This window comes from Vidua chalybeata, chromosome 4, assembly GCF_026979565.1.
Source record: "Vidua chalybeata isolate OUT-0048 chromosome 4, bVidCha1 merged haplotype, whole genome shotgun sequence".
Lineage (NCBI taxonomy): Eukaryota > Metazoa > Chordata > Aves > Passeriformes > Viduidae > Vidua > Vidua chalybeata.
The window spans coordinates 54,667,728-54,811,407 of NC_071533.1; the positions used below are offsets into that span (position 1 = coordinate 54,667,728).

The 143,680-nt window shown below is 39.4% G+C and overlaps 5 protein-coding genes across 10 annotated transcripts; 2 read left to right on the top strand and 3 right to left on the bottom strand.

Moving 5' to 3' along the window:
• Positions 1-2,789: 2,789 nt before the first annotated feature.
• On the bottom strand, positions 2,790-20,783 carry ANAPC4 (anaphase promoting complex subunit 4). 2 transcript variants are annotated; one of them, XM_053940444.1, is made up of 28 exons: positions 20,609-20,783; positions 19,908-20,013; positions 18,894-19,026; positions 17,623-17,697; positions 17,469-17,495; positions 17,323-17,367; positions 15,733-15,817; positions 15,254-15,364; positions 14,597-14,680; positions 14,254-14,340; positions 13,482-13,546; positions 13,346-13,388; positions 13,162-13,238; positions 12,639-12,739; positions 12,472-12,523; positions 12,117-12,172; positions 10,835-10,881; positions 9,857-9,913; positions 9,639-9,695; positions 8,991-9,084; positions 8,218-8,315; positions 7,659-7,720; positions 7,529-7,567; positions 7,341-7,442; positions 6,620-6,697; positions 5,720-5,890; positions 4,420-4,543; positions 2,790-4,060 (listed from the first exon to the last, which is right to left on the bottom strand). In XM_053940444.1, the coding sequence occupies exons 1-28, from the start codon at positions 20,714-20,716 to the stop codon at positions 3,845-3,847; spliced, it is 2,400 nt and encodes a 799-aa protein (XP_053796419.1). In that variant the 5' UTR covers positions 20,717-20,783; the 3' UTR covers positions 2,790-3,844. The 2 variants fall into 2 exon arrangements, with proteins under 2 accessions (XP_053796419.1, XP_053796420.1); XM_053940445.1 differs by lacking the exons at positions 19,908-20,013; positions 20,609-20,783 and adding an exon at positions 19,778-19,831.
• A 700-nt stretch (positions 20,784-21,483) lies between these two features.
• Positions 21,484-31,800, bottom strand: ZCCHC4 (zinc finger CCHC-type containing 4). Its single transcript, XM_053940446.1, has 13 exons — positions 31,716-31,800; positions 31,411-31,529; positions 29,805-29,887; positions 28,844-29,119; positions 28,267-28,347; positions 27,880-27,952; positions 27,239-27,389; positions 26,620-26,720; positions 25,314-25,435; positions 24,658-24,733; positions 24,111-24,162; positions 23,270-23,414; positions 21,484-21,715 (listed from the first exon to the last, which is right to left on the bottom strand). The coding sequence occupies exons 1-13, from the start codon at positions 31,798-31,800 to the stop codon at positions 21,592-21,594; spliced, it is 1,488 nt and encodes a 495-aa protein (XP_053796421.1). The 3' UTR covers positions 21,484-21,591.
• Positions 31,801-32,065: 265 nt separating this feature from the next.
• Positions 32,066-57,291, bottom strand: PI4K2B (phosphatidylinositol 4-kinase type 2 beta). 3 transcript variants are annotated; one of them, XM_053940610.1, is made up of 11 exons: positions 53,392-53,718; positions 49,173-49,330; positions 43,957-44,157; positions 43,327-43,458; positions 41,845-41,998; positions 40,314-40,381; positions 39,721-39,817; positions 37,139-37,272; positions 36,014-36,073; positions 33,348-33,543; positions 32,066-32,548 (listed from the first exon to the last, which is right to left on the bottom strand). In XM_053940610.1, the coding sequence occupies exons 1-10, from the start codon at positions 53,678-53,680 to the stop codon at positions 33,370-33,372; spliced, it is 1,467 nt and encodes a 488-aa protein (XP_053796585.1). In that variant the 5' UTR covers positions 53,681-53,718; the 3' UTR covers positions 32,066-32,548; positions 33,348-33,369. The 3 variants fall into 3 exon arrangements, with proteins under 3 accessions (XP_053796585.1, XP_053796586.1, XP_053796584.1); XM_053940611.1 differs by lacking the exon at positions 53,392-53,718 and adding an exon at positions 57,156-57,291 and having other exon boundaries at positions 32,066-33,543; XM_053940609.1 differs by having other exon boundaries at positions 32,066-33,543.
• SEPSECS (Sep (O-phosphoserine) tRNA:Sec (selenocysteine) tRNA synthase) lies at positions 56,820-76,749 on the top strand. Of its 2 annotated transcripts, none has more exons than XM_053940612.1 (11): positions 56,820-56,995; positions 58,387-58,541; positions 60,749-60,867; positions 60,956-61,114; positions 61,658-61,811; positions 64,599-64,701; positions 66,881-67,010; positions 67,135-67,226; positions 74,295-74,388; positions 75,000-75,090; positions 76,212-76,749. In XM_053940612.1, the coding sequence occupies exons 1-11, from the start codon at positions 56,882-56,884 to the stop codon at positions 76,459-76,461; spliced, it is 1,461 nt and encodes a 486-aa protein (XP_053796587.1). In that variant the 5' UTR covers positions 56,820-56,881; the 3' UTR covers positions 76,462-76,749. The 2 variants fall into 2 exon arrangements, with proteins under 2 accessions (XP_053796587.1, XP_053796589.1); XM_053940614.1 differs by lacking the exon at positions 56,820-56,995 and adding an exon at positions 57,023-57,103.
• A 28,522-nt stretch (positions 76,750-105,271) lies between these two features.
• LGI2 (leucine rich repeat LGI family member 2) lies at positions 105,272-125,098 on the top strand. 2 transcript variants are annotated; one of them, XR_008430579.1, is made up of 9 exons: positions 105,272-105,456; positions 105,549-105,620; positions 108,519-108,590; positions 111,721-111,792; positions 112,366-112,437; positions 113,499-113,668; positions 118,370-118,534; positions 121,067-122,636; positions 122,744-125,098. XR_008430579.1 is itself a non-coding variant. In XM_053941061.1 (8 exons), exons 1-8 carry the CDS (start codon positions 105,272-105,274, stop codon positions 121,882-121,884), a joined length of 1,626 nt encoding a protein of 541 aa, XP_053797036.1. In that variant the 3' UTR covers positions 121,885-125,098. The 2 variants fall into 2 exon arrangements, 1 of the variants encoding a protein (XP_053797036.1); XM_053941061.1 differs by having other exon boundaries at positions 121,067-125,098.
• Positions 125,099-143,680: the final 18,582 nt, after the last annotated feature.

A 143,680-nucleotide genomic window follows, 5' to 3' on the forward strand; every position in this document is an offset into this window, starting at 1 on the left:
CTACCTGATAAAACACATATGCTATAAATCCATAAAACTAGATCACAAATAAAACTATAATGGCCAATAAAAAGTCATTTGGATTTAAAATAAGAAACTAAACCAGTAAACAACAAATTACACACTAAAAATACCCCTCCCAGCCTTCTCCCTTCCAACCTTCACAGAAAAGCTCCATAAAATTAAGTTGCTCTGATCTAGTGAAAGGTGTCCTTGCCCATGACAGGGGGCTGGAACTAGATGATCTTTGAGGTCCCTTCCAACCCAACCATTCCATGAGTCTGTGATTCTGTACTTCAAGCATCCTAATATGTTCAAAAACAATATGACATCAAAATGTAAAAAAAAAAATTGTCTTAACTGGGTAATACTCAAAACAGGGTATAAATTTGGACCTTGCTGAACACCCATCAAGTGCTGATTTTGCAAAAGTCTGATTTGGTCTGCATTTACATACTTTCCTTGGAGTCCTTTGGAAGGGAAGCAAGAAAAAAACCTTAAACGTTTTTCTGATGTAAACTCAATAACTTGTTTCAAAATATTGTCGCTTTAATACAAACTTTGGTTACCTCTCCAAGGCACAAAGTGTGCACAGAGTCCAGTCCAGTCTCATGCTGTTGAAGGATCCCAGTCTGAGAGATAATTGGAAACACTGGAGACAGGTTTCTGTTAAAAGCGTTTGCAGATGTGAGGATGTGGGCTACTTTATTCACTAAGTCACCTGCAGCTTTTCACTTGAACTCAGAAATAGCCTGAGAATATAAGAGCTCCCTTGTGAGTTCAGCCTGTCACTAGCACAGCTTTGGAGCTGCAGGGCAGAGCACAGCTCTTCACCCCCAGACACAGCAAAGTCCCGCCCATGAACCAGAACAACAGATGAACAGGAGAAAAATTGAATGATGCAGTTCAATTAAAACAGACTTCACCTTGCCCAACTCAAATATGACTTGGCAAGCCAGCAATGCCACTTCCAGCCAGATCTGTTTGCAGTCAGCACCATTCTTCCCCTCTGCAATACTCCCTGTACATACTTAGTGCAGCAGAAAGGGGAGGCAGCTAACAAACTGAATTAGTGCCACTGGTGTTTTACTCAAAGTGGCTCACCAAAGATTGGACAATCCCACTCTAAGAAGTCAAATTCAACTCAGACTACAAACTCAACACAGCAACAGCTGTGCTACATGTCCTGTTGCCATGAGTACATGCATGTTAGAATGTCTGAGAGACATTATGGGAAAAAAAGTAACACAATCGCTAATGCAAGCTGAGAAACTGAAAGTTTGGGTCTATTACAAGACCTTAAATCTGAAAGTCTCTAGTTGTGACACAGGAAAAGCACAACATAGTCAACAAACACTGAGGGAAAATGGAAAGTGTAAATTTTACTTTTTTTGGGACACCCTTCCCTCCCTGCAGCTATAATTAGCAGGGATACACTTGCTTTGAATCTCTGCCTTGGTTCTCTTTGAGGCAACCCAATTCCAACACAGCTACAGAGATTTTGGCCAAGTTTCACTTTAAGAGGCAGCCTTTGCAATTAAGAGTTCCTGCTGGATTTGTTCTGCAAAGTATGTAATTGGCACTTCTGCTGATGCACTTCATTTAGTCAAATGGTAAACATTTTTCCTTATTTTGTTTACCACTCCTCTTTGAGCATAAAGACATGCGTATTTCTTCTGTCAATGCTATGAAATGAATCAGATGAGCATGTTTACTGACATCTTCCAAGCTGCTTTTATTAGTAGCTCAGTATTAAGCTAGGGGGAAGGAAAGGAGGGAAGCAGCCACCCTTCCTGAGGGTGGTTCTGGTTCTGGTTCTTCAACCAGGACTTTAGAACCAAAGGCTAATCCCGATTGGCTTTGCTGGGTTAAGGACAGGGTGGCACAGGACTTTGGCTAGAGCTGAGATTGTGCCAATCAAATGTCAATATACTCAACCATGACAGATAAGGCTGCTCCTTCATTCAGTACTGAGCAATCAAGGTTCAGGTCAAGGAAATATCAGTAATCTACAAAGATAAAATGCACTGGAGAGACAAGAAAGTGGGGACAGAATGTCTCTTCTTTCTCTTCTGGCTGCAATTTCTTTCTGGTTTGCAATTTCAAGCCAAACCCACTCTCAGTGGGCTTGCTCTTGCTCCTAAGCAAGCCATCAGATCCCTCAATTTAAATTAAGCATAAAAATCCTTAATAGAGACCACAGATAAATAAACATGACCCTAAACCTTGGACTGGTACTTTAAGTCTTCCAGAATCATAGAATCATCAAATGATCCGGGTTGGAAGGGACTTTAAGGATCATCTAGCTCCAACACAAGGCCAGGTTTAAGCTGAGTGGGCTCTGTTGCAACAGCAATTTTTTAGTAAGAGTTACCTGCTCTACACAGAAAATCACAGCACTTCTGGATGGGCATTTCTGCCCCTCCTGTCCTACAGCTTCACTGTGCCTTGAAACATGACCATCTGTTGGATGAGAATGATGAACAGCAAGCAGCTTTCAAGGAGGTTGTTAGGAAATGGAAAAACTTCGTCTCTTTCAAAACTGAAAGCTTGTTTTAGCAGGGTCTCCCTCAAAGAGAGCAAAACCTTCCGTATTCCACTTTAAAAAAGTTACTTAAAAATGGAATATTTCAAAATAAGAGCATAAGTTTAGTATTCGAATTTTGCAATGCCAAATAGCAATTTCAAAGGATTTCTTTTTAAAGCACTGAATGGAAACTTGGTCCTTCACAAATACAAGGTACACTCACTGCTCTGAAGGAAGATCATGCATTAAGCAGCATTGTTTATTCAAAGAGCTGAGTTTTAAGTCAGTTAAGAATGACAGCTAGTAGGGAAGAAGAAAACATTTTAGATTTCTAAATGTTGGTTCTAGTTTCTACTGCTTAGCACTACATCATGCCTACAGTAATATATAAATTGCAAGTAACATAATTATGCTGAGGACTATGCACAACCTCCAATGCTAAATCATAATTTAAAAATACACTGTTGAAATTTTTCATTACAAAAAATTCCAGACTGAGAAGACAGGCATCCAGGAATAAATTCACAGAAATTAGGCAGGCTGAGACATGGAAACATTTGACAAATCATGCACTGCACACACACATTGCACTGAGGACTAAAGAACTGCATAGATTGAAATGCTATGTTACCAAGGACAGATGTTATCCAAAGAGCTTTTAAAATTATGCATTTCATTAACAGTTGCTAAATTTTGTTGTGTCACTAGCCCTACACTGATTTGCAATCTTATGTTTTGGTTCTACAGGAAACTTTCATACCCATTACTAGAACACAAAGTCTGAGAAGCAAAGAATTAGGCCTCAAGTTTTGTTGGTTTTATATACAACTTTATTTTATCTTTATAACAGTATTCAGGACTGAACAGACTAGCTACAAAAACTTCAGCTGGTATTTCTTTTTCTCTTCACCTATTAACAATGGCAAATAGAAAAGCTTTCAAAGCTTTAGCTGGTATCAAACTGTGTGCCAGACAGAAAAGAGTCAATAAAGGTATTCTAGAACACAATCTTAGCTGAGAAGCAACACAGAATTCCAGCTTGATTCAGCTGCTTGAGGAGGTATGGGATCCATCACCTCAGCAGCCTGAAGTCAGATTACTTTCTAACTAGTTAGATGACCTTTCAAATGTATCACTGCACATCACTCCCAGTCCCAGGGACAGTACTGATAACATCCCTGCTTACTGTAGCAGCCTGGATGAGTTTGAACTTGCTTTTAGTATTTTCTGTTCATTCTTCAGTACACAATTTCTTTGTGCCATTAAAAACATTATTTACAGTTCGGTCCTGTCCCTTTACTATTACCAAAGCCTATTTCAAGGATCCAGACTTGTCTCGCGTTCTTCAGTTTCATCAGGTAGTTCTTCAGCAGATGCATCACACACATTGTCCTGGCCATCCGCAGGCTGATTTGGCTCATCAGGTTCCCCAGCTGCAATCTGAGTTGTTTCTTCTTCCTCTTCTTCCTCAACTTCCCCATCATCCTCTACATCCATCTCAAACACCCTGATGTGGCGGAGGTTTGAACTTAGCTATAGAGACAGTAAGAAGTTCCTGTTAATGACCAAATAAGTAAAAACACCAACAGCATTTTAATTGTCAGCCAATAGCTTTGAAAATAACCTTTATCTTTGAAATGGAGATTTCAAGGGAATTATCAACTTTATTGCTCTACAGGCTGAGAAGTAAAGCAAGCCGATCTATTACTTTCAGTTAAAGTTTTTCCATCCTGTGCTATTAGAGAGGTATGACTGTATCCTGACACACTAATAGAAGATTATGAGAAAATAATCTATTTGTCAAAAAAAAAAAAAATTGGTAACTTCTAGGTTACCACTACAGTGAGCACACTTCCTTTACAGACAGGCTTTTTCAGAGATACTGCACTTACCACACAAGAAACTTTTCTAATGCCATTTACAGAAACATACTGAGCTTTCATGTTCTCCAGCACTCTCCACTGACTCTCCAAGAAGACAGTACGTGTGGGTATCTCACTGCTTCGCTCATCCAGCCTGCACACAGTAAGGAAAAAAGCACAAAGCTGGTTCACAAGAAACAACTGCAGTTCTAAGAAAAAGCCTCCAGTTTCTTATGTCTAAATTTCATTGTATGCAACAAGCAGATAACCCTATGAAACCATCATAATGCCATTACGATACTCTAGAGCAGGAGATCCAACTGTAGAGACACAGCACGTTCCTACCAAGTTAAAAACATTACAGCAGGTGAAAAGAGACCAGTAAAGTCTGATCTTCCCACAAGAAACACCTATAGCAGGATGTGGGTGGCTTTTTTCAAACCTCTCCTCTGCACAGCGGAGTATTCAAACACAGTCCTGGATGCAGTGCCTCCCCTTACACAGAAGTTTGGCCTCCATGACCCTTCAAATATGCATCACTACCCCACTCACAGGGATTGTATGAAGACACTCCCTACCTATTACAGCAGCCAAGATTAGTTTGAACTTGCTCTTAATATTTTCTGTTCATTCTTCAATACACAATATTTTTGGGGCATAAAAAGTTAATTTACAGTTCAGTGTGGCTCTTTATTTTGAAACAAAAATGCATCATAAGCAAACCACCAGAGAAGAATGGGAGTAAAGTAAAAGCAAGGAACACACAGCAACTAAAGAACTGGATTCACTAATTGAACTACATTGGCCTTTGTGTGTGTGTTCACTTTCACCTGATGCTCTCCTCTACCTATGCCAATGCAGACAGTGGTACCAGTTCTGATGTTTTAAGGTTAAGCTGACAATATTTTTAAGGGTGGCTACCAAGGAAAGATCAAGAAATATCTGTGTATTCTTATTACAAGGCAGAGGTTCATAAGCAACTAAGCTGAAAACATCCTAAACTGAATTATTCTGACGAGCAAAGTTAGCACCTTCTAGGGAAGATTTCTGATTCTACAAGGTGTCTTCAGCTGATCCTTCCATTTCATGACAGCCAGGTACAGAAGTAGTATCAGTATCAAAAAATCCAAAACCAACCCACCAAAAACCACAAAACAAACTATTTAGGAAGCTTCCATCTTCCCCATCCTACTCTCCTGGCACAAAAAGAATTTCTGTCTTCAAAATATTTATACACGCGCAAAGTATGAGTAAGTGTACACAATTATAATATTTACTTAATTTGCTTTTCAGTTCTACATTTTCAGATTTGCTCAAGGTTTTTCAGTACCTTTCCACAGAATCCCAAATGAATTTCCTATCTTGGTCCTCATCCGTGTATACTGAAGATAAAGGCAGCTGAGCCAAGACTCTCTCCTTCCCCTCTTGTTGCACACTCTCTTTCAGAACTACAGTTACAGTTTCGTCATCGTAGAAGTGAGCATCCAAACAACTGTAGCATCTAAAGGAAAATAATTTAGAAAGCATCAAGTAACAGAAGAGAATGCAGAATTAAAATATTTTAAAGTTGACCAGCACTCATGTTAAAAAGTATTCAGTATTTAACAATGAGCTTAATTGTAAATAATAATAAAATAAAAAGAGGTCAGCTGTGCAGCTATGACTGAATGATAGCCATAACCTGGCAGACCCCTGCATCATACAGGAAAAATTATTCTGAAGGGGAAAAAAAAGCAACTCACAAAAAAGCCTTATTAGCAATCTTCACATTTCACATGAAACATAAGAAACAGTAAACATAAATACCAAAAAAAATTTAGAAATACAGCTGAAGGTACTGAGGGCAAATAATATCTGGCTTTTGTACATGAAAAGGACAAGTTAGTTTATCATACGCCTTGTGAGATAGCTACATTCAGGCATACCAAGTCTTATCTTACTTAAAGAACATCACAGAGATAAACAATACTTGTTTCCAGCTAGATTTGTTTCTTGCACGTGTGTTAAAGCTTTAGTTTTCAACTGCAAAAAGTTGAAAACTAAAATCTACTTGACCTTGAGATGACGTGCAAAGTAAGATTTGCACTATTCTGTAGCTTCATGCACCTGTGCCATTTCTTACATCCCAATTCACCCAGGTGAGTTAACTTCAAAGGCAGCAATGCAAGAAAACCAATAGGAAACATGATTTTTAATTCAGCAATCTGCAAGAAAAATCAAATATACTGACCTGGAGTCTGAGCTCTCATTTATACTATTGTTCAAGAAGTTTCCAAACTCTACTGCAAGAATCCCATTACTGACAGACCTAGAACAACAGAGTTAATTGTCTCAGTGACAAAAGCCTTTCTCTTCACTGAGAATCCAAAATCTCTAATGGCAACTGTGGTACAAGATGGTGTAAATGCCTATCTAAGCTTAGCACAATACATGGCTACATGCCAAAATTATGTCATTGGTGGATGGGAATCTTTTAAATTCTTCTGCTCCTCAGAAAAACAAGACTAATGGAGTCAAATGGAAAACTACATCTGGCTTATGTAGAGAAGAGAAAGCCATCATTAAATTACAGAATGCAAGACATTAATCAAAGAATACTATTTACAGTAAGACAAAGCAACACTGGAAGTGGGATTCTTTGAAATTTTTCAGAAGTTTGCACAATTAAGTAATTCTGTTAGCTACAATCTAATGGAGTCTCATTTTTTCCTTATTCCAGAACCATCTTGCATCTTGAGATTAGATTTTCTAAGTCTAATACAACACAAACTTCTGCTGCAGTTTCCTGCTGCACTTCTTAATGTACTCCTCATTTTCTCTAGTAGTCAAGAGAGATTGTACTCATGGTGCTCATTCCTTATTTTTATAAATAGATTTAAATTGTAACTGGCAAATACTTAAATTGTAACTGGCAAATCTCACACACCACTTCTTCCCTCTTTTTGTCTTACCTGGAAGTATCAGTATGTCTCCTCAAAATGTGTATTTTAGAAATAGAATTTTCTAACATGGTGAAGAGAACATAATGTAAATTAGATGTTTTGTCATTCCACCTGCAATGTGGGGGAAGAAATGAAAATTTAGATCAAGTTTTCCTAACTGGTAAACTACATGGAACAAGGAATAGCAGCATACTTACAGAAATGGTAATTTAAATAACTGAGGTGTGGAATCTTCACTGCAAAGGAAAGACAAAACAGTTTATAAAATGCTACTCATGCATGAGTTTTAGTTGCACATTTCTTTAGCTGCTTTTATTAAAGAAATACCTTTGAGAAACTTTGTAGAGAGATATGCAGACTGCTTGATGCACTGACTTTCCAATTACATCCTAACAAATATAAAAAAATAGGCCATAAAATACAGGCAGTTATTCATAATTATACATGTTTTTAAGAAAAAGAAAACCCAACCAACCTACCAACAACCTCGGAGTACATCTGAAAGAAAACCAATATTTATCCTGGAATAAACATTCCTAATGCAAACACTATGGTCACTTCATACATTTGTTTCATGTTTTTCCATATTAGACTAATGTATTGCCAGCTAACACAGTTATCTGGTACACAGCACATACACACACAAAATTAAAATTAAAACCAGAACCCAAAATTGTGTGAACAGAATATGTTAAACAAAAAAATCTCTTATTGTGCTTTCTCTGGCCAAAGGCTTGAGATATCCCAATAGTGAAATTGGACTCTACCCAAGTTATAGGCACTCAAAGGCAAAGATTAAAGCTTCAGGCCTTGCTGAGCATGACTGCTACCTTCAGTTGACAACTATCCCTAAAAGAAAGTTATCATTTGTAAAAACTGAACTTACTGCTGGTTTTTGTATACACTGATCAATGACCCCTTCCATTTGCCTTTTGACAAAATGCAGTGATTTCTCAGGATAGTAGGGAAACAGAAGTGGGCTTTCTGTAAACAGACAAAGTTAATTTTAAAAATGCTTGTATCTCTATAGAAACATATTACACCATTATTATCTCCAAAACCAGATTTTCTACAGACTATTTTCCAAACAAAAATGCTACCATTTCCCCCCTTTTTATCGAATTAAATAAGCAGAAAAAGGCAACTGTGGCAAATTCTATTATACACAGCTTATGCTGTCAAGGTTTTACAGTCTTTGGTTTCTAAAGTTAAACTAAAATAATTGTCACATTATAATCATTATAATCTCTTACTTCTTTTTCACCACTAATTAACAAAATAGCCTCAGACTCCAGTGAAAGAGAACAAGTTAGGACACTTCCCACAGGTACAACCTAAGCATAACTATTGCTTTCTTGAACTGGAATTAAGATATCCTAAAATAGACCTCTTCTGGGATTCCTTCCAAGCCAACACTTCTGAGACTGGTACAGAAAATATGGGGAACTCCCAATATCCAGAAAATGGTAATTGACTGGGTAAGCAGCTACCTAAACCCTGTGCAAAATAACAAGGCCCATTTATTTTTTTCCACTCAGATGAAGACCAATGAGTAACACTACAGAAGTAACTCATAAGCGTGAAAAGAGATAACTCTTCTACATTGGTTACATTCTGCATATATCTTGCATTCACTTCTTTTTCATGAAAGCACATTACCTTTAAGATGAGTACTATCTTTAAGAAAGTTAAACCACTGGTTTCCCTCTGTATTAGGTGGTGATACAAGTTCATCATCTTCATCTTTCAAGTACTAGAAAAGAAACACATTTTTAAGACTGTAATTTAAGAATAGGGAACATTAGAATTCACCTTCACTATTGCCCCTAGTGAATATATTAAACATTTCTTTTTAAATTAACACACCATAGTCTTAAAACTAAATATGCCACCCCATCTAGAAACAATAAGAAAAATCAACTATTGTTTAAGATCACATGGTGATATTTCCCTAAGAAACTGATTTTTAAATCAAGTCTGAACACAAATGTTTTGAAATGCAGCAATTAATGCCATACAGATTAACAAACATATCAGTTTTACTGAAGCTGGCTTTTACGGTTTTACTACTGCTGCAAAATTTTTTTATCTTTTCCTAAAAATGCAGCCTGTGTAAAGTGAAACTACAAGGGTTTAAATCCTCATTTTCCTAGTAATAAGGGGAAACAATTTAATCTATTTTACCATCACTGGTGTGTACAACACAGAGCAAAAAGGCCAGGCATGGAAAGTGGGCACAGCTTTAAAAATTCTCTCTCTAAGGATTTTCTCATTTATTCTTTTTGCATTTATTCCTTTGTTCTTTACCTGGCCAACTCTCTCCACATTGAAGTATTTTCCTTTACGATTGTAAAGTTCTGGTGCCTAAAAAATAATGTAAACAAACCCATTACTTAAACACAGAAATAATGAGAAGTACTGAACAAAAAGATGATCAAATTATTTTACTCTAAGATTTTCCAGACTCAGCTACTGTCAACAAAAATACAGTCAAGTCATGTACTTGGAAAACCAGTATCACTGACCTCATTGAAGTGCTCAGTAAGAAAATCGGCAACAAATGTGATATCTTTTTGAGTCATCTAAAAGGAAAAAAAAAAGTGAGAAAAGCAAAGGGTAAGAAACACATTTCAATGTGCACAGAACAGACATTCTACAGGCTGCACAAGCACAGCTCCCTCAGCCTGTGCTCACAGGGCAAATGTGCCAGCCTCCAACCTGCTTGGGAGTGCTCTGCTGAACTAATCCCAGACCATTCTCATCTTTTCCAGGATGGTCCTAAACTGGAGATGCAACCAACAAGTGCTAAATAAGGACAATAACTACTTCCCCTGAGCTCCTGGCCATGCTCTCATTACTACAGCCCTGATCATCCCTGCCCACCTTTGCCAGGGCACGCTGCTGGCTCATGCCTAGCGTGCATCGAGTGAGTCCCACATCATCTCGGCAGAGCTGACATCTTCCCAGCCACATGGGCTCCAGCAGTGCACTCACAGGGGGTTAACCCACCCCACAACAGAACCTTGCATTTTGTCCTTCATGAACTGCAGGGGGTCCCCACCTGTCCATTCCTCCAGCCTAGCTATTTCTGGAAGACACCTCTGCCCTCAAGTGAGGGCAGTGTGTTGGTGGCTGCAATTCGATGCAGGTATTGTTGTATTATTACTGTATTATTATATATTCCTTCTCCTCTACGGGGGCATTGATAAAGATATTAAAATCTCATTCTGGTTAACTTCATCATTTAGGGCACATCAAGAGCTGCTATACAGAGTCCTTGCATACCCAGCATACGAAATACAATAGTGTTAATAAAGAAAACAGAAAAGGTAATTCATGCATGACAGCATATTAGTGTCAATGTGCAGGCATCAACTTTCTCAAAAAAAAAATTATACAGATACTACCCTTCAAGTTCTGGAACAAAAAGAAACCTTTAAATCAGCTTTAAATATGAGCAGAATATAGAGGATATCACCATTTATCAGAAAATGTTACATTACCTTGTTCAGCTCTGGAAGCACATGATCTTCTGACATCCTCAACATGGCTAAGGGAAAAATAATATTCTTATTGCATTAATACTGTTTTCCTAATATTCTTTATTTTTCACATGTATATAATAAGACACTGCTGTTAAAAAAGATTAATTCATTAGAAGCAAAAGAGCCTGAGATTAAGAATTACAAATCAAGACTGAAAAGTCTCTCTAGTCTCACTAGCTTACATTACAAATCTTCAAGAATTTTTATCTTTAATCTTTTCCAACTGCATTCTACCCTGTATGAGACTGAAATAAAATTATTAATGGAAAGGGCTCATAAGAATTTGCTCATGTCCATACTAAGAGTACTAAAATGGATATATGTAAAATACATGAAAACAGTCATGCTCAGAAAAATGTGTTTTAAGACAATTGCACAGGATTAATTTTAAGTCTGCAAGGCTTGGATAAAGTTCTCTGTTTAGTCTGAAATGAAACAAACACTGAACATTATGATAGAGAACTTTGACAGTTCTGCTTTCTGCAATTTTTAAATTAGAACTATTACATTCCTGCTAGTAAGTAATACTGCATATCTAGTGCTTTTACAGTATCTGGTAATACCACTTAGTTTTTGTAAAGTAGTTCTAAAAAGATCAAATAGAAGTTATAAACTTATTCATAAACACTTCTAAAACCAAGCAAAGTAGTTGTAAAAAGATCAAATAGAAGTTATAAACTTATTCATAAACACTTCTAAAACCAAGCAGGCTAAAATACAGTGGGCTTCACCTCCTTCTAACACTTTCTCTGCAGCTACCCAGACACAACTGAAGGTGGCTACTAAGTGCAAGTGGGCATTCAGAGACTGTTTACATCTCTGCAGAACCTTACAAGTAACTAGGCTTTCACAGGAGAAAACAGCAGTAACAGAGCAAAAGAAAATTAGGCTGTATTTCAAATTTGGTGTAGACTAAAAAAAGTCCTTTATTTTTCTCCAAATCAAGACCAGCAAATTGCTCATGAAGCAAAAAAGAGATTGGAGCAGTATTACAGGTCGAGTATATACAATACCCACTCTACATATACTAAATTTAATTGAGAAGTACTGAATTTATTATCTGTGTTTAATATTCTAATTACTCTTGCTTCATCAACTATATCCCTTTACATGTCCAGAAATTTTCTATGATAGAAAAATAATAGATGGTTATAACTCAGGTTGGCCTAGTTACTTGCCTGCATTTCAATGCTTACAATATAAAACAGATACTGCATGATTACTGTGTGACCAGTCTTACCAACATAGAGCCATCGAAAAAATGCCTTGAAGTTTTTCATACTACTGTCAATCACTCTAAACAAGAAACAAGAAAAGAAATTACAAAATCTGACTGTCACAAGCTGCTCCAGGCTTAAGTCTTTACCACAGAAAGGCCTGTAAGCACTGTCAACTTTTTTTCAAAATGCCCAATGCAATATTTCAAGTAGGACTATTCTAGTGGTATGAGTCTGACACACAGTGAAACAAGATGAAAGCTCAGCACCAACAGAAGAGTCTTGCTCTCCCAACCTCCTCTGTTCCCAGCCCATTAATCTCCTCTAATACAAGACTGAATAAGAATGTTTTTTAAATTCTCCAGACTTTATACTTACTGAAGCAGCTCATTTGCCTTCAGGATGAAAGAACCAACAGCAGTAATAGCCTCTGTGAATTTAAAAAAAAAAAAAAAAAAAAAAAAAAAAAGCTAACCATTATTATTAAGCTTTCTAAAGTGATATCAGAGCAGGTAGGCAGCACACACACTACTGTACTACTGTACCGTCAATTCCAGATGCATCTAATCCCAGAGACTCATATTTTTGTTTCCATAAAGCCATCCCTTTCAATTCACTCAAGTGGTATAAAAGTGCCTCAGAGCCACTAGGAAGGCAGAGGAAAGAAGCATAATTTTTTTATTCACACTCTGGAAATTCAGTGTTCTGCTGCATGCTACATTTTTTTCATTTAATGTGCAAAGTGCAAAGCTTTATAAAGGTGGTCTGACATGAACAAGAGGTATCACTTCAGAGAAAGGCAGATATTGTCTCAATGACACAAAGTTAGTGAATATTTTGCATAGATCATATAAAACACACCAGGCAGCAATTTATAGGTGATGTTCCATGAAGATTGTTCAAAATACTTCACTAGTTCTTTACTATGCAAAAGTAAAATAATGTTTTGCCATGATCACAGGCTCCATACCAGCACACCTACCTAGATTAAATGGCATATTATATCCTTTTATCAAAGCATATAATATGCCATTTAATCTAAAATTCAATTGAAATTCTGTGACTTACCTCTGCAAATGACTTATAACCAACTTTTGTATACTGGAATAAGAAGACTCTATGGACTGGCCAAGTTTTTTTAAACCCTGTTGACAAAGAAATACTATCATATAATAATAAATCTGTTAACATAAAAATGATTAGAAGATATTGAAATAGATTAGTTTAGTATGTTTAAAAAATGTTAACATACCTTTACTGTCAGTTGGTTCATTAGTAATGCCTGAAGTTCCAGACTGAAGAAGGTGGGGAGAGAACCAAATAGGCATTTCATTTTGTGTTTCAACATCAAGTAAAAAGGCATACTCAGATAAAACAACAGTAACTACCTTGCTTTGCCCCATAACAACAGCTGCATAAACTCATCCTGAACAGAAGTGGTTGTATTCTTTTCCTGCCAGTCAAAATGATTGAAATAGATTGGTGAAGAGATTAAATCCATGCTACCAATTATCTCACAAACACTCCATATAAAGTATTTCAAAGAACCCACCCATATCTTTGAATGTTGAAATCAGACTACTGATCACTGAAAATTTTCAAATCACTGAAATTTCTGTAGTGTTTCAAATTATTTTCAACTGCCTTACCCAATAAAAACTCTAAGTCGTTTGCCACCAAGAATCTATTTTTAAAAATAAACAAATTACAAGACTCATTAACTTCTGGCCACAGTCAATGAGCATAAAATTTAAGCAAATCCAATAGCATCTTAAACATAGATAATTACATGTGCTCTATTGAACTAGGCTGTAAGTGTTGTTACTGAACATTTACAGTGATCAGTTTATCAATGACTTGAGTACAAAGAGCACAGCCTTAAATAGAAAGCAACTGATCAACAGCTGGGCAAGCTGAAAGGTATGATTTTTTTAAAATTCAGAATAAATAGAAGTATCACAATACAATTATGCTTGATTGTACACAGGTACCTTCACCATCAGAGCACTTGACACACAATAGCTTCCAGGCTGTCTCTGAACTTAGAGACTCTTATCTGGAGGCATCATGCTTAAACATTAATATATGCAATAGACTAACAAGAACAACAGAGCTACTGCAAAAAGTGTTTTTCCAAAAGGATGGTTAATCCTACAGTACCTGTACAAACTTTGTTAGTCGTGAGTCCATCTGCATCAGTATTTCTTCCCATGCTTCACACATGCATGTCAATGACAGCTTTATATACTGTAATACAGAAACTGGTATTAGTATTATTTCCTTTCTCCCTTTCAACAACACATTCAAAAAATGGGTGTTACAATATAAAGGGAAGATATGCTGTAGATCTTATATAAAATTTATTATCAAATTCCAAGTTGGAGCTCTACATTTACTTAAAATCAACTCAAGCTTCCTACTAGAAAACATTTACTTCACTTGCATTAGAATGTCAAAGCCTACAGAGCCACAAGACTAAAAGAATGGTGTAACACAACTGTACCTGTAACAGAGTTGAAATGTGAGTAAACTTCCGGGCCATTCGAGTTACCTCAGGTAAGTAACTTGATAACAAACTAGTGTCCAACTATAACAAATGAAAAAAAGCAACAGTTAACAGATGATTTGTCTTTTAACAATATACAGATTACAGAAATTAAAAGACAGACTGGAAGAATGCACAGAAAATCTCTTTGTTCTTAACTCCTTAAGGTTGATTTTAAAAGGAAAATAGAGTTAATTCAAAGAAGTAATAACTATTTTTAATACATCCATAAAAACCCCTGATAAGGTTCCACATTTTGGAGCTCTAACAGTAATAATTTTAAGGATGACTGATCTGGAAAGATAGGATAATCAAAAGCATTGCTGCTATGCCTTTGTGTGCAGAATGGAGAAAATCTGAATAATTGTAACTGTAATTGAATAAATTCAAATTATTCTAAAAGTAGTATTATAAAAGAATGGCTCAGATCACCATTGTCAGTCTTATCAGTGAAACTGCATGTTAACATCATCAATTCAAAAGCTAAACAGGGGTTAATTTCAGAATGGCTGGAAGTGGTAGTTTTTGTTATAATGAGAAAAAAATAAAGCTACCAGAATGTAATTTTAAAAGCAGTTTTACTTTTAAAAAACGATTTTACATTAGTTTACTTACCTGAAAATACATTATCTCTGCTTCGCTGTCTGAAGAGCTTTCTATCTCTGTAATAACTGACAGTGATTTCAAATCACTAGACAAACATAGTCCACGACAAGAACCTGCCACCTGAACGATTCCAGATTACAAGTTAATAAAACATTTCATTTCCTCTAAGACATATTTACTGCTCTAACACACTGACATACAAAGATGACTGTGTTCAATGGCATGTAAAAACAAAGTGTAATTTACAGCTACTGCTCAGGAACAAACCTGCTTTTTTTTTTAATCATGCATTAACAGTGAATTTTGAAACAATAATTAAATTTCCCAGTTACAAGATCTTTCCATCAAAAACGAACAACCCAATCAATTAGTTTCTTTAAATTCAGCAGCCCAGTTTTACTTATGTGTAAGCATATGTATATTTTCACTCAATTCTGCTGCAGTTTGGTATATTATGAAGAAAAAATATGGAAAGAAACCAAACATACCCCATTTACTGTAGCAATCTTGAACATTCCATAAGCATATATCTCAATAAATCCTGAGCTGCCACCAAGGACGAGAGTATTAAGTCTATAAAAATAGAAGAATGTGTTGATAAGCATACTGAAAAAAATTTGAACACACAGAGATATAATTCTTAGTACTTAAATTCCATCCTTTTAATAATGTTCCTCCAAAGAATCACTGCACAAAAGTAAACATTGCATTACCTTCCATGAGTCAAGAAATTTAAAAACAAACTAACAATTAGCTTGGATTTTATTGATAAAACCTGCCTCTAATACTTATATTAAGAGTATCAATTACTACATAAACTGAGAGAATAGGGAAAAATAGCACAGTTTAGTCACAGAGTCCTTTTTCACTAAAAGTAACAAGTTTCTAGCAACCTTCCCCTTAACAATGCAGGCCACAAAGCATTATTACAAAGCTACTTTGAATTACCCTGATTATATGCAGAGTGAGTTTAGCACACTCACTCAGTGGCACTCCTCAGCATCACAAAGACAACGAACATTTGAAATGCTTGCAGCAGCAATAACAGCCACAGAACTAAGAAATGCATCAGAAACAGAAACCCAGTGCAAGGAATACAGCCTGGGACAGGACAGGTCTATGTTTTGCTCACTTATTAACACCAATGTGCTACACTGGCTTGGGAAAAAGCCTACAAATACAAGAAAATTAACTGTAACTTCTGCCTGTTACATATCTAAATAAATATACATTTAAGCAGAATATTTCTGTTAAAGCCAACACAGAACTTAGGAAAACAGTATCTTAAAAACTTTTGGTTTGACTAATTGAGTGGATGAAGACAGCAGAGAGAATTCCCAAAGCTCCTACACCACAGACAGCTCATTCTCTCTCAAGCAAGGAAATCCTACTGTAAGAAGAGCTATCAAGTTTTAAAAAGGAGTAACTGGTGATAGACAGTTACAGATGCATATTTGAAATAAGGAGGGTAGTTCTGCATAGTGAGACTGTAAGGAACAGTGAAATGGATAAAACAAGGCACAGACATTAAGTGCCCCCCTCAAAAAAGTAGCACAAGGCACTGCACGAAGCCAGTCCCAGTCTGCTAAATTACACTTCCACCAGCTGCCCTTGATGCACTTCCCAATAACAGATGTTTATTTTAAAGTAACACTGATACAGCTAGTTTCAGAGCTACTTTTAAGCTTAGATTTGTCACACTCATACAAACCCCCAGGAATGCTCTGTATAGAACAAACACTCACAAATGTCTCCAAGACCAGCTTACGTAATACAGAAATCAGCCTTCAAATGCACCCCAGGAAGTCTGCTAAGAAGATACAACCCCAACAGCAGTTACTGATAAAGTGCCTTATAATCCCTCTAAACTAAGGGAAAAAGGTGACTGCTGGAAACTTGAATATAGTCTTTGAACTTTATCTTTATACTTAAAAAAAAGATATTCCATATAATTTCTCTGAGACTTTAAAAACAATTATGAATAACTTAACAGTAAACTCAATTATCCATTATTTTATACTTTTAAAAAAACAACTAAACAAAAAAACCTCAACCAACAACCCACAGCCAGAATTTACCTGACATCACCCAGAAGCTTCATAATCTCATCTGACTTTTCTTCACTGAAAACACAAAACACATGATTAGGGCTTATGTAGTTTGTCTCAATATTAGAAAACAACATAAATCAAAAAAATATAGTTATAATATGACAATTTCTTACCTGAAAATTTTTGCAGTGGTACTGTAACTGAAAACAAAATAATTACTTTCAGTAACTATGATCAGACATCTGTAGAGCATTAAAGATGAATAACTGAAATAACAACAACAAATAACAAATGGCATTTCCTCAAGCTTACTAGTGTAACACTTACTTTTTTGGTAGTGCTGGTAATTTAGGCAAAAGGAGGTTTGATTCATCTTCAGCATTGTAAAAGGAAGTGAGAACACTGAAAAAGACATAATACCATCTTTACTACGCAAGCTGTAAAAATGAGAAGAGACTTTCTTTTCAGTTCCAGAGTTAAGAGAATATATTCAACACATTATGCATATTAAAATTACAGAGGATAATCCTTTATGTGACCTTTAATAATTTATCAAGGGACCAAATTAATAAAAGAAGTGAAAATCTTTTTTTATTTCCAGTGAATAAAGTTTGTATCTGCTGGCTCAGAGGCTTGTCATCAAATCTTTCGTTGCCTGTAAAGTAGTTACTGTTAGAGGCTTTCTGTTTAAACTCTCTCAAAGCCTGCAGTACAACCCACCCACACCTCAAAACAGCTAAAGACACATTGCAGTGAGAGGAAGATCAAAGCACAATACTTAATATCACATCTTGGATATGTCAGAAGGTTGAGATTCCCCATAAAAAGCTAAGTCTATCCCCACCAGAACAAGAATGTCAGTGTGGTTAAAGTTACAGCTATTTTCTTGCTATTTTAAGACTGATGCTTACTGGAGGTGAGGGGGGAAATCCTCAAGTGAGGAGCTTAGACCACCTGCCTCCTTTAAATAAATGTTTTATTTAACCGTGTTCTTGCACTGCCGTAAGGTGCATATCAGAGGCTTCCTTAAGACAACAGAAATAGGGACCAGGATGTCCTCCAGGTCACAAGTGCTGCTAAGAATTGTTCAATCACACAGAGTTCATGGTCACTAGGGATAATCTGACTTCCTCAACAGGATTGCCAATGAAATTGGATGTAACACCAAAGATAAAACATGAAAGACATAAACACCAAAATAAAGATTTTGAAAACACAGAAGAAAGATTTAAATGTAATACTTATTCTGACTTACAAAATAGATGAACATAAAATTCCTATAATTAAATAAATTGATTGATATTGAAGCAAACTGGATCAGAAGACAGGCTGTACATGCTAACACTGGATTAAGCAACTCTTAAGAAAGAGAAGCACAAAATCATGCTGAAATTTAATGTACTACCCAAAGAACCACAAGACTAAGGTGTCAGCACTCAAAATAAGCATATGAAAAGTGTCTATTCTAAAAAAAGGAAAATTTTAGTCAAGCAGTGAAAAAAAACAACAGGTGTGGAATACTGCTTGTAACATTAAGAGTATAAATTATCAGTGAGGTGGCATTACATAGCTCATGATTTAATTCTATTCAGACTCACCTGCTTTCCTCAGTTACTTCCATCCAATGCATGTATGTAATAGATAACTCCACAGAGAAGGAGTGCAAGCTTTCAGGCTTTTCTACATCACACAGAATAATCCTCTTGGTATCAGCAAGGCCAAAAGCCAAAACTAGAGAAAGACAAGTAAAATGTATAAATAGCAATGTGCAAAATGTGTATCTTACACTGACCTAGAACTGAACATGCTTCTAACACTTCTAACTATAGTTCTGATAAAGTAGAGGTTTCCAGTTTTGCAAACCTGAGTCCAATATAATGTACAACATTGTCCACCAGAAAGGTTTGGTGGACAAAAAACACAAATTAGGAGCTGCTGAGCAACTTTTGTATCACTTCATTCATAGTAGCAAATAGCAGGCACAGGTTTCTGTATTTGCTTCCTTATAATCACAAGTAATCATCTTAAAAAGAAGTTTCTTCAACTTTTCAGATGCCATCATAAAACATTATAGGTAGTTTTTATCCATATGTCATGGAAGAATATTGTTCCCATTCTTCCACTTCCAGTGAACCAAAATTAACTGATTTCTGGCATAGGTTTCTTAAGCTACTAATTTCAACATTATTTCTATTAATAAGGAAAAGGCTATTTTTTTTTCTCTGGTTTATAATTAGAGCAATTTTAGCTTATGAAGTTTTGCCTATGGTAAGTAAGCTAAGCTCTTCAATCAATCCTGATCAGACAGCTTCTTTCCCTCCCAATAAACTCTGTACATCAGATAAAATATCCTGCTTAGTTAGGAGGTTGAAATTTTACTATACCCTGAAAAGCAGCATTTGGCACATAAATCTGGCTTATAAATCTTTCTTGCAATTGCATTCAACAGTGTTAATCTCTCTATTGCTGTGAATGAACCTACATAAAATTAAGCCACCCTTTTCTTCAAACACAGTTTACTCGAAAACTTCCTTCACAGGTGAGAGGCATCATCATTCATGATTTCCCATGGGGTTTTATTGCACCATATCATCTCATATACTTGACATTACTTTTGCCATCTGGTCTCCAAGCAAGAGCAGTCACTTCTTTTCCTGTATTTTCATTTGGAGGCAAACTCCAAACACGTTGAAAGTTTGCAAGCCGATGAAGTAAAACCTACAAAGCAAATGCATTAAAGACAAACTTAAACCACATTCTCCCATTAATAAAGTTTGTAAATCAGTTCAAGATGCACAGTTTTTCACCAGTTTCTAACTCCTGTGTCTTAAACACCGCCTGCTCCTCTAGCAGATGATTCACTCCTATGTTCTTTTAGTGGGCAGTACACAGTTTATAGCAGTAGAGAGAAACAAGATGAGCCTTGCATAAGGATACAAGCTCCTAACCAACAGGGGCTACCCATCACCTCTCCAGCAGACAGCCCAAAAGCACAAGTCTTGTCTTCCTACATGATCACATACTGCAGTTCCAGGGGAAAAAGTACTTAAAATTAGATTTAATTTAAACAGGAACTTCCATGCACTTTAAAATCCTACAAACAACCAACGAGCGCATCATATATGAATTTGTTCGGAAATCAGAATGCAAAAAATGAAGGATCAATAAGACGCTCGATTTAAAAAATTGCTATCCTTAAATGCCTGGCCAGGCTTACGAGAAACATGCCCCAAGTAACAGCAAAGGCATCTGGGCCTGCAGGGAGAGGCAGCGGCCGTTCCTCCCGTGCTCCTCACCCGGCACCCGCACTCACCTCCCCCGCTCGGTTGGCCAGGGCGATGAGGTCCCTTTTGGGGGACCAGGACATGAACACGACCTCCTGCGGCAGCTGCTTCTCGCCCACCTGCCTGAAGGCGGGCATGGCTGCGGGGCTCCGCCGAGACCCGCCGGGCCCAGCTCCCGCTTCCGGGGGCGGCGCTTCCCGCCGCGGCAAGGAGCGGGCGGGGCGGGGCTCGGGAGCCGTGCGAGAGATTCGGGCAGCGGGGCGGGGCTCGGGAGCCTGGCGGGAGATCCCGGCAGCGGGGCGGGCCTCACGAACCGTACGGGCGATCCCGGCAGCGGGGCGGGCCTCACGAACCGTACGGGCGATCCCGGCAGCGGGGCGGGCCTCACGAACCGTACGGGCGATCCCGGCAGCGGGGCGGGGCTCGGCAGCGGAGCCGCCGCAGCGCCGAGCCAGGGCGGACGCGGGAAGGCGGGTCAGGCCCTTCCCGCTCCGCTCTCTCACTAAGTACTATTTAGTACTAAATACTTTTTTTTTAAGCTCCTTTTCCATTTGGAAAGAAATTTTTAAAAAAATCACAGGCCATCCTGTGAGACGACTGTAACTAACAGAGACTGAACTCCTAGAACTCGTGCTTTCCCATCACCTCACTTCCCACACCCTCACTTCCTTCCTTGCCCCACGTCCTCTAACACCAACATAAAATCAGAGCATCCGCCAGTACCTCACCTCTCAACAGCAAGACCCTTAACGTCCAACACCCACCAAATTAGACAAACAGCTAATCCTAAGTACAACATTATCACATTATACACATACATGGTAAGGGTTGTGGTAGTTCACTTAGTTGCTTGTTGCTTTTTTTCTTTGGTATCAGTAGTGATGTATAATAAAGGAACTGTCACTTAATTCAATCAGGTTTTATTCTGGATGTTAGGATTTACATTTTTAGAAAATGGAACAAAAGGCTGACAATAAAAAAAAAATTAGCAACTATGTAGTAGCAAGAAAAGTCATGTCGTTTTTTTCTTATTCTTTACTTTCCTCTTGGAGAATATGGCAGATTTCATAGCTAATCTTTTACAGATCCCCATTTTTACTCTCTTTCGAGTTTTCTGCCCTTTCTTTTTGTCAGGTCTGTAAAGCAAAAAAAGGAACACAGAGATTAGAATAAAATGAAGAACACACATCTCTGTACAAATACATTTGCTGGTATTCTAAATAAGTATATTAATTATGTGGCAGTATCTGAAGCACTGTCACAAAAAGTACAAGGAACATTACATCTGAAAATTATATGGTCTTTCAACTTCATAAAACTGTCCACTTTATTGCCATTATACATTCATTTTAGGTATTTATTCAGCATTTAAATTTACATTATATTGAAAACAAGAAACTCACTGAGTACAAAAAAAGCACACAGTTTCATGCTGAATATATAATGCATTAATATATAATAGAAAGATTTAGAAGAAAGTATGTGAAGTTTAACACCATTAGGAAGCATCCTGCTAATAGTATAAGACCTAAATACAACAAGCAAGTGGATTGTTTTCTGTCTCTGACAAAAGATGTCATAATGCAAAACGCTGAGTAATTATAACAAAACATACATAATTTTTATTAGAAAAAGAAATCTAAGTTATCTTCTGCAGTGAATCAGCAAAAGAACTAACGGATGACCTGAAAGTACTAAAACTATTCTGGCACAACTGACAGACAGAACAGTATCTTCCTTGACAGAAATAACAGGTGAGGTTTCATGAAATTATTTTAGCATCCTTTTTAATTTCTTTAGCAAAGGAAAAAGAAACATTAAGAGATGTCATTTTTATGAGAGATATATAAAATGAAACATTGGTACCTTTTGTGTCTAATACTCCCTAAGCAAAATCTGGTTTAGTATCAGTAGGACATGAAGCAATACACCTGTACTCATCGGCCATCCAGCAGGCATCTGATGAGTCTCTGGATACTGATCCAAGAGGGTAATGGTCTGAGTCTCACTGTGTAACATAAGTACAGCTTTTGGGAGGGAAAATTTGCCTTCCACTGCTGCAGCCATTCAAGTCCAGAATCACAGAAAAACCCATTACTCTGGAGAGGAATTTATAGTAGTGCAATCAATTACCCTGAACTGGAAAGACTGAGCCATCTGGATCGTCTCTTAGCAAATCCCTTTTCCTCTTTTCAGTTAGTTTCATCTGAAGACAACCACACACCATTTACTTGGCTCTCTGATACATACAGGTATGTATACAGTGTTGTTCTGTATGTAACAAAAGGAAAATCATGGAAGAATAAAAGTACTCAATGTGACTCTATTACAGTGTCTCTTTTCTCTGCCCTTTCATGAGGAATTCAAAGGGGATGAAAGTGTTCCATTACTGCAATTTTCAGTCATCTTGACAGAGTTCCATGCACCAGTCACCAAGTCTGCAATCCATATAAATCAGTTTGGAAAGAAAACCCACAGACAGGGAATTGGGAGCCCCAGTAAGTGACCTGCCTTTTATCATACCCTCCCTTCAGCATATACTCCCCAGCAATGCAGCAAGTGAGCAATAGGGAAAGCTGACATTAGCATCTAAAGCAAAAAATAATCTCTTTCTGAATTGATTCCGTGACATAAGATCTCATCTCATCTGAATGCTGTATTTTACTGTATTAATGCAATATGACACTTACTGACAAGCTGCTCTGGTGAGGGAGAGACTGGGACAGGCACTGCGCTTGTGACCTGCCTTGCCACAAACGAAACAGCCAATGTCATTCTTCTCACAGCTGTGCTTTTGAAGAGTGCAGCAGTTGCAATTGTTACAGTGAAACCAAGCTGCAAAATATATAACATGATTTATGATCTTGGAAAAGTATAAATTGAACATTGTGAAACTAAGCTTTAAATTCCACAATACCAGGTTTTTAATTCTGGATTAGCTTTACAGAGATAGATGTAGTCACTTTCTGGTCCCTTATCACATTACTAGACATACTGTGCAATTAAGTGTTAATTATTTTGCCATTAGAACTTTTATCCTGTGTATCATCTTCAAAAGAAAAATAGCGCGGATGTTACAGTGTACTTACAGATTTTGATTTTTGTAACAGTAACAAAGATAACTGCTTCAGCTATTTATACAGAGGTATAAATACAACTAAATTTGGGCATGAAACATAATTTTATCATGATATCTCAAACATTTTAGTAATTCCCTACTTGTTTAGGAAATTCAAATTTTACAAAATTAGGAAACACTAATATGACAAATGGAAATATTTCTGTTTTGCCATGATAAATATAAATGGGATTTAGTGTGCCTTGGCAAGAATTTATTACATCTCCACGCAAGTGTGCAAGGACATCTAAACTAAAGAATAGTAACTTGTGTGAAATTGAGACTTTTTGTTTATTCTATGTCTTCTGAATTATATTTTACTTCTTTCACAGAATATTTTCTCTTCTGGTTTGGAATTTCAGTTTCTTTGGACTAAATGCACTTTTATTTAGAAAATAGTTTTCAGTACTTACAGGGCTTTACACATTTTTTGCAAAGAACACAATGTTTCCATCGTCTGCCATCCTACAAAAGGCAAATAAATTATTATGTTCATTGAACCCTCCACTGATTCTATCTTAAAACAGAACTACTCACGTACAGTCCCCACTGTTTACAGGAACAACTCCTCTGTAGAAAGGACTGTAACTCAGAAACAACAGTTCTGAGAATCTGTGAAAACCACAGATGAAATTTTGAAATTAGCAAGTTCTACAACTTCAAAGCATAAGCAAAAATACATGTGTCAACAGACCACAGCTGGGTAAGTCTGGTTCTTGTGGTAAGCAGCAAACTTGTCCTGTCCTCTTTGCAACACAAAGGAATTAAGGAAAGATAAATTAATTCCCAGTGGGTTATGGAAGATGTACTGTGAAGGTAATAGTAAGTCTATGAAACTGAACTGCTGTGGGTTTCCCATGGAACTCGGTATCAGAGCAGGTTTTTACCAAAGCAAGTACTACAGAGGTCATTATCTGACTACTGCTAAAACTTCATTCAGAAAGAAGTGAAAATACTTACTTTTGATGTACATGAATTGCATATCTCACAGTGCTGGTTATCAGAACTAACATATCGCTGACATACAGTGCAGAATCTGGGGAAAAAGATGTACTGGTCCACTATTTGCTCACAAAACAATTAATTTTATACAAACTTAACAACTAATATAAGGACTGCAAAATCACTTTGTTGAATTAAAAATTCTATCTTTGCTGCATAAATGACCACTTAGGCCATTTACACACAGTACATCCACACAGTAAAATTCAGGTCAAATTATCAACAGTATTAGTAGTAAATGAAACTATATTCCTCTGTCCTTGATGCTTCTTCTACAAGTTCATTTTTTACTACTGTATTAACAGCTGATTATCAGACACAGCTGTAAAATTCTCTTGTATATGTAGACAGTATTTCCTACAGACAAAATAAGGAATCTCATAATTCCACACTGAAAAATTTAAATGTCTTTTCAGATATTTCAGCTCTCCTACACATTATTTATATAATATGCAACTTCAGAATGAGACAGAAAAATGCAGTCTTAAGCCTGGCATCCAAGTTAGGCAAGACACTATGGAACAGCACCATCCCAAATTCCTTTGGAGACTTTATGCCCTAATTAAGAACAAAGACACTCTTTCAAAAGTCACCTGAGCATTAATACATCTTACCTATATCCCTCTTCTTCAGGAAGCACAATCATACTTGGGGTAAGGTTCGTGAAAATACGGACAGGAGACTGTCTACGACCTGTCTTGCCATGTTTATACAGTGCATGATTATCATAGTCTACCTAGAAAAATAAAACCATAAAAAAGATTCTTAAACTGAATACCAAGCACAGGTAGAGCTATTTACATATTTATTACCTTTATAAGTAAATGTATGTATACATTATGTATACAAGACTCCAACCCCAAATTAGATTACAAATTCTACATCAAGATTTTTGTCTCATTTACCTGTAAATTTGTGCAAACATAGTATTAGGCTAGACTCACTACTCTTCAATAATCATATTGTACTTATTCCTTTTTGCTCATTTGCATGGGATACATAAGATAACATTGCAGTTGATTACAAGAGGAACCTGCTATTAAAAAAGGATCTGTACAATTTGGTTTGTCAGTACAAGAGATGACATCTTAACCCATCTCAGAATAATTACAAAGTTGCAAATCCAATTAGCCTGCTTTTTCCAGCACTGCCTTCAGAGACTTGTCACAAAAACTCTCAGCTCTGAACACTGGCAGGAATGCAGTCTAGCCTAGCATGAGTTTTCCATTTTCTTCAACAAATTTTCAGTCTACAAGACACAAATACATTGTTCAGACCATCAACGTCAAAGTTCATGCAGAGTTGTTACATGAAAAAATAAACCTCTAGCATCATGAATAGCCATGACTGAGCTTTCAAAACATACTGAAGTACGTATGCCTAAACTATGCACAGAATGGATACAATATTGAAGAAGCTGATGCCAGATTGTTGCTTTATCACTGACAAGTTCACTTATTAAGTAATTCCAAACATTTCCATCATTGTAATTGTACTCTGATCCCAGTAGTTTTGGAGATGAAAGACCTTAAATTTTTAATATATAAGTATTTATTTTTCTAGGACTGGGCACTACCCACTGACATTTAACATCTGTGAAGAATGAAATACTCTTCATCAAGTTACCTCTCACCTCTGCAACAAGCATCTGTCAGAATTAGTGCAATTTTTGTTATATGAAAGCCTGCCAGAAGAAATAAGTTCATGGATACATGACAGATGAGTTAAAGATACATAACAGGAACATGATCAAGTTATCATGATCCGTTTCAGATATGACTAATAGAAATACAGAATCCAGCCTGCACATGAACACAGCCCTGCTACAGAGAAGCACTGCCACTGCATCTGCTTTCACTCATATTCCTCTTCACATTGCACACAGCTGGTATTTAGCAGATTCACTGGGTTCAGCCATACCTGGTAATCCATCATACTGAAGCTTGGGAAAAAGTCAAGAATGCGAGACTCAAAGAAGTATGGAAATATCCAGAACATGGGCAACTCTCTGTTGTCATGACCTAGTAATGAAAAGACTTTGGTGTACATAGGAGAAAAATATAGCACATGTAGCATGAGAAATTTACAGTGAGCATTCCAAATACATAAACAGGGATATGTAATCATGTTGGTCAGAAGAACTAGTTCTCTTAGGTGTCAGAAAGTTTTGGCATACTGTACATGTGGAGATGGAAGTGCCATTTAACTAAACTCTTGACATCTGCTTAGGTTGCTAAGAAACAGTACTGGTTTGAGAGCTTATTTTTCTCTACCTTTGAAGTCCATTTTAATTGCAAAGTAAATTTAAAAAAAAAATGGGAAGAGTTTTTAAGACAGACTTTGAGAATTGGGCATTACTGAACTAAAAATATCAGGAGAGTAAATTGTTGTAGATTACACATATGGTAGTTCACCTTTAGCAATTATAACATGAGTGTGCACACATTCACCTCAGTAACAAGAATCACAGACTTCTAAACAGGTATTTTCCTTAAAGTAATGTTACAGCACAAGCTACCCATCTGGCTGCAATACCTACCTTCTTTTTCTGTCTCCCTCCACATGGCCATCAGTTTTTTAAAACTAGAAGCCAGTGCTTCCACTAAACCTCCAAATGGGGGATCAGTTACCATAATGACTCGTTCACCATTCTCTTCATACAAGAATTTCCTGCAAGTTTCACGTGCAGCCTGTAAGAAACAGAGGTTAATTTCCAGAAATAATGATTCAAGAACTGCAAACATATTGTCTCTGGCAATAAACTGATCACTGTAGAAGTTTCTACTTTGAAGACAGAGCTTTTCTCCCCTCTTGCGGAGGTGAATTTCTCTTGGGCAGCATTAAAAAAAAAAAAAAACACAAAAAATGCACCTAGATTTTAAGAACTGAAAACAAGTGCCCTGTTCAGCTAACATATAAAAAAAAAAACCATTACTGAAAATCAAAGAATGAAACTGCCTCCTTTTCAGTAGTTCTCTTAATTCAATTAAAGGCTGACTATTAAATTTATGCTAACTAATGTTGCTTACATACCTTAATTGCTGCTTCTATTAAAATGTTCTTAATAATTCATGTTTTACCATGATGTTTTCTACTAGACTAGTCGTGAGTTTCTTACAAAATTCTGCATCAACAACATGCACTTTTTTACCAAAGCACACAATAAATACTTGGCCTTACCTCTCCACCAAAAAAATGATGATTGAACATGTTGTAGTGGCAAAATTCATCCTCTGTGTAAAATTGTGAATACCTGTAAAATAGGTTTTGATAGTAGTAGAAAAATATAAATAACTTTTTGTCTACCCTAGGAAGTATTTAGAGTGAAAACAGGCCACAAGAAAAATTTCATCTTTGGGTTCTGATTACTGACAATACATACCAATACTGAGAAATTATTAAGTATACTTACTTTTCTCATCAATTGGATGTCACTCGTGTATGTGTACAGGAACAGAGATGCAGAGACAAGAAAGGGAAAACAACCACCAATTTATCTCTTAAAGCAGTAAGAATACACATCTTTGTATATGTTCTTCAGATACATAAACATTTGTTAAAACCTACCTGAAATCAATATCTAGCAGAAGGCTTCTAACATTGAATTCTTCTTCTTGTGATGCTTTTGACTGGATCATTTCGTGAAGCCTGAAATATAATTGGAACAAAGAAATTTAACACATAATCAGCAGCTTCAGAAATTATCTTGGAAGACAAGAATGCGTGGTACCTTACTAAATGTAAACCAAACAGATAGAGAAAACTGACTAGCCTAAACTTGGGTGATTCCATTTGGCCTGTACTCAAAGTTAGAAAAATAGTTTCGTCTTGAAAGATGAGAGGTCAGTGGAGCCTACTGGATCACCGCACACAGAAAAAGCATAAGGTAAGAAACTCAGTGTCACTTCCATAACTACCAAAGAGGTTTGAAGTGTGTATGTGTGTTATTGGCAGTGTTGCCACAGTCTTCTCTGGTATCATATAAGTTCAAACCTAGACCCCACTAGATGCTTGGATAATCCCAACCAATTAAAGCATAGTGAACCTCTTATTATGGGAGAATTATTGACTATAATCATTAGTAAGCTGTAGAGTTTTGAGAAAGAAATATTATTTGAAAGTGTAACAATTCTCATTGGTGTACCTGGGTGTTCCAACAGAGAGGACTCGTCTGAATCCTAAATCTATAAGGAGATTCAGTAGGAACTGGCAACTTCTGTCTGCAAATAAATACTGTGCATTTGTTTTTTTATTCTCCAGTGGATATAGAAGTTGACTTGGACTTTTCAGCTGGGCAGTGGTGATATCACACAGGAACTGGTGATTTGCATGTTTTTCCCATTCTGCTGGCAATAGCAATTGCTGGCATTCCCGGCAAAACCTCCTCTTTGATAACGGCAACAGAACAAAATTCTTGTACCTTTAAATACAAAAGACAATAGGGAACAAAGTTTGAAAAAAAAGTCTCTATCAAAGATAGGAAGGGGAACTATGGAGGGTTTTTTTATATTTTAGGAGTTCAGACATTTAAACAGATAATGCAGTTTACATTGCTCTCACAAACTCCACAAGAATGAAGTATTACTTATAAAAAATATTCAAAGGACACTTTGAAATGCCTAAAATATTGTCACCAAATAGACTGGGAATCTCCATAAAATAACTGGATTACAGAGTGAAGACTCCATCAACTATCAGCAAAGTCCTGTATGTTTACACATGAAATTCACACATCACTTGTTACTATGTTACTTTTGCTTCTTTTCACAATGTGAAGCCTGTTACTTTTGTAGGCTAAAGTCAGGAATCAATTTTTTTTAACAGAAATTGCTACTGACCTCTTGCAAGCACACTATGAGCACTGACATAGGAATGACTATACATACCCAAAAAAACCCCCAACCCTCTCCCAGTTCCTGGGTTGAAAACACCATGCTCTAGTTCAGTGTTTCATGCTATTTCCTTTCCATTGCCATACAACAATTCTTATTTGCCCAAATTCAAATTTTCCTATTTTAAAGAATCCTGAAATGTTATCTCTACATTCAGAGTACCTAAACCTGTATTACCACATCTTCACTGCAGAAAATATACATTAACAATACCTGTCCACGTTCTGTCTGTGTGTAAAAAAAGGCTGATGATTTCTGTTATACTCTTCACGTGCTGCAAGCCTAGTTTCTGACACCTGTAAAATTTGCATACATGAAAAGTTACAAAACTAACAGCTACTGCTGTGTATGGTACATGAAATCTCAACATGAAAAAAAGGGTGCATCAAAGGTCTCATGCTTTAGCTACTTTGCAAGGAAAAATAATCACATTTGTTGTTTCAGAAGAACAAGTATGTCTGCAGCACAGGGACATGCTGCAAAACAACACAAGCCTTTCATGAATTTAAACTGTGCATTTCATTCTCCTATCACATGTAATACTCAGAGAAAAACTCAAAAGGTGATTATGAGGAAGACAGAAAGTACCATCTATTCTATTAATGTGTGCCAGCAGTTGTGCCCCCTCTGAAGAACTATGATCTGATTCTGAAAAACTAATGACAGTAGAAATGTTGCCCAAGTCTTCTGTGTGAAATAATTTTAAAAAGAGTGACAGTTCCTTGTTACAGTCTGCACCTGAGTCTTTAACATTTCAATCTCTCACACTCTCCTCTGAGTCTTCTATCTTGTTCCCACAAAACATACTCATGGTTTCACAATAGAGTTTCAAAACATTTGGTCAAAACTTATGGAACTGTTTTGCTTAAAGGAGGAGATAGTAAAGTTCAATACAAGAAAAGACATCATAATACAAGTGATATTCAAATCAATGACAAAGAGAAATTGCTGCAGATATTCTGAAACTACTGAGCATCATGCCAAGCCCCACCATCTAAGCAATTTGTATGCCCCACTGTTGTTTGCATCCAATAGATTATCTTAATTAGGGGAAACAAGGGCATCCTGGGATCAGAAGTACCCAATTTTGTTCAACATTGCAAAGCATTGGCAAATTTCCTATATGTTTCGGCAACAGAATAACAAATGCCAGGTTTGCTCAAAATTTACACTGCCTTTCTTGAAAGCTACATTTGAAACACGTTCTCCTGACAGAAATAAGTGCTCAGCTAAATATCAACTATTACACAAAGTTTAGAAAATAGCACTTGCCAGAGATTTCCACAATAAAATCTACTTTAAAAATTGCTAAATAGAGAAAAAAAATCGCCAATGTTTCATAAAACCATAGAATGATCTGGGTTGAGAGGGACCTTACAGATCATCTAGTTCAAACCCTCCTGGCATGGCTAGGGGCATTTCCACTAGACCAAGTTGCTCAGAACCCCACCCAGCTTGACCTTGAACACTTCCTGGGATGGGGCATCCACAGCTTCTCCTGGTAACTCTTCCAGTACCTCGCCACCCCCACAGTTAAGAATTTCTTCCTAATAGCTCGTCTAAACCTATCCTGTTAGTGCTTAAAGCCATCACCCCTTGTCCTTCCACTACATGCCTTTGCAAAAAGTCCCTCTCCAGATTTCTTGGAGGCCCCCTTCAGGAACTGGGAGGCTGCTACAAGGTCTCCCTGGAGCCGTCTCTTCTCCACGCTGAATAACCCAAACTCTCTCAGCCTTTCCTCACAGGAGATGTTCTCCAGACCTCTGATCATCTTCGTAGCCCTGAGTCTTTAGCATAGCCTTTCACAGTGCTCTCTTACCTTCTCATCTTCCCACTGAAAAAAGTTACAATCCTTTCTATCCCTACAAGCCGAACAAGCATAGAATCTTCTTCCTTCCTCTTTTCCTTGGCTGGTCTTCACAAACAGAAGTGCGGGACCTAAGGACAAACGCGAGGATAGGATAACAGAGGGAACACCTGCAGATCTGTTTCACCGCTCCGCTGCAAGAGCCGCGCTTCCAAAACACGGCCTTCGCAAGGACTGCTGCAGAACAGCCCGCGCCGGGAGCGCAGCGGGAGCCGAGCACAGGGACGCTCGGGAGGTGACCCCCGGGCCCGGCTCACCGTGAGGGCAGCTGGGCGCGCCGGGCGCCGGCCCGAGCAGGGCGAGCGCTGCGGGCCCCGGCCGCTCCGGGCCCGCCGCCGCCATGGCACCGCCTCCTTCCCGACGGGCACCGCGGCGGACGGCGCCCCCCAGCGGCGTGGCGGCCCCGGCGGTGCCCCGGAGCAGGCCCGGGGGCGCGGGGCAGCGGGACGGCGTCATTTTTTAATAAACTGTTGGGACAGAAACAACTGAGGTTATACAGGCATTTCCCTTTCGAAGTGCACTGTACCGCGTTCTACATTTAAGGCTTAAACATTTCAGGTAGTTGAAGTTGCTGACACACTACATCAATATTCACATCCACTCAAAATTACATAAAATACAAGCAGCATTTTATTATTTCTGAGTTCAACAATATTGCTTAGAATTACAAAATACAGAAATGTCTGAAATACTGAAGGTTTCATAAAAGCAGCAATCTTTCTCCCCTTCCCAGTCTTAAATGTCCAGAAAATTATTAAAATAAAAATATTTACCACATTACATAAGTCACAGACCTAGAAACATGACTGTCAAGTCTTAAACCAGGTAACTTAAATGCAAATGGAAATTGGCAGGTGAGCACAACATTATTCAGGGCACAAAAGTAATTCTCTGCACTGTAGGTATTCCAGGTTTTTGTCTTTTTTTATTCCAGTTAAAAAACAAAACCTCAAACAAATTGTGTTTAGCTAGACATTTAGAAGGCAGACTGGCTTTGTGATGATGAACACATTCGTGCCTCTGTCATTAGCAGAAGAACCACTCCGGTGACAAGAGATGAACACATTTTTACACGAATGGCAAAACAAACCTGTAACAACATGGTGCAATTCAATTCCTTCACCGTGATGCATCTCCAAAGAAATACCACAGATTTCCATATATGTGCTTAAATATACAAGTGCCAGACACTACAGTGAAATTTCAACCTCTGAAACATACACTCAGTGTATTTTGTCACAATAGAAACTGTGTATTTACTTGGGTTGAATTTTGCTGTAATTCAACTATTTAACTATTTTTGGTCCTTGTGTGCAAAAAAAAAAGCCTACTTGGAGCATTTTCCCCCCTGCTCCCTTTTCTTTAACTTGTATTTCAAGAAGAGATTGATTTTTTTTTTCTTTTTAAGTGCATGACTTTTCAAGTAACTAGTCTACAAAAATCTATAACCAGTTTAAAATACCAAGAAGAAATTCCAAGAAAAAGCATTTTCACAATCAAAGATAACATTCTAAACCTTTTTTTTTTTTTAAAGGCCATATAAAAAGAACTTCATAATGTATGGATTCTCATATTTATATTAAACAAAAAAATTCCTATTGTACTCAAAATTAGTTTCTCAGCATATGCAAATTGTCTTCCCTTATCCAGAATACATTAATTTAGCCTATAAAAATACAGTATGGACAAATTCTTTTCATTCCCTGACATAAGAATTCACAATTTTGACACAAAAATTGTAAACTTTTATTACATTCAAAAAACATTTCTTAAGTCTTTAGAATTTAAGTTCTGAGGTGTTGGCAGTCAGAGCTCTTGGTATACAGCAGAAGTACATTATTGCAGAGCCTTTACACAAAAGTAGCTTTCTAAAGTTAAGAGCAACTTACTCTTCCCCACGTATTTGTGTTGCTACCAGGAGGAAAAGAAAGGCTTCCTGCTATGAAAGGTCTGTGTGAATGCATTACCCAGGTGAACAATTCGGCCCTGACTTCCAGTGCTACTTCGCTCTACAATCACACGTGGCATCTGTACAAGCTGAATGGGACTCTTTTCATCCTTTAATGCCTGAGTAAGATTCAGAATCTAAAAAGAGTAAAAGCAGGGAAGGTTAGGGTGTACAAATAAAACTGTGGCTAACAGGCTTATCATTTTAGATGCCACTCTTCAATCAATTCTGTAGAGGACTATACTGCTGAATAAATTCATTTCAAAATACATCTATTGCAAGTAGGAATATTTTATTTGGTAACATAAATACATCCTACTGCTGTCTACCCCTCCATTCTTTTCCTGACTATTTCATGCAGTCCTCTTCAAATTTTCAGAAAATTTTAAGAGCATTTTAAATTTAGCACGTCTCTTGAAAGCATTGCACCGTTAGTGAAAAAAATACCTGTAAGAAAGCCATCAACATGATTTAACATAGGATGTACCAGCAGTTTAGCTACAAATGATTTTCATATCAGAAGATATGAAGTCATAAAATTAGCTCATACCAAACCCAGTGCTAAGACCCAAACTCAGCCCTCAGCTCCCAGAAGTCTGTTATCTTTCTTCCAAAACTTCAGTGCTCACAGACTGCTCTCATAACTTATTCAGTGTTCAGTGTTATCCTGCTGAAAACTGAGGCAAGTATTCAATTTAGCTCTAGTGATACATTTGCATTATCCTTAATATCAAGCTTTTTTTCCCATGCACAATGTTCCTTTCTTCCTTGTAAGACTGATCCTCTGCTTCTTCTGCACAGTCTTTTGCATTATTTACTGCAATTTGGTTCTGCCAGCAACTCCACTTGACATTTGCATTCTCAAAGTTCTAAGGCAACCCTTTGTAGATGTGTTACCCATTGCTTAGACTCCACATTCTTGAGAGAACTGTTTCTTTTGGGTTTGAAACCCTTCCCAAAATTTTTCCTACACCTCACAGAAATAGGATTCTAACTATGTTTGGTATCTTAGATTTAAAGACCTTGACTCTTCCATGCAAGATATGTTTCCCTACAGTTTCTTTATCTAGATTCTCCATTTTCTAATTTTTAAAGATGTATTTAGATGTTTTGGATATATTGCAAATTTATCCAAACTGAATTAATCCCTTAGCATGTGATCTAGATAGCCAAGTCTTCTATAATGTCCTGTAACATACTTTGGTTTTACACCAAAACCAAGTTTTAAATCAGTGCTAAAAGACATTGTTTGCCAATGTATTTCCAACTGCATCCAAGGATTATTTATTATCTGCATTTCTTCCATGCCTGAAAACCAGACATTTCCCACAGTGAAACACACTCTTATATAGCTAGAGAGAAGTAAACAAAACCCCAAAACTAAAACAAATATCTGCTAAAATCCACCTGAGGGACAGTGTGTGAAGAAAGGGTCCAGATGCAGCCTTTATAGCGGAAAATTAATTTTGACAACCTCAGCTATATCACGCTCAATTATATCAATCACGTTTTTCCTCAAGTGTTTTGTTAAATAACAGATTGCTTGAAGCTAATTGTCTCATCAGAAAAAAGCTACTTAATACAGTTTAGGATGCATGAGTACTTCAAGAACCCACCTTCCAATGACTACACAAACGTCTCAGAAAAGTTATTTCAGAAACAACTCCTATAATTCAATTTAGTAAGTAAGGTTTGCTGTCTTTTAGCTACCACACAAAAGATGTTAACTGGGATTATGTTTGACTAAGCAGAGCTGCAGTCTTGTGCAAGGTACATCCTGATATAGGAAATTCTACAGAGAAAACATGGAATTAAGACACTATAGCAATTGTCTTAAAACTATCAATGTTGAATTTATGAACACTAAGTTTCAATAAATTCAGGGCAAATAGGACTATTAATTTGCCTAGTTCAATTGCCTTACACTTGCAGATATCACTATTTTATACCTACAATGAGCTAAATTTGTTCTTAGCTAAAACTTTTTCTCTAGTATTTCACACCAGTCAAATTGTAAAATAGGAGGAAATAGAGAAATGTCCTCCTCTCTTAGTGTTTAGAAAAACCACAAAAAGACCCAGAAAACAAAACAAAACAAGCCCAGCATTTAAATATGATCAAGTCTCTAACCTGAAAATTGCTGGACTGTTTTGAAGTATGGTCTCAACATTTGATAGGATTAAAAAATTTTATTACCTAATATTGCTTTCAATAATCATGTCAACCCTCAAAAATAAAGTCACATTTATTTTAATAGCATAATGAAATAGACATCAAATTTTCCATCCAAACTTATGATTCTTTTTCATTTTTAAAATACCTGCTAAGGATCTACAGTTAAGTCCTCTCCATCCCCCACAAAAACAATAAAACGGAATTAGAATAAAAGCATTTTCTGTAAAAATAAAAAAATAAACAGCATACACTTTCTGCTGTTTTATCTATCCACAAATAAGAACAAACTCTAGAAATTTAGTCTTCTCAGATGACAATACCTTCAAATGTCGTTCAGTGTAATAGGAGTTATTTTTTCTAGCTCTTTAGAAAGCAGCTGAGGAATGATGACAAATTAAATACATAAATAAAAATGTAAAAAAGCAGTCTTACCTGCCCCCTCATAACAGACATCTGGTTTTCAAAAGTAGCCTTGTCAAATCCTTTGTCAGTCTTTATTTAGAAAACAAACAGTTTATAGTAAATGACCCATTTATTTTTAGCTATATATTTAGCATGCAAATTCATCAATATCATAGTATGCATATTCATATTTACCCACACGATAATCATTTTTGAAAGCTTCAAATTGAATGCTAGTATGAATCACAAAAAGGTCAATTTATTCTATCAAGTTTACATATGTGAAAATGAAGACTGTTCCACCTCATAAAATAAAATACATCAGTGGATACCATTTTGGGCATTGGTAAATACCAACAGGTATTATACCAGGCTTAATATTATCACAGGTTACAGTGCTCTTTCTCTCATGATAACTCAGCAGAAAAATACTTCCTCCTTCAGATTTAACAATACTTTGCTAACAAACCCAGAGGCATTTTGAACACAAATGAATTGAAGATGCAAATGTAGCAAAAATGTGTTTCAGGATCTAGTTTTGACATTACAGCTACATTTGCATTAAAAGTTTAAAATTTCCAATTCTTTCAATCCTTAGTTGGATTAGTTCACTTGAACATCTGACACAAATGTTAACAAAATGTTTTAGAGAAGGGCACTCTTTACATGTCAGTACTGTAGACAGTTTCAGTATCTTTAAAGTGAGTTTGACTTTCAATATGATCAAGATTTCAGCAGCAGCTTAGCACAATATATGCATATAAAATTAAGTATATGAAAGGTATGGAGGTACTTTAAGTTATGTTAAATACATGATTTCCTCACTGCTACAGTTTAAGTGTATACACACCACATAGGTATGTTAAATGCTGTTTTTACACAGATCTGTGATGCAAGAGTAAACTAGCTTTAATTGATTTTGTGAAACTTAGATATAGAATAATTAATTTATGTTTTCAGATGAGCTAACTACTATCAATTAACCACATTGGTGACAGTTTCCTTATAATAACATAAACCCTTTCTACCATGCCAGTGTTAAAGGTAAAATAGCACAGTATAATAGAACAGGTTGTTCCTTTTATGAATGTAAGCGTCCCATTACAAGTATCAGCTACTTCAGTAATAGTCAATTCAAAGAAGCACTTGATTCACCTTAAATAGCTCATAAAGGTCTTCACAAAGGTCCTGTACAAAGTTCATATCAGAAAGGCGAGGAAGAACTAGGTCTCTGGTCTCCTGAGAGAAAGGAACTTTTGCTTGAGGAAGCCAAGTCCAGTGAAAGGGATCTAATGCAGAAAAACAGCGCACTTAATGATAAACAAGCAAAAATTCAATTCTGAGTCAAGTCCTCTACTGCCTACAGCAAGTTCTCAGTAACACCCCTTTTTCCCGACATTGTTACCTCACACATCCCTTTTGGCTACAGTTACCAGAGCAGCTTTACAACTGCAAAGACATTTTTTCAAACAGCGAAATATATTAAGCAATAAATATTTAGTTAAAGCAATAAGCAAAAGAGGTATATAAATTAAACATGGTAAGCAACAGTTGTGGTCTCCCCGTAGTTTAGTAAGGCAGTTTCCTTTGGAGTACAATAATAGCTGCAATCAAATAGAAATCTTTAAGGTATTTGACTCATATGGCAGAATTAACAAAGTTACTATTTTTGATATATTTTAAATTTTTTTAAATGCCTTTTTCTAAGCATGTTGAAATAAAAGCATTCATAACTTTTCATGTAATTGCTATTAGACAGCTTTTATCAAATTATATTGCAAAAGCAATTAATGTTACCAGATGTTAAACAAGACACCGAACTATTAATTACAGGAGCTGAGGAAAGTCACTAGCAGCAGGCCACCCCCTAAACTTCCTCACAATTGCCCACAGCCCTTTGAGCCTGACAGTCCAGCCAGTTTTCCCCATAGTTCACATTCACAGTCTGTTCAGTTCGTATCTCACGTTTCTCTACAATACTATGACACAGCATGTAGAAGTCCCTGCCAAAGTCAAGGGAAAAAAAAAAAAAAAAATCAGTATTCACTGCCCTCCCCTCAGCCACTGAAGCAGTCATCATTAAAAGCTGCCTAGTTATCAAGCACAGTTTGTCCTTGGTAAATCCATGCTGGCTTCCCCATCACCACCTTGTTTTTCATGTGCCTGAGCACAGCTTCCAGGATGATTCATTCCACAGTCTTCACGGAGACTGAAGCAACCTCTCACTTTACTAGAGTCTTTCAAGAGTGATGAGGAAACTGCATTACAAACAGCATCAGCCAGCTGCCACTGTTTCCACTGCATCCCATCTACTCCTATGAACTTCCCTATGACCATCTTCCTTAAGTGCTCCCTTTCTTCTGCTTTGGGGATTCATTCCCAGGGGCTCTGCTTATGAGCTTTGAGATCCAAGAGACAGAGAGCAAATCTTACAAGTGAAAACTGAGGCTAAGTCAGCATTGAGTAACCTCTTCTTTCTTATGTCTTTATGTCTTTGCTGCACTTTTCTTCAGTCCCACTCTCACTTCTAATTTACCCAGCCCTTTCTTGTTGCTCTTTATGTCCTCTGTACTCCAGCTGAGCTTTAACATTCCTAACTTCATTCTTGCACTTTTGGAAAAACTCTCTATTTTTTCAGGGACATCTCCACATCTTCCCTTTTTTAAAAAATGTACTTAAATTTTGCATCCCAATTCAGTAAGGATTTCCCTGTTCATCTATGCTGGACTAACTTTTGCAAATGCTGCTCTCTGGGTTTGAGAAGGTTATCCTCAGTGACCCAGTAGCTCTAATCATCAAAACCATGCTCTAGGGGGTGAGAGACTGCAATTTGTAAAAATAATGCTACAAGTTTACGTTGACAAAACTATCACACACCTGTCCATCTGCAAAAGAATTCTAAAGGATCATGCAACTTAATTCTTTTTGATGCTGAAGTAAAGATAGTATGAAATAAGCAATAATTGCTGTGTCTTTAGAACAGCTACAGGAGTGACTGTACCCAAGAGATATATAGGACAACATCTATTTAGTATCAAGATAGAGACTGCAGAGAGCTCTGGGTGGAGTACTTAATCAGCCTTTTGACAGCATAACTAGCCCAAACTTAACTGCCAGTTAAGTTACCTGACTGGATAATAGCACACAGAAATCACTGCAGTCCCTGTTGGGCTCTTCCCTCCTAATGATAAGTAGTCAGAGATGTGGTCATAACCAACCTCATTTTAACAGCAATAGTATTTTCAAGCAGATGGAAAATTGACTAACTAAATATTAACTTCTACAAAGTAAGCTAAAGCTGAAAACAAGAAAAAACAACCTGCCTACTTGTCCACCTACAACAGTACCTTTCATTTTGAAATAGAAATTTGGCCAACAAAGGGACAACTTGCAAATCTTTGCAATCAAGTTATTTTCCACTATGTTTTTCAAGAAAACCTGCGTGAGAAACATGCTGCTAAATTTTTCAATTCCACCAGTATATACAGTATTATGTTTAGGAGTGTCCATGTATTAATATTGTCTAAAGGTAAAAAATATGAACAACAAACAAATCACATATGCCATTGCAAAAATGGAATTTGTTGCTAACTTTCTGAAGAAGAGTACATTATTTAAAAATTCAATATATAGCTAGTGACGATTTCTTAGCTCCTTACTACAACAACACAAATAAAAATTACTTCTTTGGAAGTTACACTCCCAAGAGGAAAATGATTGAAGAATGCAGTACTTACATGCCCTCCACTCATCAGGATGCTTAAAAGGAAATGCTAAACCGTTGTCAATTGCAGCAATTTTAATAGATTCTTTAGTCATAGTCCATTGGATATCCTACAGAAGGAATATTCAAAAAGTAAGTGATAGTCACATGCTTACACAAAGAGCAAAACACATTAAAAACACTAAGTAATATACTTCGTAGCTTCACTGGTTGAATTCAATTAAAACAATATAAAGCAGTATCCAAATAAATTCCACCACACATAATTTCTTACTCTACTACCATTAAAGAGAAGCCCTTCCCCAAACACAAGATAAGCAGAGCACAAAGGGATGAAGAAATGTACCTGAGCAAGAGTGGACATTGTTACTCTTATTATAGCCCAAGCTAGTAGAGAAAAATACAGAACAATAGAAGTAATTTCTAGCACTGTTCTACCTAGTCTAATCAAAATAGCTTTTCCACTCATTTTGCCTACAATAATTTGTAGTTATATTTCTTGAGACCATGCACCAAGATTAAGGATATGCCCTTAATCTCCAGCAAGACCAAGTTACAAAATGAAACAATTCAAAGAATATAAGTTTCAGAGTACAATTCTCTTACCTTATCTGCCAGATCAAGTCCATCATCTTGTTTTTCGTACCTGATTAACCAGTTGTCGTTACCTCTGTCTTTAAAGAGGAAAATGCATGTCACAACATGTCATTTATAAAAAAAATCATCATCTAGAGAGACATACAACAATACTGTAAACTGACACTTTACCCATGGAGTTAGACAAAACTGTTCAAAAAAGGTTTTTCCCATCACATGTGGTTTAGCTTTACTGAAATGTACAGGCAACCAATTCAGTGGAAATACCAAATTTACCACGTGTTCCTGGGTATGTATTACTTCTTTAGGTTCCTCAACTGGCTGAATATGCAGCAAAATATCAAAAAGGCTGAAAGAAACTATCTTCATACATTTTATGCAGAAAGATTGGTTGTGGTCTGCATTTTTCCTGAGGAAAACACTATCAGACCCAAATGACTTAATTTTTAAGCTTGTTTTAATGCTGATTAGGAAATGGAGAAGGCCTCCAAAATTGTAGATAATGTGACTGTTGATTACATGAAGAAAACAGACTCTGAAGACAGAGAAGGGGCAAAACTGAACAGCAGGGCAAGAAACTGAAAATGCCTACATGGTTCAGACAAAATTGTGAGATTAAACACTCTGAGAAGGTCCTTCAGACAGAGGATGACTGCATGGATTTGTAGGACCTTCTCCTACAAATGGTAGATTAAATTCAGTTTAATCATCATCATATTTTCATGTTCTATTATGATTAGATATATTAGATGAAGGTAAAATCATCCATGTAACGAGGTTTTGCATTTTGAGTATTTGCTTCACAACTTTAAGGATGTCAAAAACCAGCTAGCAAGTATTACATTCTTATGAAACGTCCTTCTAGTTTGCTCCTAAAAAGAGAATTTGAGAAAAGGAAAATAAGTTAGACCTGGTATGTCTGAAGAAAAGCAAAGATGTCTACCTCTGCCAAAACAGAAAAGTAAATATTTTAAACATAACACTGCCTTTGAATTCCTCAAGAAGTAATTCACCTACATAGGTAATAGAAGAATCCCAGCTCGTAATTGATAAAAACAAGAGTGCAGGAGAACGGACAGGTACACACTGCAGTGGTGCCTCAGTGCCTACAGAATGAATATGAACTGTTGTAAGCTGGTGTGAAACTGTGCTATTATCAGCTCCAGTTTAGAATAAAAGGAATTGTAGTCATGTCTTTTCTTATGTGTCCTGAAACCTCACCATCCTTTATCCTAATTGGAGGAAACAGAAAATGGACTATGCACAGAATCAAAAGCCAATGAAAGCATTTGTTCTTGACTCATCACATTGCTGAAAAATAGTGAGCAACAATCAAAGAGTTGTTTGGACTGTTTTTGTACTGCAATATTTAATGTATTAATCCAAAGTAATTTTTTTTTTAATTTAAATTGCATCTTTATGGCCTTCAATTGTGAGAAAAGCATCTGAAATGCACTAAAAGCCTTAAGCTCCAGCTTTCAGGCAGCATTGCTTTCTGCCTCACAAAAATAGATAAATACCAAGAGATACTAACAAATACCTGTATTTCTGATGACATAATCCAAGATAATCAGTCTTTCAAACTGCGACTGAAATTCTTTCCTTGTGTTCTCAGGTAAAGGATCAGCTTCAAACTTCCTGAGCCAGTAGTCAGCTTCCTTATATCCTTCAACAAATAGCTGGAAGGAGCCAACCTAAAATATTAAGAAACTGCATTTGGAAAATGCACATGGGTAGATCACATAAGTTATCTCAACATTAACAGAAAAATTCATTATATACTCTCAAAGTTCAGAGCACAGGAAGTATGACACTACAAAAAAATTAAATTAAATAATAAATAAATTTGTCTTTCATTCCTATAATCTTAAAAAAAGGTAAGAGTCAAATCATGTGAGGATGGGTTTCTGGGGGTTCTGGTGGTGGTTTTTTTTTTTAATATTTGTTTAAATACTCAATGAGTTTACCAGGAATAAAATATAGCCAGGCAGCTCAGTGCAAATGAACAGTTAGTATTGCAAGAAGTATATGAAACAGAGAGCAATAAATAACACCTGTTCTCTTTTTCATTGGAAACACTTGTTTCAATAGATCAGAGAACACTGACTAAAAATTACAAGAGAAAAATCTTCCTCTCTGAAAAGCCTTAAAACTTCACTATAAGAACAGCAGCATTAACCACTTTCTTCAAAACAGATGTTTTTTTGCAAAAAATGACTGAAATACATTTCCCAAAAGAGTCCAATGAAGAACATGAGAGCTGGCATAGGCTCCATACATATGTGAAAGGTGCTCAAGATTGAAATTCAAGAACTTATATTTGAGAAATAAAATGCAGATAGGTAAACTCATAGCATGTGGAATAACCATAAAAGCTCATAAAAGCTTGCACAACCCATGTCACATGGATCTAAACTGCTGGGAACAGCCACAAGTGGATTACCCACACTGTATGTAATCAGTGTTTTAAAAGCTTAGGATTAGAGCACTGTAATGATATTCTGGGGATACAATGAGGCTCATTAGGCAAGAAAGATGTGAGGTTTTTAGTTAGTGTAGTCTTCACATAAGACAAAAGGGAGGGAGGAAGAACACAACAGCAGGGCACTCAAAAGAATAAAAACAAGAAAAGACAAAAAAAAGAAAAAAAATTAAAAATTAGATAAACTGCAGGGAAAAAACAGACTGACAACATCAAAACATGACACTGAAAGGACAGGTAGTGAGCAATCAATAGAGCAAAAGTGAGATATACAACAATTAATATGTTACTACTCCAGCAGAAAACTGGACTGTTAACTGAAAAAAAAGTGAAAAGATTATTAATATAGTTCAAAAGAAGGAATGATGTAAGACTGGATACATGTTGCATGGAAACAGTTGTATCAAATTTCAGACAGTTTTCAACAAGTAGCAAGATTTTTTCTCCTACCATTGAAGTTACCTATAAATGCGCTTTTTTTTAAAAAAAAGTTTTATGTAAGAATCAGGAAGTGCACAAATTACTTATTTTTGATCTTACCTTAGGAGGTAGTCCAATTCGATTAAATTTTTTAGCAACTTTTGGCACTTTCTCTAAAGCATATTTTTTTCCTCTTGACTTTGCACGATCTATTGCACTGTAATTAAACGTCTCACTGACAAGCCAGACGACCTTCAAATATGAAAGTTAAACACAGCTCAGAATTCTTCATTATTTCAATTGTAAATTTACAGTTAATGTTATGCTCAGCTATTAAAAAAAAATTAAAAATAAAAAGCAAGCATCAGGTATTTTCAACAGATAAATTTTATATGAAAAGGTGAATATTCTCTATTTTATATATCCCAAACAAAAATGGGAATTTTACATGCGGATTTTTGCAATTTGAATCTCATCAAAACGTGAGGCACAAAAGGTATCAGAAAATGCTAAAAAGTGGCTCCAAAGAAAAGATTCAATTCAGATCTCAAAATTATCCATTAAATCAAAAAACACAGTCACTTATTCTACATCGAACTACTGTGCCTTTGTACTTGCAATAGTTTATAAATGACATATAAATAACACATGATATACAAGGCTATCTACACAACCACACTTCAGAGACTGACAAATACGTTGGCTTTTTTTTTTTTTTTAATTCAGTAATTTACGTGGTTTAACTTTTACCTTGGTTTTAGGTACAATTCCAAGCCCCAGCTTCTCATCCACAAGATAGGCACCAGCTTCAGAGAGATATCCCTGATTTGGAACGAGGCAGCCTCTGCCAAAGCAGCAAGGACAACAAACTTTGTGAAAATATTTGGTCCACTTTGGATTTAGATGTCCATAAGGCTCTTCAGATTTTGGTTTGAACACTCCAATAATTTTCTGAGGTAAATAATATAAAATTAAAATATGAGCACTTTGAGTTGCAAAATATTAAAATTAGTATTAAAATCAGTTATTTAAAAATATTGGTTAAATCCTATCCAGTGCATTTCACAGTTGTTCTTTTTAGATGGTGAAATAATACAACTAACAAAATTGAATTTCAAATAAATTTATCATTAAATGCTTCTTTAGGATTAGTGTAAATTCAAAAACTCTTCATAAGCGAAAATCCAAACAAACATTTACTTTTTCAAAACATTTTGTCAAAATTCAAAAGGACTGCATTTTAAAATATATATACATATTTACCTTAAGTTCTTAATAGAACACTAAAAAATCAACAGATTTATTTTCTTTTAAATCTATTTTTCTTATTACCCTGAATTTGATTGGATCAAAATTACCATCAGCCATCATTTACATTAGAGACACAGAGTAAATCTTAAAATTTGTCAGAGCCCTGTGTCCAGCTTTGAACACTATGCTTCAAGAAATTTGTTAATAAACTGGAGAAAGCTGAAAAAAATGAGAATAAGCACAAAATATGTGAATAAGGAAAGACAGTAGGAACAGTGAATGCTTAAGCTAAGAGCAAACTGAGGCACGATGAACTATGGAATAGGCTGCTATAGAAAAAAAAAGGAACAACACATTTACTGTTAAAGAGATGAAAAATGACAGGGTTAAAACCCAGCAGATAAGCTGCAAAAAAAGAAATCCTTTAGAAACTTAAGTGCAGCTCGAGACTGGAACAGACAGCCAAGTTCTGCAGTCTCCAAAACAGGGTGCAATTAACAAAAGGTTAGTTAGACATTCCTCAAGAGTTATGTTAAAACAATGCTGCTCCACAGCACGAGCATTAAATTGGCAATTTCTCAAGATGCCTTCTACACAGGGTTCTATATTTACTAACCTCAATCCACAGGGTTATTACCACATTAAAATATATAACCTTTCAATTGTCTGTGATAAATTTTGGCCTAGTACATAAAGTTCTCATAATGATTCTTCAGTAGCTCAAGTGGAATGCTATACACATGCTGCATCTTCATCCCCTCTCACTGGACAATGACAAGTAAATCAAATTCTTTCTGATAAATACTTAAGGACAACTTTTTAAGAAGCATTTTCACATATTAGTACTTTACTCAATCCCTATGAAAAAAGTGAGTATCTCTATAAGCTAAACACTATCTGCTGTTGCACCAACACTCAAAGCTGATTCACACTCAGGTCATGAACATGTTTGCTGGCAGTCAGAAACCAGCAGTATTCTTCAGTAGCTGCTGATTCAGCTGCATTTGGGAGAGGATCTGACCAGCTGGTTTAGCTCCTAGAGATTTTTTCAACCAATTTTTACAAGACAATCTTGCTTTGTCCGAGATTGCCCAAGACTAAGTAACTATAGAAAACTTAATTCATTCAGTTTGTGAACAAATACACAAGACACCAGGCATTAGTAGCATTGTATGTCTCATCCATCTATTTTGATTAATTCCCATTAAATACAAGGAAAACTAAGTTATAAAATACTATTATTTGCATTCATACTATAAAATCAGTGTCCTATCAACAGAGTCAGGCAAAAAATTGACAAGAATTCCCTTGGGTTTGGTATGCTGTTATCTGTGATTCTAAGGTTGCATTCAAAATCTTGCACTGACAAAATTCAACTTAGACTATACAAATGCAATAAATAGTCTATGCAATGTGAGAGGCCAGCATGTTTTTTGAATACTTTACTATTTATTTTTTTTAATTTTTAAATCACAGCATTTGGAATACTACTTTAGTCAAAATCCTAATGTTAGTTTTAGAATTGTTAAAAAGTTTAGTTTTTTCCTACTGAATCACATGTATCTACCTTCTTAAAACAAAGCTAGCAGCTTTGCTTTTTTTGGAATCATTGTGGTGTATTTAGAAGTACAAGCCAAACCTTTATCTCTTCTGAATCACTCTCTGGCTAATACTTCCTAGTAAGTGCCCATTTAAAAAAGGAGCTTAGCTCGTTCTGTTACCAGCCTGGACTGTACTGTGCTATACAGTCAAATCTGGATATGGTTTCCAAGGTTTTACTCAAGTTAGAATTTTGCTAAACTTTACAGAGCCACTGCTGCTGAGGACCAGAATGGAACGAAAAAGTTCCATAGAACTTGTCTATAGAACAAGCTACCAAGGACAGTCTTAATTTTGCCAGTCAAAATGCATTTATAGACTGACTTTATTAACACGAGCAATTAGTTGAACTGTCAGGAACATATTGCAGAACAATTTGTAACAGACACCATGTCTTTTATTTATTGCTTACACAATGAACAACAAATGCAGACATATTCAAGCCTTCTGTAATAGTGCTGCTTAAGTACTGAACTCCATTTCACTATGCAACTATTTAACTTTTGCCAATAAATGCAAAAAGCTAATTTTAATCATGCAGATTGAAATTTATCTTTCTGATAGGACCAAATCAGCACATAAGGTGACCTAATGGAAACAGCTTATTTGATCTGTAATTTGGTATTCATTTTGGGCACTTCAGAAGGTGACCAGTAAAAAGGCTTAGTACATCTTTAATGAGCTCCTTTCCAGAATAAGAAAGAGGAGATTACTCAAGAGGAATAGGAGAAAGGAAATACAGAACCAGTCTGAAGTGGAATGATGCAATACTCAAACAGGATCTGAAATCCATTCTACATATAAAAGTTGCACTATTGACAAAATGAAGTTTCATCAGACCTTTAATATGGATAGTAAACATAGGTAAGCTCTAGAACAAAAGCAAAGAATAAAAGCAAAATTTAAAGTCTGCTAAGCACTCAGCATCATAATTCTCACAGTCCCATTATCCGAAATACTTTCATATTTTGCAATAATTTTTTCTGAACCATATAAAAGTCTTCTTTTCTCAATCTTTGTTTCTCCTAAATACTTTTATTCAAATCAATGACCTGCATAAGGGAGGAGGGCAAGTCACTACTAGAAACTTAACTAGGAACAAAAACAACACGGCAAAAGAAAAGTAAAACCAATAAGAAAATCACCACATAAGAAACAAGGAGTAATATGGCCCATCCAAAATACTATGGTTTATACTAAAACGATGCACAAATACTCTCTCACCATTGCCACGGCTCAGTGAGTACCTCAGGTGTTTGCTAGTGACCAAAAACCAGCAAAATCAATATAGATAAGCTTCAGACAAAACAGATTTGCACATATGGTATGATTTATTTTCCCTAGTGATTTCTCTAACTTTCTAAGAATAAAAAAATCTTGATTGCACAGCATTAAGAAAAACTCAACATGATCAGTTGTAAAGCATTTTTTGCTTAACATTCTAGAATATTGTATTAGATACATCATGCACAGAAATTTTGAAAAACTACTGATTCAAACCAGTATTTGACTACTTACGTTTTTCCTACTGCATATTAAATAAGATATAAACCTACTTTTAAAAGAACATGAAGTTTGAATATGTGTATATAAGCACACAACCAAAAAATCTACAAAGATCTAAGCTACTAAAAAAGAGAGTGACCTGAAGACGGAACTCTGAAGAAGTTTTTATATTTACAGCATTGCATGTGATAGCAAGAACCCCACAATGTAATGGGCTATTGCAGGAAGACTTTTTTTTCCTTCAGGTTTCAAAAAGTAAGAGACCCTTCTTTTTATTTTCTCCACCAGAATGAAGGGGAGCATTACTAACAAATATTCCTGGAACACAGGCATATGAACTGCAGTTTTCAGAAGATTTTGAAGGGGTGGTTGTGCCACTTTTTGTAAAAATAAAACCATAAATTGACATATTTATTTATATTAATGTCAGGTAATTCCATTAAAAAACAAAAACAAAACCACTTATTGAATAAAGTGTAAAAACTATTACCAGAAAATTGCCATTAAAACAAACTAAACAACTACGAAAATTAACTGACAAAACAGGAATATATTTTCTAATGACCAATAATATGACTAAAAGCTAAACAAAAACCATACTACCTTCTAAATGAAAGGGAAATTACTGTTATGGGAATGACAAAAATCTTGAACATGCCCTGATAACCTAGGCATTCAAAGTGTTCCAACTTCCATTTCCAGCACAACTGGGATCTTCAGAATTAATGAACACCTACATCTATCTAAGAGCTAAAAGATGTTGATTGAGCTTAAAATAAAAACATATGTGACAAATTAACAGAAGTTGAGCAGTTGGAGGTCTTATTTTGTGGAACAGGTCAGTAGTAAAGTATTTCTAATTTAAAGAAAACAATGTGAAAGTGTGACTGAGACATCATTTCCTCTTACTTAATAATGCTAACCACATGTTACTTTTCAAGAGAGAGATTCAGGTAATTACTACTTTTCTGTCTCAAAGTAACCTTAGGACACCTCACTGATGATCACTATTCAAGGTACCATTGACCAAGTACAGAAGGGAAAACCAAATCTTGCAGAAGGGAAACCCAATCTTCCAGCTAAGATTCAGCAGACAAGTACAAGTTAAAAGGTAGATTTGATGATATCACTGTTCTTGCCCATCTACCAATCATATATAAGAAAGGAGACATGACCTAAATAAAGGGCTATCTAACAAGAAAAGAGAGAAAAATATAGGAAGCTTAGCTAAAGAAATTTAAACCACACTGAAATCAGAAGCTTAGTTGGGTAAAAATCAGTTAAAACACACAGAGAACAAGATTGTGCAGAAGGGAATTCCTGAATTGTTTGGAGATGTTAGAGGCCCTTTTATTCTTTCAGTTTTTCTTTGGTGCAGATCATTAAAAATGTGATAAAACTGCAGCAGAAATTATTTTGCCTTAGATTTCTAATTATGTCTTGCTGCATAAGCTAAGTATTACTTGGATTGATTTTTCCAAAATAATTTTTGACATATAATAACTTATTTAATAACTAATTTAAATTAATTTGCATCTACATAGAATTTTTTAATTTCCATTTTCAACTTGCTGCTGATGGTGTGTCTGACTTTGCAGTAACATGCTCACCCCTTTTGGATCCTTAGCAAAGTAACTCCCACTGGATCCTTGAGAGATTCTTTCTGGAAAAATTCCACACTCTATCGCTTGTTCTGTTCTCAGAATAATTTCTGCAAATTCTGGATCATCTAAAAATATATTCATATCTGCAGTATGTCCTGTATGCCCTGAAAAACAAGAAAACAACCAGTCTTAAATGCAACTTGTACTACAAATTAAGCATAAGCAAACACACTGATAAGCCAACAGCCTTCCCTGCTGAAACCCACCCAACAGCAGGCTGAAAAATCTCATCCATTTTATCAGTGCAAGTTTTTCCACTGATTTATCCATGTCTAATCAACTTTTTGTTTCAAGTAAATCAGCCAAATCTGCAAAAACAAATTTGAGACTGCCACTGCTAAGTGTTTAAAATTTTCAAGGATTTCTCTTTTTAATATTTATTTATGAAACAAATCTAAGGGAAAAAAAAAGTTCAAAGTCAAAACAGTTTAAAAAAGCATGAAAGATTTTACATACTACTTTCATGTCCTGCCCATTACCCACTATTAGAATAGTATTGTAGCATTCACTTAGGAACTTGGCTAACATGTTTATTATCTGCTAAAATGCAAGGAAGTTAATCCACTGAATAATCTGCTACATGTAGCACTCACAAGCAGCACCAACACAGCAGTGACTACTGCACGCCAGCACCATTCCAGCCTTAAAACACGGTAAGCAACTTGTAGCATTTCTTTACCTACAGCCCAGAAGTCAGGTCTGGGCAGGCATTTGTGCAAACTCTAGGACGCTATGCAAACATTTAGAAAGACAAATAGAAAGGAAGGTGCCAGAATACTACTGACTTTTCAATTTTTAAAATATTTCTTCACAAATTTTGATGCTGTAGATTATTATACCTTTTTTAATGCTAGGATTGTTTCACATGTTAACTGAGTGCATTCTAATGGGCCTGTGAATTAGGGCTCATTTCTGCATTAACAAACAGTACATTATTCTAAATTCATAATTTACAGATAAAGTTGCTTTGTTCCCATTTCAGCAATTATAGAAATTTAATATACATCCTTCTGGAATGACAACCAAGACAGAAACTATTCAAAAAAGATACTCAATAGTTTGTGGAGAGTCAAATAAAAAAGAAAAAGAACACTTTTTTTTTTGGTAGGTCAGGACAGTTTTTGAAGCTTTTATAACATTAGCACTTGCTTGCATGTACCACTTAAACTATTAACATGGACTCCAAACAAAGACAGTCAAAAGCATTAAAAAATAGGAAAAATCTTAGTATAAGTTGGCAACAAGGAAGAGAAACCTTAAAGCTAATAGCAGATCATTCTAAAGAATCATCAGCCACAGCCCATTAGATCAGAATCTGTTTTAACTCTTTGGCCAATACTGCTGTGATAAACTACATTTTAAGACTTTAGAGTAGGACAACAAGAGGGAGAGAAGAGGTTCAAAGGTTTTCCTGCCACAAAGTACTTAAATGAGTTAGGGAAATAAACCAAACTTATTTTTATGGAAGAAGTAATTTTAAATCAGTGGTTCTTATTTCATAGTCAAGCCTCAACTATCTCTACACATCTACATTACCCCACACAGCTGAGCTCCAACCAGTACATATTTTTGTCAGTGAAAGCAAAATCAGACTTGTGCATTACACTGTTACCAAATGAAATGCAACATCCATGCTAAGTCATTCTGCACAATTATCTCCACATGAAGAAAACCTACAGATGAACTTTGTATCACATGGATTGCAGTTGACTGTGCGGAAGACTCAGAGGTCAAGTTTTAATTTCTGTGCATTTATTCTACAATCTAGAACCACTAAGTAGTCGCACTGTCTGAGGAAATTATTCAACCATGTCTTTCTAACATAAAAGATAACTTCATAAAAAATAAATTAAAACCAAAAAAACCTCATTACACTTCATGCTGAAAGAAGAAAAGATAGATAACTTTTGAAATTCATTATTTGTTCAGTATTGCTACTGTGCTGCTAGGAAGCATGTTACAACAGTGATGTGGCTGTACAAAACCATTTAGCTGACAAGGAAACTAGCAGTTTTAAGGAGTTTATGAACCCTCTCCATATGAAAATAAGCCATATTAATTGAAGATAGTATTCACTGCATGTGGCAGGGTTTGGGGGTTTTTTGAGTTAGTTTCTCTTTTAAAAATTATTTTAATCAACTTTTCCACTGAGAAAGCATGTTATGTCACAACTTATTCCCAGTACAGTCTCTAGACTTACAATTATAACTAATTAAGGTTTCTCTTGCAATTACTCTTGAAAATTACTCTTCTCATTAAACTCCCACTAAGGAGACAGGGCTCACGCACACAGTCAAACTACCAAGCTTGAGAACTTTTTTCACATTAATTTGGACAAGGCCCAAGTTTGTGAAGCCACTGTATTGGAATGATGAAGACTTGCCAAAGAAGATAGAAATGCTATCACCCATGTATGCACCTCGACCTGTTCTTCCATCAAGTTAGCATGACATGAGCTAAGCTAAACTAATACATTTTGCAAGAGTAACACGCATGAACTCCTTCAGCACTAAGCTAGATTTATACTTTTTAAACATTGACATAATTACAGGTAGTCCCTTTAACCAATTCCATCTTCTCCTATTCAGTCTCCATTAAGGAAACACTGTGTGTTGCAATAACATACATGAATAACATCTGGTGCATGTTGGTTCCACCTGACACGTGAAACAATCCTGCATCTTCACGGGTTACACATAAAAGGTAAGGACAAGGAAACAAAGGATGAGATGCTTTAATCAATATCAGTTCTGAGATTTTCTTACACACTTTTGGGGCAGTTTCCAAGTAGTACTCTGCATTCACCATCCTAATTGCTTCAGTGGTGCAAGACCTGTGGCTCTAGCCTCCACTCTGAAGCATCAACTTCTTTTTAAAGTTTCTAGAAATACTTTGCTAGAAGCAGTATCTCTTTAGCAGATCTTAAGTCTTGTAGGAAAAAGACAGGAAAACGCTAACATTTAATGGCATGTTTATATTACAGGTATTTACTACACTTGAGTGCTTAAAAGACAAGATTTTTCTGTCTTTATAGCCAAACAAGTAAGAGTTCTCCGTAGTTACTAAAACAGAATTATTAGCACAACTTATTTTGTTAAACTTGATGGGGGGGAGGGGTGTTTCGATTTTTTTCAAGTCCTCCATTGTTGCAAAAGAAATAGCATTGCCAGTCTCTGGCAAGAAATCCTACAGCATAATTACAACAGCAAAAACAAAGAAGTGACAGAACTCCACATATTTCTGTCAGGAAACCCATCCTAGATGTATACTTTTATAGAAACTTGCACAAAATCAGAGAGCTTGAAAGTCTAAAGAAAAGAAAGTAAGCAATAAATATCATGTGATTTATCACTTTGCCAGTATATTTAGAATTAGATAATGGGCACGCTTACATCTGTTTTCAAATTAATAACTAAGTTCCTGCATTTCTGGACTTTCACATTGTATTTCTCTCTTCAAGAACTGATTTGAAAATACAAAAACAAGATACATTTTCATGAAAGCCAAAAATATGACAGTAGAGCCCACATCTAAAGCTCTTAAAACATGTGATGGTACAAAGTGAGCATATGAGTAAAACAAAGAACAAACTGACTTGTTTTTCAAGATGAAACAATGAGGGTCACAAAAAAAATAGTGGGATATGCAAGTCAAACTGAAAACTTGACACTTCACCAAGTATTTAGGAAGCAGCAGCCAGTCCCACCACAAAGCAGTCTTTAAAACATGCAAAGCCACAAGTTTCAAACAACATGACAGAAACAAAGCAAGGCCCAACAAAGCAGCAGACAGAGAGCGGGGAGAAGTGACAGTGGAGACACTCATGAAGATGTAAAGGAGTTCGTGCAGCCCAGCACACAGGGACAAAGCAGTGGAACGTCTACCCGTTTGCAGCATCTCCCCTTCACTATCAGTCAGCGAGCCCATACGTCTAGAGAGATCAACACATCTCTGCCCCTCACCGATGCTGTGCCATCGAACACGGCACAACGAGCTCACTTCAGTCCCGACAGGTATTTCTGTAGCCTCGCTGGAAGGACAGAACGAGGCAGGGGCTGCCTGTGCCCCCAGACCCGCGGCCGCGCTCCCCAAGCACAGCAGCGCGGCCCGACCCGCGCCGCCGCTCCCCGCGCGTCCCGCCGAGCGCGCCGGCCCCGGGCCGTACCTGCGGCGGCGCGGCGCTCCCTGTCCCAGGCGGCGCCCGCCCGCCGCCCGCGGCCGCTATCCGACGCCCGCAGGAGAGGCTCGTCCTCTCCATCCCCTTCGGGCCCCGAATCCTCCGAGTCCTCCACCTCCTCGAGCCCCGGCTCCCCACACTGCCGCACAGCCCCGCCGGGGGCGGCTCTCGCACTCTGCGGCCCCCGCCGGGGCAGCTCTGCCTGAGGCGGCGACGGCGGCGGCTCCACGAGGAGCAGCAGTCGCTCGTCGGGCTCCTCCGCGCCCGGCTCCGCCATGGGCGGCCGGACCGGGGCCGAGCGCGGCGGGAGGAGGCGGCGGCGCGGCCGGGCGGGCTCGGGGCGCTCCCGCCGCTCCGGCTCCACCGCCCCGCGCGTGCGCGCGGCCCCGCGCCCGCCCCGCCACCTGCCTTAAAGGGGCCGCGGCTGCGCCGGCGCGCCGCGACCGGGGGCGGCCGGCGGCGGCTCCCGAGGCTTCTCCGCGCCAGCGAGCGTCAGGAGCTCGCACGGCAGCTTTCAGCGCTGGACGTTTAACAAAAACATCCCTGACACTCGCCTTAGTTCTACACCTGGAACACGCTTGCCTCCTGGCCACCACTTGCCGTAGCCAGCTGCTCTCCCTCCCCAAACTTTGCACAACATTGTTCTATACCATCACGGTAACTTCCAAAACGAAGCCTAAAAAACAGCATAAGAGAAAACAGTATGAATACATTGCCATTATTTCCATGTTCCCCCACTATCCATGCGTTATTAACTGAAGAAAGCGAATACAACTATAACCCCAACATACTGCGTCAGATTTTAGCCTGGATGTGTTCTCCCAATCCTGTTTATTGAAGAAGGGTTTTCCTCAAGTTTTGGTGAAATATGGGAGAAAGACACATGCATTAAATACTTGCACAGAACTGAGATTACACGTTATACTGGGAGCAAGTCAGTTCTCAGCTAAAAATAATAATTGTATATGTTTATTATTCATTAGTCTCATAGTTAAGAGCACGGTATAAGAACTTTAACATGTGCATAATCTGGATTACGGGGGGGAAAATCACTTTTCTTTGTTACTGACAAAATATAACCTTACTGAAATACTGGACTTATGTTTGTTTTGTTTAGGGTTGCCTGTCAGCCAGTGGACTTTGGAATTAAGCTGAGTGTCATTTACCTATGTAACTACTAATATCTGTAATATTTGATAAAATCTGTTCACACTTGTATTTCTGTTCCTATTCCTTTCTACTAAAAGTGAACTCAATCAACTGTGACTCCAGATGAACACCCATTTGTTGCCTAGTAAACACATCTAGGAAGGTTACAGCAACTGGATATAATTTTCCGTACAGAAAATTAAACAGATGTTAATTTCTTTGTGAAGCAAACAAAAAGATCAATCAAAAAGGGAGAAGTCTGATATTTTTCCCAGCATACTGTAAAGTAATACTGCACCTCCCTTTAGCTACAAGTGAGTTGTGGCTGTTTCAATAATGTTCCATTGTACAGTCAATTTACTAGCTTCTAAAAAGATTGAGAGTTAATGCTTTTGAAAAAAAAAATGAGAATAACTCTTTAGTTATTTCATAGAAAGGCCTGGGTTGGAAGGGACCTTAAAGATTTTCCTTAAAGATATTTCCAACTCCCCTGCTATGGACAAAGCTACCTTCCACTAAACCAAGTGGCTCAGACTCCGATTGAACCTGGCCTTATACCCTTGGAGAGACGGGGCATTCACAACTTCTGTGAGCACTCTGTTCCAGTGTCTCACCAGCCTCACAGCAAAAAAAAAAGTTTAAAAACCCTTCTTTTTTTCTGGTTTATGCGTTCATTTACACATACTACTGTATTTTTAAATGCAATTAACTTAGTTTTCATCTTCTGCTTCAATAAGAATTCTGTAACTTGCTCACAGGTCTTGATCTCACAAAGCCTTTATATTGCCTCACTCTTCAGTAGTGCAGAGTTCAAACACCATGAGAACTCATAATTAAAAAATACACACTACCATCATAGTAATTAACAAACCATTAATTTTAATTCCAAATAGCTAATCCTTTTCAATTAGCCACCTGGATTAAAATTCCTAAGAATTACCTCACGTAAATAAACTGGGTAATTTTCCTCATGCTAAAGCTTTTGTCCCTATCCTTCTAACCAACAGAGCAAACTTTCATCTGCTTATATGTATTTGAACACTCTGTCGAAACACTGGAACGGGATAAAAAGAAGGAAAAAAGAGGAATACCGGCACAGTCGTGCGCTTATCGCTTTAGGTGAGCGCCCTCTTGTGATAAAGACCAGGAGGAGCAGCTGCCCTGCGACATCCCGCAACGCAGGTGACTGCGGACACCGCCAACGGGAGAGTTTAACTTGTAGAGCTCTCTTCTACTCAAAGGGCTAAGGAACTGTGTTAATTATAGTACGGGCCAACAATTCAAACTGGTGTGTAAGATTACTCTGTCAAAACGCTCAAAAGAGCCTAATCAGGCTAACTAAACTTACAGAAGCGGGACGGCCGCTCCGTACACTTCACACGCTAATTAGCCGTCTGAGCTTAAAACTATAAAACGGAAGAATTGGATGAGATTTCGTAAACAGATTCAGTTGACTAGATACGGGCTGGTAATAATTAAACATTGGAACAAACACCCCGCGTATTTAACGCGCCTCTTCGATTGTTTTATACTCCCTACGAGTTATTCCAAGAAGGCAAATGGAAACATGCCGGTCCCCGCGGCTGCGGGGGGCAAAGGACAGCGACGGCGGCCGTCTGCCCGTGCTCCAGGGAAGCTTCCACCTGCTGATGCTTTACTGGCAGTTCCTAGCTAAGGTGCAAAACCTGGCCCAGATGTCCTGCTGGTGTAACTGTTTTTCCCCAAGTTGTGTGGAAAAAGAAAAAAAAAAAAAAAGGTCTTGTTGGGTAATATGTCTTTGTCCGTGTTACGCAGTTTTGGGCTACGCCTGCAGCCCTAGCAGGCTGCTCCTAGTCCCTGAGGATCGTCCCACAAGCACCTGTGCCCCCGGACACGTCCAGAAGAGAAAAGAACGTCCTCAACCTGGCGGAGCAGCGGGGAGGTACGCGGCTGTTCCCAACAGCCTAATGCTAAACTCTGCGGGGCAGGGAAAACCAGCCCACGAACAGTCTCTCGCCAGCCCAGCAGTCTAGGCTCTGACGAGCTGCCTCTCACAGCGGGACACCGCCTGTGACACACCCCAAGCTCGGACGCGGTCCCCTGCGGCCCCGCACCTGCACCGGGGGCGGCCCAGCTCCGCCCAGCGGCCGGGAAGGGCCGGGCGGGGGCGGCCCCGCGGAGCGCTGCCCGCTGCGCGGATCTGGCGGCGGGGCGGGGCCCCGGAGCTGCACGGCGCGGCGTGCGCCGCACCGCCCCCGCCCGCCCCTTCCCGGCGGGAAGTGCCCGGCTCGCACAGGCCCGCTCGGCGCGGAGGTGGAGCGGCGGCGGCGGCGCCGGGAGCGCCGCGGCCATGAACGCGGAGAACCAGGGCTGCAGCGAGCGGCTGGTGACGGCGGCCTATGTGCGCCAGGGGGCGCAGGGCCGCCGCGCGCACGAGCTGCGCCTGCGGGCGCTGCTGGAGCAGGTAATGGGGCCGCCGCCCCCCGCCCTGCGCACCGGGGCCCGAGCGGGGCACAGCCGCCCCGAGCAGCATCGAGGAACCCGGTCTCTGCGCATCGCCGTCTTTACTGGGGTAGAGCTGACCCCACACCCCCCCCCCCCCCCCACTCCCGCCCTCCACGCACCGGGGTTCGAGAGGATAGAGCAGCCCCGAGCCGCCCGCCGGCCCTCCGAGCAACCGGGTTGGGCGGAGAAGCCTGCCCCCGGCCCGGGCAGGGCCGCGGCGGTCCCGCGCAGCCCCGTGAGCGCGCAGGCCGGCCGGGGCTCACGGACTCTGCCCTCTGGCAGCGCGCCACCGCGGCGTCCGGCCCGTGGCTCGGGAGAGCCGCTGCCGTGGCAGCAGGGACCTGGCGGAGCCCCAGAGTCAAAGGCCGCGTTTGGGAGGAGGAGAAAATTACTGCCCTGGGTTGTGCATTTGCCAGAATGCACAGAGAAAGGGCCAGCGAACAGTTAAAAAATGTTTAAAAACAGTAAGATATTAGCACATCGTTGCACGAAGTAAAAAGCGATACTTGTAAGGTGCCAAAACAATTCATTTCATTGTCTTCAGCGTATAGAAATCATTGTCAATGAATTAGCAAATATTTCAGTTCTTGAGCATCCTCAGTCATGTCATCTACTGTTTCAAACTTAACTTTGGTACCACACTTCAGAAACTAATTTGATGTACTGAATTGGCTGTTTCGTTACTGGGGCAAGTAAAAAAGCCTCTGGACTTATAAAAAATCTTCGTGGTTTTATGGGTCCCTGCTTGGAGAATCTTGTCTGCAATTTGCAAAGATGGGTGCAGTTGTTTATTCAGTAAAGAGTACAAGAAAGAGCATGTTTCTGGTTGCAAGTTTTGACATATTTTGTTTCCTTCCCTTTTAGATAACAACTGGAAAGGAAAATGTGTGGATAGGAAGATGTATTACATTAAAACTGTGTTTCCCTTCTGCTCGTGGTTTTGGTTCTTTAATATCTGAATATCTTCCCTTTTGTGCAGTTTTCGCTATTGAGTTCTTGTAGTCATACATCATGTCTAGAGAATACATCAAATAATCTGTAGTCTTTCCGGGAGTAATTAACATGTATGCCCTGCAGTGGTTTTGTGTGTACCATAGAGAACACTTGAAGGTAAAAAATATCCTGATTGTTTTAACGTCGGGATGTGCTAATGGATTGTATTTAACACATGGAAAAATCATTATTTAACTTTTCTCTGAATGCAGCTTCATAACATTAGATAGTATAAAAGAATAATGAAAATACAAACTGCTGCTTAGCATGAGAAAGAAGGGTAACAATAATCAAACAAGTTGCATATAGTTGTGTTCATTTTTAATTTCCAAATTTTGTATTTATATTATTATTAAGGGGAAATGTCCTGAAGATGGATGGGATGAAAGCACCATTGAATTGTTTCTTCATGAACTTGCTATAATGGATAGCAATAACTTCCTGGGCAACTGTGGTGTTGGTGAGAGGGAAGGAAGAGTGGCTTCAGGTCTTGTTGCCCGAAGGCATTACAGGTACAAATTATTGACTATTTTGAATTATTCAGGTTTTTTATTAATGTTTTCCAATGGCTTCTTTTATTGTGGTTTTGTTTATCTAAGACCTTGATAGCATTTGAGAAAAATAATATAATGTGATAATTGAATTGATGCAGCTTTCTATATTAAATTTTCATTAATAACTCTATAGAAAGTCTTGAATTAAGCAAAAATGTTTTGTCAGGATTATGTCCTATACACTGAATTTGTAGAAGCTGAAGTTGTTGTCCTCTACAAGGGAAGCAGAGATCTTACTGTTTTAAAATAATCTATGCATTACGTGCCTTTTATAACAAGGTGCAGCTTTTTATCTCTATATTGTTAAAAACTACTGTACATTGTAGTTGCACGATATTGAATGCTGTCAGTGAGTATCTATTTGTATTTTTTCTATCTGTTAATAGCTTTATAATGTGATTAGTTGATAAGCAGATGAAACCCCAGTCCATCTATAATGGATTTCATATGATGTAAGATCTCTAAAGACAAAAAGAGCTTTTATTAGCTTGTAGCCCTTCTAACACCTACTTTATGGGTATGTTGGATTCTATAGTTTTAGAGGCTCTGCATTCATTTCCTTATAATGAATTTTTTTGTATGTGTGTGTTGAGTTCTCTGCTGAGTACCTTGCTGTGATGTTTTATCCAACAGGAGCGAAACAAAGTAGAAGTTCCAGGATGTTTCTCCTTGAAAGATAAGCACAAAAACATATTAGAGGCCAGAAATTTAGTAAGGTTTACCATATGGAGGTTGAGTTATTTAGGCTTAATGTCTTTCATATACCGTACACTACTATGATAATTCATGAAGCAATCCAGTGATACATCAGTTTGGGTTTTTTTAGTTTTGTGTACAGCTCTCTAGGCTAGGATATGCATGGCAGGGGAAGATATCTGAGGAAGTCCTGCTTTTGGACAGTGCTGGAGAAAGCATGCCTGGCTTCTGGCCAGAGGGAGCCTGAAAGGTGTTCACTACTGTTGTTCCAATTCAGCTCTGTCACCTGGCAACTCGCTTCTCCTGTCAGTGCCAACAATAGCAAGGTGTTCTCCCCTCCACTTAGTTCTGCAATAGGTTTTACAGGTGACTTTGGGAGTGATTGAGGCAGTGGGAGATGGTTTTAAAACTGTCTCTCCTTTTAGCTTAATAAAGGGGCAGGATCCCTCCTTAGGGAGGATTACTTCTTAGGAAGCAGTACATAAGTGCACAAAATAAAAAGTACTGATATGAGACAGCTATTAAGAACACAGCAGGAATGAGGAAGAAAATATTTTAGGTGGAGTATTATATTTAAGTTTCAATTAATTATCCAGTGTTTGTTGATTTCAACTTAGAACTTGAAACAGGAAAATAAATTTAAGCTGTAAAACGATGCTCCAAGAAGTTCTGAATATCATATACTCATTGGACTGCATTTTATTCTGTTGCCAGTGCAAAAAAGGAATTAAAGCCATAAGTATGTGTATACTGTTACTAGCTTACTTGAGCAGCTGCTGCATTTCAGCCATGGGTAAATTCGTTCTGCGAGCTTGTATTTTACAAATTACTTCAGGATCCTCCACTCCTGAACTAAATAATGTTCAATATTTACAAACACAGTTTATAACAATAATTTATAAACAGAATGCAGAGAGACATAGTATTCCATGATAGAGAACATTGAATAGCAAAATGATAGATGAAGTGAAGATGTACAAGATGGGCAAAGCAATACGTATATCCATGTATATAGCTTTGTATATATTATTTCCTTGCCTTGTGGAGATGAAGCATTTCTTGAGGGAGTATCTATAATACTACTATGCCTATGCTACGCTATAGACAGCTCATTTTTGTTTTCCTTGGTTGTGTGTCTGAACATGTCAGCATTTATAATGCTATTTTGACAAACAGCAAGAAGTGCTGAGGTGCACTTAAAAGAAAAGCTGCCAGATGCTAAAGGTGTTGCTGCTGTGCATCTTCTCAAAGTTTTTACTTGCATGTAGAAACATTGTTAATCTACTGTTTTAAAAAAACCCCAAAATTTCATACAAATATGTGTAGTTAGTTAAAATGGAATTGATTGTGGCAGATATTGATGTTCCATTGCAACAATTGTCTATCAAGTTAAATTCTCTTCAGTCAGCAAGCTTTATCGCTTTGCAACGTGAAAATCTTGATGTGTGTTTTCAACTTCTTTTGTTTAGGTTGATCCATGGAATTGGAAGGTCAGGTGATATTTCTGCAGTACAGCCTAAAGCTGCAGGTTCAAGCCTTTTGAACAAACTTACTAATTCAGTAGTACTGGATGTTATAAAACTGGCTGGTAGGTGTAAATTTGAAAAATCTCACTTGTTTGTGAGGATACATCATGGATTCCTCATGTTAATTTCTGACTTGCTTTTTATATGCAGGTGTCCGGACAGTGACCAGTTGCTTCGTTGTTCCTATGGCAACAGGCATGAGTCTAACTCTGTGTTTTTTAACATTGAGGCACAAGAGACCAAAGGCAAAATACATTATCTGGCCACGTATAGACCAGAAATCTTGCTTTAAATCAATGATAACTGCAGGTAAGAAGGTAACTGATTGATGACACGGTGTGTGTTCTTCCAACAGATATGAAACTTCCATCTATCAGACTGATCAGTTCATATCCTTGTAGTAAGATACAAAAAAGGCCTAATGCATGGTAGTTCTGCTTTATTTGTACACTCCTGATTTCTAGCATGCAGTTAAAACATGCATGCTGTCTTCCTAATGCCTTGCACAATGCATGTGTGTACAGTGGTACAGAGGTGTATAAAGGAGTCAAGTGAGAACACAATACTAAGGAAGTTACAGTTCGCCCTCAGAGTAAGATGCCTAATTTGCTGTCCTTAGAGTTATGGAAAACCAAAGCTCATGGGTCAAATTTCTCTCTCAAATTTATGCAAAAACTTGTGTCCTAGGAATTGTGATCAGAAGGTGACAATCTGTGTGGTTTGCACAGTCTTTGCTGTTAGAATCTGTTGAAACAATAGTAGCATGATGTGTTTTTCAAATGTATACTGGAACTAAACCCCCACAGTCAGAGATTTGTTGAGTTACATTCAGTTCTTGCTTTTTTTGGTCAGGTTTTGAGCCTGTGGTGATAGAAAATGTATTAGAAGGTGATGAGCTACGGACAGACCTCAAAGCAGTGGAGGCCAAAATCAAGGCTCTTGGTGCTGAAAATATTCTTTGTGTGCATTCTACAACATCTTGCTTTGCTCCAAGGGTACCTGATAGGTAAGCAGTCTTTGTAAGAAGTGTGTTATTTGTTACTGTTAAAACAAATAAATATCCTCCCCACCTCCCAACAACAACAACCCAACCAACACCTCCATGTTTTGACCATCCATCTTCCTAAAATTGCTTCTTCCAACAATTAGTAAAGATTCTTTAATCCCCTTCCAGAAAAGTATATTAAAAAAGAGAGAATTAGACAGAAGATTTTTTTTCTGTTATGTAAGTGAGGTTAATGTTGCTCTTGTGAAATTCATGTTTTTTTGCTAGTGGTTTTTGTAAAACTTCATGGAAGAAGTAAAAGTAGATTCTCACGGAAACATAATCCAGGAAATGTAGCTCCATAGCTAATGCCATTTTTTTTTATGTTACTGTTGCTTTTTCTACTCTTCTCCACAAGCATAGGAAAGAAATGTTATTGACTCTAAAATGTGGCAAGTAAAAATATATTTTACTCTCCTCTCCTACCTTAAAAAAAAACCCTGGTATTTATCATAGGTTAACCTAGTTGCTAGAGGGAAAGATGGGAGTTAAAACCATATAATTCTGTCAGAATACTATGAACATTGCTTGAAGTTGACTTGCAGATTTATTGGCTAACTTAAATCACAGCTATCAAAACGGAATGGTTGTTTTATAGCTTGGGTAAATGAATCTTCTCCTTATCTGCTTCCTCTTTTTGACATGCTGCTATTGTTTTGTCCTCTACAACTAAGAGATGAATTATTAGGTAGTGGCACTATGTTATAATATACCACAGATATAGGAAGATTTGAATGTACTTTCTGTTTAAAAGAAACTGTCAACTATTGAAGGCCATAACCTTCATCTTCCTTTGGGAAGGAAAACCCTGACAGCATTTCTGGAGGGTGCAATTTTAAATGTCTGTTTTTAAATATCTGCATTTGTAAGGCTTTATATTTAGTTGTGGTGGTCGTGTTTGAAAATTTTTAGTAGTTTTATGGCTGCCTTACCTATGGCTTTCCTTTGAAGTACTGTTTAACTCTATGGGAGTAATTCTCTAGTGTATAAACCCTCTTTCTCAGAATTCTACCTGCTGTTGCTGTAAGGTTTTTGTAAAACTACTATATTTAAGGGAACCAAAGAGTAAGTGTCCTTTTCAGTTGGTCTGTGTACTTAGCAGAATTCTGTAACTTTTTACTTTCAGTAGTAGAAAAAAGAACAAAGATTTCTTTTCATGAACTTTAACAAACAGGAGAGAAAGAAAGGAAGGTTAAACTGGGAAATACTTCTGTATTTGTGATTATTAAGAACTTCGGTAGCCAATTTACATTAATGCTTTATTTTTATGATATGATTAGTAGCACTTTCAAAGCTGCATTCTAGACCTTGGAAGCAGGTGCAGGTACATACAGGTGCTGTGCATCATTTGCTTCCCTTGCATACTAACACATTTTCTTCAAACATTCTCATTCTGTATTGCAAAATGGATCTAATTGTTCAATAGAATATTTTTAGGGAAAAAAGACTTTTCTGTTTTCAGTACTTGTAGAAGATAGGTTATTGCTCCTTTAATTTTCAGAAGGTGAGAAATGTGAACATACATAGCTGTACACCCTCTGTGTTTCTAGTTGGGTGAAATTCTCTGCCTGCACTTGACAAGAAGCATGTAAGAGGGAAACTCTGTTCCTTTGAGTCTCTCTGGAGGGTGAGGAATGTGTCTGATTAAGAGCCAGCAGATCAGAAGGCAAAAACTTTGCCCTGCATAATATGTTTCCTCAAGTATTCTATTAATGAGGGGAAGGCACATGAGGAGCAGCTGAGGTCCCTTGGTCTGTTCACTCTGGAGAAGAGGAGACCAAGTGGAGGCCTCATTGCAGTTACAACTTCCTTGTGAGGGAAAGAGGAGGGGAGGCACTGATTTTTTTAAAGATAATATTGTCTTTATCATAATTTTAAATTATTTTATATTGCCTAATTTTTTCAAATAGGTTATATTTCTAAAATAGATTCAAAAGTTTGGGGAAAATCATGAGTAATTTTTTAAAAAATATAGCATGATTGGAGTGCTTCAGAAGAGAGTACTGCATATAAGTATGTTTAAAATGCCAGAGGATCTTACTTAAAATAATCAATGTGGTCAGATAAATCTTAATTTGCCTGATTAATCAATCCAGGTTGAGCTCACTGTGATTTTAGGGGGTTCTAAAAGCAAGTGAAGACTAAACAGCTGAACAAATTTTAGTTTTGTTGATGTCCATATTCAGACATTGTAGGGCTCTCCATTCCTTTAAAGAATTTATTTTCTCTTAATCAGTTTATCTGAAGCATGCAAGTGAGATTCCAGCCAAAGGATGAAAATACTAATTCTCTGAGATAAACAGAAACCTGTAAAAACTTCCTGTTATAGGATGCTTTTGATTCCCAAGACATTCTTGAAACTACTTGAGACTGTTTTCACATTGAATATTAAAGAAAATTTTTTAAATTAATAAGAAGCTATGTTAGTTAATAGTAAAGCAACAACAACAACAACAAAAAGCTTGTATCTAAAGCTTAATAGTTTGGGATATATTAACTGGTGTCCAGATAAAACTTAAAGTGAAGCAAGAAAAATGTCAGACTAGATCAACAATTTGCAATATATGTAAAAGCCAATAGAATTTTCATCTTAACTTTATAGCTTAAGATGACAAATACTGCCTTGAGGAACTAATCAAAAAAGCTACTTTTCTCATTCTGACTTCCTTGTAGACCTGTTAATGGTCTGTCTTGTAAGATGAGCTACAGTAATCAATGCTTCTCTAAATTTCAATTTTATGCTCACAGGCTGGAGGAGCTGGCTGTAATTTGTTCTAATTATGACATTCCACATATTGTCAACAATGCATATGGAGTTCAGTCTTCAAAATGTATGCATCTTATCCAGCAGGTAGGAGCTGTGTATTTCCAATAATATTTTTTAGCAAGTATAAGTAAATTTGTGATTCTAGGCAACCTAGGAAATTTTATCAGATGCTTCTTAGCTTTGAGAGTAATTCCATGCATATCTCATATTTGAACAATTTTCTGGGAAAGCACAACAGATAGAAATAGAATTTAAGCTTAATAGTTATTTCTATTATGTGCTTTTTATGTAACCCTAAGTTTATTTAGTTTTTGTGTATGTTCATATGTCTTTATAATGGAAAAATATCCTTAATAAGCTTTCTTAAAATATTTCCTAAAGTTGTTGACTAAAAATGACATAATGCATCATACTTGAATGGAAATTAAGCCTTCAACACAATGAGTTACAGATTTTTAATTGAAGCTACAGAATTCTACAGAAGCATTTGATAGATGTTGTTGCTGTTAAAATATTATTGGCACAGAGAATGGCTGAGGAAACTGGTTTAAGTTCAATGTTATGTTCAAAAAAGTTTAATTTCTGTTGCTGTTTAGTTTGAAGAGGATATTGCTTGATATCTAAGATCAGTCATGAAACTGAATTCTTGCATTTTTCCTCATTGTATTGTATGTGCATCGATCTTCAATATTCTGTTTTCTGTTACCTATTCAAAAGAATAGGGGGTTATATTTTAATAGGATCCAGATGATACTGAACTATTAGTAATGTAAAATATGCTGGTTTGTTTTTTTTTTTTTTTTTTCTGATTGCTGAGACATTACTAGCAGGACACAGACCAGCTTAATGTACAATTGTGAAAGAACATCATGTTGGCATTTCTAAATCTTGAAAGACTGAGGGAATTTATTAAATAGAAAATGGTATATGCTTTATTTGTAATGTACTTAGTACATGTTTCAACTTGAGCAAGTTAAATACAATAATGAGAAACGAACATGAATGAGGCTGTGGAAGTGCTGGGTTTTACTGTATGAAATGTTGTAATGATAAACATTTCAGACTATAATACAAATATAATTTTTACTGTGTTTGTTTCTGTGTTTTTCTAGACTCAGTAAATTGCTTGTTCCCTGCTTATGCAAATGTATACATTTGAGCTCTGATTTTTTTTACATTTTTTTTACAAAATTTATTATTTGTGCTAGAAAAATTTCTGTTTATAAGAAAGTAGTTATTAATGAATACTTAGGAATATGTACATGCTGAGCGCAGTGTGAATACAACCTGCAAGAATACCACAGGAAAAACCTTTTGAGACCATTTAATGTTGTGCTTTTCCTCTGGTATTCTCCTGTCAATTAAATCAAATGGTAGCTGCTGGCATTCATGTTCCCAACAAAAAGCTGACAAACTTGGAGTGTTCTTCCTGTCTCCTGTGCATTAAGGTATCAAAACATAGAACTAATAAATGAGGTTTAGTTGGCCCTGCTTTTTTTCCGTCTGTTTGCCATAGGTATTAATTCTGTTTCTACTTCTTACATTTAGTATATAGTTTTAAAAATATGTGTATTTGCATGTACTTTGATATGTATGGGGTTTTACTTTTCAGGTTCTTTTATGCTGCATACTTTTTAATTGTACAGTTCACAGATACATGCCACTCAAATTGAAGGTGTACTGCAGAATCTACATTTTTTTCCTTGGAAAATATGAGTGCTTTGGTGTAAGGATGTGGGGGATATCTACTATAAGAAATTACTTGAATCTTGATTTTGAAAGCAGCCTTAGAAGAAGGAGTGCTGTAATAAGCCAGTTTGTTTAATGCAAATTTATATATGTATTGAAAAAAGCTTTGTTAATGAAGCATTAACTCGTAGCCTTTTATTGTGAGAGTTGTAAAAAGTGTTCAGGATGGAACAATTTTAACTGTATAATTCCCATTAAATTTTGAGGGGTTTCTTTTTGATTGTTGCTGAAATGGAGCCACACTTAGACTTGCAGGAACTAAAATCGATATTTTAAATCACAGCAAAATGGGAATTTGTAAGGTACTATGTTAGGCAGACAATGGTACTAATAGTAAGCAGTGCTAAAAGAGGTAATACTGTGATTTTTATGTTTTGATCACAAATGCAGTATCTGAAAGTTCCAGGAATTATGTTTATTTTAGCTACACTTTTATATAATTATGATGCTATCACATTTCCGTTTTTTTCTATTTTATGCTGTGAATTTTATTTTTTTGTCCTTTTTGATAAAGGGTGCTCGAGTTGGCAGAATAGATGCTTTTGTTCAGAGCTTGGACAAAAATTTTATGGTGCCAGTAGGTGGTGCTATCATTGCTGGCTTCAACGAGTCCTTCATTCAGGAGATCAGCAAAATGTATCCAGGTAACTAGTTCATGGGCTGATTTCAGCCATACAGAATAGCTGTAGAAAACTTGATTATCAGCTTTCTTTCACATAAAATTTATTTTTGCCACTTTAATCTGTATATTGTTTTTTTTTTTTTCAGGAAGAGCATCTGCGTCTCCTTCTTTAGATGTCCTCATTACACTTCTGTCTCTGGGAACCAGTGGCTACAAAAAGTTACTGAAAGAGAGAAAGGTAAGCTTTTTGGCAAGCAGTATTTTCTTGAAGTCAGCTGTTAACAAAGTCTTGTTGCAAAACTGCTTTGTGTGGTAAATCCAGTTTCTGTCTGGAAAGCCATTGAACTTAATTCTGAGCTCAGAGCTCTGAATCTGGGAATTCAGGATGATAGAATTACTTCTTGTCTAAATGGTGCTCATTAGTAAGCATGATTTCCATGTTGTTTGTTCAAACCGGGAGGCTAAACAGAGGGCCTGTACTGTCTTGTACAGTATTCATATTTGTCCTTCCTAAATGTGACTAATATAGTAGAATTTTGTCCACAAAAGCTTAAATGGAGAAATACTATACTGTTCTGTCATGGTCACACTGCTTCCAGGACAGGAGATTGGACACCCAGAGTAACCCAGGGTCTGTGCTCTTCCTCTTTTGTCGCTATTGTGCCTTTATGCTATGATAGTGCTTAATTAAATGATTGTGTGCCACATTCTCTGGAGTGTCACAGCTTCTGGTTGGGTTATAAATACTGTGCATTGCCACAAAAAGAGAAGAATATTGTCATTTTAGTTATTCATCTAGACACACAGCTAAGTTTCTTCTCTGCTTTTCACAGACTATGGGTTTTAAGTTGGGTATAATTGCACTACACAAAAATCCAGTGCATATCACATTGGAAATTGTATATCTTGAGTTATCCTTAATTCTGGAATTAATACATGTATGATTTTTCCCTCTTTATATAATAATGCAGAAAATTCTTTTTATAGAGGCTTCATGCAAGGAAATGCTGTGAATTAAGTACTATTAAATTAATAACTTTTAAGCTGTGCATTATCTGTTTCATTATTTTATTTGAAAACTATGTTCCAATTGTTTTCTCCTGCCAGTTCGCTGCTGTCTCTGATTATGTGGCAGAGCAGTAGTTCTGGATGCTGTGACTTATTTCTAGCTGCTTATAGAGGCATCCATAAACTCTGTACTGGAACTGAGGTCCCATAGGAATAAATAGACTATAGAAAACCAACTTAGTGGCCTTACAATGACTAAGAAGTGATCTGTGCAAGTAAAGTGAAAACAGCTTGTGGAACACTGAAAGCAGTTCCTTTTGCCTCTACTGCAACATTTTATTCTAGACTGTTGTATGTATTGCAGTTTGTTTTGTGTCTTCATTAAAAGCAAGTTGTATTTTTTCCCCTTTACTCTTATGTCCAGAAGAATCTCAAGTGAATGTATTGTCTTCTTTTCTACAAAGCTGATTTTGTTGTTAGATTTCTACCAGTAGCTGGTGTATAAAGGACATGAGAAATATTGTCCAAGTCATAAATAATAATTCTTTCATAAATATCTTAATGAATAGCTGTATACGCTGAGTCATTTAATTTTCTTGGAAGTAGAATTCTGAAGTGAATACAGTATTGTATTTTTACAACTTCAGGTCTTTTTATTTCAAATGTGAATATATTCTATAAACAGAACCTTATATATGGCATAAATATGTTTCTTTTATTGGATTTGCTATAGAAAGAGAAACATTTTTGCTTAAATCTGTTTGTTCCTGAATTGTAGAAGTGCAATAGTGGTAGTTTATTGCCTGTGCTCTGAGGAAGCAGAGGCAGAGCTATTAAGCTTCCAGCAGGAACTATTTATAGCTTGACATTGAGTACTCCTTTCTATATTGGTGCAGCTGCACCTACTCACACAAAAAAAAAAAAATCAGCTATAAAAAACTTCAGGTATATTTTTTTTCTTTCTCTTTTTACCTGATCCTCATTCACATGGGTGTTACTTCAGGTTAGTTGAGCTTAGGCCAGAAAGACCAGAGTATTACTGAGAAGAGATTAGTCTTGCACAAACAAGGAACAAAATAATCTGCCCAGTTTTTCTTTTACACAGATTAGCTATTTAATTCAGAAAGGGAAGAGATTATCTGAGGGAGAGGAGCATGTACATGGAGTGAGATTTTTTTGACAAGCTGGGAGTTGTGGAGTGTGCAATTGTCCAGGAGTATGAGATTAGATGTAGTGCAATGAAGTAGTACTGGCTTTTCAGAATTCCTTTTTATAGGTTTATGTGATGGCTGTAACAGTGGTTTTCTGATCTCAGTAGGCAATTCTAGGTCCTTTTGCAGGTCCTTTTTTCCTTTTTGCAGATAACAGTTGGTCCATAGTCAAATTTGTTAATATCTTTGCTTTTAAACAACTTTACGTAAAGGTTGTGTTTTTATCACATCTTTTCATGCCTCAGTACAGGTTATGTTATGGCCTGTATTTTACATTTCTAGGTCATAAAAGTTGCTATTTTCCTATACGTATGTGTGTGTCTAAACCAGGCCACATGAGGTAAATAAAGTTGTTGCACTGTGTAATGGCATAAACAGACTTCCTTATCATCTCAAATTTCATGGAGAGCAAGAACCCTGCATTCAGTATTTACATTCAGAACCCTACAGGCCAGGTTTAATACCTGCTATTATCCAATATGGTCCTTCTAATCCACTTAAATAATTATTATACCGGTATTATTGAAGAGGTGATGGTTTTGTTTACAGCAGTTATGGATTTCCTCATTAGACTTAACAATCAAGATAATTCTCATTTTCTTAAATGCATTTCTGTGTTACTGTGGGATGTGATAGAGCTTTTTATATTGGTATTCATCTATCTGCATACTTTGAGAGTAAAACTGGAGTTATTTTTATGTCCTTATGGAGTATGTATCTAAAATATTTTAAATCATACAGAGTGGGAGGAAATTGTTTGGGTTTTACAATTAAGTATAATACTGGGCTTATGTTTCATGAGTTATCATTGATGTAGTTGTCCTGATTGGAATAAATTATTTGTACAATTCAGTGTGAGTTTATATTGCTGCTCTACTTACAATGGAAGAAGAGGAAAGCCATTTAATGAGGGATATTAAAAATGTAAAAAAATCAGCTATTCTCAAAGCAAGATAGAAGTTTGTTACTCCTCTTTTTTTTTTTTTTCCTAGTTAGCTTGTTACACTGTAGCATGTCAAATTTGAGACTATTGGAAGATTTTCCTCATGCGAAGTATATGTAACTATATTCAAACTTTAGAGTACCTGGAGGCAAATTAGTTTAAATGAACTGTTTTAAATGGTGTGTAATTAAACAAGTGCCAAGCATGAATGGAAATTTCAGAGAAGCCTCCATACTTACAACCTGTGTTGAAGTGTGGGTCACAGAGCCTGAACTCAAGGTCTCACAAGTGCTGAAGAGAAAATATGTTGATTGCTGTTGTTAAGAAAGACCTTTAAAAAAATGTGAATGTTAGTGTTACCAAATCAGATTGGCAAGGCTTACTGGGTACTTTCTGTTAGATACTGATGATATAAAGATTTCAAGGTTCTGTAATTAATTTCATGTTTTTAAAACTTTCTAGTGTAAATCCATAACAGAATTCTTGCAGTGGAAGAGAATCTGCCTAGGAGGGTGTATAGTATATGCAGGTGTCACACACATGCACATATAGTTTGTCATGTGTTTGGCTGCATTTCGGGAAACTGAGCCTCCTTCTGGGCTCTCATCTGCTGGCAGGTCTCCATGCTCAGCACTGCAGCTCCTCTGCTGGGTGGCATGGTGCACCAAGTGCTCTGGTCAGATCACAGCTCAGAAGCAGCTGGTCCTCCTGAGGCACGAAGCAGAAGAGGCTGTGATGGTTGCATTATAAAACAGCTGCTGCTGCAAAGTAAGGTGGGAGCAGATCTGTCTCAGGCAAGCATAGGAGATCTGCCAGTCTGTGTGGATGGTGAAGAGGCTGTAAAATGACTCCTGCACAGTGTCCTCTTCACACCATACACAGCTCTGTGTCTGTTCCCTGAGGACAGCTTGTCTTTTCAGATGAGAGTGACACAGGAAGGAAGGCAGAGTGTTACAGATCAGAGTGTAAGCAAGCTGGGTGGTTAGAGCCAGCTAGGATAGTTTCAACTCTGCACAAAAACTTTTTTGGTCTTCATCAGTTGCCTCTTTGTCACCTGGTATGGGTCTGATGGTTTATTCAGTACCTTCATCTTCTTTTTCTCTGGAGTTACTGGCTTTTTCCTTACTTGTCTCCCTCTTGTTATTTTCATTTGCAAGAGTAGCACCTATCACAATGGAGCAACAAATGAAGAGTCACCCATATTAGTGGAGGTTCTATTAAAAATAGTTTTTTAGTATAAATATAGTATGATTCCAATATTTTTAATATTGTTACAACACTTCTTGAAAAAAAATTTGTATATGTATGTGAAAGTAGACTGTTTCATGCAAACAATTGAGTTATTTGGTCTATTTGATGCAGACAGTGTTGTTGACTTGTTCTTTGTTTTTTAAGGTGTTTTGTTGGCTTAGGTGCTCAAAGAACCAGAAGTGAAAGACACTTCCACATAATTTAGAATTCATTTGTCTAGCCTAATGAGGTTTTGTGATAAGTTTCTAAGGTAAAGGGGTGAATTAAATAATGAAACTTAACTGACATTTAGTGCTTGAGTTGTTCCATGTAACTTCAGCATAATATTTGGCTTCTTTGGAGAAAATTTGAGTGCCTGCTATAGAAAATCTATTATGTAAGAGCTCAGTTATATATAATTGCTTAGGGTGCTTCTAAATTTTCCATGTATAATGGAGGTTGGTTATAGATTGGAGGTTGGTTATAGATTTGACCTCACAAAAATATTGCTTTAATCCTTTTTTTTTTTGGAAAGGCAGTTAATCTATTTTGCAACAAACTTCTGAAACTATAAAATATCTAGAGGGTTTCCAGTGGAAAGATGCAAAATAAGTGTTGTTCATAAAAACAGGAAACTTTGAATTTGTGTTCATGTAGCTTTAGTCAAACTGATCAGTCAAACTGATACGTGCTTGGATTTTTTTGCCATCTTTCCATTCTCCTTTGTTTTAATGAATTCCTATATATGTAAAGGCTCATCTAGTAACCTAATTCCATTGAATAGATTTAATTAAATTTAATATGTTTATGTAGTGGGTAACTTTTTATAGCAATTTTCAGTAATAATTCCAGTATTCCTTTCATCAGTCCTTTCAGTAATACTGTAAGAGATGTATCAGGGAATTTCCTAGATACAACACACAAAAATTATTTGGAAATTGGTCTTGTTCCAGTATATTTTTTCTCAGTACTAATTTCACCAATAATATCTCCACAGTAGGCACAATTTATGTGTATTTCTACAATATTTTGCTTCAGTTTTAGAAGTAAATAGCCAGCAGAGGAAGCACAAATTAATTCATGATTTGTATTCCAAAATAAATACTAATAAAAGGACTAGTATATTAGTGATGTTTATTATGGAAATTAACAAATTAATAATGTGCTTATATACGATGAGAGACCAGAGGAAAGGCAGAAGTGTCTGAACATTTGAAACACAGATATTTTTCAGCTTCTGTGAGTGAACTGTAGATAAATTGAACTAAAACCATAAAACCACATGATTTACAAGAAATAAGAATGGTTTTTCACAGATTTTAAGTTCTGATAATTAAACATAGATACCTCACAAATTTCTGGGTTTTTTTTTCAAGTATTACAGAAGCTTTGTGTTTTTGTGGATAATTGTATCAACGGCCTAATTCATCTAGACACTAAGAGGGCACTTTTCTCTCTCCATCTGTATTTGTTCTGTGGTATTAGGAAGTACAGGTGGGGAACTGTGTTCATTTAGTTGCTCATGAAGGGAGGCAAGGTTTCCTGCAGTGGTTCAAGAAAAGCAGCTGTAACATTCTTCTAACTTAGGTACCACAAACCTCATTTGGTTTCATAAGACCTTGGGGAGGTTCTGTTCAAAAGCATAATTTTGATCACAAGCTGTAATTTATATCTGTCAGAGTCCATAGGTCAAAGCAGGATACTGGCCTACAAACAGAAGAGGTAATTCTATTTAAAGAATGAAAAATCACTTGTCAGGTCCAGAAATTGATGAGAATGCTTAAACAGGCAGTCACACTAAAGCAGATAAGCAGGACAATTTTTATGACCTGAAAGAGGAGAAGCCTGGTGTTTAATATCTTTTAAAAAGGCTACCCAGTGTCTGTACGGTATTGCTAGTTTTTATGAGAGACTAAAGCATTAAAAAGGATGGAAAAAATGCTAAAGCTTACAATAAGAATGGTGTTTATTCTCACTCTGCCCATAAGTGTTTTGAGCTGATATCTGAAGAGGAATATATTAAACTGAGGAAGAGCATGAGCAATTATCATAGCTTACTACAGGGAATGAGGGAGGATATAAAATACAGATAAAGTAAGAGAAACAGCCTTTTATATGCAGTGTGGCTTGTACCTGTGCCAAAGTATTTATGAATCTCAGTCTTATGACACTTTCACGGTAAAGGTGCAATCCAATTAAGTGATAGCAGAAATTCAGATATTTCCATTCTTATAGTCAACTTGAACAGGAGTGAGGTCCTAGGGAAAGGACAGACTGCTCAACAGAGCTGAGTATTCAGGAGAGTGTATATTGTGTGAAACAAAATACAGTCAAATGTGTGCTTATAGCCTCTTTAAGAGACTAGATTTTTATTCTCATACTGAAAAAGAAATCTCTGCACTAGGGGGAAATGTGATTGTGTGGTACATGGTAGCAAAATATACTGCTTTTAGTCTGGAATGTATTAAAGGAGAGAAGATAAAGTAAGGAGCAATTTGCCAAAACGTGGCCATCTGTAATGGTAACAGTTCACTCTTGTGAGGGGGCTAGGGCATGGGAAGGCTATTGAAAAGTAGTTTGGGGTAAGACCTGCTGTGCAGTGGGAATCTCTTCCAAGATTTTCTACCTCCCTAGGTTTCAGGGCTACAGAGAGAATGAATGCCATCCCAAGCACATATATTAGACCAGATAGAGACTTTTGTATCAGCTTGAGAGATAAGAACAGTGCTCAGGAAATGGAGCTGTTCCTTTATAGAATTATTTCAGAGAATTGTCTGATCCATTTACTTGGTACACATGAAAAGAGAATCAGCTGAACACCTGTAGGATGTAAAGGAGACATAACAGTTTTGTGAAATAGGTGCTATTTTCTCTGTTTAATAGCTAATAACAAAAATATTGCATCTTTTTTCAGGAGATGTTTTCGTATCTTTCAAGTGAACTGAAGAAGCTGGCAGATAACCACAATGAGAGACTGTTAGATACACCACATAATCCCATTTCCTTAGGTAATTGTTGGTGGTTTAACTTTTAAAAAAATCTAATATACTGTGGATTCATAATGCACTTCCACATACCATTCCTATATATTAAACATCACTACACTCTACTCAGTTGAATAATAATTCAATAAGGTTACCAAAATGGTAATCTACCATAAAAGTAGTGTAGCAATTTGGACCCATTATTTTGCTCCTGTCCAACACATTCATTTGACAGAAATTAATTCAAGCCAGGCTGAAGATGTTAGCATGTAGTAATACTTCATAAAAATTAGATTTAAAAATAAATTGGGGTTTAGTTACTCGTCATCTCTAGTGTTGTAAAAGAAATTACGGAATTCCTACTCAAGGTATTTGTTTCAACCAAGAATTCTGCTGAACAGCAAAATAATACTGCCCACCTGTGCAGAATCTGCATACAGTCTAACCAAGGAAGTAATCGGTGACAGCTTGTGGAAAAATTAAAAATTATATGTAGTGTTTCTTTTTTTTCTTTGTATGTGAACACAAATATATGACTAGATTCTTGCTGTTGGAAAGCAACTTGTCATTTGTGGTGATTCTTTGGACAAAAAGTAGCTTTGTAGCAGTTTTAACCTGACCTTATGTTACTTTAGCCATGTCACTGAAGACTCTAGATGAAACTAGTGATGCTGCTGTTACCCATCTTGGATCTATGCTTTTCACAAGACAAGTTTCTGGAGCAAGGTAAGGATATTATGAATTTTTAAAATTGGGGGAGTGGGAGGGGCGTGTATTAGCATATGTTGTACAAAATCCTCTGAAGTGTTTTATACCAATTGTGTCCTGATTACAGAAGGCAGTCTAACAATAACGAGTTAGAGACTAATCACCCTTCCTCATCACTGTTATAGAGTAGTAATGTCTCCCTGCCTGAGTTAGCAGTGAGGCTTTCTATGTCTACTTTGGTATCCTAAAGAGATAATCTATGCCTATTTAATTTAGTGTCATTATTCCCTAGTATCCCTTGATTTCATGTAGTTTCCAGATGTTGTCTGATCTTAAAGTATAGGTGTAAGCTACAATGGAAGATATTTGTTTTGTTTATTGCAGCACAAATATGGTTATGCTCTATGTCAAGGGAATAAGCTTTTAATATCCTACCCAGCTTTTTGTCAAATGGAAAAAATTCTTTCTGGAAGTAATTGTGTTAAAAAATGTTAAAAATTAAAAAATCTATAACCTGAGCCAGGCTGAGCTGAATTTATTCTTAGAGACACTATTACAATGAAATGCAAGCCAAATAATCTTTAATGATTTCGGCTTAAACCTTTTAGAAGAAGAGAATGATTTAAAATTTGTTTTGGCAGCATTCCTTAATCTGAATATTACTGCTGCCATGCTAACTTCTGCCACAGACATAATGTTATTTTTCTGTAGCAGAGCTGAATGTTTCCACGTCAGAAGGTATGCTTCATTAGCTTGGATTATTCCACTTCCTGCACAGATGAATGACAGTAAATCTATATGTACTGTGGCTAAATGCTCTTTTTAATTTGCCTGTCCTAACCTTGGCTGGTCCTGTAATTTTAACCATATTTGGCTGAAATTGTTCAGTTAAAACTTTCAATTCAGTCCCTGATGTGAAGGTTTCAGGTTTTCTCTTTTGTTACATAAGTAATTCTTTTGTATACACTGTTTGACCTGGCATTTTAACAGATTTAAGTTACACTGGTGTTGTGCATCAGTGGTAGGAATAGCAACTCCCTACTTGAATAGGAACTTATGTAATTTTGTTCAACCTAGGGTACCACATAAAACGTCAAGGCATCTTTAACTGAATCGTGATTTTGTTTTGTTTGTTTCAGGGTTGTTCCCTGTGGGTCTGTACAAACTGTGAATAACTACACTTTTAAAGGCTTTATGTCACATGCAAATGACTATCCTTGTGCTTACCTCAATGCTGCCTCAGCAATTGGAATTAAAAAGCAAGATGTAGATGTATTCCTAAAAAGACTTGACAAGTGTTTGAAGACTTTTAGAAAAGAAGCAAAGCAAGAAAAAAGTATAAATGAAATAAGTGATGCTAATGCAGCCACAGAACAACTTGAAGACTAGAAGATACAGATGTAGTAGCACAGGAAGATAAGGTTTTGTCTGAAGTATGTCAGGTTTGTATTGGGTTAGGACTACGCATCTGCTGTGCAGAAATTTATTCTTGATTTTATATTCTTGTTATTGAAAACAATAATAAAAATTTGGATGAAATCAGCTTTAAGAAAGTAGGTGATACTCTCTTCAAGAACAAAGGACCAGACACAAGTTTTTTTGCAGTGTATGAAAATGCACTTATTATATGCCAAAGTAAAGCTTTATGTTCACAAAGACTTACAGTTTGCCTTTCAATCTGTGTGTGGCTATTTGGACAGTGTTTACCAAATCACAGTATGTTTATTCACATGGGGTTTTTTTAACAATATTGTCTGTGACAGTGACTGAATTCCTTCCTAGGTCTTGGGGTCTCAATGCTGGGCTGACCCCAATATCATAAAAGTCCTTGTTCCCTAGCCTGTGCAGCCAAAGAAGTCTGGAATGCGTGAGGTCGAGTTTTCAAGGTTGTTTATTTTTCCTTATCTATAACATTCTTTCTCTGACCTGCTGAGGTCTGTCTAGTAAAGAAGCCATAGCAGTCTGCCCATCCTGCCGGGCAGCATCTACATTTTATATCAGAAATTACGTGTGTTGTGTTTACAATAATGTGCCAATAACTATCACCTATGTCAGACGGTGTGTCTCTACCTTAAACCAATAGAAAAGTGTCACCATCACACCAAGACATGGAGGACAAGGAGAAGGAGAAGGCGGCTGCAACACGCCCAAATTCCTCCATCTTGTACCCCTGAATCACATTCTAAAAATCCCAGAATTCTACTTTTCCACCCTGTGTCAGTTCACCTATTACATTACTCAAATCCTTTTGGCTTGTAATTCCTCATATAGAGTTGGCAACCTCTCCCACAGGCTAAAATCGAAGCCACAAGTGTTTTTGACTTCTTGCCAAGGTTTCCGAGCCCCCTGCCAGGGTCTCAAGACAGCCAGGGCAGCCAGAGGGATGTCCTGGACTCCAACACCAACAAGTCTGTTGCTTGGATGGTATAGACCATCCAAGCAACAGACTTCTCTGCTCTCAAAATACTTGTGAATGTGAATGTGTCACTTGTAATTTCTTTTTGAAGATTTATGCAAATGTTGGGATAGCACTTACTAAATACAGTTTTCAGACTGAATGGGTAAATGACAGAGTTGGAATAGTAATGTTTTTCTGGTGTTCTCACCTGTCATGAACTACCTAGAACTAGTCAGCCTCCAGTGGCAAAGAGGAGCCTAGAGTACCTCATATCCTGTCAGTACTCAGCTCTTGAAAACATTTGCATAGTTCAGCAGCCCAAAGAGGCTTTAGTACTGAACGTCAGGGGTTGTGAAGTGAAGAGGTACAGTCATTGGGGAGTTTTGGCTTTGTTTTTTTTTATTTTCATTCTTCTGATTTGATAGGGTGATCAGATCAAAAACTCACTGGAAAGGAGGAATGCCATGTAGGACTAATGCATCAGTTTTAAGAGCCAGTGAGACCTGAGAGTATTTTGGCATTTTTAGTCCACTGTTGTTGAAATTTATATACTTTTTTTTAAATACTATTTTTTAGTGTCTCTTGCCAGTGGCACTGTTGCTTCTGTGGATCTGTGCAGTTGCTGATTTGAAAATAGATTCAGAGTCTATTCCTCAGATAAAGTTTCCATATCACTGGAAACTCTGACAGTGCTGCAGGTTGCAAAATGTGTAGTTATTCTTAAATGTGGTTACTACATTGTATATAGCTTCTATGTAATTTACTGTTCAAACTAAGCTTGATGTTCGAAGACATTTTCTTTGTCTGTCTGTAATGTAGTGTTGCTCTGGATACCACCATTAATGAGTTCTAAGTGTCAGGAAATGTTTTAGTTACTTTGTTGGGTGGGATCTGAGACATGTATCCTTCAGAACCCTCTGTAAATCACTTAATCAAAATAGTGGTGCTTGTGAGAAATTGTTTGTCCAGCACATTCAAATGAATTAATGCAAGAGGTCATGCTAGTATGTGGGAGTTAATAACGTGGTAATCATCATGAAGATGCTCTCACTTAATGAGGTCCATTGCATCTTCAGCTTAAGTTGAACTGCTGCTTCCACATTGTTATTGCAGGATTTACACGTTAGATTGATTAAAGCTTGTGCAGGTGCAGCTCCCCAGACTGCAGTCACCATTGTTGTTTGCTGTACAAACACATCCTGGGAGACACGTCAGGTAAGTTGGCCACTGAGCACTTATGGCTGTAAGGAGATGTAAATAGCTTGTCTTTTCTTTCTCTCTCCTTCTTTCTTTCTCGTCCCTGCCTCCCCCCACCTTTTTGTCTTTTTAATGAGACCATGCTGTACCTCAGTTTTTCCAGTCAATAAAACTTCCACAAACTTTGGACCCACGTCTCTGCAGCTTACTGCCTCAGTATTCTGTATATTGGAGCAGCCAGTGAAAACCACCAGGCCTTAGTGATACCTTTCTTCCTGGTTTTTGATATTGCCTAAATGAGTATAAATTACTCACTTAGATGACCAGTCACAGAATGTGAATGTTAGCACTATTACTACAAGAGTTTAGGGAGATGTGTGATAGCAGCTAAAATAAGCATTTTGATGAGTAGTGTCCTGATTCTGAATAAAGAAAACAGCAGTTGCCTTCTCTGAGAGGAAGACATTTCTACCTTTTTTAGTCTCATAATTTATTGTCTACTGAAAGTAATTCAGTCACTTCTAACACAGATTGAACTGCTTCCTTGATTAATATTTTTTTCTGTCTTTGAAGTGTTTCCCATTTGCAATCAAAGCTGAAAAATTCAACAAAGCTCTAAACAAGAGTTCATAGACCTAAGTAATTTTTGGTTTTTACTTCTTAAACTTTTTTTATTAAAAAAAACAAGTTGATAGCTTTAATCGAAAACAAATACAAAATGTAATTTGTGTCATTCAAGTTCTTCACGGATCTTAGGGAAGCCACCTGAAGTGAGAAAATCTAAAATATTTTGAGAAATGTGTCCCACCACAATGTATGAACTCTTGAACTAAGTATTCATGTTATATTGCTTTGATAAGCTTTTGTACCAGTTTTCAGATGTTTGCTTGCTTTATCCCCATAAATGTCTTCAGTTTTAATTAATATTATTTTTTAGAGACAGAATCATTCTAAAATGTCACATAAATGTAAGGAAATTTTAAGTCATTCAAATGGCAATATCCTTCCAAGTAAATGAAATAAATGGTTCTTTACAGAATATTTGAAACAGGAGATTCAGTAGAGGATAAAAAGTATTTTTCAAGTAAGGGTATAAGTTTCTTATTCTCTATTCAGTAATGTCTATAATAAAGTAGTGAAATAACACTGGAGCATATACCCATGAGCAGAGGTTTAATTTCCTTTGTGTAAGAGTTACAGGGAGATTCCATGGCAATGGCAGCTCTTGCCCACTAAAAGGAGTACTGTGAAAGATGGCAGTGGCCAAACTGCAGCGTAAAACAAATAACAAATACATTAGCAGTATTTGCCTTCTATTAAGATCTTTCCAAAATCATACAGTGAAGCCGAAAAGCTTCTTAATTAAGTTGCAGCCCTTTTTCTAATCTCTACATACATGCATCACTAAAGGCTTTCACATGGTTAAAAATCTGTAATAGCCACCTTGCTGCCTCCAGCTTTTACATTATGAGGGAGACATCTGGGAAGGCTGCCTGGGCTCCAGAACATACTCAGGGTTCATAGAGCAGAAATCCTTAGTAGAAACACCAAGAAGAGATGCCCATTTAGTAAGGCTGTCTCACAGATACTATTTATGTATCTACCTCTCTCCGTCATCTTCTAGGTCACAGCATGTAGTTAGGGTGCAAGAGTAGGCAGGGCCCACTCAGGTTGCTGCAGTCTGAATCACTGAAGCGACTTTCCCCCCTTACAGGATTGTTGTGTGAGATGCTTTTCTTTCTCTCTGATGTTACATCTTAGACTATCTGGATCTATACAGGTGGAAGAAATGAGGGAGCAGATGGCTCTGCCTTATAAAAATAGCAATGGGATAATAGAGTGCAAGTGAATTGACACTGAATGACCCATCTCCCAGGCCCAGTCTTACTTTACTTTTTTTTTTTTTTTTCTTTTTTTTTTTTTTTTTTTTTTTTTTTGTAGTATCTGAGATAATCAACAAAACAAAGGACTTGGAGCAATAATATTGCCTATTTGTGCTCGTAACAATTGCCTAAGATACAAAGCAAATAAAATCTACCAGATGCAGCAAATTCTCTTGAGCCTAAGAAAGCAAAATTGTAATGTTGGAAATGTAAATGCTGGCATTGCAGCTTAATACACATATAAACCGAGCAATCTATATTGTGTGATCATCATTTTTTAAGAAAGGCTGGAGCCCAGAGACTAGCAAATGTTCTCATCTGCAGTGTATCAGCAGTTCTCAGTCTTCAGCTGCTGTACAGATAATAATTCTAATTGAAGAATCATTACATGGATCCATATGTGGATGATAGATGGGCTATAGCCTTTTGTTCATGATACCTTAAAAACTGAGTTGCTGCTTTTACTTTTATAAGGAGAGATTAGATTGCCTTCTCCCCTGCCTTTTTTTTAATGCAACATTTTAATCACCCTGGTCTGACAAGATTTGGAATCTGAAGGGAAAACAATTTTTATAGCTGAATTTTTTTTAAACAATAGCTATTTAAAGCCTTGAATTGGTTACAAAGTGACACTCCACAGAGAACCTTTGTTCAAATGTTTTTAATTCTGAAACTAGTGCTTGAAAAATTGTGTTCCATGTGCTCTGTAATAATTGTTTTTCAGATATTATACTTTTTTTTCCCCTTGAAGATAACAGCATACACTTTAGTGCAGTTTAATAATCCTCTTAAAAAGCCATAGTTAAAAAGGCATTTGCTCCATTACTCATCAAGCATCTGTTGTATCAAAGAAATGGTAATATATTTATCTTGATGGATAAGCTTCAGTGTTCTGGACCAAGTTCAGTGTAACTGGACCAAGCTTTCAATACTCCTTCGGGGATCCTAAAGTCAAGTTCATGATCTAATTAAGATGGGTATGATAATTATATCTGCTGCTGAACAGGAGACTTTCATCAAACCACATTTCAACTAAATTCAAAGCTGATCCAGTTCAGAAGCTGAATTGATTTCTTAATGTGGATGGTGAAATTTAATTTGACTTTAGATCCTGTATTCTAATCCAGACTGAGTCAGTTATAGCAGAATTATAACTGATTTTTAATGTAACGTGAATAGAAAGAATACAGGGCTTTCATCTGGGTGCTGCCTTTCCTATTACTTGTTCTCAAAGGGCTGCAAACATTAGGCTGCTCTTTGGAGGGTGGCGTTGCTCGTGTACACGTACGATGACAGCAGCAGAGGTCTGTGTGTTACTGATCTTTTTATAGGCACCCCAAGCAGGAGCACACCACTTGGGAATTCAAGATGAACATGTAGCATTACTACTGATCTGTTTTCTCCAAAAACTCTTTTTGAGGCAAATTCCTTATGACTGAAGTGTACCAGAGGAGCACATGGCCAAAATACAGGGAAAAGGAGCAAGGTCTCCAACATTTTTGAAGCTTTCTACATTGGTTACATGTGTTTGGCTCTTGGGACATATAAAGCTCATATTGCTATGGAAACTCATGTAAAGAATGTTTGCAGCCATTCTAGTCCCTTACCCAAACTATTTCTGAGCTACCTCTGTAGGCACTGGGGCAGGGTGCACTGCTGCAGCACTGCAGCTGATGGGTCACGGGTGCAGCCCTGAGCTCTGGCTGCAGGAGAATTCCGTGCCCAGTAGGGGAAAACATTCCTGCTTTGCTTTGATATTGGGCTACCAAGGACATGTGAAGTAGAACTAGTTTGCAGACACAGCTACTGGTGAGGAGTTAAACCTGCAACTTTCTGGAGTCTGAGGAACTGCAGAAGGGACAAGAGCTTCGTTTGGTCTACAGTATGTCAAATTGAGAAATGTTGCTGTTGAGGGAAAATAATATGTCTGTTATTTTCTATAGAAATACCTTTTTTAAAATTGCAACATACTGTATAAACTCTTGATTAAATATAGGTCTGCTTACTATTCTCATTGTCTTCTGGCTTCTGATTCTATACAGCATCTATTTCAATAGTGGTAGAGGAATTGCAAATAGCTTAGTGGGTGGAGAGGCTTGAGATACAGTAAAGACACTTTTAAATGGAAGATGAGGAAAGTGTCTAGAAAGTTCATAAAAATAGAAATAGCCTGAAATGCTTGCTGTGCAGTTGAAGAGGTGTTGAGTCTCCAGGAGGATCAGAGTATGCATAGTAAAGTCTTGACTTCCTGCACTGTGCAAGCACCAGAGAATACTGTCAAAATGTAGCTTTCATCACAGTGGTAGCCTACTCTCTAATACTATGCACTTCCAGTACTCTGTTCAGCCCTCACACCACTGAGTAATTTTGGGTGTGTTTTTTTTTTTAGACTCTGCTTTATTAATGCACCAGAAAGAGGATGGGAAGGGAGGAAGAATGCCTACCAGTGAATTGCCATCCCCACTGATGCAGAACCTCCTATGTGAGAAGTCAGCTGGAGCACACGACTGCAGCAGGTGCAAGTGCACATGCCACTAGATTTTTTTTTTTGTTAGAGGGTTTATAATCAGTAAATGGATTTGAATATAATTTTTTAATAATGTTTTAACTAGTGTCATTAAAACTCATGCTCATATCCCATGCAGATGGCACAAACTGTCAAGCTCTGGTTTTTGCTTTGGTTTGGTTTCCAAAAAATTCTGCTGAATGTTAAATCTGTGTCTAAATCTGCTAAAGGATAGCACTTCAAGTTTCAGAAAAGATGCACCTCATGTTGACCTAGCAGTGCATGTTTTCCTTGGGCCCCACAGAGTTCATTTTCCATCTCTGGAGACATGCTTAGGAATTTCAGCCTCATTAATCCAAAGCCTCTTGAAGGGAGATATTTCTCAGTGTTGCTGTGTCACTGAGAAAATGGAGGTCTTTGTGGGCTCTTCGGAGTGTCCTGTGCTGGCTTCACCCACTGACTTCTGGATCCATATGCTCATTTACAAGTAAATAGCTTTCTATCTCTTTTTGCACTGCAATGGGATATGCTTCTTTATTGCTTCTACACCCTTATCAGTATTTAAAGTTATGGCAAGTGAAGCGCTGCTGCTGCCTCAAGCAAGGCTGTAAGGCACGTGTGCATTTGCTAGTGGGGTGGAGCAGGATCCAAGGGTGTTTGAGCTCAGATGATGGTACAACTTGTGCTCCTCATCCTGAAATGCTATTTCTCTGCCAAGTGAGGCAGGGCCACCTCCTGCAGGTGTTAGCTAGGCAGAAGTGAAGTGTGCAGCTGGCCTTGGATTGTCCAGTCTGCTGATGCGAAGGGAATGGTGTTTCCTCTCCTAGATGTGATGGCCCTGCAGCGGGCTCAGAAAGCAGAGGCAGTTACAATGTATTTTTGTCATGGAAGGTAGTAGCAGTGACTCAGGACTCCTGGGGCACCACTTACCAGAGTTAAAAGATGCCACTTCCATTTAGTTGCTATATATCTGCATTTCTGAGTCTCCCTGTTTGCTTTGTTCTTGCATAAACCCCTCTCCCTGCATTTGCACGCCCTAGTTTTCCTCTGTCTTGCAGTTTTTGTAGATTTTTACATCCATGCAAGTGGTGGCAAAGCTCAGCTCTTTTGCTGTGAGAGCATTTAGCATATATGCTGCATTTACTTGGCATAAGCATAGAAGGCCATAGTAGGGGCAAGGCAGTGGGGAATCTAGCCAGTTGTTTACATCTTCCTCCAAAGGACTGGTAGGTCAAACATCCTTCTCCTGTCCACAATTCTTTGCCATTAACAGCTGTTAGTGAGTGTTAGCGCATCATATTTTTTCCCCTCGAGGCTGAGTACATTATCTCTACAACACTCCAGCACCTTGCTGGGAACACGCCACAGCTCTGTTTTCAAAGTGTTTTGTTAATGCCAGTGACCTTGGTGGTGTGACCACAACACCTGCTTTACCTGATAAGATCATTAATTTTTTTCTCTTCAGCCTTTGTGTTGAGCATAAGCAAATCTTCATTTGTACCTGGGAAACAGTGCCCGAACATCAGCTTACTGGAGCACTGACCTGTATCTCCCAGTATTTTTTAATGTGTTAAATAGACAATTAGAAGAAATCACTTCAATAAAGGCAGAGTGAACACAAGCCTCTCGTTAGCTGCAATCGAGCAAGACGGTGTTGGAATCAATCACGTGGCTTTTCAGCTGTCACTCTGCCACAGCAACAGCTGTCTGTCAGTCGAGGTGGCAGCGGAGAGCTGATCTATTCTCTTCTCTGAGCTGTAGAGATAAGCTGCATGTGCACAATGAATGTGTTCTCAAAATAAACACATTGGGAAGAGCAGAGGGGTTTTTTTAATGATAAATCTTCTCACTCTCCTATCAGTTCCTCCTTCCTGATGGATTGAGAGCTGGCTGAACAGCAGATCCCAGAGGGTCATAATCAGTGGCACGGGCTCTAGTTGAAGGCCTGTCACAAGTGGTGTCCCCCAAGGTTCAATACTGGGCCCATCACTGTTTAATTTATTCATCAGCGACTTGGATGAATGTCCAGATGCCTCCTCAGGAAGTTCACTGGTGATACAAAGTGGGTAGAAGCTTTGGACTGATCCCCCTGAGTGTTGTGCAGCCCTTCAGAAGGACCTGGGCAGGTTGGAGAGATGGGTCTGAAATTCAACAAAGGCAAATGCAGGATCCTGCACCTGGGGAACAATAATCCCAGGGACCAGCACATGCTTGGGGCCAAACTGCTGGAAAGCAGCTCTGCAAAGAAGGACCTGGTGCACACCAAGTGTCCATGAGCCAGCGGTGCCCTTGTGGCCAGGAGGGCCAGTGGTACCCTGGGGTGTGTTAGGGAGAGCATTGACAGCAGGCTGAGGGAGGTGATCCTGCCCCTCTGCTCAGCCCTGGTGAAACTCATCTGGAGTTCTGTGTCCAGTTCTGGGCTCCTCAGTACAAGGGAGACATGGAGCTCCTGGAGCAGGTTCAGCAGAGGCTGTGAGGATGATTAAGGGACAGGAACACTTCTATTATGAGGAAAGGCTGAGGGAGCTGTTCAACCCTAAGACAAGATGACTGAGAGGGGACCAGGTGAGTGTGTGAGTGACTAGGTGCTGGAACAGGTTGCCCAAATATGTTGTGGAGACTCCTTCCATGGAGATACTCAAGAACCATCTGGACACAATCCTGTGCCATGTGCTCTAGGATGGCCCTGCTTGAGCAGGGAGTTTGGACCAAATTACCCACTGTGATCTTTTCCAACCTTATCCATTCTGGAATTCTGTGATTCCTCCTCTTTTTTCAGTTTACTAGATTGCTGTCACCCCCTGCCTTTTTTTTTTTACAGTGGTTGTGTGGTGTTCTGCTTTTTACCTTACAAATTTGGTTTTCTGCATGCTGCTGCTTTGAATTTCTGCGACTCCATCCCACCTTCTGCTGTGTTCCACCTTCAATCAAGGTGGAGTCTGTCAGAGGAGGACACACAGGTGGTGCTGCCTCCAGGGCTAATGTGACCGTAGATGTCAGTGCCATGACTGCAGCCAATGTCCATAAAGTGCTGATTGGAATTGTTTGGGTAAGGTTTAAATGGGTCTTAAACTCAGTGAGGAGTAGAAGAACTGTAAGGGTGTGTGAAGGGATTAGCCTTACTTTAGGCTTTTCCCCAGTCCTTGGTGTAGGCAGGCCTGCAAGGTTCTTGCATTTGTACCTTTATTAATCAGGCATGAGTTTATGAAATTGTAAGATGCTTTCAACTTTCCCCTCCCCACTGTTTGCCTCAGTTTTGTTGTTCCTACACTGCAGAGCTGATACTATTTTCATGTACAGGGCAGTGCTGTAGCTCCTTTCTTTCTTCCTTACCCATGTGCTGGCTGAAGAGAAACAAATTTCATTGGCAGAAATCCTGTGTTTGGGGTCTTCCTACATGGCCCCATGCTCAAGTATATCCCGGTGGTGTGTCCTATGTGGCAGGGCTGTGCAGGGATTGGAATTGCTCCTGTTTTTCTGCCTTACTCTACAGTAACAGGCATTTGCATTTAGGAATGTGTGAGTCTCAGTAAGACATGGCAGTGCAAGTGCTGTGTAATGAAAGCATAGGGATGACTCAGAAGACTGATCATGTCACTGGTCCAGACTAAGAATAGATATGTCATGAGGGACTTGGTCAAGTCCCTCCAAAAAGACCAACAGAAACTCACAGTGGTATAAAAAGGGGAGAGCTAATCTCAGAGAAGCTTTTGCATGTACAAAACCCCCCATATATGTTTTCATTTTAAAATTCCATTTCATTCTTTATAATTTTGATTGTACAACACTTGAATGTATCTTTTATTTTTGCCTGAGGTCTACAAAGCCTGAAATGGAAAGCAAGGATTTTTCCATCAGTCTGTGAGATGGAGCTGAGTACCTATCTTTCCCATTCATAGGTAACAAGGAGAAGACAACGGGATCTCCTCAGAAGGCCAGTTGCCTTCCATGTGGCTGTGCCAGTTGTGCACTTTGGCTCTGTCTCAGAAGCCCAAAGCAGCAGGTCAAAGCGTGAGGTACAGGACAGGTACCTCAGGACACACTATCCCTGTCCTTGCCTCTCTCTCTTTCACATGCAGATTGCTTTAAATCTTCCATTTTTAACTGCTTTCTACTTAAGGATAAATACATTTTTGCCTGAATAATGTTTGGTATAGGATCCACAAGACTACATACCACATTATGGCAATATACAGGTATAAAATCAGCAGCCCCCAAGTTGCAAGCGACTGGGTTTGACTAGGTGGCTCCTTCAATAATTTCAAATGGCCTAAGGTGAAAGGAGCTTAGAAAAGATCTCTGGTTTCCTACCAGAGGGACAGAGGAGCAGTGAAGAGAGCCATTGCCATTTCTGCTGCTCTCAGTTTATTAAATATGCACTGCCAGAAAAAAAAAAAAATGTCATTTTTCAGGACTATCAACAGATACTTCAAATAATTAAAAAGAATATCAGCAATTATATTTACTTAGCTTCTTGTATGCTACCAATCCTACCTTTGAAGTCTATGGTTTTAGGAAAATTTAATACAAGTTGCTGAAAATTAAGCAAATAATTATTGACATTATAAAATGTTGTTTTGTAAGCTGTTACTTGTAGCTTTCCAGAAAACAAAGTGTCTAAAATAAGATTTTGTCAGGAAAAATTTCAGTACTATCAGTTAGTTTGAAACATTCATTCTCTTTCTGGTTCTATCTCAGGATAGATATTTTATTTCTAACTCACAGAGTGCAGAAAAGAATCATCATATGCTGCATCTATATGCAGAGATTTGGGTTGTTTTCCAAAGAGTTTATAATTTTTGTCCAAACTTAGGTTGTTGCTGAGGTCTGCTTTCAATTTTACTGCAAAGTCTCAACAAAGGCAAACATTTTCTAAACCAGTCATTTCTAAGACATATATTTTTTTTTTAATCCTACTAAGAGAATAGTTTGAATCATTAAAATATAGGTGCCATAAGTCCTGGTCATCTAAGCCACAATTCATCCATACTACACAAAATTTCCTCTGCGATTTCACATTTTCCAAGAACACTTTCAGTATCTAAGTACCTTTCCACGTTTTTTCCAAAATCCAGATAATTTAGCTATATTAGTTTATATTAGAGTTATATTATCACTTTATACATAACCATATTGTATGGTTATATACATGCATATTGTAGTTATATAATAGTTGATAGAATTAACCACTGCATTCAGAAATGTCAAACAGAAAGAAATGAAGCTGCTTTTCCTCCAAAGTAATACGCAGATGCAGTAGACAGAGACGCGGGCTGTGGCCTCTGTGTCTCGGGCCAGCTTGTGTCGCTGCGAGGGCGGGAGCACCGGCGGGTCGCTGATCGCTGCCACGCAGCTGGGCCCAGCACAGGGAGGCCCCGGCAGAATTGCTTCCTCTTGCCTGTATCTGTCATTTAACCAGCTGTTAAATGAGTGAAAGATAACTAAGGCAGCAGATAAAACAATGCTCTTTGGGAACACCATTGAACATGTCCAATTATATGTTGATAGAGCTTGCAGGAATGTGGCCTGATCCTACCAGCTGCTGACAAACAGCAAATGAACTTCAGGGAAAGCTGAGGCTCTTGCTGGTACTTGGCCTCAACCTGGGCATCAACTGCAGCTCCGGACAGACCTCATTCAACTCTCCCCACATAAGCCTTTCCCACTAATGTTTAACCTGTCTGAACTGCACACAAGTCTGCTTCCTGTGAGTGGAGGTTTCTAACAGGCTAGCCATGAAAGAAAAAAAACACCAAAACAACAAACTCAAACACCAAAAAAACAAAACAAAACAAAAAGGCAAATAAAGGAAGACAGGCACAGGGAATAGACAAGTTAATTGCACCATATCCAAGCTACATGTGCTGGGATAGAAACCCCTTTACTGAGGGTAACCATCCAGTAGCCATTCCTACAGCAATGATAAATTATAACTGAGGGCCCCTAGAACAACCCAAGCAGTCCTAGTTTATTTCTAAACAGCTCCTAAGAGTGCTGATGCTATGATGGATGGCTCCTTACTTGAAACCTTCTTTCCCAAAAAGCACAGGACTGTCAATATTTATAAGCTTTATTCACACAAGTCAGCAAATAGAATAGGCAAATATGCAGAGTAAAATACATTTTGATTGATTAGACTCTTTGGAGAGAAGGCACCAAGTTCTTTATTACAGATATTTGTCTTGTAGTCTTTTCCACTCCGATGCTTGTTAGTGCATATGGAGAGTTTTGCTTGTATTTTTAAATACTGGTAAGTGTGAGACACAGGAGAAAGCTTTTTCTGTGGATTTTCCCTTATTTTAATTTAAATTAGGTCAGATATGATGCTGGCTAAATCATGTCTTGTTAAGCTCAAGCCTATGTATTTTTCAAGTACTTAGGGCATTATTGAGAATTGACATCAACTATGCCACAAGAAGAGCAACTAAGATTCCCATCTTTATAAATATTTCAGGTGCCATTATAAAAACAGACGTCATAGTAGCAGCAGCTTTTCTCCTTTATCAGCGTAAGTGTAATTGGGAGTATGCCAGCATTTTGCCACCCCAAATGGTCACCAATAGGTGGTGCTACTCTTTCCGAAGTCAATGCAAGATTCTTCCTGTTTGTCTCTCAAGCAAATTCTCCTGCATGCTCATCCTCCTGACAGATCTTTCTCAAAACCTTTCGTTGATAAATACACAATTCCCAACAGAATGATTTCATATTTTCATATTCCTTCTTTGCTGCTCTGACCTTTAGTTTCTCTTGCACACTAGTCTTTGGTTTTTCCCCATGCTCCAGTCTTTTGCAGCCAGCTGTCAAGCAGGAACTTCTGGGAACGTGATTCCCACGCCCAGAGCTTTGGCTGCACTCCCAAAGAGCTTACCTTTGTCTCCATTCAAAGTTCTTTTATCATGACTGTATTTTTCCATTCTTTCTGAAAATGGGCCTTAACGGTGCTCCAAAACAAATGAATCATTTTCACTCAAAGTCATCTTTACTAGAATTTGTATAAAATTCTGATTTTCAGTGCAGAAGCAAAAATTTAAAGAAAGGAAAAGGTCGTATAAATATAAGGCGAAATCTGTCAAATGGTGTAGAGCAGATCTGGTGATACCAGTCTTTTATCTTAAGCAAGGATATTCTTTTTGCTCGTTGATTCCAAATTCAAACTGATAGGTGTATTCTGCTTTCAGTGATTGGTTCAGGGCAATATCCTGTGACTCCAGCTCGCAGTTATCGTAGTGATGATTCTCCTGATGGAAGCCATGACATTAGATTTGTACTGATGGGGAGAGCCAGGCTCATCACTATCCAGCTGCCAGCATTGCACTTTATGTTGTCCTGAGCCCTGTGCAGGAGCCAGAAAGTGCCAGTGACAACTAGACCAGTGGGACCACATGAGCCAAGCCTCCACATTGGAGACCAACATACCTCCTCTCATAGCTGTGATATTCAGGGTACATGTTTGCATTTGTAACAGCTTTGGTAAGACCTTTTTTCCAGTGCTGCCTATGAAAAGGAATAGACTTATCTCTAAGCAAATGCTGATCAGGGTACTTCTGCCAGCCTGGGTTGGGTCATCCACAACCTCCCTTGGCAGCCTGTTCCAGTGTCTGAACACCCAGACTTTACTGTCTCAACAGTAAAGAATATCTTCCTATTATCTAAACTAAATTTCCCCTCTTTCAATTTGTGCCCATCGCTCCCTGTCCTATTACTGTGGCTCCTGATGAAAAGTCCCTCTCTGGCTTCCCTGGAAGGTCCATTCAGATACTGGAAGGTTGTTATGAGGTCTCCACACAGTCTTCTCCAAGATGAACAGCCCAAACCTTCACAGCCTGTCATCACAGGGGAGGTGCTCCAGTCCTCTTACCAACTCCATGGTCCTCCTCTGGATTGCTCCAGCAGTTCCATGTTGTCGTTATGTTGGCAGCACCAGAACTGTACACAGTACTTCAGGTGGGGTCTCACAAGGGCAGAATGGAGCGGGAGAATCACCTCCTTTGACCTTCTGCCACTCTCCTTTTGATACAGCCCAGGATTCTCTTGGATTTCTGGCCTGCAAATGCAGATTGCTGGCTCATGTTAAGATTTTCATCAACTGTCACCCCCAAGTCCTTCATGCAATCCTGTGCTCTCTGATCATTTTGAGTATCATCCATAGCCCCTAGAGTATATATAAGGTAGATGCCAGAAGTCCTTCTGACGTTAAAGGTATCGATACTCTGAGTCCTCTGACATGTCCAAAGGGCTGGAGTGCTTCACTTGGAGGTGTGGGCAACCATGGAAGGCCCCTGTCTGGGCTTCAGCTGGAGAACATGTGCCATACACTTGGAGAGCAGCAACATCCTTGGAACACTGCTCTTTACCTCCCGAGTTATGATGCCAAAGGTTGTCAAGATAATTTTTCCTTCTGCTCAGCTTAATGAATGTTGAGGGGATATTTTTTCCTGTTTGTCACACTTGGAAGGATGAAGTACATCTCTCCTCCTTCCAGGGAGGAGGAGACTCTAAGCCTCAGGGTAAGACCCTTTCCCCAAGGCTTAGAGAATCTTTTGGGGCAATACTGAGAATAGATTTGTAATTTCCTCATTGAATGATGATCAGAAAAGCATTGTGTGAGGGAAGAATGTGGCAGTTATCATAATATTTTAAAAACAATGTCCAGAACTGCATTTTGTGAAGGTCTTGATCCCTTGTTATGCTTTAAGGAAATAGAGTGGCTCAAGGCTTTCATGGGGCAGAGGAATAAACACCCCATTTCTGCATCACCTTTGAATTAAGCATGCCTGATCTGGAACCCTTCGTTTTGGGCCATTTTCGACATGGGCACCTTTTGACCTTAGGACCCACCAGAGCTGGGCAACAATGGAATCGTTTGCCAGGCAGCCATCTCACTATTGAACACCATATTCTGTAGATGATGCCCAAATTCCCAAGCTATGCAGCCTGTTTGACTTCTGACAAGGCACAAGAAGGGATGCCTCTATCATCATTCTCTTATCTCTAAGTCAGGATTTCTTTTTTTTCCCTCCAGCCTGCCCTGAGTTAGTTGTTGTTACTGATCCATCCTCCAGCCTGTGGGAAGGAAGTGTCTTGTGCCCTCCAAGGTCCATCTGATACATTACTGAAGTTTCAGTGCTCTGCACCTACACCCTGTACAGACAGGTATAACCTTACTTTCCCAGCCTGTCTTTTTGAGTTTAACTGAAAAGTACAACTCCTAAACTGCAGCTTCTAACGTGTGCATTGCTCTAGATAAGATCTTGCTGACCCTGTAGGAGATTCCACAATAAAAGGAATTGTTTTGTTGCATGACTATGATTTATAAGTATTGAAAAATAAAATATAAATAGCATGGGAAATAGAAATCTGATATGAGGAAAAGAGATATTGTTTGGGTACACACTGAGAAACATTGACATCCTTGTTACAGCTCTGGAGAAACCGGATCAGTTTAGCCACATGATCCAAAACATAATGAGCCTACACATTAATTTTAAAGATGTCAGTAAATCAGTAAGCATCTTGAAGGGTGAAACAAATGTCCTGAGCATGAATATTCATCCATGTCTCTGGTAGGTTTCATACAAACCTAGCTGTTTTACAGAAATTGGTGAAGCAAACATTTTTCACTTAGTATCAGCACCAGATACAATGTATGACATATTCCCTGAAGAAAACAAATGGTCTGTGAAGAGAAATTTTTCAGATCCTCGAATATAGGTGTAAGGGAAGAATAAAACACAGAACTGAGCAGACAGCCAGACCTACTCAAAATAAGTATGATCCCAAAACCAGAAAGGCAGTTTTGGAAATAGGCTGCCTGGAAGAAACTTGTTAGAAGCACAGAAACTATCTTTGTTTTCTTAATCACTCCAGTGCCCAAAGGAACAGGGCTGAGAAATTTTGTTAGAAACAACATAGCATCAATTTCTCCTAATCAAAATAACTTGCAAAGCCTTCAGATTTTTAGCCAGGAAGAGTTTTAGATTTGCTGCTTTGCAGCTGCTTCAGGATCAGCTTTTGATACATTTTGTAACTGCATCCCTTTTTCCCCCCAGTTTATTCCATTTCTCAGGCTTGTCTAGAACTGGTATACATTGTCCATCCTCTACCAGGTAGGAACAGATCTGAAGCTTTGCAGGCTGGTGTAGAGCATTCCTCTACATTCTATTCCTGCACTGTAGGAATACATTTTGTAAATGTCTTTGTTTTACCTGCAGACATTGTGAGTGTAGGTATAGATTCAAGAAAATACTTTGTTGAACTATGAGCACAACAGCACCTTGTGGCTCTTGCCCAAGCCTTGTTTTTCTCTTTATAAATCACTGGACTGTACTGACCACTTCGTGTTTAATTGCTTATTCAATGTTGGTAAAGATTGAAGAGAACAGAGGCTAAAATAGAGATGTGCAAATGATTACTTAGTACTATTAAATTTAGTGTATTTTCTGTTAATAAATAAGACAATTTCTGTCTAAAGTATTTTTACTCAGTTGTACGCTATGGCAACAAAAAGACATTTTTAGGTCTTTCTGCTGTTTCCAAGTTCAGATGCTTTTTTCCACTGTTTTATTTCTTTGCTTTGTACTAGACAGTTTCAGCATTTTCTCTTGTTTTTCCTGTTTCTCAATGTTCTTAATGGAAATTCCAACAATAAAATATCAATAAAAGCTAAATTTACACTTCAGATGGGTTTTTTTCATATATTTTCCATGAATTTCCAAAGCCCTACTCCCAAAATCCACAAATAGGAAATCATTAAAGCCAAGGGATCTTAGGAGAAAGTACAACTGGTGGTGTCTCCCAATCTTCACTCACATGTTAGCCAAATGGAAATAATACTTGAAACTAGTTGCACAGTGTTTATTCTCTAAGCTTAATGCAAAAAATGTTACCTATTCTATTATTTTACTTTACTGTGGAATTACTAAACAACTGTATTTTTGCTCCAGTCCATAAGAGCTATTGCATAGGCTTAATGGTACTCCTAAGGCTATATGAGAGACAGAAGGGCTGATGACACATAACAGAGTCTCAAAACATCACTGATAGACCGAAGAATCAATTACACTTTAAAAACTGTTCTCTATTCCTACCTATTCACTCTTTGAGAACAAGTGACTCTGTCAGCTGGGTGCCAGAGGCAGTGGCACAGGTGCTGTGCTCAGTGGTTTGAGGGGATTGTGCTGCAACACCAGGCACTGGAGGACAATGAGGGCCTGGCCTGACCTGCTTCTCCCTCTGCCAGTGACACAAATGGGGTGAGTCCTTCCCTGGCTTCCCTTGAGCACACCTGAAGCGTGTGGCACAGGGAGCTTGTCTCAAGGGCTGCAGTGGGCATCACACCTGGACACAGCGAGGCTTCCCCACCCCAAACAGAGCCTGTGGCTGACAAGTGCACACAAAGGGAGATGTGGTCAGCTGCTTTTCCAATGGGCAGCCTCTGTCTTGCACTTAATGGGCTTCAGTGAATCAATTCAGAGGTCCCAAGGAGTTAAACATAGATATAATTCCTTCTCTCATAACAGGCTGGGGATCTGCGGACAGGGTTCAGCCACAATGCTAAAATCCCATTCAAGCAGAAATGTCACGTTATTTACTTGCTAAAACAATGCTCTTATTGCAAAGACATGTTAGGAGTGAAAATATGACAGCATCTATTTTAGGTTGTCATTGATCTTTAATTTGCTATGACCCGAAGGTTTTCCATGTAGTCAGTGCTTTTTGGCCAAAATATATGACTGCAGGGAAATGAGTAAATGAGTGCCAGAGATGTTCTTTTTTTCCTATGAAAAGACTGAAATTGCTTTGTGTAAATGTGTGGAAAATGCTGATATTTTGTTTCTATAAATACTTTGCCTCCTGCGTGCTGTATTTCATTTGTGCTGTTTCCTAGGAGTATTTGGCTTCTTATCACTTTTACACAGTGTGCTGAATACAAATGAGCTACAGTTTACCCAGCAACCAAGCTGTGGAGCATTTGTGGCTGTTGTGCATTTCCTGAGCAAGAGTAACTACTGAATGAAGCAGATTACCCTGTAGCCTTGCAAAACACTGAGGATTATAAAACATGCATTTAGTGGATAAATACACAGAGGAAAATGCACAGACGATCTCTGTTTCTATATATATGAATGTGCATATACATGAATATATCTGGGTGATACAAAAAAACCTGCTGAAATAATCCATCATTTTTAATGACAATTTAAATTCAGGGGAAGCAAAAAACCTCAAAACTGCATCTCTTATTCTCAGCGATACCACCTACAACCAGGATCCTTGTTTATGGGGTCTATAAACAAGGCTCCATTACCACAGACTCCTGTGATCACAGGATGATTCACGTTGAAAGAATCCTCAGGAGATCACTGGTCCAACCTCAGCTCAGAGCAGGGCCAGCTCTGAGGTTAGACCATGTTTCTCAAGGCTTGATACAGCTGTTTCTTGAAACCCCTGAGGATGGAGACTGAACAGCCTCTCAGGGCAGCTGCACCACTGTCTGATTGTCCTTGTGGGGAAAATCTTTCTCCACACATTCAATCTGAACCTCTCTTGTTTCATCATCTGTTGTGTCTCATTCTCCTACCATGTGTCTCTTGTGTTAAAATCCTGGCCCTGCCTCCATGTTGTTCTCCCCATAGATGCTGGGTGGCTGCTGTTAGGTGCCTCCAAAGCCATCTTTTCTCCAGGCTGGACAAGTCCAGTTTCCTCAGCCTGTCCTCAGAGGGAGGCACTCCAGTCTCCAACCAGCCTGTAGTCTCTTGCCAAACTCACCCCAGCTCATCATCCTCTTCCTTTTATTTGAAAGGATCAAAACTGGGCACAGGACTGCAGACATAGTCTCACTACTGGTGAGCAAAGGGGCTACTCCCTTGACCTCCTGGCCATACTCTCATTAATACAGCCCTGGTAACACCTGGCCACCTTTGCTGCCAGGGCACACTGCCAGATCATGCCCAGCTTGTACCCACTGATATCCCCAGGTCCATCTTGGCAGAGCTGCTTCCCAGCCAGTTGGGCACCAGTTGTGTCCCTACAAGGGATTGCTCTTTCCAAAGTGCAGGATGTGGCATTCATCCATGTTGAATTTCAGGACATTCCTGCTGGCCAATTCCTTCAGTGTGTCCAGGTCCCTCTGGAGGGCAGACCTGCCATCCCGTTTACTGAATGGTGCAGCCATTTGGTGTAAACTTGATGAGAATGCACTCATGGTGTCATTGACGAGGATGTGAAACCTGACAGCTCCAAAGACATATGCCTGCTGCACTCCACTTTTTACTGGCCACCAGGTACAGGATGGTTCATTCACTCTACTCTTGGAGCCCAACCATCCAAGCAGCTTTCAGACACCAGTTGCCCACCCGTCCAGACTCATCTGGATGCAAGAATATCACAGGAGACAGTGTCAAAGACAGTGTTCAGGTAAATACCATCTATTGAAGAAAGTGTTCCTGGAGAACTCAATGACTTTGTCAGTGACCAAAGTTAGGTTAACTGGCTTGTATTCCCCAGGTTATGCTTTTGGTCTTTTCTGAAGACAGGTGCAAAATTTGCTCTCCTCCAGATCTTAGGGACCTCTCCTCCTTGAGACCTCTTAAAGGTAACAGAGGGTGACCTCTATTGGCAGCAGGCAATAGAGTAAGCAACCTTGGATGTAGCCCACCAAGTCCCATGGACACCTGTGGTCCAAGTTCTCTTGAGATTCCTGACTGAGTCCTCATCCTCCACTGGTCTCCTCCTCCTCCCACCCTCTGCACTTCTGATGCATTTTGGCAGTGAGGTGAACCAAGATGACAAGTTTGCTTTGCTGCAGAGGAGACCTCCTAGTAGAACCAAGAGGAAAGATTAAAATTTTGTCAAGAACATTTTGAGTGAAAAACATGAACTGTTTTCACAAGACATTGGGAAACATGAGGAAGCTTTCCCAAAGTTGGGTAATCAGTCATGGGCAGAGGAGGGTTAGAAAAATGCACTCGGAATTACACACCTGAAGTTATCATCCAGGTCAGCCTGATATTTTTGTCACTCACAAGCTTGAGCAAGGACTTTGTGTTGCCTTGAGAGATGAATGGCAGTGTAAGCGCTGAGGTCCTCAGCACTTCCCATGAGCATACCACATCTTTAATTGCTTAAATACACATATGAATATGCCAGATCTTGTTATGTAGGAGTGTTTGTAGTGTCTCAAAGCAATTTGAATGAGTCTTGTTGAACTGATTGACAAATATAATAAAGATGCACTTGACAATTTTTGTTTAAACTGTAATCAGTGACGTAGTTTGCCAAGATGGGCAATGATGCTATGATTATTGTAAGGTAAAGGTCTACATATCATGATTTTACATTATCTACTTAATACCTGGGTTTTAAACCTGCATTCTTTGCTCTGGTACATTGGCATAGGCTTTTCAGGGCACTGGGTTAGGTTGTATGTTGTAGTAAAATAGAAATTTATTTTGTCAATATAAACTATTCTAACATAATGTAACATCATTAAAACCAGAACATAATTAGTGAAAATACTACTTCCCCCTGTAGCACAGCGGTTACCACACATTATTTTCGTGGGACTGGCATAAGAGAAAATGAAGGGAGGGACTCTCACATAGAAGTAAGTATAAACAGCGAGAGAGGGCCACCTTCTATCCCAACGCTCTCCATGCTGGCAAGACAAGTGGGAGAGCATCCAGCAAGGATCAACCCACATTCAGGTAGTTGCTTTACAAGGAAAGAGCTGACAAGGGAGCACAAATCTCTACAAGTATTTCAGAGTATAAATACTGTGGTGGAAATCGAGTAGGACATGGAAGATAAAGGAACAGACAGAACCTGGCCAAGCTCCCAAGCCCTTTCATTAGCACTACCCCTTCACACTTCCAGCAGCATTCTGCATGCCCAGGCTGCACAACAGACTGAAACCACATAGAAATTAAGAGGAAGAAGAGAAAAATCTAGCAAAGATGTCACCAAATGCTATGTTGTCAATATACCCAAGCTGTTCTGCATCTCTTTGGGTTATCCTAGACTGTTCTGGCTGTCCTTATTTGCTGAAATGAGATTTGACTTTCCTGAAATGCAGAAAATATCATAACACTTTTTAGCATCACTAAAGCTGTAACAGATTAAGTCTGACTGGTGTTTAAAACCCCCACTATCTCTAATTTGATGGACATTATCTTAAGGTTCATCTCAAATGTGCAGGAGCCAATATGGGGTCGTTTTCAGGGAAATTGAGACTGCAGAGGGTTTGTCCTCTTCCAAAATGTAATGACTGTCTATTCTGTAAGGGTGCTGTACCCAGCAATCCTGTTTGAGTGGCAAGGTTGGAAGTAGTTCAGTGCACATGAAATCAATAAGTGGAATTGGGGTGAAATGGTCAAGGAACTGCAGTGGATCAAATGGCAATTGATAGAATTTATTACCTGACTGAACAATTTGTCCATAAACAGATATATACAAGGCAAAATCTAGCCTTTGTTTAATAGTCCTTTGCCATGATTCCCACAAAGCCTGCTTTCCTTCTTCCATGGCCTCCCTGTCTCTGTGGGTTATCTGGAATTATGGGCTATCTAAGGATTTATTTTCATGTGCCTATGTTTTTAAGGGGCTGCAGGTTATCTGAGCTTTGTCCAAACATGGAAAAAAATACAGTAATTCTGTTTCATTCAAAGGACATAATTCACCCAGAAGTAGACCACTTTTTCTGTAGCCAATGCCACAGTCTTTCTGTCCTTAAAAATATAAAGGATGCATTTTTCTTTCATTTACAAGTGTAAATTAAAAATATTTTCTTATTTAGTTTAAAGTAGAAAGAGAAAAATTAAAACCCCTTGTTGATTTTCTGGGAAGTGGTCAAATTTCATGTCAAATTTCATATAGCAAAACAGTGAAATGCAGCCACCCCACAAATAACAAAATATCTTTTTCTCATAGAATTGTCATCCTTTCTATGGGGTTTTTCTTTTCCCTCATGTGCTAAAGAAATGAAATTTCTCTTACTGCCTCTTTGCATTTGTGCCTGTTTGTCAGGACCCTTTGGGAACTTTGGACTCACTGAGTTTAAACCAGTTTGGAGAGAAGGGTGGAGGACACAGACATCCTGAGCTCCCATCCAGGGAGCTGGTGGGAAGAAGAGTTGAGGGGAAGGCAAGGAGCATTCAGCTGCCCCTCCTTCTGCTCAGCCTTTGCAGTACCAGCACTTGGCAGCACCTGGGCTTGGCACGCCCAGAGTAGTGTGCCAGCCAGAGCTGCTTCCAATTTCTTGCTCACCACTCAGGCACAGAGATGGGGCACAGTTGGAAGGAGGGCAACCATTGCAAGAGGTCACTGAAACTGGCATAGTGAGGAAGAGCAGATCCCAAGTGGATGAGGATGTAGGGAGGGAAGGTGCATGGAAATGTGGGTACACAGCCTTAGTTCAGACTCCATTAATTTTGCTCTGCAAGAAACAATTTGTGATTCCCTTTGTCTATCGGATCATAAGTGAAGGAAAAAGGAAGGTGTGTGGGTTGCTATGTTTATCAAGTTTTTATTCCTTTTATTCCTATGCTGCTAATATATTATTAATACCTCATCTCAAAAACTCTCATTGCAGGCTAGGGCTGTAGGTGAGGCTATGTGTGAAAATCTCTGGGACACCCCAATTTGTTCTGCCTGTTCCTCTTCCTACAGCAATTCCTTTCCAGATCTGGGGGTTTGGAGCCACTGTGAATCTCAGCTTAGGGACCTTTTAAAAAACATGAACACAAGGGCAGCACATGTGAGCAAGTCTTTTTCTGGTGTAATGTGAATAACCACCTTCACCATACAGGGCCTGCAGCATGCTACTGGTGTAAGAGTCTGGGGTTAGGGAGCAGAGTGTCAGTGCAGATAACATGCTAGCTCTCCAAAAGTAGAATTTGGAAACCTGCATTTCTTTTTTTTTTTTTTTTTTTTTTTTATTTCTGAGAATATTTTTAAAAATAGTTTTCATAAAAGCCTATCCTGTAGTGCTAAAATTCAACAAAGTAAATTGCTCCTGTGCTTCTTTAAAGGAAAACTGCAGTAATATACCAGGTGTGCAATCTGGACCAGAAATCTTCAGAAGTCAAGAGCAAAGGACATTTAATCCTGACCAAGCAGACTAAGCATTTGGTCTGAGAGCTGGAGAAAATTCAAGGTAATAATAACATGCTCTGCATGTTGCAGTACATCTCCTCTAGCAGTTGGAGTCCAAAAAGGTCACATCAACCATAAGTGAAGAAAGAAATGAAAACAATCAGCAAGATGAATATTGCTCAGAGCATTAATTTTTCCATACCTTCTCCACAGCAGGGTCACAAGCAATTAAGGGTCCTCATAGTGGGAACACTTCTACTGACATACTTTACTCTCATCCACAATTTTTTTTCAAATTTCTTACTTTGGAGAGGTGGTGTGTGGTGATCCAACAAAACTTGTTTTTATTTTCAAACCACCCTAGAAATTAATTTTTTTCAGCCAAAATATTGACGTATTTTTCCCTCCCATGCTCTCATTTCCTATGGGATTACCTGATCATCAGCCTTCTATCTATAAATGTCCACTTCTGTCAAGTTACAGAAAAAAATACAGTCAAAGCCTCTGTGTTAATACTTACTCAATAAAGTCGGGGTTTATGAAAAAGGGATTGAAAAGTGAAAATGAGAATATGTGAGAAATTACTTCCTGATTCTGAAGAAACAAAGCTGACAACTTTTACATCGAGATATTTATTTTAATATTTATGGGCTCCTAAATGGTCTTCTGATTTATTTTGTCTTTGCAATTGAAGATAAATGTCCAAAATTTTGGAAAATAAAAAGAGCTGTTGTGTTAGAAGAAGTGACAGTGATAATATCATACATCAACGTGTCGAGATGTCTCCCTTACATTCAGCTGGGAATCAGAGTATTTTCCACTTAGCATCCAGTTAGAAGATCCCGTGCACCATTGTGCAGGTCTGCACTGGGGTACACACTGAGTCACAGGGGATCCCCATGTTCCCCTGCACTCTTGGTTACAGTGACTCTTTTAAAGCCATGGCACAGCCTTTGCACCTCTTCTATCTGTTCAGTTTTTTATATCATGCCTGCTGACATGCTGGCTGAGTTCTTTTCCCATCTGAAATGCCATTTTATCTATGGGTATTGAATAGCACAATCTTTCACATGCAGCCAACTGCATTTTTTTGTGGCATGACTTAAATGGATGCTCCTGCAAGTCTACATAAAAATCACCTGAGTCTGTGAGCTGGAATTTGAAGGAAAGCAGCAAAATGCACATTTCAGTATTATTTCTCATTCTTTGATGGTCTATTTCAACATGAAATTCAATTTTATATTTTATTCTCAATAAAGAGAGAAGATTTCATTTTTATACTACTGCATTTTTATACTTCTGTATGGACAAAATAAGCATCACTTATTAAAGCAAGCAATTTATAAATTTTCTTTTAAGGAAATTTATATGTGCTTATCTATATGCATATTTGTAGTTCTAACCCCCTCAAAGACCTATTTTCTGTCATGTGAGTTTTCCAAAACAATCACTCATTTTTAATTTCAGCAGGACAGGACCATCTGCTCTGTCCTGCTGGTGCTCCAGGCTCTCTCCTCAGCCTCTGACAAAGCCCTTCCTTTGCAGTACCCTGGCCCTGCTGCACCTGCATCTCATTCCACCTCATCCTCCTCCAACTCATGAGGAACCCCCGCCCTGATACTTTCAAAAGCACCAGCAAGGGTGGTCTGTGCCTGGCAGCCCCTCACTGAGGGCAGCAGGAATGCTGCAGATGAGGCTGCACAGAACACCCCAGATGGGGACAGCAGGAGAAAACCCTTCTTCCTCTTCCATGGGGAGATAGAGAGGCTCACCAAATAAATTACATTTAAATCAGTTAAATCAGAAGACACCTTGTCTGCAAAATTAATTGTGGGCAGTGCTAGCAGGTAAATAGTTTTCTATTTTGAAGTGTCCTAGGATTTTTAGATGTCTGCAGGAAACAGCTTAGCATGAATGAAAGTTGAAGAACTGAGTTGTGGAATTGGGGTCCTAGCTTCGTGTCTTTTAGAAAAGGTGCTTTACATACCAATATGCCATTTGTAGACATTTTTAATCCTGTAGCAATACTGAACTCTGAAGCCATGTTTCCTGACAGAAACTGAATGCCACTTGGAAAGGGTGAATGTATCAAAGGTTTCCCAAAGTGGCATCCCTGGATGGTCACAGCAGCCACATTCATGGAGAAATGTCTTATCTGGTTCATGGGAATATCATTACTTTGTTGCTGTTTTGGGAATTTATTGTTGTGTCTTTTTCATAGAATCATAGAATAACTCAAGTTGGAAGGAATCAATAAGGACCACCATGTCCAACTCCCTGTTTCTCATAGGATTAGCTTAAAACAAAACCATACAACTAAGTGGCATCCAGATCCATGTTCCTTGAGCTCTGTCAGGCTTGGAGGCATGACAAGTTCCTCGGGGAGAAGTGATTGACCAGCCTCTCAGTTAATACCTTTTCCTAATGACTAACCTGAACTTCCCTTGATGCAGCTTCCATTTCCTTGTATTCTGTCACTGATCACCAGAGACAGTTCAGCATCTGCCCCTTTGCTGACACTTGGAGGACGTCGTAGGCACCACTCAGGTCACCCCTGAGCCTCCTCTTCTGCAAGCCAAACAAACCAGCAACCACAGCCACTCCTCATTAAGTCTTGGCCTCAAGACCTTTCACCATCCTGGTTGCCCTCCTCTGCACACAGCCTCATAGCTTTATATCCTTTCTTACATTGTGGTGCCCATAGCTGCCCCCAGCACTCGAGGTGAGGCCACCCCAGCTCAGAGCAGAGCAGGACAATCCCCTCCCTTGCCTGGCTGGCCTTGCTGAGCCTGATGCACCCCAGGACAGGGTTGGCCTTCCTGACTCCCAGGGCACTGCTGACTCATATCCAACTTTTCACTGACCTGGATCTCACATCTGTTCCCACAGGCTGTTCTCCAGGCTCTCATCCTCTGATTTGTATGTATAAGCAGGATCACCTGTCCCAGGTAAAGAATCTGTCACTTGCTCTCATCAAATTTCATCTGCTTGGCGAGTGCCCAGCCCTCTAGTCTTACCCACATCTCTCTGCAGGGCCTCTTTACCCTGGAGGGAGTCCACAGCTCCTCCTAGTTTAATATCATTATCAAACTTACTTAATGTGCATTCATTTCCTGTGTTCAGATAATTTATAAAAACCTTACAGAGATCTGGCCCTAAAATGGAGCCCTATGGAACCCCACAGGTGACCGGCTGACAGTCTGTAACACTTCTTTACTGTAACACTTCAAGCCTAACCTGTCAGTCAGCTGCTCGCCCAGTCTGTTATGGACTTTTCTAGCTGCATGCAGGATATTTTGTCCAGAAGGACACTGTGAGAGACAGTAAAACACCTTTTGATTTCTGATAGCATTCTTATAATTTTTATTATTCTTTATTCTGGCACTTTCAATGACATCAGGATAAAGTAGCAGTGGCCCAGCTGAAACAGAATGACAGGAAATCCAGCAGCTTCAACGGTTCACAACAATTTCTGTCTGCTTCCCAATGAAATAAACATCCTTAGATTATTGTGGCTGTAGAATTGAGATGCAGATGTGGTGCATAACAGCTCCTGCAAAGAGATGTATTACACAAATCATTAAAATCACTGAAAAGACTTAACGAGGCAAAGAAAACTGGGACTAACACTGACCTCAAACAATTTCTCTTCTTGTTTCTGCCTAATCAGATGATAAATTAATTAACCGCTAGCTCAGGTGTTGCTCACACTTTCTGAATTTTTGCCTGCTGCAGGGATTGTGTATGGGTGGAGATGGAGACCTGGGCGTGCTCAGCACAAAGACGAGGAGTCTCACTGCTGTCTCCAGCCACCCAACAGGAGGCTCTGCTGGACTGGGTGGGCAGTGGGGAGCGGCAGCAGGCACAAGCTGCGCAACTGGAAATGGACACGGGAATTTTGCAACTGGCCCGTGCAAACCAAGAAGAGAGGCTCGGGCACAAAGGATAGTGAAGGTTACAAGAGTTACAAAAAGTAATTCTTGCAAGACAAGTAACTTGTAACAAAAAGTTGCAAGAATAATTCTTTTATTGATGTTCATGACGTGTCTCACTCAAATCGGGGTACCACAAATGTGGTTTTACATGCAATTTTGAAACCTTTCCAGCCTTCAGATACAACATGATTCAATCAATGCATACTTAACACACACATGCTACTGGAAAGCAACTGGAATTGTGTGGTGTCATCATCTATTTGCTTCTTTCATGATCTAGATATCCCTTGAGTTGGTCTTAGAACTATAGAATCATTATGGTTAGACAAGACTTCTAAATCCATCAAGTCCAATCACCAGTACTGCCAGGTCCACCACTAAACCATGTCCTTGAGCATGGTTTAAGGACACACTTACACAATAGGTTGCCCAGAGAAGTTCTGGGTGCCCCATCTCTGGAAGTGTCTAAGGTCAGGTTGGGTAGGCCTCTGAGAAGCCTAGGCTATTGAAAGCTGTCCATGGTAGGGGTTTTGGCACTAGAAGATGTTTAAGATCTCTTCCAAACTAGACCATTCCACGATTCTGTGATTTTTTGAATACATCCAGGGATGGTGATTCCACCGCTTCCCCAGACAGCCTCTTACAATGCCTGAAAACCCTTGCAGTGAAGAAACTTTGCCTAATACCAATCTGAACCTCCTCTGGTGCAACTTGAAACTCCTCTGGTTTCCTCTTGTCCTATCACTTATTACCTGGGGGAAGAGATCGCACTACAATCTCCTTTATGTTAATTGTAAAGAGCACTAAATCCCCCCCAAGTCTCCTTTTCTCCGGGCCAAACACCCCCAGGTCCCTCCTCGTAGGACTTGTGCTCCAAACCCTTCACCAGCTTCGCTGTCCTTTTCTGGACACGCTCCAGCACCTCAATGCTTCCCCCCGATTTTCTGGGGTAGCATCACTCTGGAGCTACCAGCGGGGGCCACCCGCGCCCTCCGCCTCCCGCGGGGCTTTTGGCTTTTGTCCCGCGGGGATGCGGAGGGCGAGGTGCCCCCGCCTCGCCTCGCCTCGCCTCGCCCCGCCCGCCGGGACCCCCCCTCCGCGTCCCGGCGCCGCAGCGGAGGCGGCGCCGCGCTGATGTCAGGGCGCGGGAGGCGGCGGGGAGCGGCTGGCGGGCAGCGGCGGTGCCGGGATGGCGATCCCGCTGCGGCTCCTGCCCGCTCTCTGCGCCGCCGCCGCCCTGCTGGCGCTGCCGCCGCCCGCCGCCCCGCGCAGGCCGCCGCGCTGCGGGCCGCCCTGCAGCTGCTGGCGGGAGTCGGCGCTGTGCGTGGGGGCGGCGGGGGCGCCGCGCAGCCTGCCCGCCGGCCTGGGCTCCCTGTGAGTGCGGGGCTGCGCGGCCCGGGACGGGCAGGAGGGTGGCGAAGGGATGCGGGGCGGTCCCGCCTGATGGGTGGCATCTCTTTTTCCAGGAGCCTGGTCAACGGGACCTTCTCCGAAGTCAAGGACAGGATGTTTTCCCACCTGCCCTCCCTGCAGCTGCTGTAAGTATGGCACTGGGAAGGAGCACGGCCAAGTAGCACTTCACCCCTTCCTCCTAAATGGAGCGCCTTTAAGCATAAAGCCTCTCAGTTTCTCCTAAATAGAGTTCCCTTTCTCTTGTAGAAAGGGAGAAAACGGGAGAAGACAGCTTGCACAGTCTGCCGGTGTAGCTACTGTTTCATAACATTTCTGCTCAGGGATGCATTTTCTGCTCAGAAAGCACTTCATAAAATGTGTATTTAGTTACTAAAGGAGGGAAAAATGTTTTATGAGTTCCTTTTTTTTTTTTTTTTTTTTTTTTCTTTTCCCTTAACTTCAGCTTTAGTAAGTTTAAGGCTGAGTTTTGTCCCCCTAGAGTTTTGTGGTGGTGGCTCTCACTCCTGCTCACTTTGTGCCCAGGAGTCTTGCACTGGCTTTGTGACATAGTGGGCACAATGGGGTGAGCAGAGGCTGCCAGGACACGCTTCAGAAGGAATCCTGTGTGTGTGAAGTGCTGGTGATGTCTGCAGCACGACTCCGTGCTTCAGCGTGCCACTTGGAGGGTGACCCCTCAGACGCCTTCTGACCCAGCGCTCCTCTGTCCCAGGAGACAGTGCTCTAGCTCCCAGCACTTAGCAGCCATCCCTTCTTCCTGACCCCAGGCAAGCTGCTTGGTCCTGCCCACGTTGCAGTTAGGTGTGTGCCTCCTGCTCCAGGAGCTTAAGCAAACTTGCTTAATTTAGCTGTCCTGGGAGGCAGCAGGGAAGACACAGAGACTGCGGTACAAACCCCCTGGGGAGCCTGGATACTCACTTTTCTGGCAGTCTGCAGCAAGGCTGAGCAGCAGCCTGCATCTTGTCTAGCCCAGTGCAGCCTGTCCAGAACGCCTGACACCAAGCAGGCCCTCCACACCTCCACCCCATAAGGACTGACAGACCCCCCCAGGCAAAGATACACTGCAGAGAACAATTCAGCAAAAAGATCCAAAGCCTGCCAGAAACCCAGGCTGAGTGCTTGCCACATAACTGGATGTTAAAACGAGTCTTAGCAAGAGGTATTCTCTAAAGGTGTCTGGTAGCTGATGGTGAGGCTCCTCTCCTTGGGCACCCCATTTCCCTTGACTGAAAGGCCTGTCTTCCTACTGGGAGGAGCAGCACTCCATGCACAATGCTGGGGGGAAGTGGGTAAAGCAAGGTGGAAGCCTTCACCTCCTCTAGTGTGAAACTGTTCCCAAAACCAAGTTTCTGTGAGAGCTGAGGGTCAGCACCGAGCCCCCAGCAGAGGGCATGAGGACCTTGCCCACCAATAAATGGTGGCAAACAGTGACGTGTGCCAGCTGGGAAGGAAAGGGAGAAATCCATGTGTAAGAAGCTGTGGGTGGAAAATTAGAGCTGGGGGGAATCTGACTTGGTTTGGATGTGGTGGTACTAGGAAGAGGGAGGAAGAGCAGATAAAGATTGTCCCTTTTCTTTAGCTGCAGGTGTTGGGGTGTGTAGGGTGGTGGGGCAGGGGTGGGTTGTTGAGGAAGGCAGAAGTTGCTCATGTCACTTTATGTGGTAAGTCAGATGTGGGAGCAAGAGGGGGTCACCACCACCACCACCTTGGGCACTCACAAATTCTGTTGTTTAGTGTAATTTGTAACTTTTTCCTTAAAACATGAGAAAAAACAACGATTAAATAACAAAGAGCTGCATGCATAATTGAGCACATGGGCACCTCAGGACAATGTCTTCTGTGGCAGTAATCATGGTAAAATAGTAATGCAAGGATTTATTTTTGATGGTGGTCTTCGTCTTTGTCAGATTTCTTTGGGATATTTTAAGGAGCATTTGTCTAGTATTAACATAATATCCAGGGATCACAGGGAAAGTTTGCATTTCATGTTCATTAGTCTTCTAAATTAATTTTAATAAAATGCCTAAAACCATGCAAAAGGAAGATTAATCTGTTGCTCTAATAAAGAAATTAGTGCAGACATATTCATTTATAGGGGAAATTCTGAGAATTTCCAAAAATTATTTCTTTCGAGTAGTGTTAATATTTTAGAACAAATTAGAAATTTTGCTATTTTCTTGAAAGGAGATTGCCCTCTCTGCCTTTGAACATCAACATTTAGAGATTGTCCACTGCTGTGCTTTAATACAGCAAGGAATGAAGTTTGCTGGCAAAGCCTCCATAACCTCCTTCTCCCTGGTTGTCTTGTGCTGGTTCAGGTGACAGCCTCTCTGGTGCAGCTCTGACATGTTTTGTCCCTGAAGTTCACACAGGAGTAGGGCAAGGCAGCGCCTGGAGGAGGCAGCACTGCAGCTCCTCCTCACCGCCTGTGGACACAGCGCTTTGTTTTATAAAGACAGCAGGATTCTCTGTCTCGGTGGTTTGGATATGTCTGTGTTTCCAGCAGACAAACTGGCTGCTGTCCTCCCACGCTGCAGCTGTACCCCGTCTGCAGGTCAGGCTTGGAGCATCCCCCTGGGAGTGTGCAATGAGTGAGCATTGGCCCACTGTGACTGCATAAATGAGAGCTGGTGCTTGGGAGCTTAGGATTGGTGCTCAGATGGACTCTTAAATGTTGTCAGCGGGGCTGGAGGGGTGGTGAGTGGATGGGGCCACACTCAGCAGACCTGCCATCTAATGATGGCTTGTTCTGCTCAGTGGACCATTGAGTTGAGGACCAGGTTACATTTAGCCAAGGTCAATGGCACATTTTTCCTGGGGAGTAGTGGACATTAACTACCATCATGTAATGCCTTTAATTTTTTTTTCAATAGACCATTCCACAGTATTTTATGTGTGCTGCATTGGTGGGGTGATATGAGCTCAAGTCAGTAAGATTAGTTTGGTCATGGGCAATAAACACAACAAGCATAATCCAGTGTGTCAAGTTTTAACGTGCTTTCCTAATGCCTCCTCTCCATTTTCAGCTTGCTGAACTCCAACTCCTTCACTGTTATACGAGATGATGCCTTTGCTGGTCTCTTCCATCTAGAATACCTGTAAGTTTGGTATTTTATGTCCTTTATAAATAAAGATGCTTTGATAAGTTGCCAAGACTCCTGCTGCAGCGTCTTGGTCTTTACTGTTATTCCCAAGATCAGGGGAGCTGAAGGATTTATGTTCCACTCCTGTGCACATTTTCTTTATGGTGGCTGACGATTTTTCAGATGTTATAGTGCATTTTTAAAAGATGCCTTGAATACAAAGAATCTCAATGCAATTACAGCCCACCAAAAAGGCATTGCTTAGCAGGAGCTTGCCTGGGCTTTCCAGAACAGTGGCACCCCTGTTAAGGGGATTTTAATCTCAGGAAAGAGGTGGAGCAGCCTGTTCTGACCTATGGGCAGCCTGAGCAGGAATTGCAGAATATTGGTGTACTGCCCTGAACAACTCTGATTCTGCTTCTCTTCTCCCAGCTTTTTTCTGATACCCTATTTAATGTCCATAGAATTTATCTTTATCTAATTAATTATAAATACATAAATATATAAACATACATTCCATATAATATAAATTACTGTAATTATTTAAAATTATTTAACTCTCCTTTTGTTTATATCATTCACTTAGTTGATTTTTACATTCCTTTCTTTTTCTGGTCTTTTTTTTTTTTTTTTTAGTTCAACCTTTTTTCTTAAAAAAAAAAAAAGTATTAGCCCTGGTACAAGGCAGTCCTCCCTTATGAGCTGATGTGTTTGAAACTATGAATACGACCTGAAAAAAATCCTCCTTCCACCCACCCACCTTTCCAAGCTGAAATGAAAACATTTGTCCTTTTTACAGAAAGACCAATGCTCATAAAACTGACTCTTGCTAAAATTTTGAAGGCAAATAGATATTATGATGGGGCATATTCAGGGTTAATAGTCTGGTACATGTGGAGTAGCCAACAATGGAATTTGCAGCTAATGGTAAATGGTATATGCTAAAATCCATGATTCAGCTACATCGGGATTTTTCAGAGATAGCAAGTTATCTAAGCATTCTCTTTTCCTTGTGTCTACAGGGAAAAAATTATTTGCAGTAGTTTGTAAAAAGGAAGAAAAACATTTTCTGTTGTACCATTAGCAGCCTGCTTTCAATTGCTGATGGGCTTGTCCCAGCTGCATAGCATACATCGTGGTAGTTGTACTGGTCACTGAAACCAGATTCCTGTCTGAATGAAACATCATGCCCTTCTCAGCTGGTCAAAGGGCAAATCTCTCTCCCTGATCACCAGCTGCAAGCCAGGGAGCAGGATGAAGACCAGTAAAGCCTTACAGTTTCAAATTCTTTTAGCAGCTGAACAAATGGTCTCGGTTAATGGTTGTGGTTGCCTTTTCTGCTAATTCCATAGAGCTTTTCCTCTTCCCAGCAAATCACCTCTCCACCTTTTGGGAACTGGCTGTGAGTGGCCTTTCTCTGTGATTTCTTTCTTTGGCCATGCAGCCAGTAGAACCAGTAGAGCTTCCATAACTTATGTCTCTTAGTTACCAGGGATCAGACTTCATAGACAAGAAGGAAACCTCACTGACAAACAGGAATGACAAGTGTCTGTGTGTACAAAGCCAAAGTCTCTGGCTGAAGAGCAGCTGGGGAGCACCCACAGCTGATACCTTTATACAGATACTATATCTCCAGCTGTGTCCTGCTGCACTTGCAGCACTCATAATGGCATTCAATGCACCCTTAAACTGACTCTTTGTACAGAGTCTGGGTAAGACAGGTCTGATAAAGATGGGAACTTTGCTGGTGAACAGACTGGAATTCCCAGAGTAGCATCTCTTGGAGGCCAGGCTTGATGATTCAAGAATCTGGCAAATTCCTGAGTCCAGCTTGTAGCAATGTAGACTTGTTTATTTGCACGGAGCTGGTGCTGTGCAGGGATGCCAGCAGCCAGTGAGGGTGTCAGGAGGCAGGGTGGCTCTCTGCTCTTGTGGATTGAATTTGTGGCTCTGCACAGCCCTGAAAGGGCTGACTTGCCTCTGACATCTCCCACGCAGACACAACACTTCCTCATCTGCAGCTTTTGCTTGCAGTCAGGGTCCCAGTCACTTCAGGAAGGATATTTCCTACACCTAAACTGCAGAACCAAGAGCACTTGTCATCTCCTGCATTCCCATTATCACTTTCTTGAGAAGAGACCTTATATCATAGCATTTTTCCTCTAACTTCTCTGGAGGGCAAACAGAGCTGCCTAGGAATAAGGGAGGCACTTTCATCTCATGAGCCTTTCATAAAGTCAGCATACAGTTGTCTGCATCCAGGTATAGCTGTATCATGCAATATCTTGATGGCCACCTGGCTGCAATCACTTTGCAGGGATCATGGTGTATTTAGGGATGTGTCCTCAAGTGCTCAGGAGTCAAGATGCTCAAATATCAGCTCTTTCTTTAAATGCTGACGTGCAGTCAGGAGGAGCAGCGTGCTGCTGGAATCGATATGTGCCTGTCATTATTCCCCCAGTGCATGGGGCCGTGACTTGTGTGCAGCTGGCACCCTGCAGAGGAGATGTCCCAGCTGGACAGAGCTGAACTGTGGCAGCCAGACCCGAACCAAGGCAGAGGTCTTGCCATTTGTGCGGATGTCAAACGTGTGCAGTTGAAGTCAGAGCTGTGTGAGCAAGGAGGTGGCACTCTGTGTGTGTGCAGCTACAGGAGCTCCCCATCAGAGCAGGTCTGCAGCCTGGGCAGCCCTGCAGCCTGGGCAACCCTGGCACCTCTGTGCTGCCTGCTGGTTTGAAAATGCTGCTGATTTGAGAGACGGGAAGGTAGGACTTTAGCTTCTAAAGTCTGCCTCAGGAGGCTCGCCTACACAGGTCTCTTGCCTCACATAACACATTCTGAGAGGATTACCAAGAGAGGAATAATTTTTTTTTGCCTTGTTCACTTTGTTCCATTTCTGCTGTACATTTGTGTCATGTGCCATCCCTTGTGATGCCAGGTACTTGCATTGTTCCTTGCAGTCTGCCCAAGGAAAGGGGAAAAGGGAACATGAGCATGAAGTCTCAGCTCCACTGAGACTTCCCACCTTTCAGTCTGAAGGAGCTGCTCAGAAATATGCTGCATCTGGAAACCATAGCTTAAAGCATGGTGATGCTAATAATAATGTTACTTAAAATATTTTAAAATACTTTCTTTTTTGGCCTAGATTTATTGAAGGAAACAAAATTGAAACCATTTCAAGAAATGCATTTCGTGGCCTTCGTGACCTGACTCACCTGTAAGTTATTTAACACTTGATAGAATAATTTCTACTTGAACAAAACTCTCCTGGGAGACCACTGGTTTTCCTGCTACACAGAAAACTTCTCTTCCCTCTGTGTCAGCTTCCTCCTGCTGTCAACAATATGCCTTCCATAAATTAAGAACCAGCCTTAGAGCAATTCTTGCCTGGGCAGCACTGCCGCATGTTGGGCTGCCTGTGCACAGGCACAGCTGGGTCTGGGATGCCCCTGGTACCCCCAGTGCTGCGCTGGTACCACCACCACCACCACACTGCCTACTCATGATTAACATTCCTGCTTCTTTCCAGTGTGCTCAGTGATTGCTTTGTGGGTTACATTTGCACTTGGGAAAAAAAAAAAAAAAAAGCTTTAAATATTTTACTTTTATGTGAACTTCAAGCAATTTCCATTCTTGAATGCGAATAATTAATGCCTGTTCCTGGTAACTTCTAACAGTGCCAGTGGCTGGGCAGTACCGGATAATTAACAACCTGTAAGTGAGCTCAGACTTGGTAAGAACTGCAAGGTAAGAGACAGCAATAATACTAAGCTCTAACTTTCTTTTCTAGTTCGTTGGCAAATAACCACCTCAAAGCTTTGCCAAGGGATGTCTTCAGCGACTTAGATTCTTTAATTGAACTGTAAGTAATGAGAATCTTTCTACTGCTTCTGTCACTCTTGCTCTCAGTTTCAGGTTCTGGGTGTGTGGTGCTGTATCTGGTACCTACACAGAAAAAAAAAACCCTGTATTTTTTAATTCTAGCTGTTTTTCATTATGTAATTGTTTCCTTGATAGATTCTTCTAAAGCAACTGCTATTTCTTAAATCACTGTTGCTTCTTGTGATGCTGTACGTAGTTTGTGTTGTTGAACTTCTTTCTGATGTCTCATGTAAATTGTGGTTTAGAGAAAGGGAGACAATGAATTTTAAAATGACAGTTTCTCTGAACATGTTTCCCTATTATTGTTGCATATTTCCTGAGATTATTTTAGTACAAGGGATTAGTTAAAAAAAAAAGCTTCTTTTCCTTGTTTCTGTGCAGTTGTAGCACATTGCTGACATTCTGTCAGTATTTCCCTGTGTAACTAGGATTCCCCTATTTTTGGCCTGGCTCTTCCAAACAAGCAAAGTAAAATCGTAAGCCACTGAAATTGCTAAAGAATCAAAGAACAAGTACAGTGCTGAAATTGCACATACATTAGCAGGAAGAAGTTAAATTGACTCTACATCAGCAGCAACTCAAAAAATACAAGTCTTACCATCTGTATTTTACGTCTGCAAGGCTGCTCTGTCAACCAGTGGTACTGGAATAGTTTAGGGAAGGAATGGGAATTATCTCTGTCAGTGGTAAATAGTGCAAAGGAGGCCTGCAGCAGACAACCTGAATGTCAGGATGTATTACATTACAGTCCTCATCTTATTGAAGCTTACCAAAGAAGTAACTTTATACATGAATCACAGTGCTCCATTACTGTGATTATATATGACCATAGAATGCAACAGTTTTCCAAAAACTCAGTGAAAGAGAGCTCATTATAAAGGAGTCCAGATAAAATTTAAGAAACTTCCCTGTTTTCACTTCAGAACAATTCAAGGATACTCAGATATTTTGAAATTCAGCATGTCAAGGTGATGACAGTTCTATAGTATTCATATTGCTATCAACCTTTTCAAATATGTTTATTTCTGTGTGTTTTTTTAGAGATTTAAGGGGAAATAAATTTGAGTGTGACTGCAAAGCCAAGTGGTTGTTTTTGTGGTTAAAGATGACAAATTCCACTGTTTCTGATGTCCTGTGTATTGGTCCAGCAGAATATCAGGATAAGAAGTTAAATGATGTGACAAGTTTTGATTATGAATGCACCACTACAGGTATTCAGAATGTATATTTCTAAGAACACTACAAATGGTTAAATATCAGAAGTTTAGATGATACCCTTTCGCTTCTATGAGCATGACCTGGGGGGAGGAAAGGGTTACATACAAAGCACTTCCAAGTGCTAGAACAAGTGCAAAATGAGAAACATTACATTTAGAAGCCAAAGTATGTGCTGAGTTTTTATTTGGATTAAGTGATAATGGGAGAAGAGCTCTGCCTATTCATATTCCAAAAGACTTGATTATGACTCAATTTGTGGCTTAATTTTCATCACAGAATGCTTTCTATTATCTGGAATAAAGCCATATAGTTATGGCAGATGAGCTTCCCAAAATCTCTGCATTTCACAGGAAGCAATGAAAATAAGTTAAAAATTCTGGCTATAGCTGTTATCTTTATTTTATAAATCATGATTTATTAGCATCAAAGATGGTTGCAATAGTGCCAGAAGTTCTTCACGGAACTCCATTAAGTTGAAAAGTCCAATAATATTCTGACTACTGTCTTGCCTATGATCTTGATTTTTTATTTTTTAAGGTAATGTAAAGCATGCTGAAGGGAGTGAAGAGAAATTTGCATGTGATTATGCTTATATTTTATGCCCAAACTGCTGCAGTTACCTATCTTTAAATGTAGTCACATCATATAACTGAAAATATCAGCTGCGGGTATTGTTTTTTCATCTTTTTTGAATAGGATGTCAGCGTTCTGCCTTTTTTCTAGACAGTAATATCAAAGGCGTGCAAGTTCTCATCTGTCATCAAGTCAGTCATTATTATTAAAAGACAAGGAAAAAGGTGATTACTAGTAATGTAAAATGAAATTTCAGGAAAAGGTATGAAAGGTGCTTTGATGGCAGTATGTGAAGGAAAAGAGAATGAACTTAGAATTCAAAATTATGTCAGAAGAGCAGCAGAGGTAAAGTGCAATAACCTGCTGCATAAAAGGATGTCAAACACAGGAGAGCAATGAAGTTTAGAACAGCACCAAAGTTACATTCCTAAGTCTGCTGAATCACTGAGACACAGCAATGCAAAGTGAAAGAGGGCTTTATTTCATTGCAATCTGGTTTAAGCAATTGTGTAGCACTAACAGTGCACAAAGCTTTACCTGGTCCTCAAACCTATCCTGACCTACCAGGCCTCTGTCACTTTTTTGTACCTAGACACTGTAAAGTTGCTCCAGGCAAAATTTACCCTTAACATTGTCCCTTTGTCTGCTGTAAATGAAATTACACCAAGCATAAATCTAATTTCAAGTGCTGCAGAGTTTTTGGGAACTGAAGGCGTTCCATGGGGCAAGGATTGCCCAGCTGAATATTTGCTCAAATGCCCTCAGAGAAGCTCCCACAGCGCAAGATGTAGCTGTCATACTCTGTTCTGTATGACCTTGGTGGTCCGTGTTGTCAGGCCACTGCTGTTTTCTCCTTCTCTGCTATTGCCTCCCCCAGATCCAAAGGGAGTGTAAATATGCCCATATTCCTTCCTTGAGGATTGCTTAGTCACAGGCTTAGAATACATACTGTAGGTGTATTCTCCTTTCCCAGTCAGTGGTGGGTAGGGCTCTGCAAACCTCCTTCATTCATGTTAGTCTTTAGTATAGTATTTCCCCCCCTTTGCCAGCTGGGATCAGACTTTCCTTCATTTCTGGTCTCCAGTACTCTGTGTCGAGCATGACTGGATGCAGGATGCAGTAACAAAGCAGTTTGCTTGGTAAAATGTGTGTCTCATTGGGCCAGTCAGCTCATTGCATCAGCTGAACTGCTACAATGGTAACAGGAGACATGGAAAGAGCTGCTGCCAAATTTAAAATAAAAAGGCAAAGAACTAAATGATCCTATTGCTTCTTCACAGAGAAAGTGATTGACAGTATTGGTGACTTGCATTTTAACTTTTTGTGATAGCATCTGTCTTTTCCATTTCTCAGTGCTTGCATCATTTCACTTCATTTCTTGTCTTTCTTCCTCAACAGTGTGTGAGGGGCCTGTCCTGTGGCTGTGAGCACCACAGGGGAACATGTAACTCACTTTCAGGAGACTGGGAAACAGGCCTCGGGCTCCCACAGCCACTGGAAGCAAGCCATGTGCATGCCTGGGACATGCTTTGCCCAGACCTGCAGGCAGGGATCATCTCACTGAGCTTTGGAAGCTTGTTTTCCCCTTTCTTTACCTAGCTGGGATTGTCTTCTGGAGGTGGTCTTCTCTTTCCCTGCTGTCTGGAAGGGAGGTAGTTTGCATATTAGTAGGTACTGCTCCATTCCTGCTCCTGTGCTGGAGATCTCCTGTGGTGGGAGAAGGGAAAGGATGGTTAACACTCCCTGCTGGCACACCCAGGTCCTTGGTAGCCTCACCTGGAGCAGAAGTATCCACTGCAGGGAAGAAGGGATGTGAGGAGAGTGGGACTGAATCACAGGATGCAGTTTTGGAGCAGCTGCCCAAACAGACCATCACTTACATTTTTCTCCAATAGTGTTCTCCAATGTTCCCTGCACTCTCCTCCTCTCCTGTGCTGGCATCAGTGTTCCTGTGTGCTGAGATCAGCCTGAGCAAGGGCTGCCAGAAGGAAAATCATCCAATAAAAGTGTCACCCGTGACACCATGATGCCAGTTCAACCACAGAGGGAGCAAAGGTGGAATAAGTGGCTGGAGGACAGGGGCACACCCCTACTCCCAGCCAGCAGAAAACAGCATGAAAACCACGTGTCTTGAGACAGGGAGAGGAAAACTCTGTATTGGGTGGGAGGGAGAGAAGGACAGCTCCTACAGCCAGCAGCACAGGGGGAAAACATGGGCTGTGTCCTCTACCCTCTCCCATCCAGGGGATCCAGCTTAAAAGAGAAAGATATTGGAAAAGGGCTCCTCCCCCAGTCCTGTATTTACTGTATTAGCCCTTTCCAGCATTACAGCAAGGTATGTAGAACTAAATCAAGCCTCAAAGGCCTAAATTTTTGCAACCCTGATGTGGCAGTAACTTTCACTGTGTAAACCTCTTCTACATTACAGTCTGGTATTTCCAGCTGGTGCTAAAACCAACATTTATTGCTTTTTATTGATTTCGAATTATTTCCCTACCCATTTTCATATACAGACTGGTTTGTTTCAATTCACAGATTCCCCCAAAGTGTTTCACAGCTGTTCAGATTTCAAGAGATATCTTTTCAGGATTAATTTTCTGGTTTGTTTTTTTTTTTTTCCTCAAGATTTAAAAAAAATATTTTTTATTTTGTGTAACTGTATCTGCTCTTGCTCCATTCTTTTATAACTGGTCAGTTACTTTTACTTTTTGCATACTTCAGTGTCAGTTTTCCCCAGCCCTTTTAGTTTCCCAGTGAGAATGAAGATAACTTTCTTGTTTGCCTACCAGCATTTATGAACCAAGCCCAAGCTCTATTTATAATAGTCCCTCAAAGAATGAAGACTGTCATTTCTTTCACAGCTGTGGAATCTGCTCTGTTTGTTTAATGGTAGTCATCTATCTTTATTCTCCACAAGTGTAACTCCTCAAGGGCAAGGCTTTCAAGCATGCAGAAACAGAGGGTTCTTCATTCAGAAGCAATTATTTCATAATGCACCAAAATAAGGGACTCAAGTGAGGACTTAATTACCATTTCACCAAAATCCCTGGATGCTCAGGCCCTTCCAGCACAGGAGTGCATGGTGAAAGCATGCCGCAAATGGAGCTGAAAACAGAGCAGTGCGTGGCTTTGCACAGAAATGCCATCACAGGGAAGGTGCTTTTCCTTTTCTATGTATCTATATCCATACCTTACTTCAGTGCAAGCCTCCGACCACATTTTAGACCTGAGTGCTTTGTCAGCTCTGCTACACCATTTTTATTTTCTTGATGATAGGGATCTTGCACAGCTGTCTGGTCAAATGACAAATTCAGACCCAAGTCTCCTTACTTTGCCCCAGACTGGCTCTGTGATGACTGCTGACATACCCCAGGGTGAATTTTTAATTTAAGTCTACAAAGGCACTTAATTTTTGAGACAAAAAAGTCTTTAATTCTGGAGTTACACTCCTAATCTTTACAGGTTGCTCCAATTTCTCAGTCTCATTGTCTAGTATAAGTTTTCCACTGGATAGTAATTTTCAGGTTGGTTGTATTTTATGCCTAAACTACATTATAATGCCCCATAAAACATTATGTTAACCGAGTTTTTGATTACACCATTTTGTCTATGGTCTAGGCAAAATGGGGTTATCCCCAGGCAAACTTCAGATATCATTTCACTTTCTGCCTGGTTTAGCATAACACAAATTGCTGGTGATTAAATTTGCATGACTTAAGAAGTTATTGGACTTCAGCTGATAGTTGCTGTCTCTCAGCTTGAATGTGATTCTAGCAAGGCCATTTCACTTGACGGGAAAGCAACTTCCAGCCGTGGGGAAAGAGACTTCTCTATTTCACTTATAGTAGCCAGCCTGGCTGGAAAATCTAAATTATTTCAGTATTTACATATTTGATCTCCTTGACAAATACATTTTCAGAGGACAGTACATGATATCTAAAGCAGGAGACACTTTCCCTGTTGGTGCGTGCCTAGCATGAGTACTGATACTTCCATGATAGTGTTATACAAAATCCAGAGTATTTCACTCATTCTTCAGTGTACATCATTCTAATCAGCGACCACTTACTCTGTGTTTCCAGCAAGGATGCACCCTAACTGTCATAAATGTGTGCTTCTAGATTTCGTTGTCCACCAGATTTTGCCCTACCAGTCTGTTTCAGTGGATACGTTCAACTCAAAGAATGATGTGTTTGTAGCTATTGCACAGCCCAGCATGGAGAACTGCATGGTGCTGGAGTGGGATCACATTGAAATGAATTTCAGAAGTTACGACAATATCACAGGTATATGAACACTAGCATTCCAGTCACTGATGAACTGGACAAGATTTGTAGATGGGATCAGTTTATTGGGTTTTATCCTGAATCTCTGTTGAATTTGGCTGATTGAAGTGAGTGATGTTTGGACGCGAGTGACTCCATGAAGTAATGCATCTTGTTAATACATGCACATTTAATCTTACTGTGGCACACAAACTAGGCTTTTTTTGTCCAATCTTGTAAATTTTTCTGAAGGCAGAAACACTTGCCATGAATGTCACACCATGGCCCAGCTTAGCATTCACTGCCTCAGCCACACAGCAAGTTAAAGCAGATGTTGAAGGAGCACTTGATCTTGGCAAAGTGCCTGCAAAAAAAAAAAAAAAAATCTATTGCATGTAGGAGGAAACAGGCCTGAAGTAGGGTGAACTGACTGGGGTGACAGCTGAAAATGACAGAAATATTTAAACTGTGATTGTTACCTAAAGAGATGTGCTGTAAAGCTTCAGCATTTACTTTCAATTTACAATTATGCTCATTTAACATCTTGGCCAGATTACTGATCAAACAAAAAACCTGTGTGGATGCTAGGTGATGTTCTAATGCTGATTTCCTAACAACCGTTCTGTCCCTAACCAACACTTGTGGTGCTCAGTCACAGCATGACAGCAGAGACAGGGTCTTCAAAGCTGTTATCTGCTGCCTGATTTCCCAGATACTCCAAGCCAGAGGTTTTGAATACTCAGGAGCTAAATTATCAAAGGAGCATCTTTCCCTCCTGTCCTTGTTGTGTGTGATCGATTATTTTTTACCTTATATTTTAGGAGACATAAAGTATGCTGCATCCTCCTCTGGTGTGGAATTCTACAAAGGCAGCAAGCACTTACCTCCTCAGATCATCTGTGTGTGTCACTAACAAAATCTTACAAGAAGCTACCCCTCTGTCAGGAAATTTTGGAAATGAAAAATGTTGCTTTTTTAGGCTTCATTGTGTTTTGGTAGATTAGGGTAAAATATGTACCAGGGATGTAAACTGAGAAGTCAACAGATCAGAGAGAGCTAGCTGAGCCCTAGAAAAACCCTGGAAATGAAACTGAGAGTTTGACTCATTTGCAAAGATAGCAAACACTAGATACACACTTCGAGGTGTATTTCACCTTCCTCTGAATGATTTGATTGGGAGACATTTCTGCAAGGGACTTGTGCCCTAGCTCCACACCCAGAGTTTGCTCCTGGAAGGTCTGAGCTTGAGCTCTGGACTCTGAAATGTACATGAGCCTGAGATTTTTGCCAGGGGACACAGGCACATAAAGAGCCTCCTGCAGAGCCTGAAAAGAGTTTTGTAGAGCTCTGGAGCCAGCTCCACAGAGAATTTCACTACTTACCATATGCTTGGCATTTGGATATCTAAATTTAGCTCTTTTTACAACATGGGCTTATGGAGCTGAGCTAGTTGTCAAGGTTGCCTTTACAGTGAACATGAAGGAAAAGGCATTGCTGTCCTCTGCAGAAGGAGACAGGTGACAGCTCTTCTAGAGTTTGTGTTTTGACTAAGTTAGATCAGAAGGAGCCTGGATGATCAGCTCGAGCATTCATGCCTGTGCTGCAGATGCCTTGCTGTACTTGAGGTGAAGGTACTCCCAGCTCTCCTACACTGCGAGGGTGGCAGATCATCCCAGGCCAGCTCTGAAAGCCACAGTAGGGGACCAGCAGAGGAGCCAGGGTAAATCTCCTGTAGTGACTGACCAAGGATGCGTTGGGGAACTTGTGCAGCTATAGTTCTACTTAAACTGTGTGCTTCACAGAGGAATTCCTCTGTGAATTCCTCTCTGCTTCCAAAAACAGCTATCGTAATAGTCTCGCTATTACTTTTTTGATGTGGTTCTTGTTTAGTGTAACTTGACATTCTCAAGATAGAACATAACCTGATCTGATCTACCTGGCAACTGCAATATTCCTAAATATTTCTAGTTTAACAAAATCTCAGGAATACCTAACACAAACTACAGAGTTAGATTTATTTTTTCATCCTGCTTTCAGGTGATATATCCACAAGATACATCAATATTTCTATGTACAGTAGCAAAAAGCTGACTCTAACCCTTCTGGAGCAAGAAAAATATACTATATTTCATTCTTCTAGTTAAGATGGAAAGACATTAAAAGAATAAGAGAATTTCAAATATCTGCTGAATGGCAAGATAAAAACTCTTGTCATTTTTCAACAATAAAATTTAGCTTATATAATTGTTTTGGATACTAGGCACCATGTGTTTGAACAAACAGAGAAATAAAAAGTATTTTGCATAAAAAGGAATCAGCATTTTATGGTGCATCATACTTGCACACATTGCAGGGCGGGACAAATCATTTCTCCAGTTACTGGGAAGCAAAAAGCTTGAAAAGATGCTCTGATGGCATGTAGCAGAAGACAAAATTATGAGATGGTGCAGGTTTAAAAAAAGGGGAGAGTGATTTAGTAATGTCTGTGGTGTAAAGCATGGTTCGTGCTGTGCTAATATATGTGTTGTTTTGTTTTCTTTCTTTGGGCAATAGGTCAGTCTATAGTGGGATGTAAAGCCGTTCTTGTTGGTGACCAAGTCTTTGTGGTGGTGGCACAGCTCTTTGGTGGCTCACACATTTACAAGTTTGATGAAAGCTGGACGAAGTTTGTCAAATTCCAGGATATTGAAGTATCTCGCATTTCCAAGCCAAATGATATAGAGCTTTTTGAGATAGACAGTGAAATGTTTTTTGTCATAGCAGATAGCTCTAAAGCAGGTTTGTCAACAGTGTATAAGTGGAACAACAAAGGATTTTATTCGTATCAGTCTCTTCACGAGTGGTTCAGGGACACTGATGCTGAGTTTCTTGATATAGACGGGAAATCACATTTAATCCTCTCTAGCCGCTCCCAGGTGCCCATTATACTCCAGTGGAACAAAGCCTCCAAAAAGTTTGTCCCACACAGTGAAATCCCCAACATGGAAGATGTCTTGGCTGTGAAGAGTTTCAGGATGCAAGATGACCTTTACATCACACTCACGAGATTCATTGGTGACTCCAGAGTTATGAAATGGAATAGCAAACAGTTTGTGGAGATACAGGCTCTTCCGTCCCGAGGAGCCATGACGCTGCAGCCTTTCTCCTTCAAGAACAATTATTACCTAGCCTTGGGAAGTGACTATACCTTCTCCCAGATTTACCAGTGGGATGGTGAAAAGAAGATATTCAGATTATTTAAAGAAATCTACGTGCAAGCACCACGGTCTTTCACAGCTGTGTCAACAGATCGAAGAGATTTTTTCTTTGCCTCTAGTTTTAAAGGAAACACTCAAATATTTGAACATATCATAATTGACTTGAGTTTATGAAAAGCTGCTAGAGTGAAATTTGTGTAGAATGACATTTATACACAAACAAAACAAAAAGAGACCTTTCCAAAACCAGGGTGCACCTATGGAGTATGATGACATTTTCTGAACTTTTCAAACTTGCATATTAATCAGGGACTGCATTTACTTGGTTACTGCATGACATGTCCATTTTATCCTTTTTCAAAGACACTTGGCAATCTGCAGTCATTCAAAGAGTGCAGTGCATTAGAATTAATGTTGGCATCTAAGAGAATGATCTAAATTTAATCCAGAAAACTCCCTTGAGTTGAACATCTCATAAAGAAAATGAAGAGTGAGCCATACAAAGCATAAAAATGATCTTGACTCCTAAAGTAACATTTTAGTAGTGTAAGTTTTAATATTAGAGCCAGTTCTTCATGGTTGCTGATGAATTGTAAAAGCAAATAGGAACATTCCAGAATATACTGAGTTCTCTCTTCAAAATCTTTCTTTCTGGTTCACAGTAAATCCAAGACACCATTATAATTCACTGCAGACTGAAGGGAGAGTCAAAACCTATTGCCGTTTTTCTACCATTATTCACTTTTTTTCAGCAATAAATTGTGCATAGCAAGTAGCCCAGCCCACAGTAAATGGGTAGCTAGGAAGACTCTGTCTCTTCAGGACTGTGAGATCTTAACAAGTTATTACAGACAGAAAATACCAGAGATCTGCATGATGCCATGAACAAATCAACTACAAGTCGCACCCACTCTCTATTTTAATAGGTATTCCAGAAATACATTCAATTTTGCCCTAATTCATACTTTTCCTGATGATTTCCAGTAGATTCTGGATGTTTAACATGTTATTCTGTTGTGAACTCTCATTCCAGGAGGCAGGGCTTAAGCTTTTCCTGAAACACATATCAACATTGATGCACTCCATGTTGTAGTTCCTCTGTACTCAATGAGGTGATTTATTATCTAGCTTTTCCCCCCACAGCACAGCTCATTAGCAATAAATTCAGGTTTGGGACATCAAAGTTGTATTTTGGAAATCCTCCTTCTGGCTTAACTGTGACTTCAGTATCACCAAGCCATCTGAAACCAAGCTGTTGCAGCTGTTTCAGACTAGAGCTAATCCTACCTCCAAGAAGGATTTTCACTGGGTGAGTCCAGGCTGTTGCCAGGTTGCCAATCCACTGAAGATTAAAGAGGAGCATGTGGACAGACTGTGCTTCATTGGTATTTTGGGTGGTTACAGACCAAGCCATTCAGTCATCCTAATGACTCAGGGCAATCCTGGCACACAGAGCCTCTCTCAAGATAACAGCAAGGGACTGTTTTCCAGGAAAGGGTTTTGCCCCCCTTACCCAACAAAATTGTGTATCAGAGCTCTTGTTTGTTTGCTTACACAAGATATTTCTTTAAGTTTCCATACCACTTAGTCTACTAGGTTATTTTATCATGTCTTGCTGTTGCACTGCTGCCTTGGATAATAGGGATGTTTTGCATAAAGCAGGAGGAGCAAAGGAAACTGTCCTTTATTCCATCATACTTAGGCCTATCTCACCATCCTTCTGCTGAGTGAGTTTGACATTTTTACCCTGGACATGTGAAACACGGCCTATGATCACAAACAGAGATGTTCTCATAGGCTTCCCAATATCCAGGGTGTGAAGTGTGCTGCAGAAGAGGATTATGTGTAAGAACTCCCATGAGGAGTCATAACCTATCAGTGACCTTGCATGTCACAGGCTTCCCCAACTTTTGCCTCTCTGCTGTGAAATGAAGTTATTACTGGTCTGTCAGAGACATAACTCATTCTGATTTTCAGTTATGTGTTAGGGTTTTTTTTCCTACAGAGTTGTTCAACCTGGTTTTGTTTTTAACTACACTGGCAGCCTGGACCATCCCACCCTCTGAGATACTGAGTGCTGCCCTCTGAACCCCAGTGTGGTGTCAGTCCCAGTGGTTCAATCAAGACCAGTAGATGCAAACCAATGCTCTGCAACAGGGTTTAGCAATGCCTCTCCTAGGATTAAACTAACAAATCTGACAAAACAGCAATATTCATGTCTGCCAGTGAATGCAACTTCTTACTGTGTTACCAGTTTACTTTTTAAAGTGGGTATGGCTGGCAAGCAATATTTATTTAGCCTGTGTTGTGGGAAAGCACTTTGTATTGCTTTTCTGTCAAGCATGCAAGTTTCGCTAGAGTTAGATATTCTGATGAGGGTGGCATTTCTCAGTGCACCAGCACTTTCTTTTAGGGTTCAACTGTGAGTTCTAGTCACTCAGAAAGGAGCATCAGTCAGAGTGAAAAGCTAGTTTAGAGAAATTGGATCCTTGAAGGGAGGCAAGAGGATGCTGGAAAAAGGCTTGTGTATTGAATACCAGGAGATTGTGCTGTTTCAAGAGCCAAGGGGATTTTGAGACTTGGCTATCAAGTTGGATTAAATTAAAATGGTATCTGCAGAGACAGGCTTAATAAAGAGGATAAAGTGATCCACAGGAGTGTAGCTCATTCACATGGGACCAGAAGAAGAGAGTGAGGGAAATTAATTCTGCGGGCAGGCTGCTGCTTCTGTTGAGCAGCTGTGTTGGTTGGTCAGAAAACCCAGCTCAGCATCCCTCCCAGCCTCAGGAAGAGCCTGGAGCCAGACACTGGCCTGCCTGTTCTGCTGAGTTCATGCACAGGAGGTCAAAGCAGCTAAGAGGGAGGACAAAAAGCACCAGTTGAATTAAGAAAATGTTATGGTACTTTTCACAGGATTAAACAAAGGCAAGACCTCAAAAAGAGCCTTGTTCTACTCTTCCTGCTCCCAAGGAAAAGCTGCAGGTTGCAGGCATAAAAACAGAAATTGCTAATCATTGAAAATCCTTTCTGCCTTTCCAAATGCAACCACGGGTTTGTCTTCATTGCCTATATTCTGTAATAGAAATTGTTTTGAATAGTAAATAAAATCTGCATATCCATAATTCATTGAAATGTTAGACCATCGGGACAGTGAAAAAGGATAACAGAACATGCCACTGATAATTTTTTATGTATTCTAAAATACATAAATCTATGTAAAGATCATTTGTTTATATAAGCATTGATTTAATATGCACTAGCTACAGCAGGAGAATTTTAAGGTTGTATATACACTGAGCTTTTTTTAGTAAAGAGGAGCTGATGCAATCTATGCTACTGACATGTGTATGTACTCTTTCAATATATGAATAAAATGTAGTTAATGTGACTAATAGTGGTGTGTCACACATGTTAAAATATCCACATTGTGAGGATCCACCCTGTCAGAGAAATGGACAGGGTGGGCAAACATGTCCCTGTCTATTTATGATCGGGTTTGGCTTTTGACAAGGTGGACAAAACCATGCTCAGATTAGTTAAATCTTTCTTCTGTGCTTGAGATAGTTCGGACTTCCAAGGTTTTGCTGTTACCTAATTTTCCGCTTCACTCTTTCCTTACACCCCATCTAGTGTTAGAAAGTAAGTAACGCAGCTATTGCTGCGAGTTCATTCATGAGCTGTTCTTTCTTACCGCAAAGTAAAGAGATCTTGATTTTCAAAATAATTAAAAAAAAAAAAAATACTTAAGAGATCTAAGTGGATTTCTTACATGCTGAGTAAATAGGAAACAAGCCCTAAAATTACTTCCAAAACTTTCAGATCTGTGCATGGGGCAAAGCAAAATCTTAAAATTTTTTAAATTTTACTGAATCATTGACATTTACTCTGGAATTTAAAAAAAGGTAAATCTATCAGCCATGAATACACTTTATTTAAAGCAATCCTTCAATGTTGTCCATTGATCTTGCTAGTCACTAATACAGGAGGTAATTATTTTGTTTCCTCTTAGTTCTTCAGAAACAGCACAACTCTCTGTAACTAATTATAGGCTTGTGCAATCAAAGACATGTCTGACATACCATAATGGGATGCAATTGCTGGGATCATTGCTTTCCTTTTGGGTATTTCACCTTTTTATGAGTCAGCAGCCCTTGTGGTGTGGTTCAGTGAAACTCCATTGTAGCTCAAACATCAGTTGCAAATCAGCACTGTTTCCCTATCTACTTTCCCCTGCTTTCTTTGCCCTTGCTAGGTGAACATATCTTTTCCACCTATTACCACATTCGTCAAATCTTCCTTGGAAAGTATCTATTACTCCTTGAAGGTCATAGCAAGATACCAAGAGAAAAGCATTCCTAAAGAACAATGCAGGATGGTCAGTCCTCTGCAAATTTCTAGAGGAAGACAGAGCGGGGGGTTTTTGAAAGGTCAAGCTAAAGAGAGATGTGCAAAAATAGCTGTAGGAGTCCCATTCATCCCCTCAGTCCCACTCTCTCTTGGCCCACAGAGATGAGCTGCTACCACTTCTCCCTCTTGGCAACACTGCTCACAGCCAGGAATTACTGAGATTTCTTTTTCACTCCCTGTCTTAGTAGCAATGGAGCTGAGCTGTTAACATTGGTTGGGTTTCTTTTTTTACTTCCTAGCAAGCCAGGTACTTGACAACTCTTGCATTACCCAGATAGTCAGACTCCTTTATGAGAAACTGCAGGCTTGATGATCTAATGGACTTCAAAACTTACCTTCAGAATTGACAAAACCAGTTGGACACACAATGTTAGATCCCCCCCAAAATAAGAGACTGATACTGTGAAAGCAGTTCAAATAGCAACCACAAAAATCTAATCTATCCCACAGTACATTACCCCATAAGCCATTGCTATTCTTGCCCCAGAATTGTGTGATGAGGATTCCAACATGCCCATCATTAGCAGGGACATCTTCAACTACATCAAACTGCTCAGAGCCCTGTCCAACCTGATCTTGAATGTTTCCAAGGATGGGCATCCATCACTGTGGCAGCAGCTCTCTGGCCACAGAGAGCAGGCACAGAATTTCCCAGGCCTTTTCCTGGGGAAGGCTGTGAGAAGATCAGAGAAAAGAATGAGAAATAATTCTTATCTCCACTTGCTGCACTGGTTCTTGTGCACATGTGGAATGTGTTCTGGAGATTTGTTTACCAAGGGGTGATTTCTTAATTGGACACTGGGTGGTGTCCAATTGGATTGATTGACCAGTTAGGGCAAAGCTGTATTGGACTGGCTGTAAGGTTTACTGAGTTGCTTAATAAGTATAGTATAATATAGTATAGGATGATATAATAAAGCAATTGATCAGCCTTCTGCAATCATGGAATCAATACTAATTATTACTTGGCTGGGGGTCTGTGGCAACACATCACATCTCTGGGCAACCTGTTCCAGTGTTACACCACCCTTACCTTAAAAAATTCCTTCCGTCTACTCTGAATTTATGCTCTTTTAGTTTAAGACCATTACCTCTTGTCCTGTTGCTACAGGCCCTATCAAAAACTTTCCCTATCATTCTTATAGGCCTCCTTTAAGTACTGAAAGGACACAATGAGGTTCCCCAGAGCCTTCTCTTCTCCAGGCTGAGCAACACCAACTCTCTCATTGTCGTCAGAGGAGACATGCTCCAGTCCTCTGACCATTTTTGTAGCCCTCCTTTGGATTGCTCCAATAGGTCAATGTCCTTCCCGTGCTGGGAACCACACAGCTGTAGGGTCTCACCGGAGCACAGTGGAGGCGGAGAATCACCTCACTGAACCTGCTGGCCACATTACTTTGGTGCAGCCCAGGATGTAGTTTGCTTTCTAGGCTTCAAACACACACTATTGGCTCGTGTCCAGCTTTCCAACCTCCAGTGACCCCAAGCCCTTCTCTGTAGGACTGGTCTCAATCCCTTCATCCCTCAGCCTTGTATTGATTCTGGGGGTTGCCATGACCCAGGTACAGCACATTGCACTTGGTCTTGAACTTCATGGGATTTTCTTTAGCCTGCATCTTGAGCTCATCCAGGTCCCTCTGCATAACATTCTGTCCTTCAGTTGTGTCAACAGCACCACTCAGCTTGGTGTCATTGGTAAATTTGCAGAGGGTGCACTTGATTGCTTTGCCTATGTCTTTAATGAAGATATTAAACTGTACTTGTCCCAATATAGACTCCTGAGGGACACCACTTTTCACTGATCTCCATGCAGACACTGACCCATTGTCCACAATCCTCTGAATGTGATCACACAACCAATTCCTCATCCACCAAACAGTCTACTCATCAAATCCATCTCCCTCCAATTTAGAGAGAAGGATGTAGTGGAAAACCATATCAAAGTCTTTACCAAAGTCCAGATAGATGGCATCTGTAGTTCTTCCTTTGTCCATTGACACAGTCACTCCATCAGAGAAGGCCACTAGCTTGGTCTTGGAAAGACTGGATGAGAAATTTCTATAGGCATCTCCTTATTCCAGTTTTGCCATGTCAGTGAAGTAGACTAGGTAGAATTTGGTGGAAAGCAAGGAAAGCAGGTGCCAGAAGTTTAATATAAGTAATATTGAAGTAGAGATTAGAAAACTAGAGATGGTGAGGCTGTAGACAAATGTTTAGTTACCTTGAGGGAAACAAATCATATTTTCTAAGTACAGAGATAAATCAATGTGAGATCAGGGAATCTGAGAGAATAAAAGATATCTTTCTAAATAAAGGAAAGAATAGGAGTGATAGCATATGAAGTGTGAGTTTGCTTAATTGCCATGTAGAGAAAGTTATAAATGCCTTTCCAAGGTCACTCAGAGAATGCAATCCACATCATTTTCCTTTCAAGAGTCACCCTAGTTTATGCTTAATTAAACTATGCAAGCTCTGCACACTCTAGAAAATGCCCTTTTTATTACATTGTAGGCAATTTGCATTTCTGAAGGGCATTTGGGAACCATGACATCACCAGAATGAAGGGCTTCTGGTAGCATTCCTCCCATTTTTATTCATTTGTAATTGTTGACTTCTATTCCAAAGTTCATTTCTATTTCCTGCTTGGACATTAGCACTGGATTGTACAAGAATGCTCATTTTCCAACTCCAGTGGCTGTTTCAGTTCTTAGGACTCAGCAGCCCCCTGGGTCTGACTCATCCTCCAGTTGCAGGTGTGCCCTGACAGTTAATTCTTCATTTTAGTCCCATGAATGAAAGGCCAAGGGGTCAAGAAAGTACTCACCACCCAAAGCTGGCAGGGTCAATGTGGATGGAGCCTGTGCTGGCACATGGACAGAGAGAGCTTCATGTGGATTAATCTCTTTTTTCTGTTTCTTTCTTTTTGGTCTTGCCACTATGGAAAAAAGTTTTTCCAGAGTTTTATGGAAAACAATGAGGACAGGATGGTGTAGGTTTACTTGGGATGCTTCTGACAGCAAACTAGAAATAGGCAGAGGAAACAGAAGTTAAATCAGCAACCCTGGTTAATGGCATCTGCCTACTATTTGTTTGCAAACTTTGAAGCCCAGGGGTCTCCTTGGATCCCCATATTCTCCTGGTTCCTGCTGACAGCATTCTCTGACTCTGCTTTGTGCCATTAGCATCTGGGGAGAAAACTGCAGGCCTTTCATTTCAGAGGAAGGCTTATTACAATTATCTGTGCCTCTGTCACCTCAGGATCTGATTATGGTGCTTGGGTTGCACCTTGCAATCGTTACAATTAAGACTTAATGAAGTGAGTAACTACAGAGTTCTGCAGTTACTCCCCACAAAGTTACTGCAGCTACCTCTATCAGAAGAATATCTACCACCCAATTTTTATGATTTGTAATATTTGGAGCTTGTCCTATAAACCCCCAGACAGCTGGGACTGTGAAAACCTGGCCAGCTCCCCTTCTCTGTCACAAAAACAGACTGGATGAGTTTGGAGCATATTGCTGGCTGAAAATGGGTGCATGTAGAATTAAAAAAAAAACCCAACAAACAACAACATTCACTGCTTTTTAAGCTGGAAAATGATAAAGAAATCCTGGCTGACAACTATGTGGAGCAGGCTGTGCTCACACCCATGCTGAATTCCAGGCCCACCCCACATGATAGAGCAGGTACAGAGGTGCCGCCAGCTGGTGTGCCTGAGCCAGCCCACTCCAGCATCGCAGCAGACACATGGCTCTCACATGGCTTGTTTCAATGTGCATTAAGGATGTACCTGACCTAAGCCAAGAGAATAAGGTGAAATACAGAACAAACTGACACTTTAATACCTTTCTGCCACCCTTGGCTTAAAACAGAATGCGCATATGTGCAGGCACACTTGCCAATCCCGTGCTGCCCTGCTAGTAACAAACAGTGATTGGTCCCTTTGCTTTTCTCAGATACAGCTGAAGACAGATTTGGGGGTAAAATGAAAGGTAATAGAGTTTATCTTCTTTCAATTTTCTTTCTTTGCCTCTATCTTCATAATTGCTGGGAGATTATCATGTCTGAATCATCAGACTTAAAGAACCATATGCCATTTCCCCTTAAATGACAGCTGAGATATTTATCTTTATTGTTGTAGAGTGTCTGGTAACAACATCTGCAGGTCAGCTGAGGATAATTTGTCTTTTGATATTTTTGATAGACTATCAATGAGGGCCAGCTGGAGCCAATCATGACCCTTTGGTGTGGTGGGCAGAGGAGAACAAAAGAGTTTCTTGTGCCTTGGCACCAGTTACTTGCTGATGTGCTAACAGCTGTAGGGGTGGGGGGGTGAGAATTACCTTTTGAATTTGGGAGTTTATGAAGATGCTGAAACCTCAAGGCTGCCAAATGGAACTGTATATTTCTTTGTCATCTGGCCATAGGCACTGGGCCTTTTCAGGGAGATCCAGTTCAGTGAGCACTGAGAGGGAAGGATCCATTTGCAATATGTGAGCTGTAGAGAGAGCTGTGCTAATCAAGAAGAGCTCTCTGCAGTGAGAAATGCTGCACATTTACTGCAGTCATCAGTAGAGGCACACTAGATTCCTTAGGAAAAAATGCAAGAATGTTCACATTTTCAGCTGCTATTCAATTCCTCATGGATGCTGTCTTTAGTGTATGCTTTACTGAGATGCTTCTCCAGGTTTTAGCTAGTGAGCTGAATATTAATTTTGTCTTCTACCTTTGTTGTCTATGTTGGTCAGACCTGTGATTGGAAGGATCATCAGAGACAAGGCATTGTATAGATTAAATCAATTCCATGTCATTTGCAGCACCAAAGTGTTCCTAAGTGTAGACCTAGCTTAGTGACCTTAGTGAATGTCAGCAGTCAGTTAAGTCACCACTCAGCACTGACACTGAAGCTATTTAGGAAGTAATGAGTTGGCACAGCACACTAACTTCTGGAATAACTAGGGGCTTGCTAAAGTCTGATGCATGCCCCACATAGTGGTATAATTTAGCGAGGAGGGTGAGTCACTGCTGCTCCCAAGTGCAGCCCAATGCATGAAGTTTGTCTTCACTAAAAACATCTCAGGCTAATCTATGGGTACCCTACTTCACCTTCACTTGTCCACACTTACAGCTAGCTCAGGATTTACCCTCTAAGCTGAAGAACACCAACTATCTGTAGTTATCCATGAACACTGACGTAAACACTGTAGAAATTATCTAGAGTCATAACAACTGTGACAGAATGGTCTTTCACAAGTCCTTTTATCTTAGGTAACTCATGAGTTGTTGACAGTTGTTGACATCCCCATGGATGGGCTAAGGAAAATGCCTATCAGGCCCTCTATTATTTGTAACAGCTTGGGTGATAGTAAAGCTCAACCCTCCCCAATCCCAAGGGGAGGCAGGGTCTGGATCCCAGTCCTGGTGCTCCCCAGAACCCATACTTGGAAATGAGAATAGATAAGCAACCCCCTTTCATTCTTGGAAGCAATGTGTGGTTATTTGACACAGGCAGCATCTGAGGGTGCCTAGGTCTTTGGGGAAAAGACAGAACGTTATCAGCAGTGGATTTAAATTCTTCCAAGCAACAGAAAATTGGAATGGGAGCTCCTTGGGGAGCAGCTCCTCCCACCTGGGGAGGGCACCAGCATGTGGCAACTGCTGCTCTAGCTTATTATGTACAAAGCAAATATCCATCAGAAACACCTAATTTACATGAACATTCAGCACGATTAACTGGGAGGAGGATTGTTCCAGTTGGTGCAAATCCTGAGGAATGGGATTTGGGCCTTCTCTTCCTTCACATGGTAAAACCTGGCAATTGTTGTCACTGAGAAACCAAGGCACAGCACAGTTACAAACCATTTTGTGTGGGAAAGCAGATGCCCAGATGATCACAGTGCCTTTCCACACTCCCTCCTTTTGGTAGCACGACCTTGAGTAGGTTCTGAAATATGCCACCTCAGTATGCCAGGCAACCCTCCGCTTACAGGCATGACCTCCAGCAGGAATCAATCCTGCATAATTCCATATTTTTGTTCGTGCTCTCAAATCAAAATACAGCTTCAGTCTGAGGTAGCTTCTGAGCAAGACAGACTACTTCTTTCACCGAGTTTGTTCTCTAGTGTCAAATCAAATCTGAATTTGCTCAGTTTAAATATATTTTCAGAAAAATTCACCGTTGGATACATCCTATTACACAAGTGTCTGAAAATCAAAGGAAAAACAATTAGGAAAGGATTCTATCTTCTGGTTTTTTACTGTTCCTTCTCTCTCTGAAATCTTTCATATGCAGATGTTGATGGTTTGTCAAGCACACAAAAAACAGCTTAGTTTCTGCAGATGCAAGGAAATAGAATATCTGAAGAAATTGCAAAGAGTAGAAGCAAATGAAAGGTCTTTTTCAATAACATGCAAGGTTACAGAAAACAAAGATATTCATGAACCCTCTAAAACTGAATGGAAAGCAGTGAGATTGTATTTACTCTAACAGAGAGCTTTCTTTTATCTCTTTGTATTTAACCCCAAATTATTAACGTTGTCTCCCATGGCAGCAAATTCAATCATTTGTAAACATATTTGCCTTTTACAAGTAATATCAATCACAATAAAACATACGACATTTGTTGTCAAGACCTATATGCATGTTATAGATGGAAATTGAAGGTAAAAAAAGAGCTGGTTTATTATACCATGAGTTCAGCACACCAAACTACTTAACCTCTTGTCTCTAGTCTTTCACTCTTCAGGTCAGCACACATTTGAAATGTGGCCAAGATTACATACTCCTTTTGCATGGACTAGAGTCTGCCCAGTAGTGTGCCCAGTTAAAGTCTGGACTGAAAAATGACTGCATTTTGCTAGGGATTTCTGCCTTATCCTGCTTGGCTGCCTACTGAGAAAGACCATGTAGGTATTGATTACTAACAGGTTGTTAAATATCTCTCAAGAAATAGTATGAAAGAACAACTTCAACTGGTGCACACTGCAGTGGGTTTTCTTCCAGGTCAATGGTTAGGTAGGTGAGACAAACACCAAGAGCAACATGCTTGATCCATGTGATTGCAGCACTGCTGGGGACCAAGAGGAAGGGAGACCAGGGAAATTTGCCCACTTGACAGGGGTTCATGGCTGAGGCAAAGTATTCTACCAACACAGCACTTCTAGACTGTTAGATTCTCAGGTCTCCACGCTGCACGTGATTTTTTTTGGCTGGGCATCACTGCACTGCGCACTGATGCTGGTGTGCCACTGTGCTTCAGTGACTGTAAATTTCGTGTCTTTGGCAGAAAATTCAGAAGTAAAGAAGAGGTCCTCCTATTTGCTTTCTGACTCTTTGAAATGAAAATATTATTTCAAAGATCTTTCCTTCCCTACTCCTCAATTCCTCTGTTGGCACCTGAGATTTATGATAAGCAAGATAGGGTGACAAGCAGCTCAGGAAGTAGAGGGAGCCTTGTTCTGGAGACAGAGGTGGTTTCTGACCAGGCAGACTACACATTGTGCTAAGCCATCTCTGCTCCTCTCTTGATGCATCCCAGGCCTAGAGATAAGGTGGAGTAATTATGCAGACATGCTGAGATGGTGCTGGCTGGGGAGTACAGCAGAGCTGGACTTCAGTGAGGTCTCAGATGTTTAACTTCCAAAGAAATTGCATAATTATGGTAGGTCAAGAAGTGACTTGGGGCTCTTCAGGTGGGAAACAGACCTGCAAATACCAAAGGACTACTGCTGCAAAGTGTGAGGAGGGAAGAGTGGGTGGGAAGGGAAAGTGGCCAAAGAGCTATTGTCTGCATAGATGGGAAGGAATCTAAACCACTGATCAAAGAGGGAGAATGGATGTTTTGCTCATTATTTTTCATGCTTCCCTGCTGTGTTCTGAGCTTCTGACTGCATTCCCTTCTGTCAAGCAAGATATTCCTCTTTGTAAACAGCTTCAGGGAATATAGTCAGATGTTTTGGACAAATGGGTGCATTCAGTCTTCTGGGGTTTCAGGATGCAGGTTTAGCCCATTCTATTACTCCTTTGGTTGCTCTAAGTACCCCGAACCATAACAATCTGACAGCATGGCAATGTAGTCAAATATTCCCAAAATAGTAGTAGAATACACAGCATATGATGTGAAAACCTTTGCAGAGTTCAGGCACTGCATATTTCCACCTAAGACTTGCATCTTACCCCATTGTGTGGTTGAGGATAATGAAAATTTAAGACAATGTTTTCCAGCAGTTTCTCTTCTAGTACTGCTGTGCAGTTGTGAGAGGGCTTTTCACTCTGAACCCTGCATAATATATGCCCCCAGAACTGCAAGAAAAATATGCTTAAGAAAACCAAAAAACAGTAAACATTGGACTTTCCCCCCCTGTGATTTTCCTCACTATTGGTCTAGTTTATGCTTCCAAAGACCACCCATTTATTTCCTCCTGGCTGTTAAAGCTCCTTTTCTCTCTTATTCCCTCTTCCTACTGCTCTTTCACCCTACAACTGGTGTGGACAGCTAAGATGAAAGAAAGAAAAAATGAATGGAAAAAGATGAAAGACCAGGAACCTCTTGCAAAAAGAAATTTGAGGTATCTCTGTGGTATGAGGGTAAGAAGATGTTTTGAGAGGTCTTCCTGTCTTTGTCTTTATTGTCTGTCAGACAGACAATAGCAGAACTAAAGTGTTAGTCTGAACTCATTCCTGGGACTACCTCCCTCAAGCTTTTATGGGATGGCAGCATTCAAATGGGGCTGACTTTTCCCAGACTCTGCCAGCCCCATTTGAATGGGAACGTCTCATCCCATTCCCAACAGCAGGCTGAGCCACATGAACATTTTTTTCAGCAAAGTAACCCCCATGGGCACTTCTTGCCCCCTCTGTGTTGATTTGATTAATATGCTGGACTGAGCAACATTATCTTCTCAGAGCAACCTGATGTCACTTGGAGGGTGCAATGGCTGCTTTCCAAACCCTGCAGCAGAGAGCACTAGGGCATAAGAGCTGACTTACAGAATTGTCCTCATACACAGTGACAAAGGAAGCAGGGACATCAGTCACAAAGAGACCAGGGCTTTGACAGTGACAGTAGATGATCTACAGCAGCTGCATTTAGTTTGCAGTCAGTTCATGCTGGCTGGGGAGCAAACTTCAGATGTTTATATGCCTTTTTGGGATTTTCCTCTTTTATCATATCCACGGAATTATGCACATTGTTCCAGTTGCTGTGTATATTCCAGCCTGAAAAATTGTTCTCTTTCAAATCCCTGGTGGCCTGCTAAAGCCCCAAAACAAGCTGCAAGGATTAATTCCTCCCCAGATAAGATTTCCCTAAACCCTAACAGATAATTTGTTTGAAGTTTAATTTTAGTCTGTTATTACACACACGGGCCTTATCTTCATTCAGAGTTGTTAGCAAAATTAAACAAGCCTCTGAAAACAGGAAAGGGAAGCATGAAAGAACCCTAGCACATAAGTGACACTCAGAGTTAATGGCACAAATGGTAGGCTTATGCAGTGCTGGCAAGTCTGAGCCCTCAAGGGACTGGTGATTTGTCATGGTCTTCATGACCCATGGAGCAGGGGGTACACCCTCCCCTCTGGGACCTCATGATGCTCAAGCTGCCTCTGCCATGGTCCATGGCCATGCCAAGGTCCATGACCTAAGCCCTGCCCCTCCTTCTAGTTAACAGGATACCTCACTCCACAGTTTCCTAAGTCATGCCCCTCTCCCTGCATTGCAGCAGCTCTGGGTTTGCTCCCATAGATGCTGAAGAAATTACAGCACATGTGCTCAATGGAACAAAGAGAAGAAAAGTAAGGCCACATCACATCTTGAGTAATCCACTGAAATATTCACTGAATCAGAGGTACCACTGGTTGAAGTCTATCCTAACTGCTTTGCATGGTTGATCCATATCCTCACCAATGGGCTGAACTCTTCCCTTCTATCCATCATGGCACAGGAGCCAGGGGAGAAGATTGTCTCCCTATTGCACCACTCCATTAACAGGATTTGGGCTCCCATTCTCAAGGTATAGGAGGGTGTCTGAACACCTCAGCACTGCAGTGTACTCCCAGTCAGGGTGATGTTTAAGTGAATATCTAGACAGCTGCTACATTTGTGCTATTTCACCTCAGTCAACAGTGTCTGAACCAGAGAGCTCAGCTGAGAACGTTGTACTTCGTATATAGTCTTGTCATTACAAAAAGCAAGACTCTGAAAGCAAGTGCTCTGAAAGTCTCTCTTCTCCAATTGTAGTTGTATAAAAATTCCAGATCTAGAAAAGAGAAATGGGACTACTATTACTAGTGACTTCAACCAACCTGGAAAAGGAGCAACACTGCTGGTCTCTAACTTTAAATCAGCTTTTTTCTTCTTTAGCACTGCTATGACCACCTAGGTCCCTCCAGAGAGTGCATGAGTAATTCTAGTGCACTGGAGCTGAAAGGGATACTTGGAGCTTTTCAGCTTAGGCATACGATTTGGCCTCAGGACAGGATGCTGAACACTTGAGTTGCTTTTTCTACTCTTCCCCAAGTCTGTAGATCCATGACCAAGTCACTTAGGGCTAGACTGAGAAAATATCATCAGGATGCCAATATGTCCCTTAAGCATCCAGCCAAACAGTCTGAGGGCTGCCCTAACCTCTTCCACTGCTCTTAGGTAGAAGCAGGCACCTCAGAACAGATAAGAAATTGTGGCAGTCTTTGTCATATTTTCTAATCATCCAGCATTATCAATGTAGTCATCTAATTTATTATTTTCCTATGGGTATAAAAAATAATTATGATTAATGGAACTGTTAATTTTTAAAGAAAATATTATAATTCAGACTCTCTTTGTAACTCAGTTGAACAAAAGTTAAGCAAGCCAGTCTAGATTAAGGTTGTACAGTAATCTCCCGTCCACACACTCTACCTGTATGTAATAGTATAAATGCATTTATAACAGTTAACCAGCTATTTCAGTGGTTACAGGTTTGCCACATATGTTTTAAGGAAAAAGTAAAATAGAGTGAGTATCACTGGTTCCTCATATTTCTCATAAATGTGAAAAATCTAGTGTGTTTCTACCACAGAGATGAAGACTTGTTAATCCTTATAAAGGCAGCCTTGTGGCATGGGAAATCCTGTATCTGAACACCAATGTGATGCATCAATAAAAACCATGGAATTCAGCCATTATTTTTGTTGATGGAGAATTGACAGTGTAATTTAATTTAAGGCAGCCTGCAAAAAGAAGCTCTAATAGCCAGAAAATGTCTTCATTCCCCCTGCCTTGTAATATGGGTAGGTCTTTGTAGAGTTAGATGGTTCCTTCTGGTTAAGTATTACACAGCCAAAGAACAAGAGGCAATAGACACAAGCTGCTGGTTAGATAGAATCACAGAACAGGTAAGGTTGGGAGGGACCACATCGAGTCATCACTTTCTTCTATCATCAGATAGAAGGAAATAAATTCATTCACTGTGAATTAAACACTCTGTTGCCCAAGGAGGTTGTAGGATCTCTGTCCTTGGAGACACTCGGAACTATATTTCACAAAGCCTTGTTAACCTGACTTAACTTTGACATCTCCCATGCTTTGAGCAAGGTGTTGGACCAAATTAGCTCCAGAGTTCATTTTTATAGTTTTATGATAGACACAAAAGTGCTTTTGATGCATTAGTTGACAAGGTTTTTTGTGCCAAGAGGGAGTAACATGTTTTAGCTCACGTACATGAATACACACACTATGCTGGAGGACTAAAGGCAGGACAAAAAATACCATATGGGCTTCAAATACCTAGAAGCAATTTCACTTCAAAGAGCAGCCTCCTGCTCTGGGTCATGAGTGTGGCTGTTCCCTAAAGGTTAGACCACGTCTTTTTCAGAGCATCTGATAGACCAAGTTCTATAGCTAAAAGTGAAATTGGAAGTAATTTAATCAGAATTATATTTTCTCTTTGCACTAATTTTTAGTGCTTTTTCATTTTTTTTTCCTGGAAAGTATGTACTACCTCCAAACAGACTAGGTAGTATTATGTTCCTCTAAGAGGTCACTAAAATCAGGCCAGTTCTTAAGAGATTATTGGCAGCAGGTAAAATTTCCAAATTATTTATTTCCATAACTTTTTCTACAAATAATTTGGAGGGTTTTTTCTTTTCCTTAACAAAATGAGCTATTTTGATGGCAAAATTGTTAAAAAATGGTATATATTCAAGTTTATGTATACTGAAAGCATTACAGCAAATCTACCACTGCATGTGTGTTCCTCCTCAGCTTGCACAATCATGCCAGGCTATTTGCTGTAAACACTAACAACATGTTGTAACTCCATACTGGGGAAACGAAAAAAGCATTTTCAACAGCAGTCTGAGTAATATTGTAAACAACATAACAAGCTGTGGAAAGACTAAAGTGATGGTCTCTTGCTGAAAAAAGACCTCTAAACACAGATAAGCAAGGTAAGGTACCTGGGTACCAATATGGCTAGTGCAGATAGGGGCTGAATCTGCATTTCTCTGCTATGGAACTACACATACCCTGTGAAATGCAAAGCTTGCTTTTCACAGACTGAAAGCCATTCTGATTCAAACTAATAATTGTAACTCATTCTCATTAGAAGCAAGTTAGGTAATTTAGATTAGTTTCAGGTAATTTAGGTCTCCAAATCCAAGGTCCAAGTGACCAAGGAAAAGTCTTCCTCTGTTTAAACATCTTGCTTTCATATGCCTCTAAACACTTGGGAAATGTGAGCTAGTAGAAAGTCAGGATTCAGAGACAAGGAGGCAGAAAACTCCTCAACATTGTGACTCTGGTGAGCAGATGACAGGGTAGAAGGGAAATACCAGGTATTTGTTTGCCAGTGGTGTTGATATCAAGACTGATTTCTCCTTTCTGCAATTACTTTTTATAGATTTTTTTTTTTAATATTTTGTACTAGCTATTTAGAGTCATAGCTAAGCTGTTAGTTTTTGTGGGGAATCTGGTGCTCATGGTGATAGCACTGGACAGTCAACTATGTTTTCCTGAAAGCACACTTCAATAACTCTTTATGCCAACAGAGCTCTGGGATCAATCAAACCTTTGCATGCTGTCCAAATAAACCATATTTTCAGACTTTCTGGGCTTGATCCAAAAGAAATACAGTGCTTCAAACACCTCAGATGTTTTGGGAGGTAAATTCAAAACTCTCACTCTAACGTGGGGTCACCTTTAACAACTTTATTTGTGGAAGAAAAATTCTCTCAGATCAAGAGAATGGTCCTGAAATCTATAATGGGATCTGATTTGTGTGGTTTGTTTTCATCTGGGATTTTAAGACTGTTGGTTCTTATTTTTTTCATGTGCTATTGATTTGTGTTCCCTGACAGAATAAGCACAAGATTCATTTACATGAATAACCCCTGAGGCTTGAAATGCCCCAATACTCTAACAGAACACCTCATTTTTATTTATTTTTTGTGGCAGTGTATTTTCCCCCACTGGTTACTAAGTGCTCTCACCCTAACATTATGCCAGTATAAAACTTGGGAGCTGATTTAAATCACTACCTTAAAAAGAAGACAAATGGTAGCTGTACTGGCAGGCGTGAACACAGTAGGAGATGCAATAGGGGAGTTCACTCCCACATGGCCTCCTGCTGGTGTGGTAGTCATGGTCCAGGTCCAACACAGCCTTGCTGCCCACAAGATGTCTGTGGGAGAACATCTCAGGTGCAGCCTGCATGGGGACAGGACAGCTCTTTGCCTTTTATGTAGATAAACCATAGGGTAAACGCTATCCTGTGGACTGCTCAACTTCATGAAGTTTTTCCATCCTTTTATCATAATTTGCTTTTTCTCATATCTTCTTCTACCATTCTTAGTTTTTGTAAAATTCAGAAAAGGTATGATATATGTGGAATGGATCCTTGTGCAGGGAACGTTTAGTAGAACTGGAGCTACTACTGCTGCTCACTTGGACCCCCAAAATTATGAATCAGACCCTTGAAAAGTAAAAAAATCCTGCCTTTTTCCACTTACATGTAGGATTACATAACACCCTTGATTCTGTGTGTAGTTTGTACAATGTGCAGCTTGCTCTTCCATGCCAGGACCATTCCACATTGGCTGGGAGATGAGTAGCTTCATGCCCAGCATTCTCCTGAGAATCTGCCTCTCCTCAGCTTTCCTGTACTGCTTCCTCCTGTTGCCTGGGAGGTGTTTAGTGCCTGCACTCAGACTTGCTTGCTGGCAGACAATGCCCTAGTGCTTTGACTCTGCTGCAGGAATGTGCTTTCAGGTCAGCTTGGTGTTGTACAGGTTGTTTCTGCACCCTTTCTAAGTTGTTAAGGTACTGATTCTTTTACCTGTCAGCCTCTGCTTGGCTGTGTTTTAGTCTCTAAAGGATTAAAAACACCATTATTCTCCCTCTTCCTCTGCATCATGCCTGTCCTTCATGCCTTGTGCTGCTTGGCGAGCAGGCGTTCCCCACTGAGCCATTCTGCAGCTGCACACCAGCACCTGACCTGCTCCATGTGCTTGGACTGGCCACGCTTTGCATCACATGCTTGAACACACCTCTTGCTGCTGTGAAAAGAGAGCAGTCCAGCTCCCACAACCAGAACATAACACACCACCAATATGTTCATCCTGATCTATGAAGGCAAGAACCACCCCCTGGCTTTCCTCCAAGTAATACCTTCATTTTCTTTTTAGTCCTTTAATTTTCATTTGATTTTCTTGTTTTGGTTTGTGGGGGGGTTTGTTTGTTTGTTTGTTTGGGTTTTTGTTGCTGTTGTTTTTGTTTGATTTGGTTTTGTTTGTTTGTTTGTTTTGGTTTGGTTTGGTTTTTTTGTTTTGTTTTGTTGGGTTTTTTGTTTGTTTTTGTTTGTTTGTTTGTTTTTGGTTTGGTTTGGTTTGGGTTGGGGTTTTTTTTTGTCTGTTGAGGTGGAGCTGGTATTTGTCTTCATATGTTCGACTGTTCCCACTGTATTACTGTATTCATATTCTCAGATGGATCTTCATTGCACTTGGCTTAGCTCAAGTCTATACCTTTTACATCCCTGGCTTTTTATGGTAGGTATTCATCTTGTGCTGGCATTAGTTGACATTTTTTGAAGTCCTGCCTCATACACCTGACCCCCACTCACAGGGAGCAGAGTGAATTCTCTTTGAGAGCCATGGATTAGTCTGCTGGACCCAGCTCTTGTGTATCTCTCCTGGGAAGGTGATGGTCCAACAGCACCATGACAGACCCATGTTTGTCTCACACAGCCTGTGGTTGCACACTGGTGAGCATGGGGCTCAGTCTGCTGCCAGTAGTTACTCTTGTGGTCTGATTTTATCCTTGGCTTGTGTTACTGGAGGCTCATGTAGGATGTGCTGTAGTGCCTCACAGGTGCCCTGCAATGGCTTCTGATCCAGCTGCACAGGTAGCTCATGCCCAAAAGTGACTGTCAGACTTAAACATGAGACAGTGGTGCTCACTGCCCTCGTTTAAGAGTGAGATTGGAACCATGGGTTGGCCAGTGGCAGATCGGGGATTCAGGGAAAGCCTCTCCACTCAGGAATTTTATAGTTATGAACTAGTTCCTCAGTCAGGCCCTGCTCAAAGGCAAGCAGACACATAAAGTCAGATAGAAAAAGAGCCCATCTAGAGTCAAAGAGCAGAAAGATGGGGAGAGAAAGACAATGCAACAAAACCCACGGAGATTTAGAGTAGATTCATTGTAAAGAGGGAGAGGATGGGAAAGGGAAGCTGAAATCTAGAAAATTACTCAGTAGGCTAATAAAGACCATGGTCTCAGATTTTAATTGTTCTTCAGTTAAACTCTCATGCTTTTATTTAGAGTTAAGATAAGAAGGTGGACTTGCCAGTACATATCAAGCTATTTTTTTGGCTTTTCTCTTAGATCTTGCAGATCTAGGGATAATATTTTCTGTATTACTTGTGGGCTATCTCTATAGCACTCAATTCTATGTAACCACGCCACAGAATGCAAAAACTTTAATAACTCCTATCTCAAAAAGAAAAATTGAAACCTTAGCTTTTCTAAGGTCAATGAAAAAACTCTATTTCACTTCAGTGAGAATTCAGGATTTCATCTCAGACATGAAAGTTGTTCAATATTGAGAGTTCTGTGAACTTCAGGTCACCAAAGCCAAACCTTGGGATTCAGGTGTTTTTCTTTCCCTAGAATCTAATGTAAATTGGCAGGAGTTTCTCCCATTACTCATAAAGCAGAGAGGCTGTTCCAGAGTTAGTAAAAAATAAGCTGCAATTCTTCTTACTTTGAAGAAGAATTTCTCTGTGTGGTGTAGCAGGGGTAGGTTTCACAAAGGTGATTAGAAAACAAGCATTTGTACACAGGACTTTCAGTGAGGATGTTATCTCCTCTAATCCGAGAATTCTCTTTTTTCCTGGCTTGGGGGAGCAGTGCTTTACAGGCAAACACAAAGGCAAAACAGCCATGTGCTCCAAATAACTTCCATTCAAATTAGATTGACAACATAATGAAAGCTGAATAATGTTATATTTGGAAGTCATTGATAGAAATCATCCTCAGCTCCTATCTTGAGAGGATAGTAGGATGAGTGGTTATCTATGCCTCTGCTACTCTGCTTCTTCTTTCACAGTATTTTTTTTTTCTCATCTTGCCTGGCACTCTTCAAAAATAGCCTCCAAGATATGAAATTTATCTTTATTCTTAAAAAAAAAAAATCCTCCTAACTTTCTGGATGGACCCTTATAATGCTCCGATAATGTTTTAGAGTTGGTGTACTCAAATCCTCACTGATTTCCAGGATGGGTCTTAAATCACACATTATATACTTTTACCCACCAATACTGTGCTCTGGATTTACAGTTCCAGTTAAAGTTAGATCTGTGAAGGAAGATGACATCTCCTGCTCCCTATCTTTTTAAAATACCAAATCGATTTAAGGGTTTAACTTATTGTTATAGTTTATCCTGAACCTTCTGAATCAGTTCATTGAATTTTAGCTGTAGCTATATAAAATTCTATACACTGAAATTGTTTGGCCATACTGAGAATGTCTATGCCATGATCCATCACTGCCACTAACTGCCAGCAATAAAGAAATCCTCCTTTATTCTCCATTCATTTAAGTGAATCTCTAAAACTACTATTGAACACCGGGAGTACCTCTTACTAGGTTTTAATTTTTTTCTTCTTCTAAGGAGCACTTAATATTTACCTGAAAGGCACTTCATTGTTTAGTGTCTTCAGTAGCTGTCAAAAAGAGACACTGGGAAGACCCAATGAAATACAGACTTGTAAGACTGACTGCAGTAGTGAGCAAGATAATGGAAACATTTATAAGGCAGATTACAATTCATTTAGGAATGTGATTTAGTAAAGGGAAAGCTGCATGGTTCTGCTAAAAGAGGATCATGTATGACAAATGTATTAGGGTCATTTCAAAGCATTGCTGAATTGATAAAGATGAAATCATTGACATAATTCATCCAGATTTCAGGAAAGTATTTGTTACAGGCTGTACAGGAGATCAATTTACAAGGTCAGAAAGCAGAGCATAGGGGACAACTTTTGAAATGGAATACAAATTGGTTGAGGCACAAGAAACAGATGGTGT

Coding starts and splice junctions, on each gene's coding strand:
- LGI2 (XM_053941061.1), top strand. CDS start 105,272: ATGGCGATCCCGCTGCGGCTCCTGCCCGCTCTCTGCGCCGCCGCCGCC. Junction 111,793..112,365: donor CTTCGTGACCTGACTCACCT/GTAAGTTATTTA, acceptor TTTCTTTTCTAG/TTCGTTGGCAAATAACCACC. Junction 112,438..113,498: donor TTAGATTCTTTAATTGAACT/GTAAGTAATGAG, acceptor GTGTTTTTTTAG/AGATTTAAGGGGAAATAAAT.
- SEPSECS (XM_053940612.1), top strand. CDS start 56,882: ATGAACGCGGAGAACCAGGGCTGCAGCGAGCGGCTGGTGACGGCGGCC. Junction 60,868..60,955: donor GGATGTTATAAAACTGGCTG/GTAGGTGTAAAT, acceptor TTTTATATGCAG/GTGTCCGGACAGTGACCAGT. Junction 64,702..66,880: donor GTATGCATCTTATCCAGCAG/GTAGGAGCTGTG, acceptor TTTTTGATAAAG/GGTGCTCGAGTTGGCAGAAT.
- PI4K2B (XM_053940610.1), bottom strand. CDS start 53,680: ATGGCGGAGCCGGGCGCGGAGGAGCCCGACGAGCGACTGCTGCTCCTC. Junction 40,382..41,844: donor TTATGTCATCAGAAATACAG/GTATTTGTTAGT, acceptor TCCTCTTTAAAG/ACAGAGGTAACGACAACTGG. Junction 36,074..37,138: donor ACCTTTATGAGCTATTTAAG/GTGAATCAAGTG, acceptor TTCTAAATAAAG/ACTGACAAAGGATTTGACAA.
- ANAPC4 (XM_053940444.1), bottom strand. CDS start 20,716: ATGCCCGCCTTCAGGCAGGTGGGCGAGAAGCAGCTGCCGCAGGAGGTC. Junction 4,544..5,719: donor ATTTGGGATTCTGTGGAAAG/GTACTGAAAAAC, acceptor TACTGTGTGCAG/GCTGGATGAGCGAAGCAGTG. Junction 4,061..4,419: donor TTAGAAAAGTTTCTTGTGTG/GTAAGTGCAGTA, acceptor CTGTCTCTATAG/CTAAGTTCAAACCTCCGCCA.
- ZCCHC4 (XM_053940446.1), bottom strand. CDS start 31,800: ATGGCGGCGGCGGGCCCGGAGCGGCCGGGGCCCGCAGCGCTCGCCCTG. Junction 29,888..31,410: donor TTCAGTGGGAAGATGAGAAG/GTAAGAGAGCAC, acceptor CAAATTTTACAG/GTGTCAGAAACTAGGCTTGC. Junction 24,163..24,657: donor GCAATTCATGTACATCAAAA/GTAAGTATTTTC, acceptor TGCCTTTTGTAG/GATGGCAGACGATGGAAACA.